Source organism: Hevea brasiliensis, chromosome 8 (genome assembly GCF_030052815.1).
Source record: "Hevea brasiliensis isolate MT/VB/25A 57/8 chromosome 8, ASM3005281v1, whole genome shotgun sequence".
Classification (NCBI taxonomy): domain Eukaryota; kingdom Viridiplantae; phylum Streptophyta; class Magnoliopsida; order Malpighiales; family Euphorbiaceae; genus Hevea; species Hevea brasiliensis.
In genome coordinates this window covers 11,282,777-11,385,081 of record NC_079500.1, presented here as the reverse complement: position 1 = coordinate 11,385,081, position 102,305 = coordinate 11,282,777, and the positions used below count along the sequence as shown (strand labels likewise).

Below are 102,305 nucleotides of genomic sequence, written 5' to 3'. Positions count from 1 at the left end.
CCTATTCGGCGTTTCTTGGGTTCTTTCGTAGCACAGCACCGAAGACATTCAAACGCGTGGTCCAACGGCGTTTCTTGGGTTCGTACTCTTAGGTCAGTTTATTCTAACTCTCTGCTGCGTCCCAAAATCAATCTCCACTGTGTTCATGTTCCCGATAATTCGAATATGGTTGCAAATTTGATATATGATTACTGATTAGGGTTTCTTTGAAAATTTTATGTTATTTTTGCAATCTCTGTTATTATTGTGATGATTGGTTGCCAAATTATTTTTTTTTCCCTAGTAATCCTTTAAGTTCACATGACGATGAATGGTGTTAGCTCAAATCAATCTTAAGTTCAATCCTTCAACTAGCTGTTTAATTATTCTTATGCAACATTATGGAAAACTGCAGCTTATTCTTATGTAATACTTAATTTTTCAAAATTGAACTATTCAATGGAGATAATAGTTACAGGTCGTCCTTGTGGTGTTTATCAGTTATTTCGAATGTCTCGTATTGTCTTCTGTGAATTGGCATCCCAAGGTATGTTGAATGGTGTAAAGAAAGCATCTTGGTAACAAACCAATGCGACATTGGAAGGCTCAAGCAAAGATTATATATGTAGTACATTTGGGATCAGTTTGTTCATAGTCCTTTTTCTTTTCTAATGAATAAAAGGAAAATTAAATTATTTTTAAAGAAAATAATATTTTTTTAATTTTAAAAATTTTAATACATGAAAATATTTATTCATATATATATTATTAATTTAATATTATAATTAAATCATAAAAAATATATTTTAAAAAATAATTTCTATAAAAAATATTTTTCTTATAGCATGAAACGAATAGTCTTTATATCATATTATGATAAAATAAATAAAAAAAAATATAAAAAGTTATCATCGCTTTACAAAGATTTGTTTATTATTATTATTTATATTATAAAGTATTGCTGAAAATAATATTATTTTAAAAATATTTATCAACAATTTTAAATTGTAAATATTTTAATTATAAACAATTTAAAATAATTAAAAAAATTAAAAGTATAATTTTTAAATAATAAATTAAATTATTATTATTATTATTATTATCAAAACATAACTTTAAGCTGGGTGACACTGGCGCCCATAAGCTGTCGGACAAATTGCCCCTGGGAAAGGTAATAAAATTGAGAGGTAGGCGTTGGCCCGGCCAAAGGATGATTCGGTCTTTGAATCGAACCCGAATCAGTTTGGGTCAAACTCGAAATCGGTCCTAATCGACGATTCAAGGTGTTGAATCAACCTTGAACTGAGGCTGGGGGATGCGCTTTAATGAAGTGCTTTATTCCTTGGATTTTGCCGAAGATATTCATTGAGAGAGCCCTAACTGGCGGAGAGGAAAGATGCCACGGGGTTACAACAGAAAGAAAGCTAGCTGTGACTCTGAAGTGTTTTCCCTGCCAAAAAGGGAGCAGATGTATTGCAATCCCGTTTAACAAAATTGAAGGAAACCTCAGCTAAAGTGCTAGCTAGCAACCTCTTCTACATCAGATATAAGGCCCTGAATATCTAAAGGAGTTGATGAACCACTGAGAGCTTGAATTGTTATGAGAGAATCTCTCTCTATAATGACTCGACGGAACCCTCTGTCCTTAGCTAGCAGAATTGCGTCTCTACAAGCCAGTCCCTCCATTACCAGCGAATCACTGCATCTCAAATACCTTCAACAGTACCACGTAATTGGACTGCACGGGCTATATATAACTGCATTTGCATCCGATTCCCTTGAGAGTTGCATGCCGCATGCATCAAAGTATTTCGTCTGGTTGAACTGTTAAGCAAGCTAGACAGTAGTCCAAGGGGGGAATAATTAACCCAAATCTCTGCCGCTCTTGGGCTAGAGAAAAATAGATGATTTACAGGTTCCTTTGACCACAAAACCCATAATCTGGGGAGAAGAAACTGAACCTCCCATGAAGAAGGCCATTCGTGGCCAGCCTCACATGAAGATGCCGCAAAAATTTTATTTAGAGCCGAGAGCTTCCAGACGTGCTTCCAAAGAACATCATTTAGCTGCTGAGAATTTGGACTAATCCTTGGGTTGCTACAAAGAAGGCACATGAAGAAAATTATATTATACATTTTATGTTATACATTTCACACCTTGCTACAATGTGCAAGCCTTAAATGGTAACCCCTGCAGCCTTCTGCAATGGCTGCAGTTTCTTGCCTAGTGGCACAAGGCTTTTTTATTTTTAATTTTTCTTTTTCAATAGGCATACACACACAGTCACATACATATAATCAAGCAAGAATTTTGAATATTTTAAGTAACTGTTTGATTCATTTTGTTGATCCTCGGATATCATTCCATACTTCAGATTCAATCTGGGAAGGGTAACCTGCAAGATTGTTCAATATATGCAACTTAATTAGACCAAACAATATTAATAATGTTTTCCACAATACAAAAAAGAAAAAAAAAAAAAAGAAAAATCTGGTATTCAATCACATAAGAATGAGATGTTTCTCCTACAATTAATATTAAAACCATATCTGTAATCGTTGAACTTTACACTCATGTCTAATTTTGGTCACAAATCTTAAACGGCTGTTAGATTATCGAGGTTATGTAAATCTAAAATTAAAATCAATTCAGAAACTCTTTGTATGGAAAGGAAAGCGAAAACCAACCCCAATCTAAGGAAAGTATCGGAGCCGTCAAAATCTTGAGCAGGATCTGCTGAGCTACTGGTATTGGTTAACATAGAATCTGATGACCCTACTGACACATTCATCATCTGTGCCATATGGAAATCAACTCAGAGGTGAGAGTAAGATTCAAAAAAAAAAAAAAAAAAAAAAAAAGAAAAAAACAACAACAAATGTCACAAACTTGCTTCTTTAGTCGCTCGTTCTCTTCCATCAATTGAGCCTCCTGCGCAAATGGATGAGAAAGAAACAATAGATTTCACAAAATAGAGCAAGAAAGAGACAAGCTACCTTAGCTACGAAAATTCTAGTATAAAAAATATATAGAAAATGTGCTAAATTTAGAGAAAGTCCCGGTAGAATTATATTTTAATTCAATTTTAATATGAATATTACAAACTTATACAAGTGATTAAGATATTTTATATATTAAAATAATTAGTCACTTCAATATTATAACTCAATCATTTATATTTACTCTTTCAATCCTATATTTTCCTACGTAATAATATATATATATACACACACACATCACCATATATCTTTTCAACAAGATATATATACACACACATCACCATATATCTTTTCAATAAGGAGTTAGTGAATCTCTGCTAGACATACCTCAAGAGGTTCTCTTGTTTTACAAGTCTCTTTAGTTAAGAAGAGACCATGATACCCATTATTAACTATGAGTCTCCAACAATGAAAACGATTGGTTTTTCACTTATCATTAAAATAAGAACAGTTCAAAAGTCTCTTTCACTTGTTTTGATGAGTGGGCTTGCAACAGTTCAAAGATAAACATAACCATAAAAGCATGCAACTGACCTTGTTTTTGAGGGCATTTATTTCATTTGCAATTGCATCACCCTGAAACACCAGAAAAACACATCACATATTAATTAGGAGAGAACCAATACTTAACGTTTTCAAATAGCAAGAAGTAAACCATTTATTGCAAATAAATGAAGAAGATATAAAACTGCATGAACCTTTGTTTCCATGACTCGCTTCAAGCCTCTTTCAACTGATTTCTCTAATTGTTGAAGTTCTTCAATGCTCAATCCTTGGAGTTCTTCTCCCCTCATCTGCCTGTAATTGACCCATCATTTCTCAACATTACAAATAGGCATTTGCATCTTTTCATGGCAAAGAAATCAATAGCCCTGAAAATTTTACCTCAGTTCACGGGTCTTCTCTTCTACTTCCTTGCTCAGTGCAGCAGACGTACCATCTTTAAGCTAGATGGAGAAAAAAAGAATTGCTGTCAATGCTTAGATCATATGCTGTCTTGGAACATTTATAAAGATCATCATTCTTTTCTTCCTGAATCCAAAAATTTGAGGTTGTAATTTAAGATTGTCAAAAGGGGATTCATGAAAAAGATTAATACTCCGTTTGTTTTGTAAAAAAATATTTTTCTAAGAAATATTTTTCATATTTTTTAACATTTACGATTGGATTAGTGAAAAATATTTTTGTGATAAAAAAGAAAAGTAAGCCAATTTTAAGAAAAATGTCTTTCCTCTCTTTATTTTTTGAACATTGACAATCTTGTTAAGATATGAAAGCAGTTATATATGTATAATATAAATACATACCTTTAGTTTAACATTGCAACCAAATAATGAAAATATTTTCATGAAAGTCAGAAAATAATTTTAATAAAAAGTATTTTTCATATGCAAATTATTTTTCGCGAAATAAATGGTGACTTAATTGATGATATCATTTTGAAAATGTAGTTCTAAGTGGAATCTAGAATAGAGAAAAATATTCACATAGCAAGTAATTTTAGGATTAAGGTCAATTAATCAAACTTTGTACAACTGATTCAAAGAAGTTCTAATACCATATTAGTTAAAGAACCATTTAATTGAAAATTTTAAATTTAATATAGATGAAACTTAATAAATAAATTTTATATTTCTAACACTAAGCTCTATACTATTCAGTCCATTGCTGCACTATCTTTGTTTTGCCTATGCCTTCATGTTATTGTAAAAAAACTTTAAAAGGCATAATATCTTACCTGCAGCTCAAGAGAAGGTTGATCTAACTTGCCAATGTTCTTTGGATGCAAATTGTGTCTTTCAATCACTTGAGTCATACTTCAAAAGCAAAAAGTTGGCAAAGTCATTTCTTTAGTTTATCAATAACTTAAAAACAGAAAAAAAAAAAGAGATTGAAAGAAAATTCTAATATCAACAATGCATGTTCAAATCAACAAAACACAAGGCTCACAACTAGCTCCAGCACTTCACTGTAATGTGACATGATTCAAATCCATTTGCTTATTTTGTAAATTGAAGCAGTTTTTGCATAGTATTTCACAACGAGATGGATGGAAGAAGCATGGTTTCTTTGAAAGACATAGTGCCTTTTGGTCTAACCAATATAAAAACACAATCATGCTCTTGGACAAAGGCAGGAGTAGGAAAGTCATGGAAGGAAAGAATAAGACATGCTTGGCCCTGGTGGCTGATGAGACAGCTGCTGTGCATTTCCAGTTGTGGGTGGATGAGTGTGATGCTTTTGAGCCTGGTGATATTATCCATTTAACCAATGGCATTTTCTCCTACAACAGGAATAATCTTGTTTTGAGGGCAGGTCTCCCAGGATGCAACCATTCCACTGCTGTCCTATCATCTCATCTCTTGTCCCATTCTCTACACCCTTGCTAATTCTAACGCCATTACCATCATTGCCCTAAACATTCCTCCACCACCTTTCTTCTCACCCATCATCTCCATGTTCTTCTCTACCCCCAACAGAAAAAGATAACAGAGGAAAAGAGGGAAAACCACTTGAAGCTTCAGTCACCAATCCCACTCATCTGATTTTCACGTCCAAATTGAGTGTGTTTCTTCTAATTTCTTCATTTTCCATACTTCATTGTGTAATTTTTCTTCTGTATCCACTCTTTCCTTCTCTCTTGTAGCGACACTCTATTTTTCTAAGTACTGTTGAAAGCAAAGCATGAGACTCACAACTGGGTCCACTGCTTTGCAGTGATGTGACACGATTCCAAGTCAATTCTCTCTTTCTTCTTCTTCTTCTTCTTCTTTCTTTTTTTTTTTTTTTTTTTTTCTGTTTATAGAATGTGAAGATATAGTATTATTTTTCAATTTCTTTTTTTTATTTATCTATTTTCACTATATTTTCAATGTGAAAATTTTTATTTTATGAAAAGAAAAAATTGTTTTTCTCATCCTAGGTTGACTTTTTAAATGTTTACCAAATTTATGCACGAATGAGAACTACTTTTAGGTTGCGTTTGATTAAGTGCTGTTTCCTTGCATGAAATTAAGAAAAAAAAAATTCTAATTAAAGTAGGAGAAATATTTCTCAATTAGATAAAAAAAATTATTTCCTATATAGTTTAGAACTCTTATTTTAGTATTATTTAATAATTTCCTAATTGAGTGGAATTAATTTTTATCATAACTAAAGGGAATTAACACTATAAATAAAAGTGTTCAATGAAAGGTTATTTGACCGTAGCCTGTGAATGAATGAAAAAAGGACATAGAGTCATAGAGAGATGAATTTGTCTTGATGGAATTATTGCCCATGAAGTGAAAACGCTTGTAGTAGCTGATAATTTAATTATGTTTAGAGGTGAATGAGAGGAAGAAGCTATTTCATTTACTATGATGTAGTATTATTGAAATTTGAGAGTAATTGGGTTAATGGGTTGTAAGAAAGCTATAGCTTGTTGATATAATTGTTAATTGATTAATAATGCAAGATGATATACCCATGGATATAACCCTAGTGAGAGGGGTGAACTATGAAAATATTGTATTTCATTTTATTTGCTTGCTTTTTATGTGTTTAACACTTTTTCAGTCACATCAAAGAGAATTTGATAACAATTGGTGTAGAAGCTTTAAAGATGATATGGTGAGTTGAAGGTGGAATTGCTACAATGTATGTAACAATGGTTATACAAGTCCAAGATTTGTGGAGACTTAAAAATAAAGTTGAGTTTTTGATGCAAAATCAAGCTAGTTGATGTGAAGATTAATTGGAAGAAAGAAGTAAGTTACACTCAACATAAGTTGAAATCTGATATCTAAAGATTTGAAAGATTTAAGCTCTAGTATAAAGATTTGATTTTTGAAGACACCAAATAATTTAATGATATGTATAATTAGTAGATTTTGAGTGAATGTGAAAATTTGTTAGAATACGATTCAAAATCCTCGTAACATTTGAAAAAAAAAATCCAAATTAACGTAGGAAAAATATTTTTTAATTGGATGCAGTATTGTTTCCTGTGTAGCTTAACACTTATATTGTTTCCTAATGGAATTAAAATTGAATGAATTAACCAAAACATAAGCATTGAAGAAATGATATTGAGTCAAAAAAAAAAAAAAAAAAAAAAGAAATTCTGGTCCATTGCAACCCATAGATGGAGAAAAAGCATAAAGTATAAGAGGAACTCTTGTCTACTCTTGAGAAGACACCACTTATTTATTGTGATATTAAAATAGTTGATAATTTAGTTATGTGTACAAGAGAACAAGAAATCATTATATTTACTATATTGTAGTGTGATTGAGAGTTGGATGTAATTGGATTAATAAGTTGTTAGAGATTTTTTTAGCTTATTGATGTAATTGTTACGTGATTAATGACAAAAGACGTATACTCATAAATACACCGTTAATGAGAGAATAAACCACATAAATATTGTTGTGTTTTGCTTGTTTCCTTTGTCACAAAAAAGTGAATTTAATTGCAACATACTCCTTTTAAGTAAAAAAAAAAAAAATATCACTCATTTGCATATTAAAAACTAATTTTTTGAAAAAAAAATTGAAAATTGCAAATAAAATTAAAGTAAATTAATATTTATAAGAAAGAGCAATCCATACTCCAAAGTGACTCCACCACCACATCCTATGAATACTACCATGAGGTAAAAATTAAAAAAATATATATATATATTTATAATAATTAAGCATGCTCTTTTATCATATAACATTTGCTTTATAGCAAAATTCAAAAACTAATAAATAGTAAATTTCAAAAATTAAAAAATTAAGTCAAATACTATTAGTGATAAAATATTTTGAGATAGGTATATTAGAAATTTTGGAAGGAACTTAGGTAAAAATTTAAACTCTCACCTTTTAGATTAAGAGACAAGCACTCTAGAGTACTGTATTATTAGTTCAATGGCATAACTGGTTATAAATGCTAAATTTGTAGGAAAAGTTACAATAGCCTTGCTATTGATTTATTGGCTTTTAGGAAATCTAACCTAATTAAGGTTAGGTTCCTTTACAAATGTAAGGTTAGAGGTGTGAGATTGTTTATATAGGATCCAGGGTTTTTAATGATTTTTTTTTTAATATTTAGGGTATGGCATGTATTACAATTTTTAAAATTCTTTGCATTTCCAAACGCAAGGTTAGGATTGTATTTTATTTATTTGCTTGCTTTTTTATAAGTTTAACACTTTTGCAGTCACAACAAAGTGAGTTTATAACAATAAGTAGTATCAAAACTTCAAACATGATATGGTGATCTTGAAGGTGGAATTGCTACAATAATTATACAAGCTCAAGATTTGTGGAAATTTAAAATTAAAGTTGAGTTCTGATACAAAATCAAGTAAGTTGATGTGGAAATTCAAAATTAAAGTTGAGTTTTGATACAAAATCAAGCAAGTTGATGTGAAAATTAATTTGAAGAAAGAAGTTACACTCAATATAAGTTAAAATTTGCATATTCGAATTATTTAAGCTCTACCATAAAGATTTGACTATTGAAGGCACCTATATGTATGATAGGTAGATTTTGAATGAATTTGGAGATTTGTTAGGATACAACTCACAATCTTTGTGGGATTTGATAAAAAAAAAAAATCATAATTAAAATGGAAAAAATATTCTTAATTGGATGTAGAATTATTTCTTATATAGTTTAAGACTTATAATTTATTATCATTACTAATTGAGTGAGGTTCTTATTGGAATTAAAATTAAATGAATTAACACTATAAACATAAGCATTGAAGTAGAGGCTATTTGGCTTTAGCAAATGAACAGAGAAATGATATTTTAGAGTCCAAAAGGAAGAACTCTAATCCATTCCAATCCATAGATGGAGAAAGAGCATAGAGTCTAAAAATGACTCTTGTCCACCATTGAGTGAATTATTGCCCATGCAGTGAAGATACCATTTATAGCATATTACGATATTAAAATAGTAGATAGCTTAGTTATGTGTAGAGGAGAATGAGAGGGATAAAATATTCTATTTACTATACTATATTGTGATTAGAAGTTGAGTGTATTATACCATTAATGAGAAGATAAACCACATAAATATGTGTTGTGTTTATTTATTTCTTTTATTTATTCATTTAATGGATTTAGCATTTCTATCATCATTAAAAAGTGAATTTAATTACTACATACTTTTTTTTAAGGATTTATTTGTGTATTAAAAGCTAATTGTTTAAAAGCAAAACAACATGAAAATTGCAAATAAAATCAATATATATAAGAAAGAGCAAACCATACTCCAAAATGAAGTGGATTAATGTAAAAAAAATTAAAGAAAATCGTATATTTACTAAGCATGCAGTTTTATTCTATAACATTAATTTACTCTATAGCAAAATTCAAGAATTAACAAATAGTAAATTTTAAAAATTAAAAAATTAAGCCAAATACTACCTTAATGATAAAATATTTTGAGATAGGCATATTAGAAATTTGAAGAAACTTAGATAAAAAATTAAACTCTCACCTTTTAGATTAAGAGACAAGCACTCTAGGCTACAATATTATATAATAGTTCAATGGCATAGTGGTTATAAATGCTAAATTTGTAGGCAAAGTTACAAGCCTGGTTATTGATTTATTGGCTTTTAGGAAATCTAACCTAATCAAGGTTAGGTTCCTTTACAAATGTAAGGTTAGGGTTGTGAGATTGTTTATATACGGTTTAGGGTTTTTTTTTTTTTTATATATTTAAATTTAGGGTCTGGCATGTATTACAATTTTTTTTTAAATTCTTTGAATTTCCAAACGTAAGGTTAGGATTGTGAGATCGTTTATATAGGGTTTAGGGTTATTATTATTTTTTTTAATATTTTGAGTATCGTATGCATTACAATTTTTTAAAATTCTTTGAATTTTCAAATGTATTGAACGTTAATTTTCACAATAGGGAATATATATATATATATATATATATATATAAAAGTTTGTTTGTGTCATAATCTCTTATTATTATAAGCAGCTAAAGCTTTATATAAACTTTAATAGCTTTCATTCATAGCATATTTTAATTCAAGTAAATCACTAATTAATAACTAAAAACATTTTTTTTAAAAAATTTATGCCAAATTTTGATTAAAATAATTTAATTTAAGTGAACAAAAAAGATAACATCTATTTTATAATCCAGACAAGTGATCGATAAAAAGTATAGGATTATATAAATACCCAGAGGAAAACAAACTCCCAAAAGAATTTTTTTTTAATAATAAAAAAATAATTAATCAAACAACTTAGGTTGTAATGATAATCATAATAATATTGTTTATTATGATTACATCATTAGTGTTAATTGAGCTAGCTAGCAGTGCAATGATCAAATGCATATTTTACAATATATGAGATTAAAAATTTAAATATTGATATCTTCAATTCCCTTTAAAAAATTTGTGTGCACAAAAAAAAAAATAGTGTTAATTTAATCTTTTGGTTTAAATTAAACTAAAGGCTTGTGTTTAATTGCTTTTAGAAAATAGTAGGTAATTAATGGCTACTAATTAAGTTTGATAAAAAAAAAATCATTTTCTTTATTTATATGGTTACAATATTTGTGTACTTTATCTGAATACCTTATATTAGCAAGCATAATTTATGGCTTACACCGTTAATCTATCTATATTATAATGCGGGCAAAGTTTTCTCTAGAATCACTTGCTAAAAAGAGTTTGGCTTATTAATTAATGTTGTTATATTAATGTTTCAATTTTTTTTTCTTGAATAAATTATGTTCAATTTATAATTTTAAAAAATAAAATAATAAATTGCATTAAATAACCATTGATTTATAATTTATGGCTATTATTTTATAAACTGATAGAAAAATGTAATTTTATTAAAAAAATAAAATCAGATATGTTAAAATTAAAAATAAAATATTAACTAAGAATATTATTGTTATATGTTAATGATCAAATTTAAAAAATATATATTAAAAATAATTTTAATAAAAAATGGAAGCTGTTTCACTTTGATACCAAGAAAATAATGCAAGGCACCAAGGTCAAGGGCAGGAAAAGTGGTTTTAAGTTATGTTAAAAACCACTCCAATATAGCAGATGTGGAACCTATAAGTAATATATCATCGACATAAATCAGTACAAACAGAGAGACAGCAAATTGGCGATAAATGAACAATGAGGTATCCGCGTTAGAAGCGACAAAGCCAATGCTAAGGAGAAATGAAGATCAACAATGAAACCAGGCACGAGGAGCCTGTTTTAAGCCATAGAGCGACTTGTGAAGCTTGCAAACATAATCAGGGTGTTGAGCATCAACAAATCCCTGTGGCTAAGACATGTAAATGTCATGGTTAAGAAAACCATGCAAGAATGCATTAGAGATGTCTAATTGACGAACAGGCCATCGGTGTATTACAGCAATGGATAAGACAGTACGAATTGTAGTCATCTTGACAACCGTACTAATGTTCAAGCGTAATCGATTCCGTCCTGTTGAGTAAAGCCTTTTGCAACTAATCAGGCTTTAAACCGATTAACAGAGCCATCGGCATGTATTAGAAGGCTTCGGAACCAGACTCCAAGTTATATTTTGAACCAAGGCATTGATTTCATCTGACATTGCATCACACCATTAAGAATAAGAATAAGCTTGTTTAAAAGTGTGAGGTTCGGTGGAGAGGTAGTCAATTGTTGTGAAAGCAAGATTTGCTTGTCTAGTTGAATGTCCTAACTGCATGGAGTAAGTGCATAAATTTTGTGGATTGGGTGCATTGGATGTGGTAGTTGGCAGTGGTGGATAATTAGAGAGATCAACACAAAGATTCAGGGTTGGTGTAGTTGAAGATAAGATATGATTCAGAGAAAATAATGGTAGAGGTTGAGTAGAAGAAGGACTTGGTATAGCAGTTAGAAGTGGTGGATTTGAATTCAACGGAGGGATAGGATCAGATTATATTTGAGGTACAGTAGAAGTAGAAGTTAAATTTAAAAGTGGAATAGATGTTGGCTGTTGAGAAGAAGCAGGATTAGAATTTTGAATAGATAAAAGTGGATGAGATAGAGTGTTACTAGAAGATAAGTCCACAGTTGGAGTATGACATTGTATTCCACATAAAGTTAGCCAAGGATGCATGGTAAGCGGCATGGATAAGGCATGAGAATTAATTTTGACCATGGTTGACTCACGAAACAGAAATTGACGTGGATGAAATTTAACATGCCGTGCAATATAAACATGACCAGATGCAGGATCTAAACAACTATAGGCAGAGTGAGTTGGACTTTGACCAAGGTACACACATGGTTGAGTACGAAAAGAAAACTTATGACTATTATAAGGACGAAGCAATGGATAAACAGTACAACCAAATAGTTGTAATTCCAAATAATTTGGTAGTGTGTTAAACAAAAGAAAATGCGGGGACTGTTTTTGTAGAACATTGGATGGCAATATTCCAGTATTTTAATAGCATGGAAGCATGAGACAACAATTGTAACGCCCTAGACTATAGTGAGGAGGCATAAATTAAAGAAATAAATATTAAGAAAATATAGGAAAAATTTAGAGAAAAATAAAATAAAATTTAGAGAATTCATTAATTTGTACAAAAATAATAAAAGTGACCCAATATGCATTATGAAGGGTATTTTGGTCATTTCACCCCCAAAGGTGAATTTTGACCTAAATTTCAAAATAAAAATTTAGAGAATAAAATAATTAACACAAATTAAAAATTATGAATTTGAATTACAGAAATGAGAAGAGAAAGAAGAAGAAAAGAAAAGAAAAGAAAGGAAAAGAAAAGAAAAAGTTTATGAAAATTAAAACAAATTAAGTACACATAAATATATAAATATATATAGCATAAGAGGACAAAACCCCACCAACTCACTTCTTCTTCTTCTTCTCTTTCTCCTTGTGCCGTCCACCCTTGTGCCCCCTCTCCACCATTTTTGTCAAGCTTTCAAGCTTGATTTCCTAAGCTTCCACACACCAAAATCCATAGTCCTCTTCATTAAAAATACTCCCCACACCCTAAGGAAGCTATAGATACCTATAAAGAGGAGAAAAATTGAAGTTGGGGAAGCTCAAGTAAGGTTAGTGCACTAATCCCTCTTCTTCTCTTTATTAAATATAAAAAGCATGTTTAGCCAAGTATAAATACCATGAAAATAAAAAGAAAATCTTGAGGAAAGAACCCTTGAATTTTTGGTAGCCATGGAACTTAAGGTTTATTACTTTTAAGTGATGAAAAATGGTTCCATGAGAATGTGTGATGAGTTGAAATGGTTGGGAGTTTGATTGTGTAGTGTTTGTGTAAATTTAAAACTTTGAAAACTAGGGTTTGTGTAAATGTTGAGGACTTTGTGTAAAATGTTGAAATTGACCTATTGAGTTGAAATTGTTATTTATAGAAGTGTATTGCATGCAAATTAAAGTAAGGAAGTTAGAGGAATTGAGATATTGGGAGTGTTCAATTTTCTGCAGGTTTGGACTCAATGAGTCCAACGGGTTTATTGACCCATAACTGAAAATGTGTGACTCCAATTGATATGAAGCTAATTGGAGGTGAAATTAGACTCAAAATAGCCCATTTTTCATGCAGACATGCCCAAATTCTGTCAAAATCATGACCAATTCTCTGCCCAAACCCGGATGACCAAACACTGGAACCTAGAAAATGACCAAATGAACAGTATGTGTTCATTTGGTCATAACTCTCTCTATACTGGTCCAAATAACCTAAAATTTACATCAATGAAAAGCTTAGACATAGGGCTATACTTTTTATGAAGACCACTTGACCCATTTTTGCTTTTAACCAAGTCAAATTATTAGCACAAATTGAGTCACTAAAACTGCCAACTCAGAAATTGACCAAAATACTGTTCCTTTGGTATGCTTGACCAGTTTTGGTAAAAATGCCATAACTTGGTATTCAAAGTTGCAAATTGAGTGAAACCAGTGCCAACAGTTTTATAAGACATAGCTTAACAATTTTTATGTTTTGACCAAGCTCCAAAACTCATTGCATCCAAGGGAAAATATTAGCCAAAGTTAGGAATTGAAATCTGGAAAATGTTAAGTTAAACCCAGAATGCCATTTGATACCTGTGTGTTCATTTGGCCATAACTCCCACTAGGAAATTCCACTTGAGATGTGCCAATATGATCTGAAAATATGATACTTAGGGCTATAATATTGATTTAGACACCTTTGCCAAATTCTAAGTGTAAAGACCCTAAAAAGAGGGTCAAACATACTACCCTGAAGTTTGACTATTACCTTTATAGGATTAAAAGTCCAAGTCAATACATTGACTATAACTCACTATTCCAAGCTTGAAAAATTATGAAATTGTACCTGGGAGTCCCTAAGACATAGAGGAACATATCTTGTGAAGAAACCTAAGTCTAAAAATGACCATAAAATGATCAAATGACTGGTCAAAGTTTATTGACTAGGAATTGTCAATTCTAAACAGCTTAGAGGCAAAGAGACCAATTATGGTATTTTGATAATAACTTGAGTTTTACAACCCCGAATTGAGTAATTCAAAAACTGAAATTCAAGTTTAAACATAGAGGAGCAATTGTTATGAAGGAAGTGTGACTAAATAGACATCCTAACCTAGCCAAATTCTTAGATAAATATAATACATCAAAATGAACCTAAAGAAAAGTTCATGGGAAAAATGCTAAACATGATAATTAAAATACTCATAAGGCTAATTAAATATTAAAAATGATATGAATATATAAATTAGGACTAATGTCCTATTAATATGAAATTAATGGTACCACTAAATAGTACCAGACAATAGTGACAGTGAATAGTACTAAAATAATTAAAATCATACTTAATTGCTCATAGTATACCTAGACTTATTTATTTAGTTTGGATAAATTGATATACCAATTACGGACTACAGATAGCAGTACTGCCTACCGAGAAAATCATGAACTGATAATATATGTCAAGTATGATTGTTCTACAGGCTATATGCCTATTTTATTTCAGGCTTTAAAAGCCTGATAGCGGGTCTCGTGCCTGGCAGCTGGCCTCGTGCCTGACAGATGTATACAGGGTAGACATATGGCTGTCAATCCCGTATACTCTTGTGCATCCAGCTTTTATAAATTGTTATAAGTTTCTTAGGCATTGATAATGATTAATTAATACTGAATACACAATAAGTAAACAAAAAAGATCCCAATAATTTTTATTGTTTCCAAAGTGCACTAAAAATGTAAAAGACCCATAAATTATGAATTACAATTATTATTTCAATTGTTAAATTATTGTTATTATAAAATATACACAACTAAGCGTTATGCTTAGTGCGTTGATTTCCATCGTGTAGGTACTAGAGATCAGTCTCAACAGCCGCAGCAACAGCAGTAGTAGTGCTCACACAGAGACCGACCCAGATCTGCCAGTGTTTACTAGTCACCTCTACAGTTGTATTTTAGTAGGGCCCGTATATAAATTAGTATTTTGGTTCATTATGTTTAGTCATGATGTAATTACTAGTTTATGATGTATTTCATTTTGGACTTGAAATTAAACTTGATATTGAAATGAAAACTTATAATTTATTATCTATGAATTTCCATATGAATGCAATAGATGATACTTCATTTTGAGATCTCATAAATAATTGTGAATGATATGATAAAAGAAAATATGATATGGAAATGTGTGAGATGACTATGAATATGTTAACAGGTGATTCGTGAAACCCGCCAGATGCTAATAAAACAGAGGAGATTCTATCCGAGTCTCCACAGAAATAAGTTATAAAAAAAAAAAAAAATTCACATATGGAATACCCGTTTTTAAATGATATTAAAAGTTGACAATAGATATGATAAAACAAGATAGGGTACTAAAGCACCGAATGTGGCACTTCTTGTTCGGCTATATACTAGACGGGTAAGGGGCGTCACAACAATGTTAGACCAATATCCACAACATGACGAATTTTTCGTTCAACAGTACCATTTTGTTTGTGAGCATGAGGACAAAAAATTCGGTGTATAATCCCACAAAATTAGAAATAATTATTTAATTTCTGAAATTCACCACCCCAATCTGAATGAAAGGATTTTATTTTGGAATGGAATTGACGTTCAATCAATTTATTACGCATGAAATTTATAAAAATGTCATAAACTTCATTTTTATTACGCATGAAATATACGCATGTATAACGGGTAAAATTATCTACAAATAAAAGAAAATAACGTTGACCCAAAGAAGATATCATAGAATCAGGACCCCATACATCCGAATGTATTATTTCAAATGGAGCCATGCTTTCATGTTGAACAGAAGCTAAAGATAATTTGGCTAATTTTCCTAATAGACATGAAGAACATGGAGACATTGATGAACTTGAAACAGACAATTAGAATTTATTGACGACATGAGACACTGTTCTAGACTGTGGATGACCAAGACGAGAATCCTATTCATCCATGCTTAGCCGTTCCACTGCAGAGGTTTGCTTTATTGGTGGAATTAAAAAGTACACACCATTCTCACTTGGACCCTGAAGAAAAACCTTCTTGGTAACCTGGTCCTTAATAAGAAAATATTTGGGCCAAAATTTAAAGAAACAGTTGTTTTCAGAAGTAAATTTTTGAACAGAAAGAAGGTTTTTCATAATATTAGGAACACATAAAACATTATTCAATTTAAAAGAGGCAGAAGGATAATGGAGTGATGCAACACCAGTGTGTGTAATCGGAATACCTTGTCCATTACCCACATGAAGTTGGTCTGTCCCCTTATATTCATTGGCAATACTCAAACTAGAGAGGTTTGGGGTGATGTGAAAATTCACACCAATATCCGGAAACCATGGAGTTGGTGTATCATTAGTGGCCATCGGAGAAATTGTAGAAACATGAGCTGGTCCATGAAAATTGTGAGCATTGGCTTATGGATAATTTGAAGAACGTGGACCATAGGATGATGGTGCATATCGATGTCGACATCGATTAGCTATATGATTTTTGAGGCCACATATTTTGCAAGAACCTCGCAGGAGAAAGCCACCATTGTTGAAATTGTGAGGTCGAGGTGCACCATTTTGAGAGGAAAGGCATAGAGTAGGAAGCAATGGTGAATTACCAGACGGACGAATGACCATGTTAGCAATAGGAGGTTCTTGAGAGCTCTTGATCAAAATCTCATGTGCCACCAGTTGTCCGTAAAGTTCATAGAAGGATACTGGCTCACTGCGTAGATTCAAAGCTGTGATAATTGGGTGATATTCAGCCCCAATGTTGCGATATATAATCGCATTAAATTCTGCTGCAGAAAAAGGACGACCAGCTGCTTCTAATTCATCAGCTAGTGTTTTTGCACAATGGAGATAATCAGCAACAAAGAGGTCATTTTTCTTGAGCTCTTGCAGTTCAATGTGAATCTACAATTGCCTATTTTGAGAAACTGAGCCAAAGGCTTTAGCCAATGCTTGCTACACATTATATGAAAAAGTAAGACCAATTACATAGGGAAAGATTTCTTCAGTTAGTAAAGAGAGTAACCATGATAATAACATTTGATCTTTGGAGAACCAAGTAGTCAGGATTAGGAGCAGGTGCATTAGTTGAGGTGCCAGGAATGGTTTTAGGAGGACGAGGAGAGGTGCCATCGATAAATCCATGGAGTTTTTGATAATTCAATAAAGGAATAAATTGCATTTTCCATGCTAAGAAATTTTTGGTGTTTAGCTTAATTGAAAAAGTATGATGAGCAGAAGTTTGAGTTGAAGAAATGGAAAAGGGAGGGGAAGATTGAGTAGCAGAGGAGGTTGCACTTGAAGAGCTTATGCTTGAAGAAAGGCTCTGATACCATGTAAGGGTTTGAAATGAATTATTTTATTGAATGACTATAAAATGCTACAAACAATAGCTTATATAGTAGATACAAAATGAAAGTGTACAGGTGTAAAACTCTTCAAAAAACAGAATTGAACAAGTCAATACACAAACATAGGTATATATTATTTTCCTAAAAAGTATTTTTATGGTATCTAAAACTCAATGTCAAAACTTAAAAACACAAAATCATTCTATTATGGCAGTGCTTTGAAGCTTGCAGCTATTTTCGTAGCTCACAAAAATAATTTCACATAACAAAATTTATCTCACACCCCAATAAAAAAAATTCTACCACAACAAAACAATAATAATTTTTTGGCTATATTTGGAATTCCTTATGACGATTATGCTTTAGACAGAATACAAGTCATCTCAACAAAATAAAATATATTAAAAAGGAATATTTATTACTTTGGTCTATTGCATTTCACACATCTGGACTGCATTTTTTGATCTGTTGTAGTTTTGTTTCAATTATACTTCTTTGGTCTATTGTATTTGGAACCCTATTTGGTATCTGTTTTATTTATTCTGTCTTGTTTCATTTTTGTATTTTGTTCTGTCACCCAGTTTTTTTGCTTAATATATCATGCCTAAATTGAAATTTTTAGAGAAACTTATTGACTTAAATTTAGAGTAGTGTGATGATATTAAATTTTTTCCTGATTTCCAATATTAATAAAATTCCATGAAAAAAAAGTTTATATAATTATGATACCAAATTTTGCATTTGTCCATACGTTTTAAACAGCCCTTTCACTCCTATTAATTTTTTTTTATCGGTTCTTTGGATTCCACATCAGATGTGAAAAGTGCATGCGTATAAATTATATAGAAACAAGGATTCTACTGTTAAGATTGTCATGATTTTAATATCGGTTTATTCCTATCACTAATCTACATGTGTTTCTCTATTTCTAGGAAAAAAAAATCAGATCCCACTAGTATTTAGGTAGCTTAAAGTCTCTTAAACTAATAATAAATCTAAATTTATAACACTTTTTCATAAATTCTGAATAACACATTAGATATTAGTAATGATAAAAAATATCACTGATTTCTCATTAATTTAAGACTAAATAATCATTATCTACCAATAGCAAAATCAACCAAAAAAAAAAATATATATATATATATATATATATATTTTTTTTTTTTTTTTTGTTGATTAGAGAGAGAGAGAGAGAGAGAGAGAGTATTGGTGATACACCTAGGTTTTTATTCTTTGAGAATATATATATATATATATATATATATATATATATGTAGTTTTCTTAATTGCTATTTCCATTATAGTGACAAAAAATATTATTATATATTATAATAAAATATATTAATATAATTTCATTGTTTTTATATGTCTAAGAATGAATTAGTTAGAAGAGAGAAATATAAATATTTTACTGAATTTTTTTTATTCTTTTGTTGATGTCCAAGATTTAACATTGCATGTTAAATTAAGCCATAAAATTATATATTTTAAAAAAATAAAAGAAAAGAATATATCGCAATAAAAAAAAAAAAATTAGTACTAAAAAATAAGGAATAAATAAAAATTTTTCATTGTCTCCTTCAGAAGCACTTTAATGAAGCAAAGGGTTAATTTCAGCATTAAAATATCAATGAATTAGGCATTTTAGTGTCTTCTTCAACAGCCCTAATCAGCTGCTACTACTTTGTTTACATCGTTTTCCTTTTTTTTTTTTTAATTTTCATATTTCTACTTTTCCTTTTTTAAGAATTAATTAACATATGCTTTTTATGAAAAGTTATTATTTATTTTTGAACGATACAAAACATAAGACACTTAAAATAGGGTTAAAATTCTGTGATAAGTTCAATTTTTTTAATGGAAATTTGTAAATGTCTCATACAATTTTTTTAATTACATTAGTGGTGAAGAAAACTGCCAATATTATTATGATTTTAATAAAATTCAAATTAATTTAAATTATATATATATATATATATATATATATATATATATATATATATATATATATATATATATATAAAATTGAGAGTTCTTTTAATAGAAAAAAAAAAGAAAGAAAGAATAGTTCCTATAATTATATATCACATTAAGTCAAGCAAATAGTTTGGCATTAAAATCTTTATGAACTATTAAAATTTAACAATAAATGATAGAACCTATATATCTCCCACATTCAATAAACAATACATATAAAAGGATGGATCCATTTGTTTTGTGAAGAAAAATTATTTGTAGAAATTTTATTTGTGGAAAATGGTTATCCATAAGATGACTTATTTTCCATTGTCTTATTGTAACATTAAAAAATTATTAAGAAAACTAATGAGTTTTAATTTAATATTGAAGTCGTCTCTACAACTATGAGGTCTCGAATTCCAATCTTAATTAAAGTCATTATAAACTATTAATAATAATTAAGAAAATATTTAATTTAGCTTTTGAAAGCAATAGAATAAAAAGCTTTTGGTAAATTCCTTTTATTGATTGGTAATAGTTGTTGGACAATAACTGATTGGAAAATTTTCATTTTCAATTAAGTTTTAAAAATATTTTGATATAATTGTTAATATGTAATCATTGTATGTATAATGATTATGATAAGACTCACATATAATTCACTATAATCAATAATTATAATATAATTATTGTACATATAATAATTATTTTTTAAAATTTTTATTCATATACCATTTTTCTTATATATGAATACAATATATACTTAATCACAATAACAAAGTATGACTGTTAAATATCCTATATATGTAATAATTATAAAATATCTATATTTAAAATAAAATGTATTAATATGAAAATTTAAGAAAAATGTATGATTTTTCTATTTAATATTTATATTGTTTCATTTCTCCTACATCAATATTAAATCAATCAATCAATCAATCAATGAAATACAGATTTCACTTCTAAGTAAATGTGGCCTAAGATTTTAACAGCTAGGCTTGAGTTTACCTCATCCCATAAATTCAAGCCTATCCTACATTAGGTTTACCTACTCAGTGAAATATTATATATTTTATATATTATAATATAGGTGGATCAAGTCTTGTTAGAATTTTCAAGCTTGTGAATTAATAGTTCCAATATTAAAACAAAACATTGGTTAGTAGGAGAAGGGGACTTTAGTAAGTGGGATTATTTTCTTTTACAACAATTAAGTTTTAATTATTCTAAACTAATAAGGTTGTTTATATAAAATTTTTGTCATCATTTAATTTTGTTTAAGATTAACTTTGCATTAATATTAAAAAATTATAAATCTTTTATTATTACATCTTTCCACATCATTTAAATTCCCTCCTTTTCCTTAATCACCAAAAGCTTTTACTATCAAAAGTGAAAAATTAGATGCTATAAGTTTATGACAGCAATATATGAATTATTACATGTTACTATTATAAAATTGTGACCTTTGGTATTTTACAATAAAATTATGGTTGTTGCCAAAAAAAAGTTATCGATAGCAATAATTATTGTTGTAAAAAATTTTCAATTATAATATAATTATTGCCATATCTTTTTTATGTACTATTAGCGATAACTGCTTATATTGCTACTGTATATTAGCATTATAAATAACAAAACTAATGTTAATGCAAAATTTTTGCTGATAATTCTTGTTGTAGCAAATACTCTTGCACCACTAACTTATCATATTTTTCATATTGGAATATTTGATACTTACATTAGATATTATCAACAAGTTGTTATTTATAAAAAAAAATGTGAAAGTTAGGTAAATTATCCAATATCTTGACAAAGATTATTATGCTCTTCGCACCTATATTGGGGTAATAAGTTATTTAATAAGTAAGATTATTAATTATGAAGTAAATTCCCTTATATTAAACCTAAAAACAAGAAGAGAGGTGTGTTAGATCATCTGAATACATTTGATATAATTTTTAATAATTATAATAGCATCTAAGTACCATTTGATTTAATATGTAGTGACTATTTGATTGGTATATATAGAATATTAACTATTCAATAAAATCACTAATTGTTAAAACATTATATGAATGTCATTTTACACCAATAATCTAGTATTGAAATCATCTTTCAAATTATAAAATTTTAGTTATAATTTCTAATTAGAGCCAAACTAACAAAAAAAATTAAAAGAAGATGTCATTTCCTTTCCAAGAGCATTGAATTATCACTTCATTTCTTTTTTATTTTTTTTTCTTTTAATGAGTTATGGAAATAAAAAAGAGAAAAAAAATATTAATAGATAAAATTATAATAAATTTTCCTTGGATGTTTATGATAGATAGTAGGGATAATTAAAAAAAAAATTTAGTAATTTTGATATTGAATCTTTTATTTTTTTTCCTTAATTATGATGAACATATATATCTATACGTTTCCAAAGCTTAAGATGAAAATATGTCCAAGGGTTCACCTAAAGTGAATTAGAGCAAATTCGAAGCCAAGTATTTGGATATTAATTACAAGGGTTCAAATTGAAAGTTAGAATCAAGCATTAGGGCTTTTATGTTATTGTCCCCAACCTAGATATTCTCTTACCAACACTTTATAATTAATTCAAGTGTGTATGTATAAAAGAAGAGTAACTCAGAGCACGAAGAATCTCACACTTACAAATTTTGAAGATAAATTTTTATTATTTAAGGTATTTTAATTTTAAGATCACATCTTTCAATTATAGATTACAAGTAATTTGATCACATAACTTCCACATTTATCAAGAAAAAGAGGAAAATTTTCCGTTAATAAATTCAAGAACTATTTGAAGAACTAAAGATAAAAACATAAAAAGCCAACAATTAACAAATAGGAAATATTCACAATAATAGAGCTTATGAAATCAACTACCAAACAATTCATCAAATTGTGGCTGTTGAAACAGAAATCAACCACTAAGATTACATCATTTCCTTTCAAACAAAACCCTAAATGTTCTTCTCATGTATCCTATATGAAATTTGAATTTTCCTAAAGTAAAAAACCAAATTTTCTTTTCCTTTCCTTTTATTTAAAACCTTCAGTTATCATTAATTATGTCTCAAATCCTGTATGGAACCACAAAAAAGAATTTATATATAGAATTTATCCGTAATTAATTTAGAATTAAGATTTAATTAATTTATGTATATATATACATTAGATGACAATGTATTTCAATTATTGACATAAATTAGATATCAAATCACAATTCTTTTTGTATTGGGATTGGGAATATCTAGTTTTTGCTTATGCTAATTAATGAAGCAGCAAATTAAAAACACAACAGCAGAAACAATCTACAGGGTTTATATGTTGGGTGTTGACACAAATTCTTTTAAAAAAAAAAAAATTAAATAACTGATGCAAAGTTGCAACTACAATCTATTAGGTGGATATTTTATGTTAGATTTTCAATTATCCACTAGTTGTTAATTTGTTATTGTTATCTTGTAAGAAGTACCATTGCTGTTTCCAATTTTTCCATATCCATAGCAATCTGCAATTAACAAGTAATTCAGACAGTATCATCTAAATTTTTGTTAATCTAAATTGGCCGTTAGCTTTGAACAAAAAGATTGTTCAAACTCCAACTCTAACAATATAACAATGATAGTATTGTAGGGATTTCTTCACAAATATGCTACAAATCAATAGGGAATTCTTCAATCTATGCTATAAATCAATCAAAGTCTAGAAGATAGCTATAAACACTACAGTAATGATAATGATGCATAAGATCAATCTAATAATTTCTTTTCAATTAATAACAGTAGCATTCCTTAGCCTAAAAGAAACTTTTTGTTGTTGAATTGATTGTCAATAACCAATGAGTACATTGAACCATTCAATTGAGTGTAGCCAATATTTTATGGGGACATCCTTGCAGGGTTGTTGTTTGTGGTTGTCTAGAGTCTAGCAAAGTGAGTACTAGTACCTTTCTTATCCAAGAGCAGAAGTAGTACTATGATGTTTTGAAAGAAGAGAGAAAAGAATGCTTCTGATATAAACTGATCATGCTAATAATATCTAGCAATAATAGGACACACTAATATGTCTAATCCTTGAAAATTTTGTATTCTTAGCATATCTCCCCATGATTCTGCCTCCACATCCCCCACTCAATAATGAAAATAAATAATATTTTGTTAATAGAAACCAAGCCATTCTCTTGTTTTTCCAGTTTTGTTGAAACGGTATGATTTTTCCAAGATTGAACAATGAGATCATCAATGACACAATAAGTAGCCAGGCCAAAAAGAAAGGAAAATGGAGAAAAATATATGGGATAGAGAGAGAGAGAGAGAGAGAGAGAGAGAGAGAAAGAGAGAGAGATGATGAACCTTGAGCTAGCATACTCAAAGAGCTTCCCAGTTGCAGAAAAGACAATGAGTGCAATCTCAGCATCACAAAGAGTAGAGAGCTCATAAGCTTTCTTGAAAAGCCCTCTTCTTCTTTTAGAGAAAGTTACTTGCCTTGCTGTATGGTTGTCAATCTTCTTGATCTGGATTTTCTGCCTTGTCATTTTCTACAGAAGAAATTCCTTCCAACAGATGAGTACCCTTATGCAAAATCACCCAAAATCATCATATACATATGCTAAACTAAAATCCAGAATCCCAGAGAGAGGAAAGTTTGTCAGGAAGAGAAAACAGAAGAAACTGTGATGATTTTTTATCAAAAAAGAAATCTAAATGCACTTGCTTACCTAAAAGTTGCAAAAAATTAATCGAAGGTATAAATCCTTCAATGAATATCAATTAAAGCTTGGGTTGGGAGGGAAGATGAATTGAGAATAGTTAGTGATTATTAATTACCAGAACCAATCACAGATCTTGCTATTTACAAGAAATAATCCACCTACCTAACCCACCAAGAAAAAGGGAAAAAAAAAATTAAAGGATATTCAAGAGGATCATCAATCAAAGAAAATAAAGAAAATTTTACCTATAAATGGAAATTGCAGAAGAGGAAAAGAAATTTTTTTTTTCTTCTAATTACTGTATTTAAAGGGGAAAAAATGGAAAGAAACTGAAGATAAAGAGGAAATTAGCAAGTACACCCAAGTTAGAGAATGTTTCTGTAAATGGAAATATATAGAAAACTCTCAGCAGTGATAAGGGGAAATCCTGAAAGAGCTAAGAATCTGAACATATGCTTAAAATGATTTTTAAAAAAATCAAAAAAGAATCTGTAACAACACTAACAGTAACAGAAAAAGACCTTGCAAAGAACCCTAGGTGAAAAAATTAAGAGGCAAAGAAAGAGAGAATAGTTGATGAGAGAACCTACCAGTGGCGATCTAGACTACAAATCCAAGCTCATTTACAAGAAGCAGAAGGCACAAGGATTGACCAGTACACATGTCTAGTTTCAGCTTGCTTTGCTTTTTTCTGGTGCTGTCCTTTTTGGTGCTGTTGTCACTTTAAATTCAAGTCCACCAATGGCATTAAAGGGAAGAAAGAGAAAGAGAAAGAGCTTGTCAGCTTAACCTAGTTGATGAATGAAAAGGAAAGATTTTTTTGTGGCCAAACAATGAGTAAAGTGACTCTGTGAAAACTTCTCACCTTAGTTTTGTTAGATAAAATGGAAAATATAATAAAAGGAAAATCTTTTTTTTTTGGGAAAAAAATATTAAAAAATAAAATATATTTCAAATTTCAATATAATTTAGTGTCCACAAAAATGTGTACTCTTACATTATTAATGGAGATTTCATGTCCACTTATTTTTGTTTTATTTCTCTAGTGGATAAAATATTTTTTTATTTAATTTAATAATTTATTTTAATTTAAATTTATTATTAAATTGAAATTATTCAAATCTAAATATTGAAAAGATTTAAAAGTCAAATTTAGAATTAACTTTAATATTTTTATGACTTTGATTCAATTAATTCAAATTTGACCGATAAATTTTTCAAGAAATTGATATTTTGAGTGAGAAATGCATATCTTAATTTGAATATAATTTAAAATTTATTTTCTCCTATAAAAAAATTGATATTTAATTTTTTATATATTAAAAAAAAGATTAATTATAGAATTACTTGAATTCTATGCAATAAGAAAAAAATACTCAATTATTAAGTTATTGTTTAATGATTAAATAATTTACTTATTTTTTAATTATGAAAGTAATGAATAAGTTTATTTTTTAATAAAATTAAAAAATGAGCAAAGTTGAATGGACAAAGCTCAGGGGAAAATAGCTTTCATCTAATGAATTTTCTAATATATATTAATATATATATAGAAAGAGGTGGGGAAGATGCTTTTCCGTGCGGATGGACCTGGAGGCGGGGTTGTTAGCTTATGACACCTTTGTACCCTCGTACCAATCTTGTCTCTCACAATTTAATAATTATTAAATAAATATTATTTTTTAAATAAAAATTATTATTATTATTATTATTATTATTTAGTTTAACCACTATCTGCAGAAGCAATTTCAGATTTGAAACGTGGAGAAGTGTCCATCCATCCATTCATTTCACAGTCTCATGTTCAGAGGGGCACCCTTCAGCCTTCTTGGGGATTGATTAGAAATTAATAATTTAGGTTTTGTTTTATTATTGCATCTTCGAACAGATGGCAATAGTGTATTACAAGTGAAATTATTTCGCATGATGTTACAAATTATTATTATTATTATTATTATTATTATTATTAAATAGGAAAAAACAAAAGCTTGTAGTTAATTATTTAAACAATATGAATAGCATAAATGAAATTGTGGATTATAAAAAATGAAATTATAGAATTTTAAAAATTAGAGAATTGAAATTGAGAGAATTCGATAATTGAAAAAATATTAATATATATAACCGTTGGTTGTTTAATAGTCAACTTTTGGACCGTTAAGCGGCCAACATAAAGGAGGGGAGGAGGGTGGTTGTTGAGCTATTAGAGTCGCCCCGTAATGACTTATTGACCAACCAAAGAGCATTACGTAGCACTTTTCAATTAATCTCTTTATTACAAATTAAAAAAACTAAAATAAAATGAACTTTGAAATTGATTAGGCTAGGTCATATAACCAATCCCTGTAAGCCGATGCATGAATCATAATCATTAATCCAAGTCAGCGTTAATTTAGTTCATAATTCAAATCAACTCATGATCGAGTTTACTTTTACTTATCTTGTTTGATAAAGATAGAGTTTTTTTTTATTCATCTCAAATTATAATCCACTTTCATTTTAAAAAGTAGTTAATACATCAATTTTTAATATATTTAATATATATTTTATCAATAAATATACTATTAATTAATTGTAATTAGAGTCATTAACATGAGTAATGTAGTATTAATTAAATATATTAAAAAAAGTAAAATTTATTATTTTCATATATTAAAATCTCATTTGTTATTGAAGTTAGGATGTTGTAAAAAAATAATTTTTTTAATATTATTTAAAAATTTTTATTTAATTATTTTAAAGTTTGAAAAAATTATAAAGAAACAACTATTTAATACTGTGCTAAATGATTAAAAAAATTATAGAAACATAGTCATTGTTAAACTTTAAAAAAAAAATTAAAAATGAGAAAAATGCATCAAAAGAAGGGTGTTTAGAAAGGAGAGGGTACATGATAAAGCCGTTGGTGGAATTGGGTTGATTGACATTCTAGAGAAATAGAGCACAACTTAAAAAAATTTGTAAAAAATTGTAAGATTTTGTCTGTAGTTTTAATAATTAAATAGGTCAAAATTAATTTTTAATGTGATTGATATTAAGTGATATTTATTTTAATTAAAATAAATATTAATTCTAATTTCATAAGAATTATTTGATGAATATATCAGATTTAGTGTATATATATATAAGTTGGTCATCTCTCTACTCATAAGTTTATATATATTTTCTTTCATAAATTTTAAAATATTAGGGTCATCGTAAGAAAACTTTTCATCATTAAAGTTTTGTATATGAATAATGAAGGGTTAAAAGGCAGAAATCAGTTTATCAAATCAAAGGGTCTCTCTAAACAACTAATATGGCTCAATCAAAACTCTACATCAGATACACTTTATAAATCTGTAAGAATTTATTTATTCAAAATTCATTTTTTTAGGTGATAGTTGAGTCTTATATTTTTTATTCACATTATATTTATAATTTATTATAATATATTAAAATTATTTTACATGTGGTATCAGAACTCTAGATTTTGAACAATTAAATTGCATTATTAAATTTATGATGATGAACATGATATTGAAATTCTTGCTTCTTGTTAGATATGGGTAGAATTAAAGTGTAGATCGTGAAGTTTAATGGTTAAAGTTAATAATTAAAATAATAATAATAATAAAATTTAGCTAAATTAAGTTTTAGACGTGAGGATTATTAATACAACAAAAAAAATTATGTTATACAGAAATTTAAGTTTTGGATCAAGTTCTTTCAAAAGAAAGAAAATTAAAAAAAAAATAAAATAATAAATAAATATATCAAAGTGGTCAAATTATTTTGGCCATGAATTTCAAAGCATGTGGAAACATGTTTATGATGGAATATGCTTAAAATAAATTAATAAATAAATTAAAGTTTTGGTCCAAATTTAATTTAGCCATAAAAGTTCAACACGTTGAAAGAAATGTGTTGGAAGGAATTTTTTTTGGAAACATGTTCTCTCGAAAGTAAGGAAAGCGAAAAAAAAAAAAATTTTCTACCCAATATAATTAAGATTTGTAATTAAAGCTAATGATTAAACAAATATTAAATTTATTAAGATACAAAATTTATATGCATGACTTATATTATTTACTTTAATTTGTTAGTCATCAAAGTGATCAAATTAAAATAAAATAAAATTAACAGTTTGTTAGTCAACAAGGTGGCTCAATTATGATGAAAAATGGATTAATTGATACTCATGATGCATTAGAATTTAAGGATTTTACACAAAGGTAAATCAATTATTTTATTATATAAATAGTAAAAATTATAGAGACAATAATATTTTGTCAAATATATATTGAATGTCCAAAGATAACATATATGTTTGATGTATTATTTGTCCAATCAAGTTTAAAGGCATTTAATTTATGAAAGTATATTATAATATCTACCCAAATGAGAACTGTACTATACTCTAATTGTTTAACTTGTCTGAATCTATTTTAATTTGAGTATGTATATATTATTTTGCAGCTATTACTCCTCATTCGCAAGCTTCATCTGTTATTGCATTCAATGGGTTAAACTTCTCTAAATAGTGTAAGCAAGTCAAGTTCTATTTAAGTGTCTTGGAACTTGACTTAGCATTATTGAAAGACAAACCTACTGCTATTGTAGATACAAGTAGCGAAGAAGATAAGTTGTACCATAAGCAATGGGAACGGTCAAATAGATTAAGCCTAATGTTTCTGCGAATTACTATTGTCAACAATATTAAGGCAACAATTCCACAAACTGAAATGCAAAAGAATACCTTAATTTTGTGGAAGAACGATTTCATTCTGCAAACAAGTCACTCACTGGTACTCTAATGGCACAACTCACAACCATAAAGTATAATGGGTCGAAGAGTATGCACAAGCACATTTCAGGGATGAGTGATATTGCAGCAAGGCTAAAGACATTAAGAACCGATGTGGATGATTCCTTCTTGGTGCATTTCATTCTAAACTCATTCCCTCCTAAATATGTGTCATTTTAAATCAATTACAACATTATTAAGGATAAGTGGAATGTTAATAAATTTGCTAGTAAGCTAATTCAAGAGGAAATGAGACTAAAGAATCAAGGAACTCATTCCGTCAACATTATGGATCAAGTAGCTAGTAAAGGGCTTAAACCAAAGGCCAACAAGTTTAAGAATAAAAAAAAAGGATGTTCAAATGGTTCTCAAGCTGAGAAAAATGAACAAATGACAGATAAGTGTTGCTTTTATAAGAAAGTAAGATATTATTAGAAAGATTGCTTGAAATGTAAAGCTTGTTTCAAAAAGAAAGGTATTTCTTATGCTTATGTATGTTTCGAATTAAACTTAATTGAAGTTCCTAATAATACTTGATAGCTTAATTAGGGATTTCTTATGATCCAAACCACAAACCCAACTAAAGACTTCCTTTTTATGGGGAACCATATGAAAGCTCCAATTGAAGACATAGGGACTTATCGTTTGATCTTGGGTAATGTTTACCACTTAAATCTTTTACAAACTATCTATGTACCTTCAGTTTCTAATAATGTTATTTCTATTTTCAAAACTTGATGAATTTAATTTTAATGTTAAGTTTGGACATAGATGTTTCAGTTTATTTAATAATAATAATAATAATAATAATAATAATAATAATAATAATAATAATAATAATAATTCTATTACTGATTCTGCGATTCTTACTGATTGGTTTATATAGACTAAAACTTGATGATAATTTTATTGAATCCTTACTTGTCACTTATAGCAATGTTGGGATTAAGCTTAGTAGATTGAATGAAAATTCTGTTTTCTTATAGCATAAATGTTTCGGTCATATATTCAAAGAAATATTAGAGAGATTGGTAAAGAATGTGATTCTACCGAGTCTAAATTTTACCGATCCTGATGTGTGTATAGATAACAATAAGGGAAAGCAAACAAAACACAATAAAAAAGAAGTCATAAGAAGCAGTCAGCTTCTTAAAATTATACACACTTAAATAGGTTTAGGTTCAAACAAGCTTGTGATAAAGTTTACTTTTATTTATCTTGTTTTATAAAGATAGATTTTTTTTTTATTCATCTCAAATTATAATCCACTTTCATTTTTAAAGTTGTTAATATATTAGTTTTTAATATATTTAACGTATATTTTATCAACAAATATACTATTAATTAATTAATTGTAATTAGAGTAATTAAATGAGTAATATAGTATTAATGAAATATTTTTTTGTAAAAAAAAAAGCAAAATTTATTATTTTCATATATTAAAATATCGTTTGTTATTGAAGTTAGGATGCTAAAAAACTTTTTTTTTTGAAAAAAGTATTTTTTTTTCAATATCATTAAAAAAAATTTTAAAGTTGTAAAAAAGTTAAAAAGAAAAAAACTATTTAACACTATGCTAAAGGATTAAAAAAATTATAGAAACATAGTTATTGCTAAACAAAAAAAAAAAAAAAAAAGAGAAAAATTGCACTAAAAGAAGGGTGTTTAGAAAGAAGAGAGTACATGATAATGTCGTTGGTGGAAATTGGGTTGATTGACATTTAGGGAAAAAGAGAGCAATTTTTAAAAATTTGTAAAAAAAAAAATAAACAATTAAAAAAGAGAATCAAAGACATATAAGATGGATTCAAGCTTCCACCTATAGGAGTTCTACTATGCCTTCTCCTAGTTTGTCTGGCATTTTCAAGGACCCTATCTTTCTTGGCTGAAGAAGTGGTTTCCTAGGTTTCAAGCATCTGCTTATTTGTTTGGAGTCTGTTGATCATGGCCGAATGATTGCTTGCTTGCTTCCTGTTTGGTGCAACTTTCCAGCATTTATGCTTTGTTGAGTGAGCTGTGGCTACTGATGGTAGTTGAAGATAATGGTGTAAACAAGCTAAGTCGAGCCAAGCCAAGTCAAGTTTTAGCTCGTTTAGGCTTGGCTTGTTAGTACTAATTTAGGCTCAAGCTCGGTTTGAGCTTTAACATTCAGATTCGAGCTCAGCTTATTCGAAATATATTAAATTCAAGCTCCATTCGAATTTGGCTCGTTTTAAGTTCATTTATTATATTAATGAGCTAAATTCGAGCTTCGCTCGTGTTAATCTTGATAAGCTCATTAAAATGAAGTTGAATGTAAACTCAATAAGCTCAAGTTTGACTTTTAGTACGATAAGCTCAATTTCAAATTCAATAAGCTTGAGCTAGGGTTCAAATTTGATAAGCTCAAGCTTGACTATTATTGTGCATATTTTAATTTACAATTTTTTTCATAATACATTATTACATGAGTTCATAGTCATTAATAGTAGAAAATAATAAGAAAAAAATAGTTTATAACACATTACAACTAATTTTAAAATAACACAAATTACAATAGCACTATAATTCAAATAAACTAATTATTTTTTATTCTTTTAATTCAAAATTATATAGTTTTAAAATTACACTATAAATTTTATATAATTATAATTAAATTATTATTTTATTTTTCTAATGATATTCTAATAAAATATATTACTTTTTGCATTATTAATTAATTCATATTGTTAATAAATTAATTTATTAATTTTATATATAAATATATTATAATTTGATTTTTTTACTATTTTTATGCTTAATTAAGTTTAAAAGATTAAATATATTAGATTATTTAATTTATTAAATTATATTTAATACTTTACACCTTTTACTAATAATTTATTTAAGATATAAATACTTTAATTTGTATGAAGTAAGTAGATAATATTAAGTAAAACAACAATCATGAAAGCACATATTTAAGTTTAAAAAAATATATATAAAGGCGGCTAGTGCTAAATTTGAACTTAACATTTTAAAAATTTACAGTTTAGAGAGAAATATTATAAAGAAAGAGACTAGGAGAGGGATAATATAAAGAGCAATAATAATATATAGATAGATTAGTTAATGTTAATAGAAAAAATATGTGAGATATTGCAAAGAGAGAGAGAAAAAAAATAATAATGGTTACTTGAATTCTAATCCTTTAAAAGTTCAACATAATAAAAGAAAGAGAAAGAGAGGGAGATAGAGATGGGTTCATATATTAAATTGCATGGCCACAACTAAAATTATGTAGTTAAGTTTTAATTTATTTATTACTTTAATATGAATAAAATAGTTTGTACTTATTATAACAATATTCTAGATTATTTCTCATATAAGAATTAACTTTATTTTTTCATAAAAATTATATTTAAATTACAAATTATTATATTTTATAAATGCACTTTTATTTTGATTATATCATAATTTTATATAATATTTAATAATATATTATTTTGTTATATTGAGAGCATATATTCTAATTTTATTTTTATGCAAATTAACTTTTTTTCAAAAAATATATATTTTATGTATTGATTATATTATAATTTTAAACAATGTATTTTTTATATATTATTTTTAAAACAATCATAAATAAAATAAATATATTTGTAATATTATAAATTATAATTACTAATATAAATTTTTTTATATATAAATAAGCCCATTAACGAGTTTATATATGAGCTTATTTACAAACTTATTTAGGAGTTAATTCACAAGCTTTTCTAATGAGCTAGATCGTGAATCTCTTTAATGAGTCAGATCACAAGTCTGATTAATGAGTCAACTCGCAAACCAGTAAATAAGCCAAATTTAAACTTTCAAGTCAAATACTGATGAGTTTAAGTTCTGCTCATTCATTAAATGAATCTAAAATTCAAACTCGAACTCAATAATGAGCTGAATTTTATCTAATGGAATCTTGAACAGCTCTCATTTATACCCTAGCTGGAGATTTCGCCGCGGTTGGCGATAGTGTCCGACAGTGTTGCTGGTGCTTTTCCGGGTCGTGAGTTCCGATCTCCATCGGCTATCTAGGCCAAAGGTTCTGTTGTATGATTAAGCCTTTGACCTTTCTTTCTAAGCCTCAGTTAGGTAGTGATTAGATGCTTTGGCTTGGTTTTTAGACATGGAATTACGGTACTTGGCTTTATGAGAAATGACAATCACTTCGGAAGAAAAAAAGAACTACTTGTTTTCATATGTTGTCCTTTGGTTACATATTTGGTTACTTTTTTATTTAATGGCAATAGAAGAATTGCATTAAAATGTCATAAAAGCTTTAATACAATTTCCAACTCTTCTTCCAAAAAATTACAGCATAAATAAAGAGATAAATAAAGACAACAACATCAGGAATTTTAAATAAATTTGGATTATCAAATGAATTGATTTCTAAAGTTTTTTTTTTCTTATTTGCACTGTTTTTATTTTTTATTTTTTCAGAATTTTCAAATTTTTTTTTTATAAATTTACAAACTTTAAATCGATTAATGTTGATATGTTGAATTACATAGAAAAAATTGTAATAAGAAAAAAAATATTTACTAAGACTATTTATTTTATGAAATTTTTAGAAAAATATTTTTTAAAAATCATTTTTAATATTTTCTAGTGTTTGAAGCACTCAAAAAATGATTAATTAAAAATATTTTTCTGATTAAAGGAAAAACAAAGGCCTTTTCAACGGTACTATCAAATGACATTCTTTATTTTTTTAAAAGAGTAAGTTATTTTTTATTTTCTAAACTTTGATAATCCTATTAAAATATGAAAACACTTATATATAAATGAAAAAAACACATATTGTTAGTTTAACATTACAACTAAATAAAAAAAATATTTTTAATGAAAATATTTTTAAAAAATATTTTTTATAAAAAATATTTTTTATATATAAGTTATTTTCTATAAAATAAATGAAATCTAAAAATAGTGTTATAATTGCTAATAGAGTTAGTTTAATTGGTAAAATTCATTCAATTTTGCGATTAATATGAGAGTTCAAGTTTTAATAACTTTCTTAGTGAAAAATCTATAATTTCTTTTTGTAATCCTTAATGAAAATAGTGTTTAAGAAAGTGGGGCAATAATGGAGTTGTTGATGAGATATCACTGTTAATCTTACGAAATAAATAATTAATTTTAAATGAATAAAAAATTATGAAAAACTAAAAAAAAATGATTTGCACTTCTGATGTTCAGTGCCAAATTATATATATATATATATATATATATATATATATATATATATATATATATATATATATATATATATTACTAATATTACTAAGTACTAACATGCATCCTTTTAATTTAATCACTTAAAATATTTTTTGGTAATTTATTGTTTTGATTTATAAATTTTTTAAAATTAATTATTTTTTAAAAATACCTTCATATTAATTCTTGTACACTGTTAATAAAAATTATTAACAAACATTTAGTAATGTACATAAATTTTATAATTTAAAATTTTTAATAATATTTTCATATTGATTTACAGCGTTATTATACATAATATTATATATATTATTTATTATTTTATATATTATTTTATGATCTAAATATATTATTTTAATATTATTTATTATTTTAATATTATATACAAAATTATGTTAAAAAGACATTGTCAAAGCCTCAATTTATTGTAGTGTTTAATTGAATAAAATTTAGAAATAATAAAGTCTATTAACATTAATAAATTTTTTTTTTACATTTTGTATAGAATAAAAACATGTATACAAAAAAGATATATACTTTTTTTTTTATAGATGAACCTAAATATAAATATATATAAAAAGAAAATAAAAACATTTAGGGGAATATTTCTTTTAAGTGTGGTGTGTGTTGTTACATTGAATGTGAGAAAATTTGCAAATTAATATAAGAGAACATGACATACAAAAATTTTAAACAATAATGAAAATTAAACGATAATGAAAATTAAACAATAAATCAACATTTACATGTGTTATACTGTCATTAGGTAAAAGGAAACAAGAACTTAGCTCTACTTCAGATCAAGTGTTATACCTGTAGTTATTCAACAAAGTCAGACTAGATAAAATTAGTCAACTCGATTTTGATTACTTATTAGTTAGACACCTCTCTTGTTGCAATTTGGTATTCCTTCCCTTCCATGTGTTATAGATGTAAGTGTAGCAAGCATCCATAAGAAAAGAAGACATGAAATTCTCTTGGGTTAAACGCTTATTAGCCTTGAAAAGCAACAAAATTGCATTCTTATTCCATACTGCCTTCAATGTCTTTTCCTATTCCAACTATACCAACCAGCCTTTTCTCCCCCTTCTCAGTCCACTCCAAATTTAGCTTACTTCTCCTTGTCCAAATTTAGCCACCCATCTTTCTCATATGTAGGGTTTAGGGTTCACCTCTGTCATATACTCCTCTTTATTTGAACGATTTAATATTTTCTTCATGCAATTCCCGAAGAGGTATGGTATCCCTTGTAAACAGATCCAAATCCTCCCTGACCCAACTTTCTTTAACTCCAAAAGTTTTTGGTAGATGAAACAAGATCCTGGTAAGAATTATCTTCTTGGACCTGCTTCTCTTTCAATCTCATCGTTCATTGATGTTAAGTTCATTTTCTCTGTTGTCTGTTCACCCTACTTCTTCCTTATCCAGAAAATAAGGAAGGAATAAATGTTGGAGTTGTTTAGGCCCATAAAACCTCCTTCACCCTGCTAACATGCCATATTTAACTCAAAACCAAGCTTTAACACCAATTCAAATAACAATGCCAAACGAGTTCCAGGTAACTTGTACAGCCCAGTGGAACTATCCAAAACCCCTGAAAAGGTTGGGACACTAATTTTTGGTGGGGAAACGGCCGGGAAGAGAACAATAAGAATCAAGATTTCACCAAGTGAAGAAGGGGGCAAACCATCAACAACTATGCACGAATCCGTCACGCAACAGCACTAGAAAGCATTTAGACACCAAGCCAACATAAGAAGTAATCACAATAAATAACAGGTCAGTTGTTGCACAAAATAGATGTGCATAATCACATTTTTGAACATGGTGACAGTTTTGCAATTTGCTGTATCAATTTGACAAACTTGTGTCTTAGTAGAGTAATTTTCAAGTACCCCACTTGCCACTTGTCTCAGCTGTGCATTCATGCCCTGAGTTCTACTAAACTAGGAAACAAAGGGGAGAAACATGCATCCTAGATTAAAAAAGGGTGAGACAACAGTATCGTAAAGAAAACAAAGAAAATCACAACAAATAAATTCAGAATAATTTCAACGGGATGACAATCGTCCACCAAATCAAGGAAGTAGAAACACTCACAAGAAAAAGATTCGCAGTTTAGCCCAGTACATACAATGGTTTCTCATTGCTCAAAAATACTTTGGTCCTGAATTTTATAAAATCAGCAGTTTAGAGTGTTTCCACTTTCCTGTTTCTTATGTTCTTTAGAGGCATACTTTAGCCAATAGAGGACCTAAAGGTTAAATTTTTATAAAGCCAATGGGGCAAAGTGATGGATTTTGTAAAAAGAAGACATAGGTGTTTATTACAAATTTTGCCATGGAATATCACTGCTGTATTTTATAGTGACCAATTTGAGAAAAAAATGAACTCTCAGCCCAAGACCGACCAAACATGTCCCAAAAAAATGCCGCAAAATCTTTAGCAAACAAGAAATAATCATGAAAACAGATGGAGATGTATCACTTCCATGCACTTGCAATGTTGTTGGACACTTTGAAAATCATGAGAAGAAACAGAAATTGAAGTAGATGAGAGAAGATAACTATTCAAAAAAAATACAACACATGATACATACAGAAGCAAAGTTTTCTTCACAATATATCTCATTTTATACCCTAAAGCGCCACTTGATTTGAGTAATTTGGTACAAGGTCCCTCAGTGATTAAGCTTGGGTTGAGAGGGAAGATGAATTGAGAATAGTTAGTGATTGTTAATTACAAGAAACCAATCACAGATCTTGCTTTTTACAAGAAACAATCCGGCTACTTAACCCACCAAGAAAAAGGGAAAAAAAAAATTAAAGGATATTCAAGAAGATCATCAATCAAAGAAAATAAAGAAAATTTTACCTGTAAATGGAAATTGCAGAAGAGGAAAAGAATTTTTTTTTTTTCTTCTAATACTGTAATTAAAGGGGAAAAAACATGAAAGAAATTGAAGATAAAGAGGAAATTAGCAAGTACACCCAAGCTGGAGAATGTTTCTGTAAATGGAAATATATAGAAAACTCTCAGCAGTGATACGGGGAAATCCTGAAAGAGCTAAGAATCTGAACATATGCTTAAAACGATTTTTAAAAAAATAAAAAAAGAATCTATACCCACACTAACAGTAACAGAAAAAGACCTTGCAAAGAACCCTAGGTGAAGAAATTAAGAGGCGAAGAAAGAAAGAATAGTTGATGAGAGAACCTACCAGTGGCAATCTAGGCTACAAATCCAAGCTCATTTACAAGAAGCAGAAGGCACGAGGATTGACCAGTACAGATGTCTAGTTTCAGCCATTGCTTTGCTTTTCTCTGGTGCTGTCCTTTTTGGCGCAGTTGTCACTGTAAATTCAAGGCCACCAATGGCATTAAACGAAAGAAAGAGAAAGAGAAAGAGCTTATCAACTTAACCTAGTTGATGAATGAAAAAGAAAGATTCTTTTTATGGCCAAACAATGAATAAGGTGACTGTGTGAAAACTTCTCGCTTTGGTTTTGGTAGATAAAATGGAAAATATAATAAAAGAAAATTCTTTTTTTTGGGAAAAAAATATAAATAAATAAAATATATTTCAAATTTCAATATAATTTAGTGTCCACAAACAAGTGTACTATTACATTATTAATGGAGATTTCATGTACACTTATTTTGTTCTTTTTGTTTTAGTGGACAAAATATTTTTTTATTCAATTTAATAATTTATTTCAATTTAAATTTATTATTAAATTAAAATTATTCAAATCCAAATGTTGAATAGATTTGAAAGTCAAATTTAGAATTAAAATCGATATTTTATGACTTTGAGTCAATCAATTCAAATTTCACTGATAAATTTTTCAAGAAATTGATATTTTGAGTGAGAAATGCATATCTTAATTTGAATATAATTTAAAATTTATTTTCCCTTATAAAAAGTTGATGTTTAATTTCTTATATATTAAAAAAAACTAGATTAATTATACAATTACTTAAATTCCTATGCAATAAGCAATAATCACTCAATTATTAATTATATTTACTAAGTTATTGTTTAATGATTAAATAATTTATTTATTATATAATGTTCTTTTATTAAAAATTTTAAAATTTTATCTAAAATCTCCATTTAATTTCAGTGTGACTAATTTCTTTTTTTTAGAAAGTAAATAATTTCTTAAACAAGGTAAAAAAAATGTAATATAAAAATTAATGATGATAATTAATTACAATAAATTTTTAACAGTTGAAAAAATATCTTGATTAAGATAAAAATATGATACTAGTATTTTTAAATTTAATAGCTAATCTAACAGTTATTTTTATCAAATAATTTTCTTTTAAATTATTATATAAATAGTTAATCATTAATAATTAATATCTAATAAAATAGTCAATAATTATTAAAATAACTAACAACTACTAAAATAGTTAATATTATCAAATAAGGCCTAATTTATCTAAACTTTTTAATTTAAGTTCAAATGTGTCATTTCCATATGAAAGTAATGTATATGTTTATTTTTTAATAAAATTAACAAATGAGCAAAGTTAAGATGGACAAAGCTCAGGAGAAAATAGCTTTAATCTAATGAAATTTCTAATATATATTAATATACATTAATTATTTTTTCCGTACATATGGACATGCAGGCTGGGTTGTTAGCTTATGACACCTTTGTACCCTCGTACAGTCGTACCAATTTTGTCTCTCACCATTTAATAATTATTAAATAAATATTAATTTTTAAATGAAAATTATTATTATTATTATTATTTAGTTTAACCACTATATGCAGAAGCAATTTCAGATTTGAAACGTGGAGAAGTGTCCATCCATCCGATTCATTTCACAGTCTCATGTTCAGAGGGGCACCCTTCAGCCTTCTTGGGGATTGGTTAGAAATTAATAATTTAGGTTTTGTTTTATTATTGCATCTTCGAACAGATGGCTATAGTGTATTATAAGTGAAATTATTTCGCATGATGTTACAAATTATTATTATTGTTATTATTATTATTATTATTATTATTATACAAATTAAAGTGGAAAAAAAAAGCTTGAAGTTAATTATTTAAACAATATAAATAGTACAAATGAAAATGTGGATCATAATAAATGAAAATATAAAATTTTAAAAATTAGAAAATTCAAATGGAGAGAATTTGAAAATTGAAAAAATGTTGATATATATAATCGTTGGTTGTCCAATGGTCAACTTTTGGACCGTTAGGCGGCCAACATAAAGGAGGAGGAGGAGGGTGGTTGTTGAGCCATTAGAGTCGTCCCGTAACGTCTTATGGACCAACCAGAGAGCATCACGTAGCACTTTTCAATTGATCCCTTTAGTACAAATTAAAATAAAAAATAAAATTGTAACAACCCTGAAAAAAAAAAATGATATTGAAGGGATATTGGCGTGTGACAGTGGGTTTCCCATCACGGCCACACTTTTGATTTCCCATTCTCTCTCTTCTCTCCTCACCTCCCCTCCCTCTCTTCTTCTTCTTTCTTTCTCCGGTGACCGGCCGGCGACCTCCCAAGCAGCTCCCCACGTGGCGACCCTCCGGCGGCCATAACCACCGTAAGCGGCAAGAGGGAGAAGAGAGAAAACATGCGCCTGATGGCGTGGTTTCCCGGAGCGATTCCGGCTTCATCCGACGTCCGATCAAGGCGATTCAGGTGGCGTTGGAAAGCTTGTTCCGAGAGCTTTCTTTTGATACCAAATTTGCAGCATATGGAGGAGAGAAGTTTCGGGTTTTTCAAGCTTTTTCGTCAGATCTACGACGATCCGATCGTTGGATCGACGATCCAAGACCATCTATGGACTGAGGAAGAGGAGAGGGACATGGTGGTATGATCAGATCTGGCAAATGTCGCCAACAGCCGTGCCACCGTCTTGTGGTGGTTCCGGCGGTGGCTCCGGTGGGCTATGGAGATAATTCAACTTCCAGAGGCTTCCTCATAAATTTTTGGAATTTTTGAGACACAGATAAACTTCGAGTAAGACAATTTTTATTATTTCTCTGTCTGTGGAGCATAAATACAGTGTTTCTTAAACAGGAAAAATTGGAGAAAAATTCTAAGAAAAATATATGATGAAAGTAAAATTATTTGGAGATATTCTATGGTGTTTGTTGAATTTTTGAGTGATTGTAGAATATTTTTGAAAAATATAGATGGAATTTAGTTAGATTTTTAGCATATGGACATATAAGATTATTTGAAATTAAGATAATTAAATTTTATATAATTGGTTGAAGCTTGAGGATGGAGGTTTAAATATGTGAATATTTAATTAGGTTGAATTAAAAATATATTAGATGTTGGAAACTTATAGAATCGAGTAAAATTCTTAAATAAAATATTCAAGGGTGATTAGAAAATTATAATTCATTTTGCAATAGCCTTATAATATTATTAAGGACCGCGGAGCAAAATTTTAGAATTTTTAGAGCTTGTTTGAGTGCATTTTTGAAAAATATCAATTATAGGGACTAAAACGTAATTTTTAAGGTTTTGAGTATTGTCTGATTTGGAGGGCCCAGGAGGGGCCATGTGATATTGATGAGATGTGGTTGTGGAAATTGAGAATTTAGAAGTGTTATTTGAGCCTTTTTGCAGGTTGGGTAGGTCCCAGGTATAGGGGAAACTCTGCCGGATTTTCGGCATGAATTAGGCTGTTTATTGCCTCTTTAGAGTTTTATCTTAACTTAGTACTAATAAAATTTATAATTTAATTATTAGGTGATCGAGGTCAGCTATTTTTCTGCATCCAGCAGCCACAATAGTCATCGGTGTACTGTGAGTAAAATATTAATTTTAATTGTAATTTCAATATTATTATATATTCAAGCATGCCCATGCATCACTTATATGCATATATTTATGTAGTTAAACTCTAGGCACCATTTATGTTGTATTCATAAGTGTTAACGTGCCATGGATGTTGTTGTGGTAATTTGGAGCAGTGTGCGTGCGTTGGCGTGCGTGTGATGTGGTGTGGACTATGGATAGGACGGGTAGTCACGGCTTGAGTTCTTCGCTGGGACCCGATCCTTCGGAGGGTAGTCACGGCTTGAGTTCTTCGCTAGGACCCCCGATTTGGTTTATTAAGCGAAAGTCCGGTTTGAGTTCTTCGCTGGCACCAGGTTGGATTTAAGAGAGCTGTATAGGGGATCAGCTCCCATATATTATGATTGATATTACAGGGTGTGTGAGTGCTCCAAATTACCTTTTTGATGTTATAATATGAAAATGTTGTTGATGTTGCATTTCACTCTACAGGGTGCATTAGTTTTAGATAGTTATAGAGATTATGGTTAAAATTGATATTTTACTCTCTGAGTCGAACGCTCACTCCTGTTCAATATTTTTTTCAGGCCACAGGAGGAGACATTTTTCAGAATAACCTGTCCCTTTCCTCATAGGTTATGAAAAGATTACTTAACTGTATGATTATTATCTAAATTTGTAATTTAGAACTCCGCATGTACAAGTAGTAGCATTAATCCTGTCAGAGATTACATGAACTTAAATTTTTGTATTAACAAATGAAAAATTTTTTATGAGTTTTAAACAGTTTGTAAATGAGGTAACAGGGTTGAGCGAGGCTCCCTTTATTTCAGTTTTTGATGGCTATCGGGTTGGGTTGACCCGAATAAAAATATTTTATTTTATTTAATTTTATTTACATGTTGGGCCTAAATTTTTGGGCCCTGGTTATGGATTTGAGAACAGTGAGGCTTACTACGGACCTCGGGGGCTTTATGCCGGCCCAGGTCCTAGTGCCGGTCCGGGCCATAGGTTGGGTCGTGACAAAGTTGGTATTAGAGCTTAGGCTCTAGATTCATGGGAAATAATATAATTGGGAGTGTAAAAGGAGTCTTGTTAGGATGTTACATGCAGAGTATAGGATTCTGTTTTGTCTTTTTCTGTAATTCTTTATTTCTAGATTCTACGTTATACCTCAGGAAATATAAAAATTTCTCAATTAGTGTCTTGATTTTCGTGGAGTACATAGAAATGTGAAATAGAGTTAGTAGACATGTGAGGTCCATCATGAGGATACGTACTCCAAGAAACACTATATTTTTGTTAGTATGGGTTTAAATGGTGTGCCCATTTCGTGCAAGGTACGAGTACATAAAAGTGAGTCTTGAAAGTACAGTTGGCCTAAATAAGGATGAGGATACCACTGCTGGCAATCATCAGTAGATGACCCAGTCAGAATAAGTTTTTGATAATAGAAGATTCAAGAGAGATAAGAGATTAAGAGACCTAGTCTGTCAGGACGTATCGTAGTAACTATACAATGTTCTCGAAGTCTACTCTGTAAGCTACAGATTACAGTACCGACATGAGATTATTGTGTAGAGCTGCGTGCATCTCCGTGGTGCTCCATAATGGGGGTGTTTGCGGATGGCTTCTGTTTTGGTACAGTTATGCCAGAACAGAGTTTTATATCTGCAGAGGAGTTGGGAACTCCTGGTTAGGAGTCTAGAGTTAGAATATTGAAAGGTCACAGTTGGGTGGTAACTAGAGTCAATGACTCAGTTACCCTAGCATGAGCTAGAGTTACATCAAGAGTTGCCATCAGACCAGAGGTTTCAGATTAGTTGCAAAGTAAACGTGACACTTATAGAGTGAGATCATATAGTCTTTAGTATGGAATTTTGGATCGTTTTTGTAGTACGATAGACGTTTTGCTTAGAGTTTAGTGAGAATAGTATACCTTGTATGTATCAGTAAGGAATAAAGTACAGCTCTACTACCTAGAGAAGGTCGAAACTATGAATTAATGATTTATAGAGCTATGATATGATAAGAGAGACATTAATTTGACATGGTTTTGGGTAAGGTGGTAAATGTAGTACCTTTGTTACAGCAAGTTAGGGTATAGACCTATCTTTTCAGAAGGGATCAAAGGTTATTACTGATAATGATAACTTACAAAATAATGCCCCAGATGGGACTGTAGAGTGTGGTAGAGAGTAGTTTGGCTTGGGTATCCTGCAGAGGATACAAGTTTCATTATAGGAATCATATATAATCAAATCACGATGGATGTAAATCCTTTGAATTGGATGACGGGTTTGGGTGCCCGAAATCTTAAGTTTTGGCTAATTGAGTAAACATGGAAAATAATAATAGTAACAAATAAATAAAATTACTACAAAATCAGTTTTCGAGGTAGTAAGGATATTATGTAAGCTAAAGGATAAGAATAGAGATCATACAATAAAAGTATGACTGTAATTTCCTGAGTTCTTTTCTAACTTCATATTGTTCAAAACAATAGTATAATCTAATTATAACAGTATTAAGAGAAAGTACAGAATGAAAGTTTGGACAATTGATTGCAGATGCAATATAATCTAAATGCCAGTGAAAGTACTAGCTAGAGTGGTCAAAGGACCAAATCTGAGTAGCACAGATATGTGATAACGTGGTAGAGACTCTGAAAGATATAGTTAGCAAGTACAGCTGTCATGTTAGGAAGAAGAATGGAACCAGGGATAGAATAGCCAAGTTCTATTTTGGGTATGACAAAGGAAATAAATAAAAGGACAACCTGAAGGGCGCGTAACAAAAGGAACAAAGTTAAGATATAGGGTAGGCTAAGTGTTATTATTGGCAAGGTGAATGACAAGGATGAAGAAACCGAAATGGGACCATATTAGTGAGAATAGTGATAGAGGTATAGAATCTAGTAATGTGATACTCATAGCATGATGTAGTTGAGATTGTGACAGGGGCTAAAATATAGAGCTTGGAGTTACATGATTGGATCATATTTTATCTATTCCCTATTCCTAAGGTGAAGTGAATAGCAATGGGACAAGATTCTTTGAACTTGTTAACAGTATCAAGAAGATTAGGCGAGAAATACAATAATAATGAGCAAAAGCTAGAAGTGTGCGAGGGTATTGCGGACTATCTAATTAGGCAGAGAAAAAGAAGTTAGTAAGTAGTAAGTTGAATAAAAATCAATTTAAGGGATCAAATAGGTATGATGAGTGGAAAGAATTATAGATAATGACACATAGGTTTTAGGTTAAACTTTTGAGATAGTGAGAAGATAGTAGAGGTTCATTATGAATGTCAGGCAAGCATTGTTAGTGTGATCAACAGAATCACTTTGCAGTGAAGCAATGACGACAGAACAACAGTAGGGGTAGAACGAGAAGTGATAAGTATGGGTGGTTATAAATCACTAGAAAGTTCAAGAATCAAATTAATGACCATAGATAAGGGTGGAATTAGTGTTGGAAGGATCTATTAGTGAGAGAAATATTTCAAGAATCAACAAAAGTTAAGGGCACAATATAAACGATGATAGATATGAATTATAGGTCGAGTATAAGTAAAGTTAATAAATTATAAAATATTATGTCAGGAAGGACAATGGTACGATAAAGGGTTCATGCAGATGATACCTTATAGGTAGAGCATAATTGTGCTAAGAGATGATGAAATTTGAAGAGAAAGACTAGGAAACATAGGTTAAACGTTATTATATGGACAATCGGGCGTAGTTGAATATAAGAGGATATTTTCTTTTCAAGTTTAGCTTGTGCTTTTGGTTCTAGAAGGTTATATAAGGAACAGAGACTGAGTCAAGGAGACCTAGTTATTTGAGAGTTTGGTAGGCACCAATTCATATACAATTTCGTGATATGAGAATGACTGTAAGTGCATACCTAGTGTTAAGCATGAAAGGACGATCAGAGTAATAACAGGAGTCAAATTGAGTTAGCTACTAAGGCTTGTGACTATTTTAAATTATGAGCTGGAGAGAATACTAATTGTGAATGAGTTACAGCGAATGAGATTGTTGCTAATAGGAAAAGATGAGGCTGAAGTTTGGAAAGCTATGGGCAGTATATGTGATTATATTAAGGAGAATGAACATGTGAAGTATTTTGTTTAGAATTAAGGCATGACACATATTTCCCACAGCTGTGTTAGTTCAGATGGAAGTTATAGTTTATGGGGCTCCTATCCATCCAGGATGAGCAATTTCCTACTAAGGCTAGTAAGGAATGATAATGTTCTGATAGTTAAGTTGGAAAAAGGGGGATACAAAAAGAATTTTCTGTGGTTAATTACAAGTGTTGCATAATGTGAAGAATTTGCTGATAGGGGTTAATTGTAAGATTAAAATTCTTGAAGTAATGGAACTAGTAATCAAGATAGGACTAAGAAATAAAAAGAAAGTTAAACATGATATGGAATGGACATCCTTGAAGGAAAAAGTATAAGAATGAGGGAAAACAAAGGTTAAAGAATAAGTACAGTAGGTTGGAAAGATATCAACAATACCAGAAATAGGAAAAAGGAAGTGGATAAGATCCAAAGGATAGGAAGAAAGCTTGGTATAACTAGTTATAATGATGAGGATAAGGAGGAATAGGTATGCTAGGAATGCACTAAGAGATGTTTAAAACAAGTTGTTATGAGATGATAGATTAAAAGAGTAGTAGAGCCTCGATCTGAGTGCCAATGTGTCAAAAGTAGGTCACATACTAAGAAGCTATAAGAAGAAGTCTAGATATTTCCATTCCAGAGAAGGAGTGAGAATTGATAAAGTCGCATTGGATTGAGTTGTCAGGGAATATAAACACTTTTGTTACCTAGAAGGAGAGACCCAGTTCACTTTCCAATATTGATAAATGATACACTTGGCCCTTGGAGGAGACTCTACCTGACTAGTTACATAAGATGGACAGAGGTTGGTCTAAGTACCTTAGTAATGACACAAAAGGAGATTAAAAATTTGAAATATCATGGGAGTGAGAAGATTTATAGGTATTGACCACTGAGGTTATAAGAAGAGTGAAGATCTCGAACATGATGCCTAGATTAGGTGCTACAAGAAAGCTACTCATAGGATACCATAGAATAAGGAACATAAGTTATGTCATTGGGGAAAACAGAAATTATTAAAACAAAGGAATGATGACTGAAGTCACCAAGAGACATGTTGGGGCATAATAAAAGTGAGGTAAGCACCAAAGTTGATTGAAGTTATGAGACATCAAGTCAAGAACAGTAAGGTATAGCAAATACTTGAAATATCAGAAAAATGGTCAATAAATAGTTACAAGATAAAAGCCCTCTAGAAAGAGATGATGACAAATAGAACACTATAGTAGAATCAGAGAGCGGTAGAATGTCATATATAATATATGAAGAGTTTGAAGAATAAATGTTTTACCAATCTCTGCATAGCTGGAGGAGTAATGATTGTACTTGTTCTAATAATCTTCTTTTCCATATCTCTTGTTTCTTCGAAAATTCGATGACGAATTTTTCTTAAGGGGGGAAGAATGTAACAACCCTGAAAAAAAAAATGATATTGAAGGGATATTGGCGTGTGACAGTGGGTTTCCCATTGTCACAGCCAGCTTTTTGATTAAAAAAAAAAAAATTAATTTCAAAAACGGGAGGAGGAAACCCCCCTCCCCCCATTCTCTCTTCTCTCCTCACCTCCCCTCCCTCTCTTCTTCTTCATTCTTTCTCTGGTGACCGGCCGGCGACCTCCCAAGCAGCTCCCCACCCGGCCGGCGACCCTCCGGCGACAGCCATAACCACCATAAACGGCGGCAAGAGAGGGAGAAGAGAGAGAAAACGCGCGCACAGTGGGCAGCGGCTTCCCGGAGCGATTTCGGCTGAGCGATTTCGGCTTCATCCGACGTCCGATCGAGGCGATTCAGGTGGCGTTGGAAAGCTTGTTCCGAGAGCTTTCTTTTGATACCAATTTTGCAGCAAATGGAGGTCGGATGAGTGAGATATGGAGGAGAGAAGTTTCAGGTTTTTCAAGCTTTTTCGTCAGATCTACGATAATCCGATCGTTGGATCGATGATCCGAGACCACCTATGGACTGAGGAAGAGGAGAGGGACATAGTGGTATGATCAGATCCGACAAATGTCACCGGCGGCCGGCCACCGTGCGCGGTGGTTCCGGCGGTGGCTCCAGTGGGCTATGGAGATAATTCAACTTCCAGAGGCTTCCTCATAAATTTTTGGAATTTTTGAGACACAGATAAACTTCGGGTAAGACAATTTTTATTATTTCTCTGTCTGTGGAGCATAAATACAGTGTTTCTTAAACAGGAAAAATTAGAGAAAAATTCTAAGAAAAATATATGATGAAAGTAAAATTATTTGGAGATATTCTATGGTGTTTGTTGAATTTTTGAGTGATTGTAGAATATTTTTGAAAAATATAGATGGAATTTAATTAGATTTTTAGCATATGGGCATATAAGATTATTTGAAATTAAGATAATTAAATTTTATATAATTGGTTGAAGCTTGAGGATGGAGGTTTAAATATGTGAATATTTAATTAGGTTGAATTAAGAATATGTTAGATGTTGGAAACTTATGGAATCGAGTAAAATTCTTAAATAAAATATTCATGGGTGATTAGAAAATTATAATTCATTTTGCAATAGCCTTATAATATTATTAAGGACCGCAGGGCAAAATTTTAGAATTTTTAGAGCTTGTTTGAGTGGATTTTTGAAAAATGTCAATTATAGGGACTAAAACGTAATTTTTAAGGTTTTGAGTATTGTCTGATTTGGAGGGCCTAGGAGGGGCCATGTGATATTGATGAGATGTGGTTGTGAAAATTGAGAATTTATAAGTGTTATTTGAGCCTTTTTGCAGGTTGGGTAGGTCCCAGGTATAGGGGAAACTCTGCCGGATTTCCGGCATGAATTAGGCTCTTTATTGCCTCTTTAGAGTTTTATCTTAACTTAGTACTAATAAAATTTATAATTTAATTATTAGGTGATCGAGGTCAGCTATTTTTCTGCATCCAGCAGCCACAATAGTCATCGGTGTACTGTGAGTAAAATATTAATTTTAATTGTAATTTCAATATTATTATATATTCAAGCATGCTCATGCATCACTTATATGCATATATTTATGTAGTTAAACTCTAGGCACGATTTATGTTGCATTCATAAGTGTTAACGTGCCATGGATGTTGTTGTGGTAATTTGGAGCAGTGTGCGTGCGTGCGTGTGATGTGGTGTGGACTATGGATAGGACGGGTAGTCACGGCTTGAGTTCTTCGCTGGGACCCGATCCTTCGGGGGGTAGTCACGGCTTGAGTTCTTCGCTGGGACCCCCGATTTGGTTTATTAAGCGAAAGTCCGGCTTGAGTTCTTCGCTGGCACCAGGTTGGATTTAAGAGAGCTGTATAGGGGATCAGCTCCCATATATTATGATTGATATTACAGGGTGTGTGAGTGCTCCAAATTACCTTTTTGATGTTATGATGTGAAAATGTTGTTGATGTTGCATTTCACTCTACAAGGTGCATTAGTTTTAGATAGTTATAGAGATTATGGTTAAAATTGATATTTTACTCTCTGAGTCGAACGCTCACTCCTGTTCAATATTTTTGTCAGGCCACAGGAGGAGACATTTTTCAGAATAACCTGTCCCTTTCCTCACAGGTTATGAAAAGATTACTTAACTGTATGATTATTATCTAAATTTGTAATTTAGAACTCCGCATGCACTAGTAGTAGCATTAATCCTGTCAGGGATTGCATGAACTTAAGTTTTTGTATTAACAAATGAAAAAATTTTATGAGTTTTAAACAGTTTATAAATGAGGTAACAGGGTTGAGCGAGGCTCCCCTTATTTCAGTTTTTGATGGCTATCGGGTTGGGTTGACCCGAATAAAAATATTTTATTTTATTTAATTTTATTTACATGTTGGGCCTAAATTTTTGGGCCCTGGTTATGGATTTGAGAACAGTGAGACTTACTACGGGCCTCGGGGGCTTTATGCCGGCCCAGGTCCTAGTGCCGGTCCGGCCCATAGGTTGAGTCGTGACAAAAATGAACCTCAAAACTAACTCAGACTGATAATTTGAATAGGCTAAGGGCATATAATCAACTCCTATAAGCCGATGCATGAATCGGAATTATTGATCCAAGTCAACGTCAATTCAATTTATGATTCAAATCAACTCATAATTGAGTTTACTTTTATTTATCTTGTTTTATAAAGATAGATTTTTTTTTTAATTCATCTCAAATTATAATCCATTTTCATTTTAAAAGTAGTTAATATATTAATTTTTAATACATTTAATATATATTTTATCAATAAATATACTATTAATTAATTGTAATTAGAGTCATTAATATGAGTAATGTAGTATTAATTAAATATATTAAAAAAAGCAAAATTTGTTATTTTCATATATTAAAATCTCATTTGTTATTGAAGTTAGGATGCTAAAACTATTTTTTAATATTATTTAAAAATTTAAAAAATTTTATTTAATTATTTTAAAGTTTGAAAACATTATAAAAAATTAAAAAGAAAAAACTATTTAACACTGTGCTAAATGATTAAAAAAATTATAGAAACATAGTCATTGTTAAACTTTACAAAAAATTTAAAAATGAGAAAAATGCACTAAAAGAAGGGTGTTTAGAAAGGAAAGCGTACATAATAAAGCCGTTGGTGGAATTGGGTTGACTTACATTCTAGGGATAAAGAGAACAATTTTAAAAAATTTGTAAAAAATTTTAAGATTTTGTCTGTAATTTTAATAATGAAATAGATCAAAGTTAATTTTTTAATGTGATTAGCATTAATTGACATTTACTTTAATTAAAATAAATAATAATTCTAATTGCATAAGGATTACTTAATAAATGTATCAGATTAAGTGTTGAATATATATATATATATATATATATATAGTGGTTCTCTCTCTACCCATAAGATTATATATATTATCTTTCATAAAGTCTGAGATATTAGGATTATTCCAAGAAAGTTTTTTCATCATTAAAGTTTTGTGTGTGAATCACAAAGGGTCAGGAGGGAGAAATCAGTTTATCAAATCAAATGGTCTCTCTTAACAACTAATATAGCTCAATCAAACTCTGCATCAGGTACACTTTATAGATCTATGAGAATTTATTTATTCAAAATTCATTATTTAGGTGATAGTTGAATCTTATGTTTATGATTAACATTATATTTATAATTTATTATGATGTATTAAAATTATTTTACATGTGGTATCAGAACCCTAGGTTTGAACAATTAAAATTCTCCATTAAATTTATGATGATGAACATGATATTGATATTCTTACTTCTTGCTAGATCTGGGTAGAATTAAAGTATAAATCGTGAAAGTTTAATGATTATTTAATGATTAAGGTTAATAATTAAAATAATAATAATAATAATAAAATTTGGCTAAATTAAGTTTTAGACATGAAGATTATTAATATGACGAAAAAACGTGTTATACAAAAATTTAAGTTTGGAATAAGTTCTTTCAAAAGAAAAAAATTAAAAAAAAATAAAATAAAATAATAAATAAATATATCAAAGTGGTCAAATTATTTTGGCCATAAATTTCAAAGCATGTGGAAACATGTTTGTGATGAAATATGCTTAAAATAAATTAATAAATAAATTAGAGTTTTGGCCTAAATTTAATTAAGCCATGCAAGTTCAACAAGATGAAAGAAATGTGTTGGAAGGAATATTATTTGGAAACATGTTATCTCGAAAGTAAGGAAAATGAAAAAAAAAAAATTATGTTTTCTACCAAATCTAATTAAGATTTGTAATTAAATCTAATGATTAAACAAATATTAGATTTATTAAGATGCAAAATTTATACATATGACTTATGTTATTTATTTTAGTTTGTTAGTCACCAAAGTGACCAAATTAAAATAAAATAAAATTAACAGTTTGTTAGTCACCAAGGTGACTAAATTATGAATGTTTACATGTATATAAAAATTATTAATAATCTATACTAATAAATGCCTCTGATGAAAAATGGATTAATTGATACTCATTACGCATTAGAACTTAAGGATTTTACACAAAGGTAAATCAATTATTCTATTATATGAACAGTAAAAATTATAGAGATAATAATGTTTTGTCAAATATATATTGAATGTTCAAAGACAACGTGTATATTTAATGTATTATTTGTCCAATCAAATTTAAAGGCATTTAATTTAAGAAAATATATTATAGTATCTACCCAAATAAGAACTGTACTATACTTTAATTGTTTAACTTGTCTGAATCTATTTTAGTTTCAGTATGTATATATTATTTTGCAGCTATTACTCCTCATTTGCAAGCTTCATCTATTATTGCATTCGATAGGCTAAGCTTCTCTAAATGGTGTAAGCAAGTTAAGTTTCATTTAAGTGACTTGGAACTTGACTTAGCATTATTGGAAAACAAACTTGTTGCTATTATAGATACAAGCAGTGAAGAAGAGAAATTGTACCATAAGCAATGGATACAGTCAAATAGATTAAGCCTAATGTTTCTGTGAATGACTATTGTTATTAAGACAATAATTCCACAAACTAAAATGCAAAAGAACACCTTAATTTGGTGGAAGAACGATTTCGTTCTGCAAACAAGTTACTCACTGGTACTTTAATTGCACAACTCACGACCATGAAGTATAATGGGTCGAAGAGTATGCACAAGCACATTACAGGATTGAGTGATATTGTAGCAAGGCTAAAGACTTTAAGAATGGAGGTGGATGATTCCTTCTTGGTGCATTTCATTCTAAACTCGCTACCTCCTAAATATGGGCCATTTCAAATCAATTACAACATTATTAAGGATAAGTGGAATGTTACTAAATTTGCTAGTAAGCTAATTTAGGAGAAAATGAGACTAAAGAATCAAGAGATTCATTCTGTCAATATTATGGATCAAATAGTTGTTAAAGGACTTAAACCAAAGGCTAACCAGTTTAAGAAGAAATAAAAAGACTGTTCAGATAGTTCTCAAGCTGAGAAAAATGATCAAATGGCATATAAGTGTTGCTTCTATAAGAAAGTAAGATATGATTAGAAATATTGCTTGAAATGTAAAGCTTGTTTCGAAAAGAAAGGTATTTCTTATGCTTATATATGTTTCTAATTAAACTTAATTGAAGTTCCCAATAATACTTGATAGCTTAATCAAGGATTTGTTATGATCTAAATCACAAACCCAACTAAAGACTTCGAATTTATGGGGAACCGAATGAAAGCTCAAATTGAAGACATAAGGACTTACCGTTTGATCTTGGGTAATGGTTACCACTTAGATTTTTTACAAACTATCTATACATCTTCAGTTTCTAATAATGTTATTTCTATTTCAAAACTTGATAAATCTAATTTTAATGTTAAGTTTGGATATAGATGTTTCAGTTTATTTAATAATAATAATAATAATAATAATAATAATAATAATAATAATAATAAATATTCCATTATTGATTCTGCGATTCTTACTGATGGTTTGTATAAGCTAAAACTTGATGATAATTTTGTTGAATCCTTACTTATCACTTACAGCAATGTTGGGATTAAGCGTAGTAGACTGAATGAAAATTCTTTTTTTTTTTTTGTGGCATAAGCTTTTGGGTCATATATCCAAAGAAATATTAGAGACGTTGGTGAAGAATGAGATTCTACCGAGTCTAGATTTTACCGATCCTGATGTGTGTGTACATTACAATAAGAGAAAGCAAACCAAATACAATAAAAAAGAAGTCACAAGAAGCAGTCAGCTTCTTAAAATTATACACACTTAATTCGGTTTAGGTTTAAACAAGCCTGTGATAAAGTTTACTTTTATTTATCTTGTTTTATAAGGATAGATTTTTTTTTTTAATTCATCTCAAATTATAATACACTTTCTTTTTAAAAGTTGTTAATATATTAGTTTTTAATATATTTATTGTATATTTTATCAATAGATATACTATTAATTAATTATAATTAGAGTAATTAATATGAGTAATATAGTATTAATGAAATATTAAAAAAAAACAAAATTTATTATGTTTATATGTTAAAATTTCATTTGTTATTGAGGTTAGGATGCTAAAAGACTGTTTTTTTTTTTTTTAAGTTTTTTTTTTCAAAATCATTAAAAAAATTTAAAAAGTTGTAAAAAAGTTAAAAAGAAAAAAGCTATTTTACACTATGCTAAAGGATTAAAAAAATTATAGAAACATAATTATTGTTAAAATAAAAAAAATTAAAAAATGAGAAAATTGGGTTGATTGACATTTAGGAAAAAAGAGAGCAATTATAAAAAAATTTGTAAAAAAAATTAAAAAATTAAAAAAAAAATCAAAGATATATGTGATGGATTCAAGCTTCCACCTATACGAGTTTTACTCTACCTTCTCCTGGTTCGTTTGGCATTTCTAAGGACCCTATCTTTCTTGGTTGAAGAAGTGGTTTCCTAGGTTTCAAGCATCTGCTCATTTGTTTGAAGTCTATTGATATTGGCTGAATGATTGCTTGCATCCGGTTTGGTGCAACTTTCGAGCACTTATGCTTTGTTGAGTGAGTTGTGGCTACTGATGGTAGCTGACGATAGGGGTGTAAACGAGCCGATTCAAGCCAAGTTTTACCTTGTTTAGGCTTGGCTTGTTAGAACTAGTTCAGGCTCAAGCTCGGTTCGAGCTTCAACATTAAGATTTGAGTTTCGCTCGTTCGAAATCTGTTAAATTCAAGCTCCATTTGAATTTAGCTCGTTTTATGTTCATATATTATATTAATGAGCTAAATTCGAGCTTCTCTCGTGTCAATCTTGATAAGCTCATTAAAATAAACTTAAATGCGAGCTCGCTAAGCTCGATTTCAAATACGATAAGCTTGAGCTCGAGTTTAAGTTTGATAAGCTCCAGCTCAACTATTATTGCACATATTTTAACTCACAACTATTTTCATAATACATTATTACATGAACCCATAGTCATTAATAGTAGAAATAATAAGACAAAATAGTTTATAATACGTTATAACTAATTTTAAAACAACACAAATTACAATAGCACCATAATTCAAATAAAATTAATTATTTTTTATTCTTTTAATTTAAAACTCCATAGTTTTAAAATTACATTATAAACTTTATGTAATTATAATTAAATTATTATTTTATTTTTTTAATATTATTCTAATAAAATATATTACTTTTTGAATTATTAATTAATTCATATTGTTAATGAATTAATTTATTAAATTTTTATATAAATATATTATAATTTGATTTTTTTACTATTTTTATATTTAATCAAGTTTAAAAGATTAAATATATTAGATTATTTAATTTATCAAATTATATTTGATACTTTATGCCTTTTAATAATAATTTATATAAGATATAAATAATTTAATTTGTATGAAATAAATGGATATTATTAAATAAAATAATAATCATGAAAGCACATATTTAAGTTTAAAAGTATATATAGAGGGGGATAGTCTAGTGCTAAATTTGAACTTAACCTTTTAAAAGTTTACAATTTAGAGAGAAATATTATAAAGAAAGAGATTACGAGAGGAATAATATAAATAGTAATAATAATAAATGAATAGATTAGTTAGTGTTAATAAAAAAAGGTAGGAAATTGCAAAGAAAGAGAGAAAAATAATAATAATGGTTACTTGAAGTCTAATAGCTTAAAAGTTCAAAATATAAAAAGAAAGAGGAAGAGAATGAGAGAAAGATGAATTCATATGTTAAATTATACGACTATAACCAAAACTACGTAGTTAAATTTTGATTTATTTATTACCTTAATATGGATAAAATGGTTTGTATTTATTATAACAATATTCTAGATTTATTTCTCATAGAAGAATTAACTTTATTTTTTCATAAAAATTATATTTAAATTACAAATTATTATATTTTATAAATGCACTTTTATTTTGATTATATCATAATTTTATACAATAATATAATATTTAATAATATATTATTTTGTTATATTGAGAGCATATATTTGAATTTTATTTTTATGCAAATTAACATTTTAAAAAAAAATATATTTTATATATTGATTATATTATAATTTTAAACAATGTATTTTTTTATATATTATTTTTAGAATAACCACAAATAAAATAAATATATTTACAATATTACAAATTATAATTACTAATATAGATTTTTTTTTTTATAAATAAGTCAATTCATGAGCTTATAAATGAGCCTATTTACGAATGTATTCACGAGCTAGTTCGTAAGCATTTTTAATAAGCTAGATTGCGAGCCTTTTTAACGAACCAAATGACTAGTCTTTTTAACGAGTCAGATCAACAAGTCTGATTAATAAGCCAATTCGCAAGACTATAAACGAGCTGATTTTAAACTCGAACTCAAGTCAAATATTGATGAGTTCAAGCTCACCCAAACTCAACTCGTTTAGAAAACGAGTTGAACCAAGCTAAATTTTATCGAATGTAATCTTAAATAGCTCAGCAATTGATTTGGCTAATTTACACCCTAGCTAGAGATTTCACCATGGGTGGCGATAGTGTCCGACAATGTTGCTGGTGCTTTTCTGGGTCGTGAGTTCTGATCTCCATCTGCTATTTAGGCCTAAGGTTGTGGTGTATGATTAAGCCTTTGACTTTTCTTTCTAAGCCTCAGTTAGGTAGTGATTAGATGCTTTGACTTGCTTTTTAGACATGGAATTTTTCTGAATTTTATTAGAAATGATAATCAGTTCGGAAGAAGAAAAGATGTTATAATAAGCACACAAATCTAAAGCACACACATAAATCGCACAATCGATTGAAAAGAGAAGAAGAATAACACATGATTTAACGTTGTTCAACCGTAAGGTCTACGTCTATAGGGAAGACGAGAGAAAAAGTTTCACTATGATAAAAAAAGTAAGATACAATCAATCAGAACTCTCAAACCCTAATCACAGTGTGTTTTCCGAAAATTTCACAACTCTGCCGCAAAGGGTAAAATATTACAATATTTCGACTCGTGCCCTCCGTTACCACCACAGATCTCACTTTTTATCCCAATGAGGTCACAAGTTCGGGTCCATGAAAAAATATATCCCAAAATTCAAAGCTACAAAAATAACAAAAGAACTACTTGTTTTCATATGCTGTCCCTTTGGTTACATATTTGGTCACTTTTTAATTTAATGGCAATAGAAGAATTGCATTAAAATGTCATCAAAGCTATAATACAATTTCCAACTCTTCTTCCAAAAAATTACAGCATAAATAAAGAGATAAAGACAACAACATCATCAATTTTAAATAAATTTGGATTATCAAATGAATTGATTTCTAAAGTTTTTTTTTTTCTTATTTGCGTTGTTTCTTATTCTTTTAATTTTTTTTTACAGAATTTTCAATTTTTATTTATATTATTAAGACTCCATTTATTTTATAGAGGAAAATATTTTCAGCATTCTCTAGCATTTAGAACACTCAAAAAATTATTAACAAAGAATATTTTCCTGGTTAAAAGAAAATGAAGTCATTTTTAATAATGCTATCAAAAGGCACTCTTTATCTTCTTAAAAGAGTAGGCTATTTTTCATTTTCTAAACTTTAATAATCTTATTAAAATATAAAAATACTTACACATAAATGAAATAAACACATATTGTAATACCCCAAAAATTTTAAATGTATTATTTTATGAGTAATATTAATATTTTAGTTTTATTTAAATTTTAAGAAATTATTTGAGATTTTTCGGATTTTAAAAATCGGATTCGATTTTCCGAAAATATAAACTTTGATGATTTTTAAAAATTAATTTAAAGACCACGTGGCAAAATTAAAAATATATTGGAGTCTACGAATTTTTTTGAGTTTTCTGAAATTTTTTCAGAATTTTTGGACCTCGTTTTCGGTTCCAAGGCAGAGTAAAAATTTAAAATTTTGTATTCTGAATCGAACCGGCCGAATCAAACCAGATCGGATCGGACCGGTCGAATCGGATCGGCCTTTCTTCTTCCTTTTCTTCCTCTCCCGCGCGCGTTTTTCTTCTTCTCTTCCTCTCCCGTTTTCTCTCTCCTCCCTCCTCCCCTTGCCGCGCCGTCGCCTCCCCTGCCACCGCGGCACCGTCCCAGCCCTTGACTCGGCCGCCACAGGCAGCGAAAAAGGCGCGCGGCGGCGCAAGCCGCGCCGCCGTCTTCCGGCGAAATCCGGCCGATCCGGCCACCAATCGGATCGGGTCTTGTGTCTAAATCCATCTACTCATCGAGAGCTTTCCATAGACACCAAGAACACTGAAATCCATCGAGCGGTTTGTCCAATTTTTGCCTGGGAAGTTTTAGCCATTTTGACTTTTGGGCTAGATTTCTCACAAACCGTGAACCCCACGAGAAAACCGAGAGTACCAGAGCGCTCCACTCATCGAGAGCTTCGCGATGATATAAATTTTAAATTTTTTCGACACCGTTTTTCGGTGGGTCCCACGGAACTTTGCAGTGTTTTTCCGAGCATTTAATGAGCTTAGAAAATTCCGTAAAATTTATGTACTAACCTCCGTGTTGTGGGCTTCATGTAGGTATCTTCAATTCGCGGAAATTCGACAGTTAATAAGTGCGTGAATTTCGGTAAACAGATGATTCTGAAATAGTCTCCGAATTGGATCGAGGTTTTGGCTACCCCACCATTGTCAGACGTCCCGAGCGTGTCCCCGAAGTCGGAATCGGTATAGGTAAACCCGAACTTTACTTTTTTGTAATTTTCTAGTGCTTAAATGAGATTAAAAATTTATAAAATATTCGTGGTAGCTCAGAAAATTATGATTCTTCTTACAATAGCCTAGTAATATTGCTAAAGACCGCGGGGCAAAGTTTTAGAATTTTTAGAGCTTATTTGGGCAATTTTTGCAAGAATAATTAATTATAAGGACTAAATTAAAATTTTACATATTGTGATGGATGACTGATTTGATGGGCCCAGGAGGGGCTGTGTGATGTGATTGAGTTGTGGATATATGGGTTGAGAATATAGAAGTGTGTTTGGAGCCCTTTTTGCAGGTTGGGTAGGTCCTAGGTATAGGGGAGACTCTGCCGGATTTTCGGCACGACTTAGGACGAATTTGGTCTTTTCTTAATTTGTATTGAGTCAAATTTATTAAATGATTGTAATTAAATTGTCAGGTGAGCTGGGACAGCCTTCTTCCTCCGCCTAGCCGCCACAGTGATTGCCGTCAAGTCTATGAGTAAAATATTAATTTTAATTTTAATTTCACTATTATTATATGTTCAAGCATGCCCATGCATCACTTATATTTATGTATCTATGTAGTTAAACTCTATGTACGTTTTATGTTGCATTCATAATTGTTAAAGTGCCATGGATGTTGTTGTGGTAATTTGGAGCAGTGTGCGTGCGTTAGCGTGCGTATGATGTGGTGTGGACTATGGATAGGACGGGTAGACACGGCATGAGATTTTCGCTGGGACCCGGTCCTGCGGGGTAGACACGGCTTGAGTTCTTCGCTGGGACCCCGATTTGGTTATTAAGTGGAAGTCCGAGCTGAGTTCTTCGCTGGCACAGGTTGGATTTAAGAGAGCTGTATAGGGGATCAGCTCCCATATATTATGATTGATATTACTGGGTGTGTGAGTGCTCCAAATTACCTTTTTGCTATTATGATGTGAATTTTTTGCTGGTGTTACATTTCACCCTGCAGGATACATTAGCTTTAGATAGTTATAGAGATTATGGTTAAAATTGATATTTTACTCTCTGAGTCGAACGCTCACTCCTGTTCAATATTTTTCCAGGCCACAGGAGGTTATTTTTTAGGTTAACCTGCTTTTCTCCCTCGCAGGTCGTCTATTCATGTTTGTGTAATTCTATAAACTTCTAGAATTTTCGCATGTGTTAGAAATATTTACTTAAATTGGGTCTGTAATATGAATTCTTATTTTGGACATGTAAAATTATTATCACATGCATGTTTGATGGATTGGATGAGGGAGCTGAGCTCCCATTTATTTTTATGATGATATGAGTATGTGGAGGGTGAGCTGAGCTCCCCAATTGAGTATTTATTGTGTTTACAGGTCGGGTGAGTCAAAAACTCCCCGTTGAAAGATTCATTTTATGGCCAGACTCTGTCCAGTTGTTTTCTTGAAATTGGGCCCAAATGGGCCTTAGAGTTGGGTTAAGGAATAGTTAGGCTTACTACGGGCCTCGGGGGCTTTAGGCTGGCCCAGGTCCTAGTTATTCGGGTATCAGTTTGGATATTACCATATACTTCTCTCAAGTGGTTTAGATATCATATCAGATTTAAAATTCAATTGTATACTTTCTTATCTTTATTATCTGTAACTAGCTTATATATACTTTGTACTTGCATACTGTTTAAAATAAAAAGAGATAAATACAGTTCACAATTCAAGCCAAAACTTCTACATGGTATCAGAGCTTTTGTTCTCATCATGAGTTCTTCCTCTTCAGCCACTTCATCCACCTTGACTTCATCCTTCTCATCCTCTCCTTCATCTGCTCACCACACCTTCTCTATCAAGCTAACCAACAAGAATTATCTTACTTGGAAAGCTCAGTTTTTACCTCTACTTAATTATAAAAAATTACAAGGATTTGTTGATGGCACTTTCACTGCTCCTCCTAAAACTATTGTTAGTTCCACTACCTCTGAACCTGTCCCCAATCCTGATTATGAAAGTTGGTTTCAAAAAGATTAAATGCTCCTAAGTTGGCTGCTTTCCTCCATTACTGAGGAAATTTTTCCATATATTATTGGGCTGTCATCTTCTTTGGAGGTCTGGCAAGCTCTTGCCAAAGCTTTTGGCTCAATTTCTCAAAATCAACAGCTCCAAATTCACATTGAGCTCCAGGAGTTGAAGAAAAATGATCTCTCTGTTTTTGAATATCTTCATCGTGCAAAGCAGTTAGGTGACGAACTACAAGCAGCAGGTCGACCTCTTCAACCTGCAGAATTCAATGCTATCATTTATCGGAATATAGGAGCTGAATATCATCCTATAATCACTGCCTTGAATCTTCGGACTGAACCTGTTTCTTTTTATGAACTGTATGGGCAGCTTGTAGCCCATGAAATCTTAATCAAAAGTGCACATGAACCTCCTACTGTCAACGCTGTTATTCGATCTTCATTAAATCTGCCTCTCTTGCCAACACCTGCACGTCCTGCTTCTTCTTTCATCAATAACAATCTCAGTGCCAAACCAGTATTCCATGCTCGCACCAAACACATCGAATTAGACTATCACTTTGTGCGAGAGCAGGTAGCCAATGGTACAATCCAAGTTCGATTTCTTTCTTCTAAAGATCAGGTAGCAGATATCTTAACCAAGCCTTTAGGCCAACATTTGTTTGACAAGTACCGTGACAAGCTTCGGCTCCAAGTTTTACCGCCATTAGCTTGAGGGGGGGTATTCGGGTATCAGTTTGGATATTACCATATACTTCTCTCAAGTTGTTTAGATATCATATCAGATTTAAAATTCAATTGTATACTTTCTTATCTTTATTATCTGTAACTAGCTTATATATAATTTAGGAATAGTAAAGTCTATTAACATTAATAAATTTTTATTTATATTTTGTAAAATATAATTAGATTAAAAAATTAAAAATTAAAATTTTATTAAAATACAAACTAACAGATCTTTTAAAAAAAAAAACATTATCCAACAACTAAGCATTTTTTTTATACTTTAAACAAAAATCTAAATTTATAAATTTTTTAATAATAAATAACTTGTCAATAAACAAAAATATCCTTAACTTCAAATTTTTTATAATATTACAACTTAAATAAAATAATAAGATAAAATATTGTAAATACTTACAATAAAAGGGGAAAAAAAGCTCTATTTTAACTTGAAAAAGGAAAAAAAAATTAATAGCATTATGCGAAACATAAAAACAAAATAAAACTTTAACATTATTTTTTTTCAAGGAAAACTCTAAAATTATTTAATATATTGAGAATTGAAAATTTCATAATATAATAAGTGTCTTTATTTTCATATAATAAATTATGCATTGAGATTCTATTCACATATAAATGTATTGTGAGAATGAGTTATATTTCATTTTAAATATTTATTGATTTTTTTGTAATTTATTAAATAAGAAATATATTGTTAACATTGCTATAATTAAATATCATGTAAATTTAAAAATTAATAAAATATGTTGAAATAAATTAAATTGGATCTTTTATAATAATTTAATCTAAAGTAACAATAATAATTGCACAATCATGAATATTAAATAAAGCTAAATATATATTTTAACTTTTTAAGACTATGAATTCTAAAAAATTAAACAAATAAATAATAAATCAACCAAAGATAGATATTAATTCTGAAACCTAACTAATTATATTTAAAAGGAATTTTATTTGATTTTAATAAAAAATAATGCTTACAATAAATCATAAGGATAACTCGATTTTTATTTTTTATCAATAATTATATTGTACCGAAAACATATTATATTATGCCAAAAAAAAGTAAAAAACAATTTTATGGATGTATATTTTATATTTTTAAATATATTATAAAATTTTAATATAATTATATGTTTATATGTAATTAAATATAATATATAGTATATTTATAATAAAAAATATTTATATTTTAATATTATAATTTATTTCTTTAATTAGATGTACATATGCAAAGAGTATTAACAAGTAGAGTAAAATTGTCTACTTAAAAAATAATAAAAATTGTAGGTAGTTATTAAGTCTATTGAGGTATACATAAAGAAAAAATATTTATGAACAGAATAAAAACATGTACAGAAAAAAGATAAAAAAAATTTTCAAAATTTTAGAGTACTAATACATATCTATATATATATATATATATATATAATAAATAAATAAATAAATAAAAAGAAAATAAATATATAAATATATATAAAAAGAAAATAAAAACATTTAGGGCAATATTTCTTTTAAGTGTGGTGTGTGTTGTGACATTCAATGTGAGAAACATATCTTCATCACTCATCTAAAATCTAATTGGAGGAATATTCATATTTTTCTTTGTTAAAACAAAATATTTAGTGAGAAAATTTGCAAATCAATATAAGAGAACATCACATAGAAAAATTTTAAATAATAATGAAAATTAAACAATAAATCAACATTTACATGTGTTATATTGTCATTAGGTAAAAGGAAACAAGAACTTAGCTCTACTTCAGATCAAGTGTTATACCTGTAGTTATTCAACAAAGTCAGACTAGATAAAATTAGTTAACTCGATTTTGATTACTTATTAGTTAGACAACTCTCTTGATGCAATTTGCTGTTCCTTCCTTTCCATGTGTTATAGATGTAAGTGTAGCAAGCATCCATAAGAAAAGAAGACATGAAATTCTTTTGGGTTAAACGCTTATTAGCCTTGAACAGCCACAAAATTACATTCTTATTTCATACTGCCTTCAATGTCTTTTCCTATTCCAACTAAACCAACTAGCCTTCTCTCCCCCTTCTCAGTCCGCTCCAAATTTAGCTTAATTTTCCTTGTCCAAATTTAGCCACCCATCTTTCTCTAATGTAGGGGTTAGGGTTCACCTCTGTCACATACTCCTCTTTATTTGAACGCTTTGATATTTTCTTCATGCAATTCCCGAAGGGGTATGGTATCCCTTGTAAACAGATCCAAATCCTCCCTGACCCAACTTCCTTTAACTCGAAAAGTTTTTGGTAGATGAAACAATATCCTGGTAAGAATTATCTTCTTGGACCTGCTACTCTTTCAATCTCATCGTTCATTGATGTTAAGTTCATTTTCTCTGTTGTCTGTTCACCCTACTTCTTCCTTATCCAGAAAATAAGGAAGGAATAAATGTTGGAGTTGTTTAGGCCCATAAAACCTACTTCTCCAGAATTTAGTGGAATGTGAGATCCAGCAGGAACAAGGAAGAAAGCGAGCCCAGAGCCATACTGGTTACGACCTTGGATGACAATGAAGAAAGAGAAATAATTAGTGAAATCGGAGAGATGTTTGATTTTGGAATTCCTGATGGGCACCTTCTCAACATATAAGTGGCTCGACCAACTTGGCCCATGTAATCGACGCTGTTAAATTCAACACTTCCAGCAATAGGTGCTGGTGTGTTTGGGATCAAAGTGTGTTATTTCAAAGGATATTGGATTCAAGAGGAGGAGGAGGAGGAGGGAGTAGAGGTGACGTTTTTAAGTTGTGGCAAAAGGTGACCAGAGAGTGACACCGATGAGGAAGAGAAAGGTAGGAAGGGAAATGTGAGTTAAGAGGGAACAGGTCAAAGGTCGTTCGGTTTACGAAAGGCACCCTTTAAAGGTTGCTAACATGCCATATTTAACTCAAAACCAAGCTTTAACACCAATTCAAATAACAATGCCAAACGAGTTCCAAGTAACTTGTACAGCCCAGTGGAACTATCCAAAACCCCTGAAAAGGTTGGGACACTAATTTTTGGTGGGGGAACGGCCGGGAAGAGAACAATAAGAATCAAGATTTCACCAAGTGAAGAAAGGGGCAAACCATCAACAACTATGCACGAATCCATCACGCAACAGCACTAGAAAGCATTTAGACACCGAGCCAACATAAGAAGTAATCACAATAAATAACAGATCAGTTGTTGCACAAAATAGATGTGCATAATCACATTTTTGAACATGGTGACAGTTTTGCAATTTGCTGTATCAATTTGACAAACTTGTGTCTTAGTAGAGTAATTTTCAAGTATCCCACTTGCCACTTGTCTCAGCTGTGCATTCATGCCCTGAGTTCTACTAAACTAGGAAACAAAGGGGAGAAACTTGCATACTAGATTAAAAAAGGGTGAGACAACAGTATCGTAAAGAAAACAAAGAAAATCACAACAAATAAATTCAGAATAATTTCAATGGGATGACAATCGTCCACCAAATCAAGGAAGTAGAAACACTCACAAGAAAAAGATTCGCAGTTTAGCCCAGTACATACAATGGTCTCTCATTGCTCAAAAATACTTTGGTCCTGAATTTTATAAAATCAGCAGTTTAGAGTGTTTCCACTTTCCTGTTTCTTATGTTCTTTAGAGACATACTTTAGCCAATAGAGGACCTAAAGGTTAAATTTTTATAAAGCCAATGGGGCAAAGTGATTGATTTTGTAAAAAGAAGATATAGGTGTTTATTACAAATTTTGCCGAGGAATATCACTGCTGTATTTTATAGTGACCAATTTGAGAAAAAAATGAACTCTCAACCGAAGACCTACCAAACATGTCCCAAAAAAATGCTGCAAAATCTTTAGCAAACAAGAAATAATCATGAAAACAGATGGAGATGTATCACTTCCATGCACTTGCAATGTTGTTGGACACTTTGAAAATCAAGAAAAGAAACAGAAATTGAAGTAGATGAGAGAAGATAACTATTCAAAAAAAAAAACAACACATGATACATACAGAAGCAAAGTTTTCTTCACAATATATCTCATTTTATACCCTAAAGCACCTCTTGATTTGAGTAATTTGGTACAAGGACCCTCAGTGATTAAGCTTGGGTTGAGAGGGAAGATGAATTGAGAATAGTTAGTGATTGTTAATTACAAGAAACCAATCACAGATATTGCTTTTTACAAGAAACAATCCGGCTACTTAACCCACCAAGAAAAAGGGAAAAAAAATTAAAGGATATCAAGAAGATCATCAATCAAAGAAAATAAAGAAAATTTTACCTGTAAATGGAAATTGCAGAAGAGGAAAAGAATTTTTTTTCTTTCTTCTAATACTGTAATTAAAGGGGAAAAAACATGAAAGAAATTGAAGATAAAGAGGAAATTAGCAAGTACACCCATGCTGGAGAATGTTTCTGTAAATGGAAATATATTGAAAACTCTCAGCAGTGATAAGGGTAAATCCTGAAAGAGCTAAGAATCTGAACATATGCTTAAAACGATTTTTAAAAAAATAAAAAAAGAATCTGTACCAACACTAACAGTAACAGAAAAAGACCTTGCAAAGAACCCTAGGTGAAGAAATTAAGAGGCGAAGAAAGAAAGAATAGTTGATGAGAGAACCTACCAGTGGCAATCTAGGCTACAAATCCAAGCTCATTTACAAGAAGCAGAAGGCACGAGGATTGACCAGTACAGATGTCTAGTTTCAGCCATTGCTTTGCTTTTCTCTGGAGCTGTCCTTTTTGGTGCTGTTGTGGCTGTAAATTCAAGGCCACCAAAGGCATTAAAGGAAAGAAAGAAAAAGAGAAAGAGCTTATCAACTTAACCTAGTTGATGAATGAAAAAGAAAGATTCTTTTTATGGCCAAACAATGAATAAAGTGACTGTGTGAAAACTTCTCACTTTGGTTTTGGTAGATAAAATGGAAAATATAATAAAAGAAAATTCTTTTTTTTGGGAAAAAAAATATAAATAAATAAAATATATTTCAAATTTCAATATAATTTAGTGTCCACAAACAAGTGTACTCTTACATTATTAATGAAGATTTCATGTACACTTATTTTGTTCTTTTTTTTTTAGTGGACAAAATATATTTTTATTCAATTTAATAATTTATTTTAATTTAAATTTATTATTAAATTGAAATTATTCAAATCCAAATGTTGAATAGATTTGAAAGTCAAATTTAGAATTAAATTCACTGATAAATTTTTCAAGAAATTGATATTTTGAGTGAGAAATGCATATCTTAATTTGAATATAATTTAAAATTTATTTTTCCTTATAAAATATTGATGTTTAATTTCTTATATATTAAAAAAAACTAGATTAATTATAGAATTCCTTAAATTTCTATGCAATAAGCAATAATCACTCAATTATTAATTATATTTACTAAGTTATTGTTTAATGATTAAATAATTTATTTATTATATAATGTTCTTTTTATTAAAAATTTTAAAATTTTATCTAAAATCTCCATTTAATTTCAATGTGACTAATTTCTTTTTTATTTAGAAAGTAAATAATTTCTTAAACAAGATAAAAAAATATAATATAAAAATTAATGATGATAATTAATTACAATAAATGAAATTTGGAATAAAAGCTTATTTTTGCTCCTAAACTTTTTATTCATTTTAATTTTATCTATTTTTATATTTTTAGTCTATGGCTCTGTTCAACAATAATTTTTAAAGTAGTATTTAGTATTTTGATTATAATCAAAATATTATCACTCTTATTTATATTATTTAGTGAAATAATATTTATACTAATATTTAAAAGTTAATGACTAATTTATAAAAAATTACCCTCTAAATTTTTAACAGTTAAAAAAAACATCTTAATTAAGATAAAAATATTATATTAATATTTTTAAATTTAATAACTAACCTAACAGTTATTTTTATTAAACATTTTTTTTAAAATTATTATATAAATAATTAATTATTAATAATTAATATCTAATAAAATAATTAATAATTATTAAAATACTTAACAACTATTAAAATAATTAAAATTATTAAATAAGACTTAATTAATATATATTAATTATCAAATAGTTCCGGAGAAAATAGCTTTAATCTAATGAAATTTCTAATATATATTAATATACATTAATTTTTTCCCGTACAGATGGACATGCAGGCTGGGTTGTTAGCTTGCGACACCTTTGTACCCTCGTACCAATTTTGTCTCTCACCATTTAATAATTATTAAATAAATATTATTTTTTAAATGAAAATTATTATTATTATTATTATTTAGTTTAACCACTGTATGCAGAAGCAATTTCAGATTTGAAACGTGGAGAAGTGTCCATCCATCCAATTCATTTCACAGTGTCATGTTCAGAGGGGCACCCTTCAGCCTTCTTGGGGATTGATTAGAAATTAATAATTTAGGTTTTGTTTTATTATTGCATCTTCGAACAGATGGCAATAGTGTATTACAAGTGAAATTATTTCGCATGATGTTACAAATTATTATTATTGCTATTATTATTATTATTATTATACAAATAGAGGAAAAATAAAGCTTGAAGTTAATTATTTAAACAATATGAATAGTACAAATGAAAATGTGGATTATAATAAATGAAAGTATAGAATTTTAAAAATTAGAGAATTGAAATGGAGAGAATTTGAAGATTAAAAAAATATTGATATATATAACCTTTGGTTGTCCAATGGTCAACTTTTAGACCATTAGGCGGCCAACATAAAAGAGGGGGAGAAGGGTGGTTGTTGAGCCATTAGAGTCGTCGCGTGACGCCTTATGGATCAATCAGAGAGCATCACGTAGCACTTTTTAATTGATCTCTTTAGTATAAATTAAAAAAAATAAAATGAACCTCAAAATTAACTCAGACTGATAATTTGAATAGGCTAAGGGCATATAACCAACCCCTATAAGCAGATGCATGAATTAAAATTATTGATCCAAATCAATGTCAATTCAGCTTATAATTCGAATTAACTCATAATTGAATTTACTTTTATTTATCTTGTTTTATAAAGATAGATTTTTTTTTAATTCATCTCAAATTATAATCCACTTTCATTTTACAAGTAGTTAATATATTAATTTTTAATACATTTAATATATATTTTATCAATAAATATACTACTAATTTATTGTAATTAGTCATTAATATGAGTAATGTAGTATTAATTAAATATATTAAAAAAAGCAAAATTTGTTATTTTCATATGTTAAAATATAACGCCCACAACATAGGTAGTCCGTACATTTTACTGTTCCGACAACTAATGTCTGTTCGAACAGTTAAAATGTCTAGAATTACACTTAAACTATAGTGAGGAGGCATAAATTAATGAAATAAATATTAAAAAAAATATAGAAAAAATTTTGAGAAATAAAATAAAATTTAAAAAATTTATTAATTGGTATAAAAAAATAAAAATAATCCAATGAGCACCATGAAAGGCATTTTGGTCATTTCACCCCTATAGGTGAATTTTGACTTAAATATCAAATTAAAATTTGGAAATAAAATAATTAACATAAATAATTTTATGAATTTGAAATTGAAAAAAATGAGAAGAGAAAGAAGAAGAAAAGAAAAGAAAAGAAAAAGAAAGAAAAGAAAAGAAAGGAAAGGAAATAGATTTATGAAATTTAAAAATAGTAAAGTACACATAAATATATATATATATATAAATACCCACAAGAGACAAAACCCCATCAACTATCTTTTTCTTCCTCTTCTCTCTCTCTCCTTGCCGTCTCCCTTTGTCTCTTCCTCCCCACCATCGTTATCAAGCTTAAAGCTTGATTTCCCAAGTTTTCACTCACCAAAACCCATAGACTCCTTCATTAAAAAGTTAGCCCACTCCATAAGGAAGCCATTGATAGTGAAAAGAAGAAGAAAAGTTGAAGTTTAACAAGTTACCCAAGAGGTTAGTGCAGAAAAGTTGAAGTTTAACAAGTTACCCAAGAGGTTAGTGCCTAATCTTCTTTTCTTCCTTTATTAATCCTTGAGTTAAGATTAAAATGAAGTGAAATTTGTAAGAAACTAAAAGAAATAGGTGAGTTATGGGGGGAGTGAATTTTTGGTACCCATGGTGAGTGATGGTTTTTTATGACAATGATGTATGTAAAGTGATTTAATGATGTTGGTTGATGCATTATAAGTATTAGAAGTTGATTTACATTGAGATTTTATGAGGTTGAAATTGTGAGTTAGGGTTTGGCCTAACTTTGGTATTTTTGTATTATACCATGCAATTGGGATTGTTGAGATGGGTTGATGATATTTAGAAGTGCCTTGAATGTCAAATTGAAGCAAGGAAGATGGAGGAGAAATGAATTATTGAAAGTGTTATTTTCTGCAGGTTGTGTTTGTTGAGGGAAGTATACATTTTAGGCCATAAATGAAATTGTGTGACCCCAATTGGTATGAGGCCAATTGGGGGTGAAACTAGACCCAAAATAGCCCATATTCTATGAAGAAACCATGCCCAAATCCTGTCCAAAACTTGACCTAAATACGCTTAACCGGATTTACCAAGATTTAACCTTAAAAATGACCTACGTGTTCATTTGGTCATTTTCTGGGTTGGCAGTTTCAGTGACCCAACTTGTGCTAACAATTTGAATTGGTTAAAGGCAAAACTGGGTTAAGTGGTCGTCATGAAAAGTGTAGCCCTATGTCTAAACTTTCCATTGGTAAAATTTTAGGTCATTTGAAAAAAAATTTCTACACATAGAATACATGTTTTAAATGACATCAAAAGTTTACAATAGATATGATAAAACAAGATAGGGTGCTTCGGCACCGAATGTAGCACTTCTTGCTCGGCTATATGGTAGATGGGTAAGGGGCGTCACATTTAGTGATATCAGAGCAGAGGTTTAGGCGGTCCTCGACCTAAATAGTTAGAAATAGATATAGTGCATCACATGCATGGGCCTTTAAATAAAGTCGAGGTGACACTAACGCAGATATGTTTCTTTGTCTATTTTATAGGATCGATGGCATCTGATCCTTCAGAGCACGGACCTCTGAGACCGATAGAGAAGGAAGTAGAGAGTCACGCACTTGCTCCTAGTCGGGGGAGAAGTGGTAGTAGAGCAGAGTCATCTCGAGGTACTGTGAGTAGGGCACAGCAGGCCTTCTATGAACAGTTAACATAGCTGTTCCGTCAGATCGCCAGAACCATTCCCCAGCCACAGCCACAGCCACAACCACCTCCACCTCCACCTCCACAGCCACCACCACCACCACCACCTGTACAGCCACCTCCACCCCCACAACCGTAACCTATACACAGATCTCCACTAGAGAGACTGCGAAAGTATGGGGCAATTGATTTCAGAGCTAAGAGGGATGATGATCCAGCTGCAGCAGAGTATTGGCTGGAGAGGACAGAGGGGTATTGCAAAGAGTTGCACCGCACCCGAGCAGCAGCTTGGAGTGTGCTCACATCCGCTACAGGAGGATGCATATAGATGGTGGGTGACAGTATCTAGAGTGGTACAGCCTGCACAGATCACATGGGATTTTTTTTTGGCTGAATTCAGAAAGAAATACATCAGTCATGTGTACTTGGAGGCCAGAAGGAGAGAATTCCTAGCACTGAGACAGAGGCTGTAACAGCCCGATCCTTTTCGGTTGATAATCTACAATCATCTGGTGACCTAAAGGGTTGGTCACAAGTATGTCATCTTCTAACCCATCTATTGGTATCCTCTTTCAACAGGAGGTACAATGCATATATAGGGGTGAACATAGATAGGGTCTATCAATACATACTTAAAGGTATTATAATTAGAGAATGTACCTCTAACAACATCTACCAGGTCTGGCTCCTCTCGAGCCATAGTGTACACACAGGGTGCTACTTCAACCTCGGGTTGTTCTATAGTCTCAGAAGCTCTCTGTGATGTACCAGCTATCTCTGGTCTCATTGGCCTTCTACCCTCTCAGATGCGTGGGGCACCTCTTGAGTCCGTGGTGCACTGGGAGCACTCCTCCGTGGGCAATCTCTCAAAAATGCTCTGTGGACCCACATCCAAACATCCACCCGTTAGCAATCTACACTTTCCTCGTGGTTCTTCCCAAAATGTGTACAACCGGCATCGGTTGATCTCCGTGCTATCGGACCCGCACTGCCAATTGATACACCGCTTTGACCTCCTCTCCTGGGTAAATTGGAACCTCTGCCTCGTTTCTGCTCGCTGATCGACCCTCGGACCCACTTCGGGTCTCTTGCTCTCTGTAGCAATCGGCCGGATGCCAGTCTGCACCCTCTCTTGCGCTACCTGTCCCTCCTGAACTGCTCATCATTTCTAACTCTCTCTACTGGGGTCCTATATACTGGCTGGGGAGGTGGTGGCATAGCTCTGGTGACCTGACAGAGCAATTGAGTCATTTACTCTATGAAGGCTTGCTGTGTCCTTACTAAAGTACCCAACGATGGTTCTGCTCTACTGCTACTGCACCCCTGACTACACGCAGGTGCAGGTGCGTGACTCTCTACTTCCTCCTCTATCGGTTCTAGAGGTCCATGCTCTGAAGGATCAGATGCCATCGATCCTATAAAACAGACAAAGAAACAAATCTGCATTAGTGTCACCTCGACTCTATTTAAAGGCCCATGCATGTGATGCAACTATTTCTTTCTATCTATCTAGGTCTAGGACCGCCTAAACCTCTGCTCTGATACCACTAAATGTAATGGCCCGGCCCACTAGTGATATTGTCCACTCTGGGCCGAAGCCCTCACGGTTTTAAAACGCGTCAATAGGGGTTACGAACTGTCAACTTATGAATCCAGCATCTCTCCCGTATTTTGTCGATGTGAGATTTGCCTAGGGTGTTACAATCCACCCCCCTTATGGGACTCAGCGTACTCACTGAGGTTTGCCCCACCATCGTTCAAGGTTACACGCGGAACGGCTCTGATACCACTAAATGTGACGCCCCTTACCCGTCTATTGTATAGCCGAGCAAGAAGTGCCACATTCGGTGCCGGAGCACCCTATCTTGTCTTGTCATATTTATTGTAAATTTTAATGTCATTTAAATCAGGTAATTTATGTGTAGACTAGTATTTTGATTCATTATGTCTAGTCGTGATGTAATTACTAGTTTATGATGTATTTTATTTTGGACTTGAAATGAAAATTTATAATTTATTATCTATAAATTTCCATATGAATGCAATAGATGACACTTCATTTTGAGATCTCATAAATAGTTGTGAATGATATGATAAAAGAAAATATGATATGGAAATATGTGAGATGACTATGAATATATTAACACGTGATAGTGGAACCCGCCAGATGCTAATAAAACAGAGAAGGATCTGTCCGGGTCTCTACAGAAATAAGATATATATATATATATAAAAAAATCTACACATAAATTACCTGATTTAAATGACATTAAAATTTACAATAGACATGACAAGACAAGATAGGGTGCTCCGGCACCGAATGTGGCACTTCTTGCTCGGCTATACAATAGACGGGTAAGGGGCGTCACATTAGCCACTCCGCGTGCAACCTTGAACGATGGTGGGGCAAACCTCAGTGAGTACACTGAGTCCCATAAGGGGGGTGGATTGTAACACCCTAGGCAAATCCCACATCGACAAAACACGGGAGAGATGCTGGATTCATAAATTGACAGTTCGTAACCCCTATTGACGCGTTTTAAAACCGTGAGGGCTTCGGCCCAGAGCAGACAATATCACTAGTGGGCCGGGCCATTACAGAGGCAGCTGACAGTCTCCGAATATAAGCGAGAATTCATGAAACTTAGCAAATATGCATTGGAGTTGATGCCGATAGAGGTTGATAAATGCAGAAGATTCGAGGATGGACTGAATGACAACATCAAGTTGATAGTGACATCTCACCACTTCACAGATTTCTCTCTGTTGATAGCATCAGCCCTTGATGTGGAGAGAGTCAGAAATGAAGAGCAGTCCAGAAAGGATAGGCAATGCAAGAGGGGTTCTGGGTCTGGTCAGTCCGGTTCAGCAAACACGGGTAGTAAGAGACCCAAGGAGTCTCAGGGTCAGACCCAAGGTCGGGGCAAGAAACAGAAATCTTGATTTGCTCCAAGGAGAGGAGGAGGACAATCCAGTGCATTAGTGGGTAGTTCACCAGGTGCAGCTACATGGGGATCAGCCCCACCACCTGCTTGTGTACATTGTGGTAGACCCCACAGAGGAAAGTGCAGATTGTTGACAGGTGGATGTTTCAGATGTGGGTCTACGAATCACTTCCTAAAGGATTACCACAGAGGAACACTAGTGCTCCCACTGCTCCACCTCAGATGGAGAGGTCTGCCCCAGCAGCACAGAGGGGTAGGAGACCTGCGAGGCCTGATACAGCTGGCACATCACAGAGGCCTACTGCAGAGACAGTCCAGAGGCAGGAGATTAGGTTAGCACCTCGTGCTTATGCCATGAGAGCTCGAGATGAGCCAGAGCCAGCTGATGTCATTAGAGGTACATTTTCTTTTTATGACCTGCTAGTATGTGTATTGATTGATCCGGGTTCCACACGCTCATATGAGTGCATCACACCACCAGTTGATAGAGGGGTACAAGTAGAGGAGCTAGAGGAGGACATACAAGTCACAAACCCTTTAGGCCATAGTGTCATGGTGAAAAAGGTCTACAAGAGTTGTCCTCTGAAAATACAAGGGTATGAGTTTTTAGCTAACTTAATTGAGTTACCATTCCATGAGTTCGATGTGATATTAGGTATGGACTGGTTATCACGTCATCAGGCGATGGTAGATTGTCGGCTAAAGAGGATGTCACTACAGACAGTAGATGGGGATGTGATTACAGTTGTGGGTTAAGGAATCGGTTATCTTTCCACCATCATATCAGCCACAACAGCCAGGAGATTGATAAGAAAGGGCTGTGAGGCTTTCTTAGCACATGTGGTTGACACTAGGAAGACTAGCCCAAGCATGCAGGAGATCCCCACTGTATGCGATTTTTCGGATGTGTTTCCGGAAGAATTGCCGAGTTTGCCACCCAATAGAGAAGTGGAGTTTGCTATAGAGGTTATGTCGGGTACTGCGCCAATGTCCATTGCTCCATATAGGATGACACCTACTGAATTGAGAGAGTTGAAAGTTCAGTTACAGGAGCTACTAGACAAGGGCTTCATACGCCCTAGTGTGTCACCCTGGGGAGCACCAGTGCTATTTGTGAAAAAGAAGGACGGTACCCTTCGACTATGTATAGACTACCGGCAGCTGAATAAGGTGACTGTGAAAAACAAATACCCTTTGCCTAGGGTAGATGACCTGTTTGATTAGTTGAGGGGAGCTGGAGTATTCTCCAGGCTATCACCAGTTGAGAGTGAAGGAGACAGATATTCCTAAAACTGCTTTCAGGACCCGGTATGGACACTATGAGTTCCTAGTGATGCCATTTAGGCTAACAAATGCACCAGCAGCTTTCATGGACCTAATGAAACACATCTTTCATCCCTACTTGGATCGGTTTGTTGTGGTCTTTATAAATAATATCTTGGTGTATTCTAAGAACCGGGAAGAGCATGATGAACACCTTAGAGTAGTACTACAGACACTGCGGGAAAAACAGTTATATGCCAAGTTATCCAAGTGTGACTGCTGGTTGGATGAGATATCCTTTCTTGGACACATTGTGTCAGCAGATGAAATCAGGGTAGATCCAAGAAAGATTGAAGCAATAGTTGAATGGAAGCCTCCCAAAAATGTAACAGAAGTCAGAAGCTTTTTGGGGTTAGCTGGATACTACAGGAGATTTGTGAAGGGATCCCTTATAGCAGCCCCACTGACTTGGTTACTGCATAAGAATGCAAAGTTTGACTGGAATGAAAAATATCAAACCAGCTTTGAGAAGCTGAAGGCTATGCTTACAGAAGCTCCAGTGTTGACACAGCCAGAGTCAGAGAAAGACTATATGATCTACAGTGATGCCTCTCACAATGGGCTTGGATGTGTTCTAATGCAGGAAGCGAAAGTAGTTGCCTATGCTTCTAGACAACTAAGGCCACATAAAAAGAACTACCCAACTCATGATCTAGAATTGGCGGCAATAATATTTGCATTGAAGATATGGAGGCATTACCTATATGGTGAGAAGTGTTACATCTACAGTGATCACAAGAGTCTAAAGTACTTGCCAACTCAGAAGGAACTCAATCTGAGACAGAGGAGATGGATTTTGTGATCGACTACCATCCTGGGAAAGCAAATATAGTGGCTGACGCGCTAAGCAGGAAGTCCATGATGGCTCTGAGAGCATTGAATGCTCGGCTGTCTTTAGCACAGGATGGGGTACTTTTGGCTGAGTTGTGTGTAAAACCAAGTTTGTTACAGCAAATACAAGAGGCACAGTTAAGGGATGAAAAGTTGCTAACTGTTATGGGCAGAACTCAAGAGGGGAAGGAGACTGATTATGAGTTGAAAGGAGATGGGTGCCTGTACTATAAAAGCAGAATATGTGTACCAAGAGATGAGGAACTGAAGAAGAATATCTTGAAAGAGGCGCACAATAGCTTCCATGCTATGCACCCAGGAAGTACTAAGATGTACCAAAACCTGAAAACATATTATTGGTGGCTTGGAATGAAGAAAGAGATTGGTGATTTTGTGACTAGATGTTTGACATGCCAGCAGGTTAAGGCTGAGCATCAGGTTCCATCAAGGTTGTTGCAACCTATATCCATACCAGAATGGAAATGGGACTGCATTACCATGGATTTTGTGACTGGGCTACCATTGACACAGAAGAAGCATGATACTATATGGGTGATTGTGGATAGATTGACTAAGTCAGCTCATTTCCTACCAATTAGAACCAACTACTCATTAGAGAGATTAGCAGAAATTTACATAGATGAGATACTCCGGCTACATGGAGTGCCAACATCGATCATATCTGATCGAGACCCGAGATTTACTTCGAGGTTTTAGAAGAGGATACAGGAGTCTTTAGGCACTCAACTACACTTCAGTACGGCTTTTCATCCACAGACGGATGGACAGTCAGAACGAGTGATTCAGGTATTGGAGGATATGTTGAGAAGCTGCATTATTGATTTTGAAGGAAGTTGGGAGAAGTATCTTCCTTTGGTAGAGTTTGCTTACAACAACAGCTACCAAGCCAGTATAAAAATAGCTCCATATGAAGCGTTGTATGGGAGGAGATGTAGAACTCCCTTATGCTGGACAGAAATGGGTGAGGAGAAAGTAGTAGGCCCAGATTTAGTGAGACAGACAGAGGAAAAAGTGAAACTCATCAGAGACAATTTGAAAGTCGCATCGCATGCATGTAAATCATATGCCGACCTGAGGAGAAAGGATATAGAGTATGAGGTTGGCGATAAGGTATTTCTTAAGGTATCACCTTGGAAAAAAGTGTTGAGATTTGGTAAGAAGGGTAAGTTGAGCCCTAGGTTTATTGGTCCATACGATGTCATTGAGCGTGTGGGTCCAAAGAGCTCTGAGCTAGCTTTACCACCTGAGCTGGACAAGATCCACAGTGTATTCCATGTGTCGATGCTCAGAAGATACAGATCAGATCCTTCACATGTCATTTCAACGGAGGAGATAATTGTGCAACCTGATCTAACATATGAAGAAGAACCCATCAAAATCTTGGCACGGGAAGTGAAAGAACTCAGAAACAAGAGGATCCCACTAGTGAAAATCTTATGGAGACACCACAACACAGAAGAAGCGACATGGGAAAGCAAGGAGACGATGAGGCAACAGTTCCCTCAGCTCTTCACATTAGGTAAATTTCGAGGACGAAATTTTTATTAGAGAGGAAGAATTATAACGCCCACACCGTAGGTAGTCCGTACATTTTACTGTTCTGACAACTAATGTCTGTTCGAACAGTTAAAATGTCTGGAACTATACTTAAACTATAGTGATGAGGCATAAATTAATGAAATAAATATTAAAAAAAATATAGAAAAAATTTTGAGAAATAAAATAAAATTTAGAGAATTTATTAATTGGTATAAAAAAATAAAAATAATCCGATGAGCACCATGAAAGGCATTTTGGTCATTTCACCCCTATAGGTGAATTTTGACTTAAATGTCAAATTAAAATTTTGAAATAGAATAATTAACATAAATTAATTTTATGAATTTGAAATTGAAAAAAATGAGAAGAGAAAGAAGAAGAGAAGAAAAGAAAAGAAAAGAAAAGAAAAGGAAAGAAAAGAAAAGAAAGGAAATATATTTATAAAATTTAAAAACAATAAAGTACACATAAATATATATATAAATATCCACAAGAGACAAAACCCCACCAACCATCTTCTTCTTCCTCTTCTCTCTCTCTCCTTGCTGCCTCCCTTGGTCTCTCCCTCCCCACTATTGTTATCAAGCTTAAAGCTTGATTTCCCAAGCTTTCACTCACCAAAACCCATAAACCCCTTCATTAAAAAGTTAGCCCACTCCATAAGGAAGTCATTGATAGTGAAAAGAAGAAGAAAAGTTGAAGTTTAACAAGTTACCCAAGAGATTAGTGTCTAATCTTCCTTTCTTCCTTTATTAATCCTTGAGTTAAGATTAAAATGAAGTGAAATTTGTAAGAAACTAAAAGAAATAGGTGAGTTATGGGGGGAGTGAATTTTTGGTACCCATGGTGAGTGATGGTTTTTTATGACAATGATGTATATAAAGTGATTTAATGATGTTGGTTGATGCATTATAAGTATTAGAAGTTGATTTACATTGAGATTTTATGAGGTTAAAAATGTGAGTTAGGGTTTGGCCTAACTTTGGTATTTTTGAATTATACCATGCAATTGGGATTGTTGAGATGTGTTGATGATATTTAGAAGTGCCTTGAATGTCAAATTGGAGCAAGGAAGTTGGAGGAGAAATGAATTATTGAAAGTGCTATTTTCTGCAGGTTGTGTTTGTTGAGGGCAGTATACATTTTAGGCCATAAATGAAATTGTATAACTCCAATTGGTATGAAGCCAATTGAGGGTGAAACTAGACCCAAAATAGCCCATATTCTATGAAGACACGATGCCCAAATTCTATCCAAAACTTGTCCTAAATACTGCCTAAATCCAGATTTACCCTACACCCAACCCAGAAAATGACCAAATGAACAGTCTCTATACTAGTCCAAATGACCTAAAATTTTACCAATGGAAAGTCTAGACATAGGGCTACACTTTTCATGAAGACCTCTTAACTCAATTTTGCCTTTAACCAATTCAGATTGTTAGCACAAGTTGGGTCACTGAAACTGCCAACCCAGAAAATGACCAAATGAACGGTACGTGTTCATTTGGTCATAACTCTCTCTATACTGGTCAAATTACTTAAAATTTCACCAATGGAAAGTTTAGACATAGGGCTACACTTTTCATTAAGACCACTTGACCCAGTTTTGCCTTTAACCAAATCAAATTGTTAACACAAATTTAGTCACTAAAACTGCCAACCCAGAAATTGTCTCAAAATACTATTCCTTTGGTATTTTGACAAAAACTTGAGTTCTATAACCCCAAATTCAGTGATTCAAAAGCTAAAATTCAAGTTTAAACATAGAGGAGCAATTGTTATGAAGGAAGTTTGACTAAATAGACATCCTAACCTAATCAAATTCCTAGATAAAGATAACACATCAACATGAACCTAAAGAAAGGTTCATGAGAAAAATGATATATAGGATAATTAAAATACTCATAAGGAAAATTTAATATTAAAAATGATATGAATATATAAATTAGGACTAATGTCCTATTAATATGAAATTAATGGTACCAATGAACAGTACTAAATAATAGTAATAGTGAATAGTGCTAAATTAATTAAAAAAAATATTTAATTACCCATAGTATACCTAGACTTATTTATTTAGTTTGGATAAATTGGTATACCAATTAGGGACTGCAGATAGCAATACTGCCTACCGAGAAAATCATGAACTGATAATATATGTCTGGTATGATTGTTCTACAGGCTATATGCCTACTTACTGGCCATTGTGCCTACTTTATTTTTGGCTTTACAAGCCTGACAGCAGGTTTCGTGCTCGACAGCGGGTTTTGTGCCCGACAGCTGGCCTCATGCCTGACAGACATATACTGGATAAACATATGGCTGTCTAACCAGTATACACCCATGCATCCAGCTTTTATAATTTGTTATAGGTTTCTTGGGCACTGATAAAAATTAATTAAGACTTAAAATACAATAAGTAATCATAAAAGATCCCGATAATGTTAATTATTTTCAAAGAGCAATAAAAATGTAAAAGACCCAAAAATTAAGAGTTGCATGTATTGTTTCAAATTATTAAATTATTGTTATTATAAATTATGCACCACGAAGCGTTATGCTTAGCACGTTGGTTTTTCATCGCGTAGATCGGAGATCGATCACCGCATCGGTCCCAACGGCAGCGAAGAAAGATCGATGTGCACCGTGAACTCTGATCAAATCTGCCATTGTCCAGAGTCACCTCACCAGTCTTTTGTATTTTGGTAGGGCCCATGTATAGACTTGTATTTTGGTTCATTATGTTTAATCATGATGTAATTACTAGTTTATGATGTATTTCATTTTGGACTTGTAATTAAACCTTGAGATTGAAATGAAAATTTATAATTTATTATCTATGAATTTCTATATGAATGCAATAGATAATACTTCATTTTTTGATCTCATAAATAATTGTAAATGATATGATACATGAGAATATGATATGGAAATGTGTGAAATGAATATGGACATGTTAACAGATGATTAGTAGAACCCGCCAAATGCTAATAAAATAAGGGAAGCTCTGTGTGGGTCTGCACAGAAATAAGATAATAATAAAAAAAAAATTCTACACATAGAATACATGTTTTAAATGACATCAAAAGTTTACAATAGATATGATAAAACAAGATAGGGTGTTCCGGCACCGAATGTGGCACTTCTTGCTCAGCTATACGGTAGACGGGTAAGGAGCGTCACATAAAATCTCATTTGTTATTGAAGTTAGGATGCTAAAACTGTTTTTTAAAAATTTTATTTAATTATTTTAAAGTTTGAAAACATTATAAAAAATTAAAAAGAAAAAACTATTTAACACGGTGCTAAATGATTAAAAAAATTATAGAAACATAGTCATTGTTAAACTTTACAAAAAATTTAAAAATGAGAAAAATGCACTAAAAGAAGGGTGTTTAGAAAGGAGACAGTGCATAATAAAGCCGTTGGTGGAATTGGGTTGACTTACATTCTAAGGAAAAAGAGAACAATTTTAAAAAATTTGTAAAAAAATTGTAAGATTTTGTCTGTAATTTTAATAATTAAATAGGTCAAAGTTAATTTTTTAATGTGATTAATATTAATTGATATTTACTTTAATTAAAATAAATAATAATTCTAATTGCACAATGATTACTTAACAGATGTATCAGATTACTTAACATATATTCTCTTTCATAATATATATATATATACAAGCTGGTTCTCTCTCTACCCATAAGATTACATATATTCTCTTTCATAAAGTCTAAGATATTAGGGTCATCCGAAGAAAGTTTTTCATCATTAAAGTTTTGTGTGTGAATCACAAAAGGTCAGGAGGGAGAAATCAATTTATCAAATCAAATGGTCTCTCTTAACAACTAATATGGCTCAATCAAACTCTACATCAAGTACACTTTATAAATCTGTGAGAATTTATTTATTCAAAATTCATTATTTAGGTGATAGTTAAATCTTATGTTTATGATTAATATTATATTTATAATTTATTATGATGTATTAAAATTATTTTACATGTGGTATCAGAACCCTAGGTTTGAACAATTAAAATTCTCCATTAAATTTATGATGATGAACATGATATTGATATTCTTACTTCTTGCTAGATCTGGGTAGAATTAAAGTATAAATCGTGAAAGTTTAATGATTATTTAATGATTAAGGTTAATAATTAAAATAATAATAATAATAATAAAATTTGGCTAAATTAAATTTTAGACATAAAGATTATTAATATGATGAAAAAACGTGTTATACAAAAATTTAAGTTTGGAATAAGTTCTTTCAAAAGAAAAAAATTTAAAAAAATAAAATAAAATAATAAATAAATATATCAAAGTGGTCAAATTATTTTGGCCATGAATTTCAAAGCATGTGGAAACATGTTTGTGATGAAATATGCTTAAAATAAATTAATAAATAAATTAGAGCTTTGGCCTGAATTTAATTAAGCCATGAAAGTTCAACAAGATGAAAGAAATGTATTGAAAGGAATATTATTTGGAAACATGTTCTCTCGAAAGTAAGGAAAGTGAAAAAAAAATTTATATTTTCTACCCAATCTAATTAAGATTTGTAATTAAATCTAATGATTAAACAAATATTAGATTTATTAAGATAGAAAATTTATACATATGACTTATGTTATTTATTTTAGTTTGTTAGTCACCAAAGTGACCAAATTAAAATAAAATAAATTAACAGTTTGTTAGTCACCAAGGTGACCGAATTATGAATGTTTACACATATATAAAAATTATTAATAATCTATACTAATAAATGCCTATGATGAAAAATGAATTAATTGATATTCATTATGCATTAGAACTTAAGGATTTTACACAAAAGTAAATCAATTATTCTATTACATGAACAGTAAAAATTATAGAGACAATAATGTTTTATCAAATATATATTGAATGTCCAAAGATAACGTGTATATTTAATATATTATTTGTCTAATCAAATTTAAAGGCATTTAATTTAGGAAAATATATTATAGTATCTACCCAAATAAGAACTATACTATACTTTAATTGTTTAACTTGTCTGAATCTATTTTAGTTTGACTATGTATATATTATTTTGCAGCTATTACTCCTCATTTGCTAGCTTCATCTATTATTGCATTCGATGGGCTAAACTTCTCTGAATGGTGTAAGCAAGTCAAGTTTCATTTAAGTGACTTGGAACTTGACTTAGCTTTATTGGAAAACAAACCTGCTGCTATTATAGATACAAGCAGTGAATGAGAGAAATTGTACCATAAGCAATGGAAATAGTCAAATAGATTAAGCCTAATGTTTCTGTGAATTACTGTTGTTATTAAGACAATAATTCCACAAACTAAAATGCGAAAGAACACCTTAATTTGGTGGAAGAATGATTTCGTTCTACAAACAAGTCACTCACTGGTACTTTAATGGCACAACTCACGACCATGAAGTATAATGGGTCGAAGAGTATGCACAAGCACATTACAGGATTGAGTGACATTGTAGCAAGGCTAAAGACTTTAAGAATAGAGGTGGATGATTCCCTCTTGGTGCATTTCATTCTAAACTCGCTACCTCCTAAATATGGGCCATTTCAAATCAATTACAACATTATTAATGATAAGTGGAATGTTACTAAATTAGCTAGTAAGCTAATTTTGGAGAAAATGAGACTAAAGAATCAAGAGACTCATTCTGTCAATATTGTGGATCAAGTAGTTGTTAAAGGACTTAAACCAAAGGCTAACAAGTTTAAGAAGAAATAAAAAGGATGTTCAGATAGTTCTCAAGCTGAGAAAAATGATCAAATGGCATATAAGTGTTGCTTCTATAAGAAAGTAAGATATGATTAGAAAGATTGCTTGAAATGTAAAGCTTGTTTCGAAAAGAAAGGTATTTCTTATGCTTATGTATGTTTCGAATTAAACTTAATTGAAGTTCCCAATAATACTTGATAGCTTAATCAGGGATTTCTTATGATCTAAATCACAAACCCAACTAAAGATTTCCTATTTATGGGGAACCGAATGAAAGCTCAAATTGAAGACATAAGAACTGACTGTTTGATCTTGGGTAATGGTTACCACTTAGATTTTTTACAAACTATCTATACACCTTCAGTTTCTAATAATGTTAACTATTTCAAAACTCGATAAATCTAATTTTAATGTTAAGTTTGGATATGGATGTTTCAGTTTATTTAATAATAATAATAATAAATATTCCATTATTGATTCTGCGATTCTTACTGATGGTTTGTATAAGCTAAAACTTAATGATAATTTTGTTGAATCCTTACTTATCACTTATAGCAATGTTGAGATTAAGCGTAGTAGACTGAATGAAAATTCTTTTTTTTTTTTTGTGGCATAAGCGTTTGGGTCATATATTCAAAAAAATATTAGAGGTTGATAAAGAATGAGATTCTACCGAGTCTAGATTTTACAGATCCTGATGTGTGAGTACATTACAATAAGGGAAAGTAAACCAAACACAATAAAAAAGAAGTCACAAGAAGCAGTCAGCTTCTTAAAATTATACACACTTAATTAGGTTTGGCATTTCTAAGGACCCTATCTTTCTTGGTTGAAGAAGTGGTTTCCTAGGTTTCAAGCATCTGCTTATTTGTTTGAAGTCTATTGATATTGGCTGAATGATTGCTTGCATCCTGTTTGGTGCAACTTTCGAGCGTTTATGCTTTGTTGAGTGAGCTGTGGCTACTGATGGTAGCTGACGATAGGGGTGTAAACGATAAATTAAACAACATTTACATGTGTTATATTGTCATTAGGTAAAAGGAAACAAGAACTTAGCTCTACTTCAGATCAAGTGTTATACCTGTAATTATTCAACAAAGTTAGACTAGATAAAATTAGTCAACTCGATTTTGATTACTTATTAGTTAGACACCTCTCTTGATGCAATTTGCTATTCCTTCCTTTCCATGTGTTGTGGATGTAAGTGTAGCAAGCATCCATAAGAAAAGAAGACATGAAATTCTCTTGGGTTAAACGCTTATTAGCCTTGAAAAGCAACAAAATTGCATTCTTATTCCATACTGCCTTCAATGTCTTTTCCTATTCCAACTATACCAACTAGCCTTTTCTCCCCCTTCTCAGTCCACTCCAAATTTAGCTTACTTCTCCTTGTCCAAATTTAGCCACCCATCTTTCTCAAATGTAGGGTTTAGGGTTCACCTCTGTCATATACTCCTCTTAATTTGAACGCTTTAATATTTTCTTCATGCAATTCCCGAAGGGGTATGGTATCCCTTGTAAACAGATCCAAATCCTCCCTGACCCAACTTCCTTTAACTCGAAAAGTTTTTGGTAGATGAAACAAGATCCTGGTAAGAATTATCTTCTTGGACCTGCTACTCTTTCAATCTCATCGTTCATTGATGTTAAGTTCAATTTCTCTGTTGTCTGTTCACCCTACTTCTTCCTTATCCAGAAAATAAGGAAGGAATAAATGTTGGAGTTGTTCAGGCCCATAAAAACTCCTTCTCCAGAATTTAGTGGAATGTGAGATCCAACAGGAACAAGGAAGAAAGCGAGCCCAGAGCCATACTGGTTACGACCTTGGATGACAATGAAGAAAGAGAAATGGGCAGTGAAATCGGAGAGATGTTTGATTTTGGAATTCCTGTTGGGCACCTTCTAAACATGTAAGTGGCTCGACCAACTTGGCGCATGTAATCGACACTGTTAAATTTCAACATTTCCAGCAATAGGTGCTGGTGTGTTTGGGATCAAAGTGTGTTATTTCAAAGGATATTGGATTAAAGAGGAGGAGGAGTGGAGGTGACGTTTTTAAGTTGTGGCAGGAGGTGACCAGAGAGTGACACCGATGAGGAAGAGAAAGGTAGGAAGGGAAATTTGAGATAAGAGGGAACAGGTCAAAGGTAGTTCGGTTTAAGAAAGGCACCCGTTAAAGGTTGCTAACATGTCATATTTAACTCAAAACCAAACTTTAACACTAATTCAAACAACAATGCCAAACGAGTTCCAAGTAACTTGAACAGCCCAGTGGAACTATCCAAAACCCCTGAAAAGGACGAGACACTAATTTTTGGTGGGGGAAGGGCTGGGAAGAGAACAATAAGAATCCAGATTTCACCAAGTGAAGAAGGGGGCAAACCATCATCAACTATGCACAAATCCATCATGCAACAGCTCTAGAAAACATTTAGACACCGAGCCAACATAAGAAGCAATCACAATAAATAACAGATCAGTTGTTGCACAAAATAGATTAGCGTAATCAGATTTTTGAACATGGTGACAGTTTTGCAATTTGCTGTATCAATTTGACATACTTGTGTCTTAGTAGAGTAATTTTCAAGTACCCCACTTGCCACTTGTCTCAGCTGTGCATTCATGCCCTGAGTTCTACTAAACTAGGAAACATAGGGGAGAAACATGCATGCTAGATTAAAAAAGGGTGAGACAACAGTATCGTAAAGAAAACAAAGAAAATCACAACAAATAAATTCAGAATAATTTCAATGGCATGACAATCGTCCATCAAATCAAGGAAGTAGAAACACTCACAAGAAAAAGATTCGCAGTTTAGCCCAATACATTCTATGGTCTCTCATTGCTCAAAAATACTTTGGTCCTGAATTTTATAAAATCAGCAGTTTAGAGTTTTTCCAGTTTCCAGTTTCTTATGTTCTTTAGAGACCTACTTTAGCCAATAAAGGACCTAAAGGTTAAATTTTTATAAAGCCAATGGAGCAAAGTGATTGATTTTGTAAAAAGAAGACATAGTTGTTTATTACTAATTTTGCCATGGAATATCACTGCAGTATTTTATAGTGACCAATTTGAAACAAAAATGAACTCTCAGCCCAGGACCTACCAAACATGTCCCAAAAAAATGCTGCAAAATCTTTAGCAAACAAGAAATAATCATGAAAACAGATGGAGATATGTCACTTCCATGCACTTGCAATGTTGTTGGACACATTGAAAATCATGAAAAGAAACAGAAATTGAAGTAGATGAGAGAAGATAACTATTAAAAAAAAAACGATACATGATACATACAGAAGCAAAGTTTTCTTCACAATATATCTCATTTTTTACCCTAAAGCACCTCTTGATTTGAGTAATTTGGGACAAGGACCTTCAGTGATTAAGCTTGGGTTGAGAGGTAAGATGAATTGAGAATAGTTAGTGATTATTAATTACAAGAAACCAATCACAGATCTTGCTTTTTACTACCTAACCCACCAAGAAAAAGGGAAAAAAAATTAAAGGATATTCAAGAAGATCATCAATCAAAGAAAATAAAGAAAATTTTACCTATAAATGGAAATTGCAGAAGAGGAAAAGAAATTTTCTTTCTACTAATACTGTATGTAAAGGGGAGAAAACTTGAAAGAAATTGAAGATAAAGAGGAAATTAGCAAGTACACCCAAGTTAGAGAATGTTTCTGTAAATGGAAATATATAGAAAACTCTCAGCAGTGATAAGGGGAAATCCTGAAAGAGCTACGAATCTGAACATATGCTTAAAACGATTTTTAAAAAAATAAAAAAAGAATCTGTACCAACACTAACAGTAACAGAAAAAGACCTTGCAAAGAACCCTAGGTGAAGAAATTAAGAGGCGAAGAAAGAAAGAATAGTTGATGAGAGAACCTACCAGTGGCAATCTAGGCTACAAATCCAAGCTCATTTACAAGAAGCAGAAGGCACGAGGATTGACCAGTACAGATGTATAGTTTCAGCCATTGCTTTGCTTTTCTCTGGTGCTGTCCTTTTTGGTGCTGTTGTCACTGTAAATTCAAGGCCACCAATGGCATTAAAGGAAAGAAAGAGAAAGAGAAAGAGCTTATCAACTTAACCTAGTTGATGAATGAAAAAGAAAGATTCTTTTTATGGCCAAACAATGAATAAAGTGACTGTGTGAAAACTTCTCACTTTGGTTTTGGTAGATAAAATGGAAAATAAAATAAAAGGAAAATCTTTTTTTTTTTGGGAAAAAATATAAATAAATAAAATATATTTCAAATTTCAATATAATTTAGTGTCCACAAACAAGTGTATTCTTACATTATTAATGGAGATTTCATGTACACTTATTTTGTTCTTTTTTTTTCAATTTAATAATTTATTTGAATTTAAATTTATTATTAAATTAAAACTATTCAAATCCAAATGTTGAATAGATTTGAAAGTCAAATTTAGAATTAACTTCAATATTTTAATGACTTTGAGTCAATCAATTTAAATTTGACTGATAAATTTTTCAAGAAATTGATATTTTGAGTGAAAAATGTATATCTTAATTTGAATATAATTTAAAATTTATTTTCTCTTATAAAAAGTTGATGTTTAATTTCTTGTATATTAAAAAAAAACTAGATTAATTATAGAATTACTTAAATTCCTATGCAATAAGCAATAATCACTCAATTATTAATTATATTTACTAAGTTATTCTTTAATGATTAAATAATTTATTTATTATATAATGTTCTTTTATTAAAAATTTTAAAATTTTATCTAAAATCTCCATTTAATTTCAGTGTGACTAATTTCTTTTTTTTTTTAGAAAGTAAATAATTTCTTAAACAAGGTAAAAAAAATGTAATATAAAAATTAATGATGATAATTAATTACAATAAATGAAATTTAGAATAAAAGCTTATTTTTGCGCCTAAACTTTTTATTCACTTTAATTTTGTCAATTTTTATGTTTTTAGTCTATAGCTCTGTTCAACAATAACTTTTAAGGTAGAATTTAGTATTTTGACTATAATCAAAATATTATCACTTTTATTTATATTATTCGATGACATAATATTTATATTAATATTTAAAAGTTAATGACTAATTTATAAAAATTACTCTCTAAATTTTTAACAGTTGAAAAAATATATTGATTAAGATAAAAATATGATACTAGTATTTTTAAATTTAATAACTAATCTAACAGTTATTTTTATCAAATAATTTTTTTTTAAATTATTATATAAATAGTTAATCATTAATAATTAATATCTAATAAAATAGTCAATAATTATTAAAATAACTAACAACTACTAAAATAATTAATACCTAATTTATCTAAACTTTTTAATTTAAGTTCAAATGTGTCATTTCCATATGAAAGTAATGTATATGTTTATTTTTTAATAAAATTAACAAATGAGCAAAGTTAAGATGGACAAAGCTCAGGAGAAAATAGCTTTCATCTAATGAAATTTCTAATATATATTAATATACATTAATTATTTTTTCCGTACATATGGACATGCAGGCTGGGTTGTTAGCTTATGACACCTTTGTACCCTCGTACTAATTTTGTCTCTCACCATTTAATAATTATTAAATAAATATTATTTTTTAAATGAAAATTATTATTATTATTATTATTTAGTTTAACCACTATATGCAGAAGCAATTTCAGATTTGAAACGTGGAGAAGTGTCCATCCATCCGATTCATTTCACAGTCTCATGTTCAGAGGGGCACCCTTCAGCCTTCTTGGGGATTGGTTAGAAATTAATAATTTAGGTTTTGTTTTATTATTGCATCTTCGAACAGATGGCTATAGTGTATTACAAGTGAAATTATTACGCATGATGTTACAAATTATTATTATTGTTATTATTATTATTATTATACAAATTAAAGTGGAAAAAAAAAGCTTGAAGTTAATTATTTAAACAATATAAATAGTACAAATGAAAATGTGGATCATAATAAATGAAAATATAAAATTTTAAAAATTAGAAAATTCAAATGGAGAGAATTTAAAAATTAAAAAAATGTTGATATATATAATCGTTGGTTGTCCAATGGTCAACTTTTGGACCGTTAGGCGGCCAACATAAAGGAGGGGGAGGAGGGTGGTTGTTGAGCCATTAGAATTATCCCGTAACACCTTATGGACCAATCAGAGAGCATCACGTAGCACTTTTCAATTGATCCCTTTAGTACAAATTAAAATAAAAAATAAAATGAACCTCAAAACTAACTCAGACTGATAATTTGAATAGGCTAAGGGCATATAATCAACTCCTATAAGCCGATGCATGAATCGAAATTATTGATCCAAGTCAACGTTAATTCAATTTATGATTCAAATCAACTCATAATTGAGTTTACTTTTATTTATCTTGTTTTATAAAGATAGTTTTTTTTTAATTCATCTCAAATTATAATCCATTTTCATTTTAAAAGTAGTTAATATATTAATTTTTAATACATTTAATATATATTTTATCAATAAATATACTATTAATTAATTGTAATTAGAGTCATTAATATGAGTAATGTAGTATTAATTAAATATATTAAAAAAAGCAAAATTTGTTATTTTCATATATTAAAATCTCATTTGTTATTGAAGTTAGGATGCTAAAACTATTTTTTAATATTATTTAAAAATTTAAAAAAATTTATTTAATTATTTTAAAGTTTGAAAACATTATAAAAAATTAAAAAGAAAAAACTATTTAACACTGTGCTAAATGATTAAAAAAATTATAGAAACATAGTCATTGTTAAACTTTACAAAAAATTTAAAAATGAGAAAAATGCACTAAAAGAAGGGTGTTTAGAAAGGAAAGCGTACATAATAAAGCCGTTGGTGGAATTGGGTTGATTTACATTCTAGGGAAAAAGAGAACAATTTTAAAAAATTTGTAAAAAATTTTAAGATTTTGTCTGTAATTTTAATAATTAAATAGATCAAAGTTAATTTTTTAATGTGATTAGTATTAATTGACATTTACTTTAATTAAAATAAATAATAATTCTAATTGCATAAGAATTACTTAATAAATGTATCAGATTAAGTGTTGAATATATATATATATATATAGTGGTTCTCTCTCTACCTATAAGATTATATATATTATCTTTCATAAAGTCTGAGATATTAGGGTCATCCCAAGAAAGTTTTTATCATTAAAGTTTTGTGTGTGAATCACAAAGGGTCAGGAGGGAGAAATCAGTTTATCAAATCAAATGGTCTCTCTTAACAACTAATATGGCTCAATCAAACTCTGCATCAGGTACACTTTATAGATCTATGAAAATTTATTTATTCAAAATTCATTATTTAGTTGATAGTTGAATCTTATGTTTATGATTAACATAATATTTATAATTTATTATGATGTATTAAAATTATTTTACATGTGGTATCAGAACCCTAGGTTTGAACAATTAAAATTCTCCGTTAAATTTATGATGATGAACATGATATTGATATTCTTACTTCTTGCTAGATCTGGGTAGAATTAAAGTATAAATCGTGAAAGTTTAATGATTATTTAATGATTAAGGTTAATAATTAAAATAATAATAATAATAAAATTTGGCTAAATTAAGTTTTAGACATGAAGATTATTAATATGACGAAAAAACGTGTTATACATAAATTTAAGTTTGGAATAAGTTCTTTCAAAAAAAAAATTTTTAAAAATAAAATAAAATAATAAATAAATATATCAAAGTGGTCAAATTATTTTGGCCATGAATTTCAAAGCATGTGGAAACATGTTTGTGATGAAATATGCTTAAAATAAATTAATAAATAAATTAGAGTTTTGGCCTAAATTTAATTAAGCCATACAAGTTCAACAAGATGAAAGAAATGTGTTGGAAGGAATATTATTTGGAAACATGTTATCTCAAAAGTAAGGAAAGTGAAAAAAAAAAAATTATGTTTTCTACCCAATCTAATTAAGATTTGTAATTAAATCTAATGATTAAACAAATATTAGATTTATTAAGATACAAAATTTATACATATGACTTATGTTATTTATTTTAGTTTGTTAGTCACCAAAGTGACCAAATTAAAATAAAATAAAATTAACAGTTTGTTAGTCACTAAGGTGACTAAATTATGAATGTTTACATGTATATAAAAAATATTAATAATCTATACTAATAAATGCCTCTGATGAAAAATGGATTAATTGATACTCATTACGCATTAGAACTTAAAGATTTTACACAAAGGTAAATCAATTATTCTATTATATGAACAGTAAAAATTATAGAGATAATAATGTTTTGTCAAATATATATTGAATGTTCAAAGACAACGTGTATATTTAATGTATTATTTGTCCAATCAAATTTAAAGGCATTTAATTTAGGAAAAAATATTATAGTATCTACCCAAATAAGAACTGTACTATACTTTAATTGTTTAACTTGTCTGAATCTATTTTAGTTTCAGTATGTATATATTATTTTGCAGCTATTACTCCTCATTTGCAAGCTTCATCTATTATTGCATTCGATAGGCTAAACTTCTCTAAATGGTGTAAGCAAGTCAAGTTTCATTTAAGTGACTTGGAACTTGACTTAGCATTATTGGAAAACAAACTTGCTGCTATTATAGATACAAGCAGTGAAGAAGAGAAATTGTACCACAAGCAATGGATACAGTCAAATAGATTAAGCCTAATGTTTCTGTGAATGACTATTGTTATTAAGACAATAATTCCACAAACTAAAATGCAAAAGAACACCTTAATTTGGTGGAAGAACAATTTCATTCTGCAAACAAGTCACTCACTGGTACTTTAATGGCACAACTCACGACCATGAAGTATAATGGGTCGAAGTGTATGCACAAGCACATTACAGGATTGAGTGATATTGTAGCAAGGCTAAAGACTTTAAGAATGGAGGTGGATGATTCCTTCTTGGTGCATTTGTAACGCCCTCACCGTAGGTAGTCCGTACATTTTACTGTTCCGACGACTAATGCCTGTTCGGACAGTCAGGATGTCTGGAACTACACTTAAACTATAGTGAGGAGGCATAAATTAATGAACTACATATTAAAAAAATATAGGAAAATTTTTGAGAAATAAAATAAAATTTAGAGAATTTATTAATTGGTATAAAAAAAATAAAAATAATCCGATGAGCACCATGAAAGGCATTTTGGTCATTTCACGCTTAGAGGTGAATTTTGACTTAAATGTCAAATTAAAATTTGGAAATAGAATAATTAACATAAATTAATTTTATGAATTTGAATTTGAAAAATGAGAAGAGAAAGAAGAAGAAAAGAAAAGAAAAGAAAAGAAAAGGAAAGAAAAGAAAAGAAAGGAAAGAAAAGAAAAGAAAGGAAATAGATTTATGAAATTTAAAAACAATAAAGTACACATAAATGTATATATATAAATACCCACAAGAGACAAAACCCCATCAACCATCTTCTTCTTCCTCTTCTCTCTCCCTCCTTGCCGTCTCCCTTGGTCTCTCCCTCCCCACCATTGTTATCAAGCTTAAAGCTTGATTTCCCAAGCTTTCACTCACCAAAACCCATAGTCCCCTTCATTAAAAATTTAGCCCACATCATAAGGAAGCTCTAGGTACCCATAGGAAGAAGGAAAGTTGAAATTTTGGGAAAATTTCCAAGTTGGGTCACAAGAGGTTAGTGCTTTTCTCCCTTCCTTCTTCTTTTAATACTTGAAAGTGACTTGAGATAAGTGGAAATTTCAAGAAATTAACAAGAAATTCATGAACCCATGATGTCCCCAAATTTTGGCAGCCATGAAATGTGTTGGGCTTTATTGTGTTCAAATAATATAAATGAGTTTAGAGATGATGATTGATATGATTATATGTATGAGAAGTGAAAAGGGATTGAATTGATTGAGCTTGAAACTTAGAAATTAGGGTTTGTGTACATGACTTAGAGATTTTGTGTAAATGCTTGAAATTTGACCTAATTGGGATGAGATTGTTACTTATAGAAGTGTATTGCATGCAAATTGAAGTAAGGAAGTTGGAGGAGATTGAGTTTTGGAAGTGTCAATTTTCTGCAGGCTTGGACTCAATGAGTCCAGTGGGTTTATTGACCCATAACTAAAAATGTGTGACTCCAATTGGCATGAGGCCAATTGGAGGTGAAATTAGACTCAACATAGCCCATTTTCCATGAAGAAACCATGCCCAAATTCTGTCCAAAACTTGACCTAAATACTACCCAAATTCGGATTTCCCTGCACCCAACCCAGAAAATGACCAAATGAACAGTACGTGTTCATTTGGTCATAACTCTCTCTATACTGGTCCAAATGACCTAAACTTTTACCCATGGAAAGTTTAGACATAGGGCTACACTTTTCATGAAGACCACTTAACCCAGTTTTGCCTTTAACAAATTCAAATTGTTAGCAACAGTTGGGTCAGTGAAACTGTCAACCCAGAAAATGACCAAATGAACAGTACGTGTTCATTTGGTCATTACTCTCTCTATACTGGTCCAAATGACCTAAAATTTTACCCATGAAAAGTTTAGACATAGGGCTACACTTTTCATGAAGACCACTTAACCCAGTTTTGCCTTTAACAAATTCAAATTATTAACACAAATTGGGTCAATGAAACTGCCAACCCAGAAAATGACCAAATGAACAGTATATTTGGTCATAACTCTCTCTATACTGGTCCAAATGACCTAAAATTTCACCCATGGAAAGTTTAGACATAGGGCTACACTTTTCATGAAGACTACTTAACCCAGTTTTGCCTTTAACCAATTCAAATTATTAGCACAAGTTGAGTCACTAAAACTGCCAACCCAGAAATTGTCCAAAAATACTGTTCCTTTGGTATGCTTGACCAATTTTGGCAAAAATGCCATAACTTGGTCTCCAAAACTGCAAATTGAGTGAAACTAGTGCCAAAAGTTTTATAAGACATAGCACAACAATTTCTATGTTTTGACCAAGCTCTAGAAACCATTGCATCCTAGGGAAGTTATTAGCCAAATTTAGGAATTGAAATCTAGAAAATGTTAAGTTGAACCCAGAATGCCATTTGATACCTGTGTGTTCATTTGGCCATAACTCTCACTAGGAAATTCCATTTGAGATGTGCCAATATGATCTGGAAACATGATACTTAGGGCTACAACATTGATTTAGACACCTTTGTCAAATTCCAAGTGTAAAGACCCTAAAAAGAGAGTCAAACATATTGCCTTGAAGTTAGTTTTTGCCTTTATAGGACTGAGAGTCCAGGTTAATACATTGACCATAACTCACTATACCAAGTTTGAAAAATTATGAAATTATACCTGGGAGTCCCTAAGACATAGAGGAACATATCTTGTGAAGGAACCTAAGTCTAAAAATGACCATAAAATGATCAAATGACTGGTCAAAGTTTATTGACCAGAAATTGTAAATTCTGGACAGCTTAGAGGCAAACGGACCAGTTATGGTATTTTGACCATAAGTTGAGTTCTATAACCCCGAATTCAGTGATTCAAAAACTGAAATTCAAGTTTAAAACATAGAGGAGCAATTGTTATGAAGGAAGTGTGACAAAATATACATCCTAACCTAGTCAAATTCCTAGATAAAGATAACACATCAATATAAACCTAAAGAAAGGTTCATGGGAAAAATGCGATATATGATAATTAAAATACTCATAAAGATAATTAAATATTAAAAATGATATGAATATGTAAATTGGGACTAATGTCCCATTAATATGAAATTAATGGTACCAATGAACAGTACCAGAAAATAGTAACAGTGAATAGTGCTAAAATAATTAAAAATGTTTAATTGCCTATAGTATACCTAGACTTATTTATTTAGTTGGATAAATTGGTATACCAATTGGGGACTACAGATAGCAGTACTGCCTAACGAGAAAATCATGAACTGACAATATATGTCTGGTATGATTGTTCTACAGGCTATATGCCTACTTACTGGCCATTGTGCCTACTTTATTTCTGGCTTTACAAGCTGTGGTAATGTCTCATGCTGACGGTGGCCTCATGCACAGGATGTATCTGAGGGTAGACATATGGCTGTCTAACCCGTATACTCCCTTGTATCCAGCTTTTATAATTTGTTATAGGTTTCTTGGGCATTGATAATAATTAATTAATACTGAATATATAATAAGTAAACAGGAAAGATCCCAATAATTTTAATTGTTTCCAAAGTGTAATAAAAAAAAATATAAAAGACCCAGAATTTATGATTTGTAAATATTAATTCAATTGTTTAATTATTGTTATTATAAATTATGCACCATTAAGCATTATGCTTAGCGCGTTGGTTTTCCATCGCTTAGGTACTGAAGATCAGCAGTCGCCACAGTAGTATTTAGACAGAGTTCCGACCAGATCTGCCACCGATCAGAATCACCTCACCAGTCTTTTATATTTTGGTAGGGCCCATGTGTAGACTAGTATTTTGGTTCATTATGTCTAGTCATGATGTAATTACTAGTTTATGATGTATTTTATTTTGGACTTGAAATGAAAACTTATAATTTATTATCTATGAATTTCCATATAAATACAATAGATGACACTTCATTTTGAGATCTCATAAATAATTATAAATGATATGATAAAAGAGAATATGATATGGAAATATGTGAGATGACTATGAATATATTAACACGTGATAGTGGAACCCGCCAAATGCTAATAAAACAGAGGAGGATCTGTCCGGGTCTCCACAGAAATAAGTTATATAAAAAAAAAAATTTCTACACATAAATTACCTGATTTAAATGACATTAAAATTTACAATAGACATGACAAGAGAAGATAAGGTGCTCGGGTACTGAATGTGGCACTTCTTGCTCGGCTGTACAATAGACGGGTAAGGGGCATCACATTTAGCCAAATGTAATGGCCCGGTCCACTAGTGATATTATTCGCTCTGGGCTGAAGCCCTCACGGTTTTAAAACATGTCACTATGGGTTACGAACCACCAACTTATAAACCCAGCATCTCTCCCGTGTTTTGCCGATGTGGGATTTGCCTAGGGTGTTACAATCCACCCCCCTTATGGGACTCGGCGTCCTCGCTGAGGTTTGCCCCACCATCGTTCAAGGTTGCACGCAGAGCGACTCTGATACCACAAATGTAATGGCCCGGTCTACTAGTGATATTGTCTGCTCTGGGCTAAAGCCCTCACGATTTTAAAACGCGTCACTATGGGTTACGAACCACCAACTTATAAACCCAGCATCTCTCCCGTGTTTTGCCGATGTTGGATTTGCCTAGGGTGTTACAGCATTTCATTCTAAACTCGCTACCTCCTAAATATGGGCCATTTCAAATCAATTACAACATTATTAAGGATAAGTGGAATGTTACTAAATTTGCTAGTAAGCTAATTTAGGAGAAAATGAGACTAAAGAATCAAGAGATTCATTCTATCAATATTATGGATCAAATAGTTGTTAAAGGACTTAAACCAAAGGCTAACAAGTTTAAGAAGAAATAAAAAGACTGTTCAGATAGTTCTCAAGCTGAGAAAAATGATCAAATGGCATATAAGTGTTGCTTCTATAAGAAAGTAAGATATGATTAGAAAGATTGCTTGAAATGTAAAGCTTGTTTCGAAAAGAAAGGTTTTTCTTATGCTTATGTATGTTTCTAATTAAACTTAATTGAAGTTCCCAATAATACTTGATAGCTTAATCAGGGATTTGTTATGATCTAAATCACAAACCCAACTAAAGACTTCCAATTTATGGGGAACCGAATGAAAGCTCAAATTGAAGACATAAGGACTTACCGTTTGATCTTGGGTAATGGTTACCACTTAGATTTTTTACAAACTATCTATACACCTTCAGTTTCTAATAATGTTATTTCTATTTCAAAACTTGATAAATCTAATTTTAATGTTAAGTTTGGATATGAATGTTTCAGTTTATTTAATAATAATAATAATAATAATAATAATAATAATAATAATAATAATAATAATAATAAATATTCCATTATTGATTCTGCGATTCTTACTGATGGTTTGTATAAGCTAAAACTTGATGATAATTTTGTTGAATCCTTACTTATCACTTACAGCAATGTTGGCATTAAGCGTAGTAGACTGAATGAATTTTTTTTTCTTTTTTTTTTTGTGGCATAAGCATTTGGGTCATATATCCAAAGAAATATTAGAGACGTTGGTGAATAATGAGATTCTACCAAGTCTAGATTTTACCGATCCTGATGTGTGTGTACATTACAATAAGAGAAAGTAAACCAAATACAATAAAAAAGAAGTCACAAGAAGCAGTCAGCTTCTTAAAATTATACACACTTAATTCGGTTTAGGTTCAAACAAGCCTGTGATAAAGTTTACTTTTATTTATCTTGTTTTATAAGGATAGATTTTTTTTTTTTTTAATTCATCTCAAATTATAATACACTTTCATTTTAAAAGTTGTTAATATATTAGTTTTTAATATATTTATTGTATATTTTATCAATAGATATACTATTAATTAATTATAATTAGAGTAATTAATATGAGTAATATAGTATTAATGAAATATTAAAAAAAAACAAAATTTATTATGTTTATATGTTAAAATTTCATTTGTTATTGAGGTTAGGATGCTAAAAGACTTTTTTTTTTTTTTTGAAAAAAGTTTTTTTTTTCAAAATCATTAAAAAAATTTAAAAAGTTGTAAAAAAGTTAAAAAGAAAAAAGCTATTTTACACTATGCTAAACGATTAAAAAAATTATAGAAACATAATTATTGTTAAAATAAAAAAAATAAAAAAATGAGAAAATTGGGTTGATTGACATTTAGGAAAAAAGAGAGCAATTATAAAAAAATTTGTAAAAAAAATTAAAAAATTAAAAAAAAAAAATCAAAGATATATGTGATGGATTCAAGCTTCCACCTATACGAGTTTTACTCTACCTTCTCCTGGTTCGTTTGGCATTTCTAAGGACCCTATCTTTCTTGGTTGAAGAAGTGGTTTCCTAGGTTTCAAGCATCTGCTTATTTGTTTGAAGTCTATTGATATTGGCTGAATGATTGCTTGCATCCTGTTTGGTGCAACTTTCGAGCATTTATGCTTTGTTGAGTGAGTTGTGGCTACTGATGGTAGCTGACGATAGGGGTGTAAACGAGCCGATTCAAGCCAAGTTTTACCTTGTTTAGGCTTGGCTTGTTAGCACTAGTTCAGGCTCAAGCTCGGTTCGAGCTTCAACATTAAGATTTGAGTTTCGCTCGTTCGAAATATGTTAAATTCAAGCTCCATTTGAATTTAGCTCGTTTTATGTTCATATATTATATTAATGAGCTAAATTCGAGCTTCTCTCGTGTCAATCTTGATAAGCTCATTAAAATAAATTTAAATGCGAGCTCGATAAACTCGATTTCAAATACGATAAGCTTGAGCTTGAGTTTAAGTTTGATAAGCTCCAGCTCAACTATTATTGCATATATTTTAACTCACAACTATTTTCATAATACATTATTACTCGAACCCATAGTCATTAATAGTAGAAATAATAAGACAAAATAGTTTATAATACGTTATAACTAATTTTAAAACAACACAAATTACAATAGCACCATAATTCAAATAAAATTAATTATTTTTTATTCTTTTAATTTAAAACTCCATAGTTTTAAAATTACATTATAAACTTTATGTAATTATAATTAAATTATTATTTTATTTTTTTAATGTTATTCTAATAAAATATATTACTTTTTGAATTATTAATTAATTCATATTGTTAATGAATTAATTTATTAAATTTTTATATAAATATATTATAATTTGATTTTTTTACTATTTTTATATTTAATCAAGTCTAAAAGATTAAATATATTAGATTATTTAATTTATCAAATTATATTTGATACTTTATGCCTTTTAATAATAATTTATATAAGATATAAATAATTTAATTTGTATGAAATAAATGGATAATATTAAATAAAATAATAATCATGAAAGCACATATTTAAGTTTAAAAGTATATATAGAGGGGGATAGTCTAGTGCTAAATTTGAACTTAACCTTTTAAAAGTTTACAATTTAGAGAGAAATATTATAAAGAAAGAGATTACAAGAGGAATAATATAAAGAGTAATAATAATAAATGAATAGATTAGTTAGTGTTAATAAAAAAAAAGTAGGAAATTGCAAAGAAAGAGAGAAAAATAATAATAATGGTTACTTGAAGTCTAATAGCTTAAAAGTTCAAAATATAAAAAGAAAGAGGAAGAGAATGAGAGAAAGATGAATTCATATGTTAAATTATACGATTACAACCAAAACTACGTAGTTAAATTTTGATTTATTTATTACCTTAATATGGATAAAATGGTTTGTATTTATTATAACAATATTCTAGATTTATTTCTCATAGAAGAATTAACTTTATTTTTTCATAAAAATTATATTTAAATTATAAATTATTATATTTTATAAATGCACTTTTATTTTGATTATATCATAATTTTATATAATAATATAATATTTAATAATATATTATTTTGTTATATTGAGAGCATATATTTGAATTTTATTTTTATGCAAATTAACATTTAAAAAAAATATATTTTATATATTGATTATATTATAATTTTAAACAATGCATTTTTTTATATATTATTTTTAGAATAACCACAAATAAAATAAATATATTTACAATATTACAAATTATAATTACTAATATAGATTTTTTTTTTTTTTTTATAAATAAGCCAATTCACAAGCTTATAAATGAGCCTATTTACGAATGTATTCACGAGCTAGTTCGTAAGCCTTTTTAATAAGCTAGATTGCGAGCCTTTTTAACGAACCAAATGACTAGTCTTTTTAACGAGTCAGATCAACAAGTCTGATTAATAAGCCAATTCGCAAGACTATAAACGAGTTGATTTTAAACTCGAACTCAAGTCAAATATTGATGAGTTCAAGCTCACCCAAACTCAACTCATTTAGAAAACGAGTTGAACCGAGCTAAATTTTATCTAATGTAATCTTAAATAGCTCAGCAATTGATTTGGCTAATTTACACCCTAGCTAGAGATTTCACCATGGGTGGCGATAGTGTCCGACAATGTTGCTGGTGCTTTTCCGGGTCGTGAGTTCTGATCTCCATCTGCTATTTAGGCCTAAGGTTGTGGTGTATGATTAAGCCTTTGACTTTTCCTTCTAAGCCTCAGTTAGGTAGTGATTAGATGCTTTGGCTTGCTTTTTAGACATGGAATTTTTTTGAATTTTATCAGAAATGATAATCAGTTCGGAAGAAGAAAAGATGTTATAATAAGCACACAAATCTAAAGCACACACATAAATCGCACAATCGATTGAAAAGAGAAGAAGAATAACACATGATTTAACGTGGTTCAACCGTAAGGTCTACGTCTATGGGGAAGACAAGAGAAAAAGTTTCACTATGATGAAAAAAGCACGATACAATCAATCAGAACTCTCAAACTCTAATCACAGTGTGTTTCCCGAATATTTCACAACTCTGCAGCAAAGGGTAAAATATTACAATATTTCGACCCGTGCCCTCCGTTACCACCACAGATCTCACTTTTTATCCCAATGAGGTCACAAGTTCGGATCCATGAAAAAATATATCTCAAAATTCAAAGCCACAAAAATAACAAAAGAACTACTTGTTTTCATATGTTGTCCCTTTGGTTACATATTTGGTCACTTTTTAATTTAATGGCAATAGAAGAATTGCATTAAAATGTCATCAAAGCTATAATACAATTTCCAACTCTTCTTCCAAAAAATTACAGCATAAATAAAGAGATAAAGACAACAACATCATGAATTTTAAATAAATTTGGATTGTCAAATGAATTGATTTCTAAAGTTTTTTTTTTCTTATTTGCGTTGTTTCTTATTCTTTTAATTTTTTTTTACAGAATTTTCAATTTTTATTTATATTATTAAGACTCCATTTATTTTATAGAGGAAAATGTTTTCAGCATTCTCTAGCATTTAGAACACTCAAAAAATTATTAACAAAGAATATTTTCCTGGTTAAAAGAAAACGAAGTCATTTTTAATAATGCTATCAAAGGGCACTCTTTATCTTTTTAAAAGAGTAGGCTATTTTTCATTTTCTAAACTTTAATAATCTTACTAAAATATAAAAACACTTACACATAAATAAAATAAACACATATTGTAACACCCCAAAAATTTTAAATGTATTATTTTATGAGTAATATTGATATTTTAATTTTATTTAAATTTTAAGAAATTATTTGAGATTTTTCGGATTTTAAAAATCGAGTTCGATTTTCCGAAAATATAAACTTTAATGATTTTTAAAAATTAATTTAAAGACCACGTGGCAAAACTAAAAATATATTTGGAGTCTACGAATTTTTCTGAGTTTTCTGAAATTTTTTCGAAATTTTTGGACCTCGTTTTCGGTCCCAAGGCAAAGTAAAAATTTATAATTTTGTATTCTGAATCGAACCGGCCGAATCGAACCAGATCGGATCGGACCGGTCGAATCTGACCGGCCTTTCTTCTTCCTTTTCTTCCTCTTCCGCGCGCGTTTTTCTTCTTCTCTTCCTCTCCCGTTTTCTCTCTCCTCCCTCCTCCCCTTGCCATGCCGCCGCCTCCCCTGCCACCCCAGCCCGCCGACACCCGTCCCCAGCCGCCCCAGCTCGCCGGCCATCGCCTGGAACGCCGAAAAAAGGCGCCCAAAGCGACGCGACGCGCAAACACGCTGCTTCGTCTTTCCTGCCGAAATCCGACCGATCCGGCCACCAATCGGACCGGGTCTTGTGTCTAAATCAGTCTACTCGTCGAGAGCTTTCCATAGACACCAAGAACACGGAAATCCATCGAGCGGTTTGTCCAATTTTTGCCTGGGAAGTTTTAGCCCATTTTGACTTTTGGGCTAGATTTCTCGCAAACCGTGAACCCAATGAGAAAACCGAGAGTACCATAGCGCTCCACTCATCGAGAGCTTCGCGGTGATATAAATTTCAAATTTTTCCGACACCGTTTTTCGGTGGGTCCCACGAAACTTTGCAGTGTTTTTTCGAGCATTTAATGAGCTTAGAAAATTTCGTAAAATTTATATCCTAACCCCCGTGTTGTGGGGTTCGTGTAGGTATCTTCAATTCGCAAAGATTCGACAGTTGTCCGAGTCTGTGAATTTCCGGCCAGACAGACCGATTACCGAAAAAGTCTCCGAATTGGATCGAGGTTTTGGCTACCCCACCATTGTCAAACGTCCCGAGCGTGTCCCCGAAGTCAGAATCGGCATAGGTAAACCCGAACTTTACTTTTTCGTAATTTTCTAGTGCTTAAATGAGATTAAAAATCTATAAAATATTTGTGGTAGCTCAGAAAATTATGATTCTTCTTGCAATAGCCTAGTAATATTGCTAAGGACCGCAGGGCAAAGTTTTAGAATTTTTAAAGCTTATTTGTGCAGTTTTTGCAAGAATGATCAATTATAAGGACTAAATTGAAATTTTATATATTGTGATGGATGACTGATTTGATGGGCCCAGGAGGGGCTGTGTGATGTGATTGAGTTGTGGATATATGGGTTGTGAATATAGAAGTGTGTTTGGAGCCCTTTTTGTAGGTTGGGTAGGTCCTAGATATAGGGGAGACTCTGCCGGATTTTCGGCACGACTTAGGACGTATTTGGTCTTTTCTTAATTTGTATTGAGTCAAATTTATTAAATGATTGTAATAAAATTGTCAGGTAAGCCGGGACAGCCTTCTTCCTCTGCCTAGCTGCCACTGTGATTACTGTCAAGTCTGTGAGTAAAATATTAATTTTAATTGTAATTTCACTATTATTATATGTTCAAGCATGCCCATGCATCATTTATATTTATGTATCTATGTAGTTAAACTCTATGCATGTTTTATGTTGCATTCATAATTGTTAAAGTGCCATGGA

General features: G+C 30.7%; 1 protein-coding gene and 5 long non-coding RNA genes across 9 annotated transcripts; 2 read left to right on the top strand and 4 right to left on the bottom strand.

The window, feature by feature from the left end:
• Nucleotides 1-2,092: 2,092 nt before the first annotated feature.
• Nucleotides 2,093-25,420, bottom strand: LOC110634511 (MADS-box protein JOINTLESS). Its single transcript, XM_021783538.2, has 9 exons — nucleotides 25,113-25,420; nucleotides 24,164-24,348; nucleotides 4,717-4,795; nucleotides 3,864-3,925; nucleotides 3,677-3,776; nucleotides 3,513-3,554; nucleotides 2,869-2,910; nucleotides 2,667-2,773; nucleotides 2,093-2,374 (listed from the first exon to the last, which is right to left on the bottom strand). The coding sequence occupies exons 2-9, from the start codon at nucleotides 24,343-24,345 to the stop codon at nucleotides 2,356-2,358; spliced, it is 633 nt and encodes a 210-aa protein (XP_021639230.1). The 5' UTR covers nucleotides 24,346-24,348; nucleotides 25,113-25,420; the 3' UTR covers nucleotides 2,093-2,355.
• A 10,876-nt stretch (nucleotides 25,421-36,296) lies between these two features.
• LOC110642151 (uncharacterized) lies at nucleotides 36,297-38,026 on the bottom strand. Its single transcript, XR_002492394.2, has 2 exons — nucleotides 37,764-38,026; nucleotides 36,297-36,489 (listed from the first exon to the last, which is right to left on the bottom strand). It is a non-coding gene; the product is annotated as an uncharacterized LOC110642151 (long non-coding RNA).
• A 9,187-nt stretch (nucleotides 38,027-47,213) lies between these two features.
• LOC131182290 (uncharacterized) lies at nucleotides 47,214-49,208 on the top strand. The gene is made up of 3 exons (XR_009150576.1): nucleotides 47,214-47,591; nucleotides 48,336-48,392; nucleotides 48,965-49,208. It is a non-coding gene; the product is annotated as an uncharacterized LOC131182290 (long non-coding RNA).
• Nucleotides 49,209-62,479: 13,271 nt separating this feature from the next.
• LOC110634523 (uncharacterized) lies at nucleotides 62,480-65,824 on the bottom strand. Of its 2 annotated transcripts, none has more exons than XR_009150567.1 (2): nucleotides 65,093-65,824; nucleotides 62,480-64,387 (listed from the first exon to the last, which is right to left on the bottom strand). It is a non-coding gene; the product is annotated as an uncharacterized LOC110634523 (long non-coding RNA). The 2 variants fall into 2 exon arrangements; XR_009150568.1 differs by having other exon boundaries at nucleotides 65,439-65,824.
• On the top strand, nucleotides 63,350-85,003 carry LOC110642153 (uncharacterized). The gene is made up of 2 exons (XR_009150575.1): nucleotides 63,350-63,496; nucleotides 84,815-85,003. It is a non-coding gene; the product is annotated as an uncharacterized LOC110642153 (long non-coding RNA).
• Nucleotides 84,811-86,603, bottom strand: LOC131182288 (uncharacterized). Of its 3 annotated transcripts, none has more exons than XR_009150570.1 (2): nucleotides 85,158-86,603; nucleotides 84,811-85,003 (listed from the first exon to the last, which is right to left on the bottom strand). It is a non-coding gene; the product is annotated as an uncharacterized LOC131182288 (long non-coding RNA). The 3 variants fall into 3 exon arrangements; XR_009150571.1 differs by having other exon boundaries at nucleotides 84,811-84,998; XR_009150569.1 differs by having other exon boundaries at nucleotides 86,257-86,603.
• Nucleotides 86,604-102,305: the final 15,702 nt, after the last annotated feature.

Bases quoted from the DNA above. Each gene is read 5' to 3' on its own strand.
- LOC110634511 (XM_021783538.2), bottom strand. From the start codon at position 24,345: ATGACAAGGCAGAAAATCCAGATCAAGAAGATTGACAACCATACAGCA. The intron at 3,777-3,863 runs GTAAAATTTTCA...GGTCAATTACAG, and splicing joins GAGAAGACCCGTGAACTGAG to GCAGATGAGGGGAGAAGAAC. The intron at 3,555-3,676 runs GTTCATGCAGTT...CTGGTGTTTCAG, and splicing joins AGCGAGTCATGGAAACAAAG to GGTGATGCAATTGCAAATGA.